The 109200-nt window shown below is 38.3% G+C and overlaps 2 protein-coding genes across 8 annotated transcripts; both read left to right on the top strand.

Annotated features, from left to right (window-relative positions):
• The first annotated feature begins 17828 nt into the window (after window positions 1-17828).
• SEH1L (SEH1 like nucleoporin) lies at window positions 17829-31662 on the top strand. Of its 2 annotated transcripts, none has more exons than XM_068932120.1 (9): window positions 17829-18031; window positions 20306-20356; window positions 21419-21565; window positions 23008-23219; window positions 24503-24601; window positions 25776-25916; window positions 26238-26395; window positions 27105-27255; window positions 29284-31662. In XM_068932120.1, the coding sequence occupies exons 1-9, from the start codon at window positions 17921-17923 to the stop codon at window positions 29294-29296; spliced, it is 1083 nt and encodes a 360-aa protein (XP_068788221.1). In that variant the 5' UTR covers window positions 17829-17920; the 3' UTR covers window positions 29297-31662. The 2 variants fall into 2 exon arrangements, with proteins under 2 accessions (XP_068788221.1, XP_068788220.1); XM_068932119.1 differs by having other exon boundaries at window positions 17850-18031; window positions 30918-31662.
• A 3074-nt stretch (window positions 31663-34736) lies between these two features.
• Window positions 34737-108984, top strand: CEP192 (centrosomal protein 192). Of its 6 annotated transcripts, none has more exons than XM_068932117.1 (45): window positions 34956-35114; window positions 35801-36040; window positions 36893-37018; window positions 39211-39365; window positions 40892-40938; window positions 42460-42592; window positions 47212-47366; window positions 49829-49969; window positions 50232-50574; window positions 50963-51103; window positions 53566-53630; window positions 53710-53901; window positions 54439-54562; window positions 56335-56465; window positions 59055-60081; window positions 60184-60310; window positions 61849-62017; window positions 64400-64555; window positions 64727-65300; window positions 67213-67361; window positions 68227-68457; window positions 69870-69995; window positions 70368-70511; window positions 70745-70808; window positions 71540-71679; window positions 71811-71903; window positions 73824-73939; window positions 76082-76258; window positions 78085-78175; window positions 79543-79719; window positions 80233-80493; window positions 80704-80825; window positions 82832-82941; window positions 85057-85198; window positions 87478-87650; window positions 88038-88161; window positions 91415-91520; window positions 93163-93367; window positions 94994-95073; window positions 95960-96055; window positions 97639-97758; window positions 102121-102242; window positions 102959-103082; window positions 103592-103650; window positions 108511-108984. In XM_068932117.1, exons 2-45 carry the CDS (start codon window positions 35871-35873, stop codon window positions 108647-108649), a joined length of 7467 nt encoding a protein of 2488 aa, XP_068788218.1. In that variant the 5' UTR covers window positions 34956-35114; window positions 35801-35870; the 3' UTR covers window positions 108650-108984. The 6 variants fall into 6 exon arrangements, with proteins under 6 accessions (XP_068788215.1, XP_068788216.1, XP_068788218.1 ...); XM_068932116.1 differs by lacking the exon at window positions 34956-35114 and adding an exon at window positions 35161-35367; XM_068932114.1 differs by lacking the exon at window positions 34956-35114 and adding an exon at window positions 34737-34793 and having other exon boundaries at window positions 64400-65300.
• The last annotated feature ends 216 nt before the right edge of the window (window positions 108985-109200 follow it).

Raw genomic sequence — 109200 nt, 5'->3', positions numbered from 1 at the left:
TTATGAAAGAGCTTCACAAGCGTTCAGCAAAATTAAAGGTCATACAAAGTTTAGCAAGGGCTCAGTTGCTCAAGCTTCAGGGAAATCTGCTTTACCAATTAACATAATAGAGAAGTTGCTTTTAGCTCTTGAGGCAGGCGGGCTGCCCTTCGTACCTCAGCCCACATCGCCAATTAACATAGGGGGATTGCAAAATGTTTGATGTTAATGAGAAAGGGGAAGAAACCTGAGTCCCAGTCCCCCCCACCACCACCTCGTGTCACAGTGAAGCTGCCGGTGGCCTTGCTGCCCCTCTGCCCGCTGTTCGCTTCGGCCTGCCCCTCTCTCCGCCGCCAGCTCCGGGCCGCCTCCATCCCCTCGCCGCTCTCACCACCTGCGAGCGCTTGATGCTGGCATCGCCCTGCGCGAGGCCGAAAGCCCCTGGCTGGAGCAGGCTGAGCTGAGCTCGCGCCCCCACCTCCGCAACGTCGTTTTTCGCTGGAAAGGGTCAGTCGGCGTTACGTGAGAGGTGCGTGTGTGCTTACGCAGCTACGTTTTTTTTGAAGCAGATTTCTGTTTTGCACGTCCAAATATCTGCCATCAGCTGTTGCATTTCCCTCCTGTCCGGGGGCTGCAATGCAGTAAAGTGCTCCAAATCCAGTGGCTGAAGTGCTCTCTCACGTTATATAATGAAAGTCATTATTTTTTACACTCTTTGGAGGGCTGCATCGGATATATCTCTGAAGCATAGCTGATGGGACATTATACATCAGTAAGTTCGTAGCGTGTTTTTGCAGGCACCTGACTGAAATCCTCAGCAATTTTTCCTTGAATTGTGAGTCCAAACTTTGGAAGATTTGTAGGGATTAGCTTTTCTGCATCTTTCTGCCTGCAAGACTGAGGAACAGGTTATCTGTAGTTTTGCAGGTGTGCTCTAATTAATGAACGTGCCACATGTGACTCCTTCTGAAATATAAACAAGACAACGTGTGTGGTTTAAGTTGGTGATTTAGGAAAGCAGAGAAGAATTTAAGTGCCCATCCTCAACGTGAAGATTCTTTTTGATTAAACCAAAATGTAGATTAATTTAAATCCACATTTCAATGAGCAAAAAGTGTTCTTATCTCTAGGAGGTGTGATCTTGCACAGGCTGCGTGTAGGAAAGTAAACAGAAGAACAGAAACTGTCTGCCAGTTAACAAACCTTAAACAAATGGAACACAGCTTCCTCACCGATTTTAACCTTGAGTAGACTTTTCTCTGGGTGTGAACTTGCTGACCAGTCCGTATTTGTAGGCAAATGGCCTAACTTACTGAAGCACCGTGTCCTTTTTTACCCTCAGCAGTAGCTCCTAGACCCCAAGATGCCCACAAAGCTGTCTGATGCAGGTCCCAGCCAGAGGAAGCTCCCACCACGGTCCCATCGGTTGAGAGAATGAAGAGTGATGTTGCCCAAGCACATGTTACTTTCCAAGGCCAGGAAGGCTTGGAGGTCGCTGCCCGTGGAGCGTGAGTAGACGTCACGCTTGGGTCCAAGGACAGCTCTGTCAGCTAAGGAGCCCTCTGTGTGCATCCCAGCTGGGCGGCTCATTGAGGCATCGGTGAGCTTTGAGAAGGATGCAGGAGGAGAGGAGGAGTGTGTATTAACACAAAAGCACATGATTTCTGCTCTTCTGATAACCGTCCATATATTAGAAGCTTGTGCTCGTCTTTGCTTATGATATTTGGGGATGTGGTTAATACTGTGAAAGCAACTTACTTACGTTATTAGGAGAGGGGGTTCTATGGTAGCAGTTATGTTTAGAATCTGTAATGCAAACCAGGGCCTGGAGACAGCTCATGGAAAAGTAACGTAACTGTTTATTAATTGTGATTTACATGTGGATTAGAAGAGCATTAACTGGTAAATCAGGGGTTTCTGCAAAAATTGCCATCTTTTGATCTTTGATGATTATTTTTAGTGCAAATATTCTGAAAAGATTGTAGCAGTTCTCTCTTTTCTGGGAACGAAGTCAGGGGTAAGCCCAGGACTACAGTTATAAAGGTCTGTGGAGGAGAATTGTATCTACAACATAAACCCAGTACACTCATTAGAAAATTTTATTTATTCTGCTGCCAATAGTATCTTCCCGTTCTGTACTAGTTGTGCAGTCAACCCCAGATGAACTACTATATAAACTCTTAAACTCTTGAGACAGAACGAGACATACACACAGCGGGATAATGGAGTTGCTGGAATGTGTGGTATATTGTTATTGTCTTCTGCCTTAGTTATAAATCCAAGCAAGTACTTATTGCAGTGTTTTTCTGTTAAAATGCCTGCCCTAATTTGAGAAGCCCCTTGCTGTTCTGGCAAACAGATAGTCATCCGGCAAACAGAGAGTCATCCTAAGGGAGTTGGTATCCACAGCAGTTCTGATCTCAGAATTGCTTTTGGTGCCCTGGAGAGAGTTATGTACACTGTACAGTATTGTCTGCACAGCAAATGTAAAGGCTCTCGGTGCTTGCTCATCTAAATGAAAAAGACCAAGTCAGGTAACTTTAAATGCTATTTGCCCAGTGAGCTTGTCCTCACAATTAACTTTAGTACCACTCTGGAGTGGACTAAGTGCTTGTTCCTCCACATTTTCATTTTTGGGTCATTCACTGGAAATTACCTAAGTATCACTTACTGGAAATGATCCGTGTTGTGCTGCTTTTCTGAGAATCATTTAAGATATTGGTAGATGAAGAACAAGTTCTTCCCTGAGGTGATTTTATCCACAGATACACTCCATATCGATATTAGCCTGTAAGGAATAAAGCTGCAGTGTGCTGAAGCTTGCCAGGGTGTGAGAGCATGGGAACATATCATTCCTGATTTAAGTCTTATGGCTCAAGGCCTAAAGGACAAGTGGATCCTCCCTTCCCCCCAAGAGCTGGATAGGAATGGAAACCCAGAAGGGCTGTGCACACTTTTGGCATCTGATAGGGAGCAGGGGAAGCTGAATAAAAGGATCTGATGGTCAGGATGAAACAGTGTTCATTCACCCTGTGCCTGTACAGTGGAGCCTTACTATTCTGGACAGCTGGGGACCGTATTCCTTGTTCAGAGGAACTTGAAAGCTGCCATCACTGAAAGTGTTTGCCAATGCAAATACCTTTCTTCAGTTATACTATTGATTCCTTCCTCCTCAGTAGTATTTTGGCATAAAACAAAATAAAAACTTTAAAATGTATGTAGCAAAATAAAAATACTTGTAGCAGCAACAGTGGCAGAAGCGCAAACAGCCCTAACAGCTTAGCATTCGGCTAAACAAGTCTATTAGCCACAGATCCACAACAGTGGCAGTGTCCAAAGTGTGTTTAAAAATGGCCGTGTTGTAAAAGCGAAGGAAAAGAGAGAATCTTGCGTGTCGGGGATGGTTTGTGTATGTTACTCATTTTTTTTTCCGTCTTTGCTTTCTACCCTAGCTATGGTGATGTTTATTCAAATGATAGTTTGCAAGTGAGAGAGTCTAATTCAGAGAGTGTCCAGAATGGGTTGATGCTCTCATTTCACATTCCTGGTTAAAAGGTCATTAATTCAAAAAATTTCACCTGATCTCTGGTGCCATTAATTAAAGCCTCTTTAAAGTTGGTGGATTTAGAGTTAAGTAGCATTTAAATTGCATTTAAATTTAAATTGCATTTAAATTTAAATTGGGATTTTTGACTAGAAACTGCGTAGCTGTATATAGAAACTGTCTGTAGATTACATAAAGGTTTCACACTGAAAACTTACAAGGAGTTCCAATTGTTGAAGCTCACGGGTTTTATCACATTTTAAAATGATTTCCTCCTCAGATTGAATAGGATTGCTCAATGTTTAGACCATTTTTAATCTCACAGTTATTATTCCAAAGCATTACTTTATATTACTGTATAATGGTTAAAGAGGTGTTATGTTGCCTGGTAAGTCTCTAATTCATGGTCTGTCATAAGTTTGAAATCATGTTATCATGATCTTCTAACGTACCTATATGGACAGACTCTGTATCGTAGTGGCTCCATGCTAGATTATACACGTTATTTTCATCTGCACTCAATTTATCTTACAAATTACAAAATTAAGGACATTCTTTGAATTAACAGTTGAAAAGATCGCAATGCACTACTCATATCACTGTTATGTGCTAGGACAAGTTCTTGTAAGAAAATGCTCTTTTGGCAGAAGATGATTTTGTATTGAGCAACATCAGTAAATGTCTCCGTTATAATTTTGTGTTCTCAATTTTTTGTTCTATTTCTTCATCCGGGTTTCCCAGCATCTGGACATAGAAGTTATATCTATTTTAATGGGTCTAACATCTCCAAATTGTGTTAGCCTTTTTTTTTTTTTTTTTATAGTTTGAAGCAAAGTTGTAAAAGTCTTTTTGGTAATGTGATTTAAGATTGTAATCCATTTTGTAATTTATGTTTCTGCATTAGACAACTTAAAGTGCCCGTAACAGGAAAGGGTTTTCTTTTACTACTACCTGTAATAATTATTTAAAAATCGTACTGTTACCAATTCCATAGCAACTTAAATCCCCCACGTGGTAGTGAGCCTTCCACATCACTTTTGTCTTCACAGTGCTATCGGAGGTAGCTCTGTGCAAGATCGGAGATATCTTTGTCTATTTTTAAGTTGACATTAATATATCTGATTTCATACAGCTTCCCGTATAAGCTTGTCCTATTGAGATAATCAGCAGCCCTGTAGGAGCCACATTCTCTGAGTCACTGTTTTGATGGCAGGGCTCCATGAATGTGTGGATAGAGTTTTGTCTGCTGAGATGTTCTGGGGCAGGTTGTATAGAGCAAGGTGTACACACTTACTAGTTTATGAAGACATTGAATCTTTTAAGGACCATGGAATACTAGATGAAGTTTTGCAGATCTACACTTACAAGTAAGGAGGAAATAGACTTTGCCTCTTGGTGGCAAACAGCTTTGAAGGAATTGCTAATTTGTCAGGCAGTATGATTCCCTAATGAAAACAAATTAGTAGTGCATGTAAAATTTATCTTTCCTTTTGTCTTTGATAAAGTGTGTTTTAACAATGCACTTGAAACTAATCTACCAAAATAAGGAGCCTTACAAAAATCTATGTTTTGGATAACAAATATACTACAGTTTTTGAATGCATGCTATTTGGTACAGGCATTTAAAATCTGTAATTCATCTTCTTATGGCATATGAATTGCTGTAACCGCCAAACCAAATTGTTTGTTTTCTCAAAGAAAAGAAAAGCTGAGCATAACGTAGTGAAAGAAGGATCCATAGCACCAGTTTTCCAGCTGGAATGCTGTCAAAGCCTTTAACATCTCGTTTTAGCCAGTGGAACAGTTCCAGCAGTTCAAGTCATGACACTGCTACTTACTGGAATTAATAACTTGGGCAGAAAAGCACACTTATACAGCATGTGTTCAGTATCCAAATGGGTGTATCAAATTCTTTGTGTCTTTTGAATTTTAGATCTTTTTCCCACTACTTCACTGCATGCAGAGATGTCACTAGGCATCAGAAGACGTTATTTTCTTTTTCAAAGCCTTGTGATACCATTTCTCAGACTACTGCAGCTTCTTTCGTGGCAGACACTAGTAATTTGTCACAAAGAAAAACTCTTGTTAAGGTGTCCCAGTTCACCATTTTTTAATTTGTCACACTTTCAGATGAGAAATGTCTTGACTGGGTGTCAGGCCACTCAGAATCAGATTCTTCTCCAGACATAATTTAAGGATAAAATAATATCTTTACTCAAAAAACAGAGACTTGCAGTAATGGAGCAATGTTACAAACAGATAAAGTAACAAAGCATATTATTGAGATTATATTTAACAATGAATATCTTCCAAAATTACTTCAGCATCTCAGCTAACGTCTAGCTCCCTTTCTCTTACACTAATATTGGAAGCTCTATTCACTCGAAATGGATTTTGCCTGTTTCCCGCTCTACCAGCCTTCTCTTAGGCACTGAAAAGGAAAGGAAGGATGCAGAGCAAAAGCTAAGAATGTTCTTGCATCCCACTGCAAACGAGACCTGCTTAGTTTTGCCCTTATTTTTTTCCTGATTAAGAAAGATTTCTTTGAGCCTTGTGAATTCTTTAAAGTGATTTGGTGACGAGGGGAGGAGGATATATAACTACCATAGGCCCATATCTGCCTATCTCCACAAGTTGTTACCTTAGCATTTCTACTGCTTATCATAATCACTACACTCCTGGTTTCACATTCCTTCTCTCTTGACACATTGGTAATGCCTTATACGTAATGTTACGAGGTGTAATAAATGTACAACCTAATTTCTAGATTCAGAAGTTTTTTCTCCTGTGAATATGCTATAAAGAATACATATGACACCAACAGTGGTGAAACTAGAAATGGGATACGTTATTTGTGAAACTCTGCCAGACATACACTCTTTGTTCTATGGATTTTCCCTGGGGAACAACACAAACCCTGTGATACCCATATTTCTTGGTCCCGTACAAAGTGGTAAGGATAGTTCTCATTTGATTTCCAACCACCTTGGAAAGTTGGATGAGGCAGATAGCTGGAGGAGATAACTGCATCAGCCATTGCGTCCAAATCCACTGTCAAAAATGCATTAACATTGTGCAATATTAATACAGAGTATACACGGTTCTGTCATAGCAAGTGGAATAAGTGTGAGTATCTTTGGAAAGGAGGTTCCAATGAAACAATGGAATGATTGTGTTGTGAAAACCCAGGTATATGCCTCTCAGGGTGACATTAAAATGTTCTCTTCTCGTCCTTTTACCTCCCACTCTTTGCTAAAGAGAAAAAGTATCTGGGAATTCTTTGTCCAGAGGAGTGAATCACTAATAAACTCAATAATAGATTACATTACCGAAATCTATGCTGCAAATTGTAATGACCACATGACTCTAATTTGGAACTTATATGCAGAGCATTCTATCTAATTGTTTTATAACATGAATTACATTTTTATATATATATTTTTAAATCTACCAACCATTACTGGAAGTGACGGAAATTAAATGAACTAGAACTACCAAGTGATGAATTATATTTTTTCCCAATAGCTTTTAAATATTTCTGTAAAGATTAGGGGCAGATATACCACTTTGCCTTTAACTGCATGAGGTACTCTGTAAAGTTTACATTTTTCAATACTAGAAAATAACATTGTTGGGGAAAATGGAAATAATATTTTAATGTTTGACTAATCTGTGCAATTGAAGAGACAATGGATGAGTAAACATCATGCGTAGAACATCTCTATTCAGCATTTTGCATGCTTGGATACTTTGTGCATAAAATTGGTATGTACAAATATCATCTTTGCCTGCCATCCTCCCACACAGCATGGCGATATGCTGTGAATTCTCTTTGTGCTTGAGATGTCTCCAGGTCATCTGTTCGGCTCAAAAGTTATGTTTGGTACTTGGGTACAGTACCTCAGCCACTCACCAGAGATGCACAAATGTGAAATAACTGTATTTGCGCTTGATCAAAAGCAGACAACTTTTGTGGAATGCTGACTAAATTGTGTCTGTAGAAATTATGTCTGTTAGGCATACGTTACTTTCTCTGCCATAGGGAATGTGAGTTACCTTGGGCATGAAGCAATTGCTAGTAATTAGTGTCACTTCTCTGGCCTGTCTTGAAAAGACTATTCACTGTTTGTTCAGCAGTTGCTAATAGGCATCCACAATAGAGCTGTGTGGGAATGTTCGAAGTGCCATTATTCCTGCGGCAAGATGTGCACGTTTCTTAAAACACTCAAGCACTCTTTTGAATGTGTTCATATGGTAGATGCTCTCTTAGCTTTGGACTGTGTTTATTTTGACATGTGTCTAGAGTTTTCAATTGAAATGTCTGTCACAGCGCAAACACCCATTGTTCCTTTGAGGCCAACTGGCCATGCTAATTAGTACAAGCAAAGTCTGTAGAAAATAGACCAACAATGTGTAGACCTGATTCTTGTCTCGTAATGGTGAAGTTTAGAAATAATTTAATTGAAAATACGTAAATATGAACTATGACCTTACAGGCTTTTTGTACTAACCCTTTAAAATGATGCAAATTCTTGTCTGAATCTAAAAATTGGTATCTTGAGTAATGTCTCCTGATGGTAATTCCTCCTGGACATTTCTCCTTGTTATGAATCAGATCTAACCGCCCCTCCAAGTCAAGACGTGATGAATAGAGAGGCCAGTGATAAACATAAAATATTTTAGGTCACAGCTTTCCCTTCAAATTGGGAGCACACCCTTGTAGCTGACTGTAAAGCAGCATTTTTAATTAATGAGAGTTTTGCTTAAGGGGGGAGGGGTCTTAACTGAATAAAACAAAACATTTTCCAAAATTCACTGCGTAGGAAATACATTAGCTCTTGCAGGCGTTTATCTCCTAGGAATTAAAGTATGGATTTCCCTGGAATCCTGTCTGGGATTTATTCTTCATCTGGATGTTTCAAATGCTTTGGAAACAATGAGCTATTTTTTTCAGAATAAATTTTAAACTTTTTCAATGAAAGCCACATGACACAAGACACATTTTAAACAATTAAATGGTACCTGTGCATAAATGTCTTACCTAAAGGCTTAGACAGTTCTATCTAACCTAATTGCGGAGTTTGGATTAAATAACTTCTTTTCAGTCTTATTTGTTTCATCCTTTTGTTTTCTTAGATGTTAGGGGGCATAGGAATGTTTAGGCGACGCTAGAGAGTCTTTTGGTGTTTTCTCTACTGGGGACTGAAACCTTCCTAGACAAGTATGTTTAGCTTCTCCTAAGCATGAACTAATTGGCAAATGGCTCCAGCATCTTCTGTCTAACATTTGCTGATATGTACTGTCTGGGCTATCTATGTCCTCAAAATGTCCCTTAGCTAAATTAACCCCACCTTGTTATCCTAGCAGTTGTCTCACAAGATCTAAAAGCTATATAAAACATGCACCTTTCATAAATAGGGGATTCCAAAACACAACATGTGGAAATCGGAAATCTCAGAGAGAGATAGCAACGATTCTACATAAGAGGAGATAAGAGTATTTTCTAGCAGTTTGAAAGCCTTGGCTGTGCAACGTCATATTACCCTTTCAATAATATTCCCCAAAGTCTAAAGTTACAATAAGAACACGCACTTGCCCTAGCTGAGATTCCTGTTAACCCCAAAACATATTACAGAATTTGATCTTCTGATCATGATGCCATAAGCACTCACTTTTAGACACATGAAAATGGGCAAAGTGATTACTCTCTTGCTGGAAGTTTCACGTTTGGGGTTGTTTGCAGGAGGCCCTGCATTTGTAAAACTGCTGCCCTTGTAGATGCAGAAATCTATTAATCTCCTTGTATATCTGCTTTAAATAAACAACCTTTTAAGATAGGTGATCCTGTTGTGTTTGGAGAATATATGGTTTTTGTAAAACATTAATTCTAGAAGCTATTTAGCCTATTACAGCTAAATAGCATTTTAATGAAGCAGAAGTTTGTTATGCTTACCGGCAGCAGGAGTACTGATCATATAACAACAGTAATGAGCAAGTTATTTCCTTAGCTAATACTGCAATGATGACATCAGTGTTGTTGCCAGGAGGCTTTCAAACTGCCTTGTACCACTTCCACTGCACCAGCACCAGGAGTTCAGATTCTTCATACCCAGATATAAGCAGACATAGTCATCTTTTTCCAAAGCAAAAAATATATATATTTCAAAAACATTTATTTCTGCTGATAGGCAATGTAGAAATTTTTATTTCAAGTTTACTTTTAACTTCTTATCTTTCTTTTATTTTAATAGAAAACAGCAGGGCCAGCTGCAGATATAGGCAAAGGAGGCAGGTTGCCTGCAGAGGAGGATGTTCAGGAAGCCAAACAATCCCAATAAAGAGCAGGCAAGCCCCACTTTTTACTCTGCCAAGGCCTTTTCTCCTGTGGAGAGGAAGACCACACATTTCAACTATTCATGCTACACAAACAACTGATTTCTAGTGCCTGCCAGCAAACTGACTCTCAGCGTGAGGGCTGCTAGTGTGCTCCTGTGGCAGTAGCATCTGACCCTCCTGACTCGCAGTCCCATCTCTGCCCCTTCCCTTTGCTGGAGCAGCTGAGCCCTGGCAGTGGTGGGGGAAATGTGAAGGATGAGGAGGTTGCTGCTTGCGTGGTAAGGAAGGCAGGCAAGGAGAAATGCGGCCTCCATAATCTGGAAATTGAAGAGTTGAGCCCAGTGAAGGAAGAAGAGGGACTCTTACTCCTGCTTGTAGGTCAGCCAGACACTCTCTTCCAGATACGGTACTGACAGAGAGAGATGTACATGGCAGAGAATCCCATATCTGGGAGAGGGCAGGGGGGCTAGCTGGATGCTGTGCTGCAACTTTTACCACGGCACGAAGCTCCGAAAGAGCAGGCTCCAGGCCTCAGGCAGAGCAGGCTGACCAGGGAGAAGGAGAATTAGTGGGATAAGGCCCTGCTCCTTCACAGTTTACCACATCCTGTCTGACCCCTCTGTCCAAATGACTGATATTACCATGATACTTTACTGGTATTGTGATAGGTTTTATAAAGGTGGTGAAAGATTCACGTGTTATCATCTACCACTAAAGGCACTGAAAGCTTTCATAATTTGTAAAAAAATGTAAATACTCATTCTGCAAAGCAACAGCTGTAATATTTGCTTTAGTATTAGATCGCAATTGTAGTCTGCAAAAATGGTTTTAACTGTCAACTTTGATTTATAAGTCTGTTTCCACTTTGGCCCTGTTTCTTTCTATACACACCAAAACCGATGGGGGAAAGCTATTGCTGCTTTTGTCTGACTTTTCTGTCTGTCTGCACTGCTAAAACTCTCAAGGCCAGGTATTTCACATTTTTACTCCTACAAGCTCTATTTCCCAATATGAGATCACTAATTTAAAGATAGCTCAGATATATTTATATTTATGTGACCTGAGATCAACCTTCATACCGATCTGTTATCAGTCCATAAGTATTCCTTTCCTAGCTGTCAATTTGGTTGTCCTTCAGTACATTATTCCAATTTTCCCTTACATTCCTTTGCACATTCATGACCGAGTATAGTTTTCCATCCATAGGCTACTCACTATAACACCACTTCTGTTTCCCCTTAACTCATCTCTTAGGTGCTGCCAAAGCATACATGATTGGATAACTGTTCTGCTCAAATGGCATTTTGTAGGCTGATCAATTATTGGTGTGGTTACTTTGCCTTCCTGTACTATTTTTTTTCATTATATGATAAAATGTAATTTCTTTGAGATGGAGCTTATCTTTTTCTTACATCTGTGAATTTTTTTTTTTAAGGCAGACAGTAAGTTTTACTTTCAGATTGGGACATCCAATTGATTTCAAAACAAAACAAATAATAACAGGTTGTAAGTTGAACTGTGATTGCAGCAGCAAGAAAGCAGGATGACATATAAAGAAAGGTTCACTTTTCTACTTTCCTTCAACACATGTGGGAGGTTTACTCTCACTTTACTCAAGTAAAGACTTGGGGACTTTATTTACCCTCATTACTGCCCGTGAAATCTAATTTTGCTACTAACTTCTTTCTGTGATCTGCCAGTCATACATAGTAAGCGATCCTCTCGATTTAGCTTATCCTTCATAGCCGTAAATTCTGGTATTCTTTTCTTGCTCAGGAATTTATTGCATACCTTTCACACACTGCTGTGATCACAATTGCTTTCCTCTGAAACATCCACCTTTCTCATCTACGTGACATAGTGAGGATGTTGCACATGGATTACTTGCCAGCAAGCAATACAGACCTAACATTTTCAAACCCTATTTAATCGTAAGCTTCAGGTTCCCAGTGCTCAACAACCTACTTAATGATTTTGTTTACTAGATTTTTTTCCTCAATATAATTGCTGAATATTACTGCTATTAATTTCCACAGTGCCTTAATCTGGGACTCTCTAAATTCTTAATAGACATTAATCTGTCCCCTATGGAATATTATGAATTGTTATGAATCCACTTTTCAAGTAAAGGAAAACAAGATACAGAAAAGTTAATGAATTTCACACGGTCAGGCATATCCTTCCTGTCAACACTGATATTTTTAAGTGGTTTCAGGAATGGAATGTTTAACTCTGCTATAAGGTGTTTACTGTTAGTATAATAATCAATGATTGTCCCTAACGGATCAGTTTTCTAATGCAGATAGGACTGAAGCATATGATGGAGGCAGCCATAAAAGACTGGCCTCTTCACCCTCTGTACTATGCCTGTATAAACACCCTTCATGCATGTAACACATGATTTACTTCCTGACAGGCCTTTGTATCTTTTAAAATCTCTCTATATGTACAAGAGCATTTTTTACTTGAAGTTCAAGGTAGTGAAAAGGGAAAAAAGGAAAGCTCTAACTGTGTTTTCTTTAAATTTAAGGCATAGAGTGGTTCGATTTAGTCTACAGATGATATTGAACCACAAATCTTCAGAAGTATATATCAAGATTGTCATAATTCATTATGGTCTTCTTCTGTACATGGTCAAGCAAATAATGAGGTTAAAATACTGCGGTCTATTCCACCTCACACATACCACAGAATGAATGGAATGTTCTTTACTGTTCAGCTCTAGCTGTAATAGGAAGTACACAGAGGTTAGCTAATAGCTGAATCCTAATTCATGGCTCAGTAACTGGAAGTTGCAAATTTCCTGGTGTTTCTATGAGTTCAAGCATGCTTCCCATTATCTTGGACATGGCACAAAGCGTCCGGGTTACCAGCAGGAATGAGAGGATGCTGATGACCCTCCTGGCCGTTGCAATGGAGGCCATCCATCGTGGCTGTGCAGCTTGTATTGTGCTATTGTACCCCAACTTTTCTACTGTTTGGATACTCTAGAAATGCAGTAGGGAGCTACGGCACTGACTAGTTTTCAGTGTCTTGGTTTCTAGATTTGTTACGTCATTTAGAGGGGAATGTCTTGTTAGGCAGTCATCTTGAAGTCGTCCTTCATTTCAGCTAGCTTAAGATAAAAAGAAATTATTTATTCGCAAGATTAAAAATAGGCAACAGAATTACAAAGGTTTATAGAAGACATAAGTGAAAAAGTAAAAGAAACATTTAAACTACATATACTAATTTCAATAATATCCTTGATGTCAAAAGTCCTGTCTTTCTATATATCTTACGCTCATGCTATACCATTAGAAAATCTCTCTTTTAATGTGGCATATTAGCTTGCATAGCCGATCTCTTGTATAGCATTTGAAGTCCTTCTGGGGAGGTCCAGACAGATTTAATCTTATTCCACAGAATTTATTTTATTTCCTCTTAATCCAAGAGATGGTCTGGCCATTTTTTAAAATTCAAATAAGCAGTTTCATTTGCCAGAAGATATGAATGCTTCTTTGTTAGAACAGATGTCATTTACTACAGTGATTGTCTATTTAATGACTGCTTGCCTTAACAAGGGGTATAACTTGCCCCTTCATCCCTTTGGTAATTTTGATGCTTCAGCATAAAGTGTTTCCTCTATTGAACATTAATTCTATGATGTCAATTGGTTTGCTCACAAAAACGCTCGATACAAATATCTGCATGGGATAAATATGTTTATCTTATGACTGGATATTGACTGCACTCAGACACAAAGGTAAATGAAGGCACTGGGATGACAATCTATCTCCCACATATTCCCTGGACTTTTCTGTCTTTAAGTAAATGAAGATTTTGGGCCCAGTTCCTTAATGGCTGCAAACTGACCTACTTGCATGGACTCTAGAGACTGAGGACAGGGCTAAGTTGTCTTTAAATAAATAAATAAATGTGTATATAAGTAAAAATAGCCTGGAAGAACGGTAGACTTTTTTAGCTTATTGACTAAACTAAAATGTAAGACAAAAAGTTTAGTCTTGATTTGAAATGTACAATTTTTGTTGTCTTGTCAAAAAAACCCCCCACAAACCTCTTAGGTCAAACAAAAATGTGCATTTGTGCCATATTTAAATATTTAGGTATTTTTAAACATAAATAGGCAAGTTTTGAAATGAAAATTTATTTAGCTATTTTAAAAAGGAGATGTTAATTTTTTCCTAGTTCTTTTTCAAATGTAACACATTGATGACAATTGTTTTGTGAATCAGACCAGTTTGCCCTGCTCCAAATATACTAATATTATTGGCTGAAGAGATAAATTAAAATCTGAGCATAAGAAAATTATGAATTCATTAGTTGTAACACATTTGGAGTCTTGACAAAATAATTTTATTACTAAAAATTGCAAAAGAATGGATTTTTTGATGATGACTCTGGAAACAATTCTTATGGAAAAAAAACCACAATTCTTTATAAATATAATCAACAGTTTACAGTAAAAGGAGGACATTTCTCAAAAATAGCAAACAAAATCAGTCAGAGACAGTTCTGTGCATTAAAGAACTTCTGAATGTTTTTTTTACTACGACTGAGTCTCCAGCTGTTTGAGTGAAGCAATAACTGACGCTTCAAAGTATAAAAGTCTCTAATAATGCTAAAAGAAGAGAAAAAAATATTTCTCCTTAGCAATCCAAGTAAGTGCATGAATATTTTTCGGATATGTTTGTTTATTTTGTTCTAATATAAAAGTGTTTCTCCTACAACATGCAAAACTTAATACCGTCTCTCATTATAGCACTGGGACTATCACGAATGATCAACTTTGCTTGCTTCTCCTATTGTATTGCTTTCATTTTACGTATTACTTAGAAATAACTTACTCTGTGGGATGTGTTGACCATGGCCCTACAATCCACAGTGAGGTTCTCTCTAGGGGATGAATTGTGCAATACCAGTTCATCTTTAGAAACAGGAAAATATTACTCCCTTCCTCTGATTAGCTCCTCATTTAAAAAAATGCTTTACAATTTTTCTGTAATTTGCAAATGTCAAACCAAATTCCCCACCAATATAAATAGGTACAACTTAGTTGCCTTAATTTCCTTGACAACAATTTGCAAATTTCTCTCTTCAATGTTATTTCCTGCTCTCCATTTAGATTTGGCTCTCTAGTATCTCAAAAATATTTATTTTTTAACTATCCTTACCCGGTATCATTGAAATAATTAAATCCTAACATCTTAATGCCATAGTATTCCTTCACGTTCAAATTTCTCGTCACGTACATCAGTCTGGTATCGGCCATTATCACTTCTGGGTGCCAACGTATCTAGTCTAGATATGAGGTCTACTACAATGTTAAATGCTTTTATGAAGTACATTTGCGTATGATTCAAAAAACGAGTGAAGTAGTCTCCATGGCATGTGATAGCGGCAGCTCCATTAGTTACCATGGAATATATTTTACAGTTTGCGAAAAATAAATGCACTAAATATCAAACCCTAAACTGCCAGGTTTATCTCACAATCAGATAATGGTTTCGTTATAATTTTGTTTGTTGTTTAGGCATTCCTTAACAAATTCTCTTCACTAAGTGGACTGAATTTGACTCCTTATTGCCAAGACCAAGCTACACGAAAATTTTAAATGAGGTGGAAGGAGTCAAAACTCCTTTCCAAAATGATAAAACTAATCTCTGGTTAAAGGTGCAGATACAAAAAAGGCTTTGGGAAAGGTCTGACTCGGATTTGAATCAAGAGAATTTGGTTTCAGGAAGCACCACATCATGATCCTCTTCTTTAATAGCAGTACCTATTGATCCTGTTGAAAACTGGATCCCAACTACAAGGCAATGAAGCTGTCCTAATGGCTTGAGCGCTGTTTGGGAACTGACATGAAGTAGAGTTAAGTAGAAGTGTGGTTTGCTTTCATCTATCTTCATCATCTCCTTGTTATCTATTTACTGTTGTCTCTAAACCTACTAAGTGCATTATTAGCGAATTTTAGTGAAAGAATTGTTTATTTTCTCTACATTAACATTTGTCAGCTATTACAGTCAGCTTCAGATTAACCAGGAAATAACATGGCATTCTACGCTTATGGATGAAACATTCCTTAAAAACAAGGCACTGGACCAATCTTGAGCTCAATGATGCAAAAACTGAAGGGAATTAAAGACATACTAGCGCTACTCTTCCGAAGAGCTGCGTGATTCAGTTTGGGAGCTGATACTGCAGGATGCAAACTGGAAGAAAGTGCTTCCGTTAGCAAGGGGCTGTCTGGGGAACACAGCAGGTCAGTGGTGAGAGTATTCAGCCCTGAAGAGCCTCCGGCTGGTTTGGTTAATTTGTTTCGTATGGCCCTCAGGCTTCACACTAGTCACTACTGGTTTATAGCTCATGCCCAGACCTGAGTTATTGGAAACTCTTTTCTTCCATGAAAACGTCTCTTTTCCTCCTCTTCCTTTTCTTCTGCTTCCTCCTCGTAGTCTTTCATGTGATCCAAAACCCACCTTATCTCATCTAGTGCTTCTAACCTGTCTTGAAATTCCTTCAGATGTTCCTTTTCTGCCTGTGTCAAATGCACATTGTTTGTCCTTCCTAGAAAACCTTTCAAACTTGGCCCATATTACCTCCTCTTCTCCTAGAAGTAGGTCTCATGTTCTTTTACGCCACAGTACTCTCAGGGCTGACCTGATAGTAATCATTAATAGAGTAAACCATAAAACAAAGAAGTAAATGTACTTTGATAAGTAAGTAAGTCAAAAACTGACGTGTTAAATGTTGCTTGTGCTTTTTGGATTTGCATCGCTGCAGAGAGCTCCAACGTTGGAAGTACGGAAATGTAAAAAGAGAGTAAATTATAGCCCAGCTTAACAATATCTACTAAAGAGAGGGAAATGGCAATAGCCCTGGCTAGAAGAGGGGAGAAAGCGGGAAGCAGCTGCAGCGCTGGTTAGGAGGCAGCAATATAGCTTGAGGACAGTAGTGCGAGAAAGCAGGCGGGGACTTGGGTGAGCAGCTGCGAAGGGTTCCTACGAGATGGTGAAAGCAGCAGGAGAAAGGAGGATGTGGGACAATGGTGGCAGTGACATACAAAAAGGTTCAGAATTACTGTGTCGGATTGCCGTAACCGACTTAACGTGTTTCTGAGATGGCTCCCAAAAAGGCGAAATCTATGACTTACTGCCATCTACTGGAATATAGTATTCACGTCTAATTCACGTTTTACTGATACAACTACATTTAATTGTTTTAAATATTCCTTTACCAAGATGTGAAGTAAGAAATCCTCCCCAAAGCCCATAAAAAAAGAAAAAAAGGTCTCAGATGCAACGTAGGCCTGGAGAAGGCTGTCCAAAGGCAGCAAGGTTGCTGCTTTCTGAGGTGCCAAAACGACGACCGTGATTTCCCGAGAAAGCTCAACCTTGCATCACCTAGAAAGGAACGTTAATATTATGTTTCTTACACGTCTCCTAGTCAGGACTGGTTTCATTCAGTTAGGCCTTATCTGATGCCTACTGCTTTGCTGTCCTCTGTGAGAGATTCACTACTGAGTGTCACTGCGGCTCACGTTGCGCGTGGCTCCACACTGCGACGACACGCAGTGCCCTATTTTCAAAGCACAGAGTTAGCTCCGGCCAGAGCAGCAGCCCTCAACAAAGCAACTCCAAGCTCGGGACAGCTCGTATTCCCCCGCGCCGGCACGGAGGCGCTCGCTGCCTGCTTTGTGGATGCCCACGGACGTGGGGGGCGGGGAGGGAGGGGGGGAAGACCTTCCCCCTGGAGGACGGGTCACCGCCGGGTGGCTGGGGAGGGCAGAGCGGCTCCGCGGTGCGCGGAAAAGGGGGGCGCCCCAGCGCGGCTGCCGCCCGCCCCAGCGCGGCCGCAGGGGGAGGGGAAGGGAGGGGAGGGGCGCGCGCGAAGGGCCGTTCACTCGGCGCCGGAACGCACGTTGGCCGTTGTAGGAGGGGGAGGAGCGAGCGGGCGGGCGCGGAGGGCTCTGGGGGCTGAGCGCGGGCCGGCGGCGGCCGTTGCCCCGCCCCCGGCGCGAGGAGGGCGCGCGCCTGGGCCGGGCCGGGCCGGGCCGCGGAGATGTTCGTGGCGCGCAGCATCGCGGCGGATCACCGCGACCTCATCCACGATGTCTCCTTCGACTTCCACGGGCGGCGCATGGCGACGTGCTCCAGCGACCAGAGCGTCAAAGTGAGCGGGAGCCGCCGGGCCTGGGCGGGGCGGGGAGGAAGAGGAGGCACCGTGGCGCCTGCCCGCGGAGCCCGGCACCGGCGCGGCCTGCAGGGCCCACCGCGCCGCCGGCGGGCACCGGCCGCGGCCGTGCGGAGCCGCCGGGCTCGGGGGCCGGCCGGCCGCCGCTCCGCCCTGCCCGGCGCGGCGCGGCGGGCCTCCAGGCCCGAGGGAGCCCGTCCCTCTCCCCGCTCCGCCTTGTGGCGCCGAGGCCTGGGAGCGAAGCGTCGCTCCAGCCGCCCGGGAGCCGCCGCCCCGGCGGGCGGGCGACCGGCCTTCGGCCTCCCCCGGGGACTGCGGAGGGCAAATGCTGCAGAAAGCCCCAGCTGCCGTTCTTGAGCTAAATGATTGCGCCCCCAGACTTCAACGGCAGGGACTGTAAAGCCACAATGTATTTATACATAATGCTTTTTTTAATATATATATATGCACACACACATATATACACATGCACATGTGTATATAGTATGTATATATGTAAGTATATATATACATATACATGTGCAAACGCACACACAGACACAGGAATACATAATTTTTTTCGACCCCTTGCTACAGCTGGGAAAACCACACAAGCACCTGATTCTCCTTTTTGGATTTGAAACAGGAGCAGTAGTTTTTGTAGTCTGTTGTTTTCGTGTCACGTGGGATGACGGGACTGTGTGCCCCAGTACCCAGAGAGGCTTTTCCTATCGGTATTAATTGGTCTAAATAGATATGTTCTTTTTCCTGACAGCTCTTACTTTTTTTTTTTTTTTAACATCCTTAAACCATTGTGGCTACAGCAGTGCAGTTTTATTTTGTGTCTTCTGAAAAGCTGTATTTATTTGAAGGCACTAAGGGAGGAAGCCGACGTCTCATACCGAAGCGCCGACAATCAACAACTAGCTGAAACGTTCTGTGCGTGCTCACACAGATAAAATGCTAGAAACCTTTATTTCACACTCCTTTAGAGGAACTAAAATCATGATAAATGGAAAGTTAATTGCTTTTTCCATTATATGAGTATAGGGAGAAGAGGTTACGTACTGTTAGATTTAAGGTATTCAGTTTGCAGAGGGCAATAATAGCATTTTTTTTTCTTTTTTAAGTTCTGGAAAATGGCCGATAAAACGTTAGCACTTTTCAGTAAATAGCTGTCTAATTTAGATGAGGCTTAAAAATAAGTAAACAGCCCCTCTTCCCTTCCCCGCACTTCAAAAAAAGCCCACTCAAGCATGTAAGTCAGCCTTTGATCTGGATTAAGTATATAAAACGTAAAGCTTAAAAGAGAATATACTTAAGAAAGGTGCCATAAGGTAGATGAAATTTAGGAACAATATTGTTCAGTGGTATAAAGTTACTTTCCAGTCATACCAGTATCTCTTATAAGAGAGTCTTGAGAAATTTTACTCTAACGAGAATTTTACAACACTGCTTAAATAGCAGTATATCTGTTATTTGGTGTCTGTTTTAGGTCCCCTCTGCCTTAGGTGGGCCCTGCAGAATAGGAATCGGGCAGCAATTTTTGTGGAGTTGGCCTGGTGAACTGATTATAACCAAGGTTGTATTAGAGATCCAGAATGACAAAAGTGAGACAATGTTATTTCAATACGGTTATACAGTGAATGAGTGAGAAACAAGGAGTGGCTGCCAGGTGTCTGGAGTTGTCTTTCCTTGATGAGATTCATGAGTTTCTTCATGATTTCTCTGAAAAAGTTGCAAAGACAAGATTTTTGGGAAGTTGAGAAAAATTATTGACAGGATGGTTATAATTCAGGTCAGACATAGTATGAACCAAATCTGTTAACCTACTGGGATCAGTTTCTCTTTGCTGTCCTACTCTGTCCTTTGTGATTGCCAGAAGCCACCTCGAGGTTTTGGAACTATCTGTGAGCACATGCCATGGTGAGGATCATAGGAGTGCTATGGTAAAATGGAGTAATTTTGGCATGCCCATGGAATGTAAGATCAAAGTGAAGAGATGAGAATTGTAATAATTTGTCTTCTGTAAAAAAAAATAGGAGACCTCATACTGTAGTGGGTTTTGCAGATGTGTGGCTCTTCCTCGGACCTGTATTAAGGATATTTTCAAGGTTGAGTGAAGTGTAGTAGTGTACTGGACCAGAAAGGATTTTCTGGAGGGAAATAATTTGTGGTCCTTTTTTTTTTTTTTTTTAAATGACCCTGTTTTTTTTATACAACTTGTATATAAAGTTTATTTAGTAGTATGATTGTATTTTGATTTCTCAATAGGTCTGGGACAAAAGTGAAAACGGGGATTGGCATTGCACTGCCAGCTGGAAGGTTTGTATTGATAATAATTACACAGTTAGACCGTAATTTCTCCCATGTTTTGTCAAAATGTACTTAGTTTTTGTGACTTGTAGAGTATAAATACTTCTGTTTCTTGTAGATACAGTGTTCCTTATAATAAAACAGCCTTCTCCACTTCTAAAAAACATCTGTAACACCTCTCACTTAAAGCAGAGGCTAGCGTGCAGTCTTGTACCATTAATTAATTACCTTGGCAGAATTTGTTACCAATAGACATACTGGTAGCAGGAATAAGGAAGTTGGAAAACAATATCCGCATTTTTAATTGAATGTCTCCTTTTTGCATATTCTAAAACTTTAAAAAAGGAAGAGGCTGGTCTATTAAATGTTACAACATTGGGCCTCCTCTTTATTTTTTTCATAACTTTTCTGAGAACTGTGACATACAAAGACCAGTCTCTATGCTTCATCAGGATAACTGGGGCATTGAGCTTGTCAACTGTCTGTAAACTTCTATTTAATAGGACTGCAATACAGTAAACCGTATAAAGGGAAATGCAAGTGAAGTCTTTGAGTTCTCTTTCTTTAGAGAAAGAAGCATTCAATTGACTAGGTATGAAAGAGGAGCTCCTTATGAAGAAGGAGAAGATAAGTAATGCTCCACTTATGCTTCAGAAAAGTAGGGGGAGCTTAAAAAAAAAAAGGGCTTGGTAACGGCTGAAAGTTGAAAACAAAGCTGTAATTTTTGCATCAAGGCAAAATCTTTTTTTTTCTCACTTGTTGGAACTTAGAATTTAAAGGAGTGATAAATAACATCTTGAAATAGATTTGTAGTAATTATCTTTTAATAATTAACCGATAGTAGCAAGATTTTGCAGTGTTTATAGAAATAAACAAAATCAACGGTTCCTATGTAACTTTGAGCTTTATAAAAGTGCATATGGTTCAAAGGAATAGTCTTCCAACTTCCTAGGATTTATTTCTTTGCAGTAGAAAGGTATGAAAATCTACTTAAAAATCAGGCATGATCACTTGGAATAATAGAGTAAGTATGTTTCCCTAGGTTACAGTGTTCTGGTTTTTATCTTTCAGACACACAGTGGATCTGTGTGGCGTGTGACATGGGCTCATCCTGAATTTGGGCAGGTCCTTGCTTCCTGCTCTTTTGATAGAACTGCAGCTGTATGGGAAGAAATAGTGGGAGAGTCAAACGATAAGCTCCGAGGGCAGAGTCACTGGGTGAGACTTTGATGTATTAATTACAGGTTTTATCTGTTTCCATATAAACGTATTTTCCATTCCTCATTGATTCCTTTACTTTTTATAAAGGACTGAAGCTTTCAAATGTTTAAACGCTAGAATTAAGCAGAAGGCTGAAGATAAATTGTTCCAAATACTGAGTGACTGGACATTTCTGTTCCTGCAACATATTTTCTATTCCTAGTGGTCAGAGGGTGCCATATTAACCCTGTTGTGTTAATATGAAATGTTCCTGACTGGCTATTTTTCATCACTCTTGTTAATGTATAGGGTAAGCACTGTAAAACCTCTGTGTTAACAGCTGAATAGCAGCATTAAGACCAATGAGTGTCATTTCTATTAGCATTTCCTGATAAGATATTCCCCATGAAAACCTGCAGACATGATTCCATCTATAGCAGAATTGAAGTTTGTGCTTTCTTTCTTTGAGGTAAGTGCTTATTGGAGCTCTCTCACACTGTTCTTTTTCCTCTTTCAAGCAATAGCTCATGTTTGGAGGAAAAACATTTCACTCACAAATAGATTTTTTTGGACAGCATTTTACAAAGGGAATTCTAGATCTAAGCAGATTATTTTGCAAGTATTTTTCGTGCATGTGTCAGTATGATCTTTCTGTCTCTAATATTTTGTTTATTTTACGTTGTTAAAATATCTGCAGTATCTGACGTTTTATAATATTAAAATACATTATTGTGAAAAGTTAGGTACCATTGGCACCCAGTGGGGTGTGAAATCTGACTTGCCCGCACAGGAGGCTGTTGAGACTTGTAATTTTCAGCTCAAACTCATACCTCTTAGCAGGAGAGGAGACAACTTGAAAAAACAAGGGTTTACAGTTGTTCCTTTTTCATCCTAGCTAATCTTTCTATCAGATGTCTTTTGAGTTCACCCACTCTATTATCAGAAATATTTATTGTTCTGATACTTCTTACTGAGAAAATACTTCAAGGTAAAATTAGAAAAAAGCAGCAGATGAAAGCACTGAAGTTTGAAAGCGGCAACAGTAGGCTTGACGGTTAGCGTTGTCGCCAATATGAATGAAGAGGACAGTTTCAAACTGCCTGTGGTCAAAGGCATGCAGTAATCTTATTTTGTATATTATATGTTTTTTTCCCAAGAATCTAATCTGAACAACTCTTGCTGGTCTCAGGACCTTTGTGTCACTGTGAGTATATCCCTGTTTGGAACTGCATCAGTGCAGTGATCTGTTACTTCTTCTGTGAAGCTGGTGTATAAAGATTTTCTTTTTTTTAATTTTTTTTTTTTTTTAGTTCTAGATGGAGGAGTTAGTATGTGAAATGCGTATGGTTAGATGATGCTTTGAAGTGGTGCTGTCAGACTTTCATTGGCTTTTTTTATGGTATAGGTTTTTGATGGGAATTGCTAGCGTTTCCTTCAACAATTTCTGCCTTTGTTTACAGGTAAAGAGGACAACTCTAGTGGACAGTAGGACATCTGTTACAGATGTTAAGTTTGCTCCCAAGCATATGGGTCTTATGTTAGCAACTTGTTCAGCAGATGGAGTTGTAAGGATTTATGAAGCTCCAGATGTGATGAATCTCAGTCAGTGGTCACTGCAGCATGAAATCTCATGTAAGCTAAGCTGCAGCTGCATTTCTTGGAACCCTTCAAGGTAGGTTATTAAGCCTGTAGGTGTTGTGTTGCTGTGTGAGGATTTAAGCAGAAGATCCAAAGAATTCTGAAATGTTATAGAGCAAAATCCCAAAATATGCACAGAGAAAGTTAAGTATACATTAGGGCTGGAAAGAACCTGCTGACAATCCCTGTAATAAAGTCGATTTGGCTGAGCCAAAGAAGTATTATAAAAATTCTCCCGTTCTGTGTGAAAAATGCTCTCAGCCTAATTACTTCTAGCAACTAATAAGCTAAAGAGCTACCGAGTGCCTTTTATTTATTCCACAAAGCTTAATTGAGATTTTCCTATGAGAAAGTGTTTATAAAGGGACATTTTTTTTTTTCTCACTTTCTTTCCTTAAGAAAGATGCTGCAATAGATAATAATTTTGACAATTCTAACAAAGACGTGCCCCTGGCAGGTGCAATAGAATGTATTGTGCTAGGAATCACAAGGACGTTGCTCACAGAAATACAAAGCCACTGTTCCTTTAGTTGTACCATCAGGGGCTCCGTGGTGCACTTACCTGCTTGGACAGGAAGGAATGAAAAGATATTGTGGTGGTTGGGTAGTCTCTGCCCAGAAGAATACATGTGAGCAGAGGTCTCCCTTTGATTCGTATCTCACAACCTCCCCAACAATAACAGGAAGGGAGAAAATAATGCAGGGCTGAACTGCCTTGGAGTCTGTTAGCTTCAGAAATACTGAATGTCTTTTCCTATGGAAGCAGTGATCTGTATCCTGCTGATACTTTTCTTTTTCTTTATTCACATAGTCATAATCTGTGCTGAACGATTAAAGTACAGACTTTCTCTTTGATTCACTGGATTGTGTTCAAACTGATAAAATTAGAACTCATCTATATTTAGCCTATAAATGTAATCCCTCTTCTGAAACCTGAACGAAATCTTGTTAAATCATGAAGTAAGAGTAGTGGATAGGATGCGGACTCTGCTTTGTAACGTATGGGAAATTCTTGATTGTGGATGACTACGTAAATTCAATTCTGTTCTCTGGATAAATGCATTATCATGATCTTGAATTGCCAAATAATGTTTCTCCAATAATTTATCTGTATTTGATGTGTAAGGTGGGCATTCAAGACAACAGAATTGAGGTTGCACAGATAATTGAATGACGCTTACTAATGTTTTATTGTGTTTTTTTATTTTTTTAATAGATGTATATCTGAAATCTTTTACATTTTTTGAATACTTTTTTTTTTTTACTTTCTATGAAATAATCGATAAATGTAAAAGTATTTACTATTTTACCTTCTAGTTCTCGAGCTCATTCTCCAATGATAGCTGTAGGAAGTGATGACAACAGTCCGAATATATTGGCTAAGGTTCAAATTTATGAATATAACGAAAACACCAGGTATGCTAAACGACTAACCAGTATAACATTTATGGGTCTTGGAACAGTTTTTAATATATGACCTTTTATTTCATACCTATCATTACACGTGAAGAGGAGCGGTAAATGATATATTCCTTCCTTGGTTTTGTCTGTGAAGAGTTTGTCTTGGAAAAACTGCCCAGAGTAATTGATACTTGTTCCTGTGCCACAGGATGGGAAAAAGGAAGAGGGACCTCAAAATGTTTTCTGATGTTAATGGACGTTATGGATTTTGATAATTTTGTTCTCAGTGTGGAAATGCCACTGTTCTTACCAGCGTTTGCAAATGGGAATTGCTGTTTCTCCTTGTGTTAATTTATGTATTTAATTTTGCACGGGGAGTTAATAGGACCAGAGTTAATGCTTGAATTGGCCTGCACTAGGCACTGTTTTTTAAAGGCTGTCTTAAAGATGCTGAAAAATGTAACACTGCAGTGTTGAAGAGAAAAGTATGCTTATAATGGCAGGAAGTTCTGTGAATTATTAACCCGCTACAGAAGTTACATGGTTCAGTTTGTAGCGTTAAGGATTCAGAACCAGAAAATGCCAGGAAGTGTATGCACAGCCAGTTCCAAGTTAATTAAGAGATGGCAAAGAACTTCTGTTTCATTCAGAAAGATTGCCATGTGGACCTAGCCAAGGTGTTTTGTGGGTTTATGCCTTGCTTCAGATAATGTTCTCTGTGCATTCACAATAAATGAAAGTTGGTGTAACTTATCTTGTGGTGAGAATATAGTGGAATGCACGTTTATTAGACAGCAAAGTAGGCAGATAGTGGTTGTCTTACAAGCACAGAAATTGAATAAGTTATTGGAACATAAATTCCTTTTAGATTTGTGAATGGAATAATCTTTTTATTTCTCTTTTCAGTTCTCGGAAATAAGTTGTTTGTACTGGAAGCCTTGCTTTGTTTTATGATTCAGCCCACTGCTACTAGTAGCAATTGTTATGTATCTGATGTATTCAATTTCTTAAGAAATCAGCTTGTAATTATTACTTTCAATTTAATTTGTGTTAAGAAAATGTTTTTCTTTTTGCAGGTCTCATCACTAGTCCCTCTTTCCCCTGTTTCCCCTATGTGTGATTCATCTAAATTACATCACTGGCAATTTTGATGGCACTTACGACTAATTTATTATCTGCTGTCCTGCAGGAAATATGCAAAAGCAGAAGCTCTAATGACAGTCACAGATCCTGTACATGATATTGCCTTTGCTCCAAACCTGGGAAGATCCTTCCACATCTTAGCTGTAGCAACCAAAGATGTACGAATTTTCACACTAAAACCGCTAAGGTGAGCTTAAAAGGAATATAATTTGGCATGATATGATGCATACAATATAGTCTTACTTTAATAGTATCTGGGAAGGAAAGAAATTACCTATAGCTGTTTAAATAATTTAATCTATGCCGAGTCGTTTCTAGGAGCCTGATTTTTAAGAAGACAAGACTATGAGCAAGACAATAGTTTTGTCTGAATCTCTCTTAACATTCCTAATCTAGTAACAGTTGTTACATAAACTCCTTGAAGGACCTAGTCCCTTCTCTTAATTTGCAAATTCAAGGCAGACCTTTGAACACTTGTGTATAGAACTGTCATTTTTCTCTTAAACAGGAAAGAGTTGACGACTTCTGGAGGATTAACAAAATTTGAAATTCATATTGCGGCTCAGTTTGATAATCACAATTCCCAGGTCTGGCGAGTGAGCTGGAATATTACAGGCACGGTGCTTGCCTCCTCTGGTGATGATGGCTGTGTTAGGCTATGGAAGGGTAAGAATTCTACAGGTTGTCCGCTTGAAGTACAGTTAGCTTTATGGTATGCTAAAAATATACTTAAGAAAACTTAATATATTATTATTGGAGTCTTACATTCCTTTTAGATTTTTGGATAGTAGATCTTAATATTCCTGTGTGCATTTGGAAAAGGAAATAACTTTTTGTGCTTGAACATTTGTTTTGCGGTATGTTTTAGGCTGCTGTGAATAGTTGTTACTGTAATAACTGGAAAACCCCAATTGTTTCTCACTGCATTAAAGTGATAGAAAATTGTTTAAATTAATATACGTGTAGCATTGCTTTCTTTGCCTGCTACCAAAACCAGAAAATCTCTATTCATGACAACAGCATTCATGTAAACTGTTCTTTCTGGAGTTTTTTTCTGTTCAAATTTCCAAAGCAGCAACAAAAATCAATGACAGTTTCCTCAGCCAGTTTTCATTTGGATCTCGGTTAGCGTTTTAATAATGACAAAGCTAACTCATTCTTGCTAGTGAACAGAACTGGCATTTAAATAATGGGTACGCAGAGACTGTCAGACAAACAAAAGGCCAGATTCTCAGCTGTTTTGAATGTATGTATCTGTATTGAAGTACAATTCTAATTCACACTAGCTGCGTAGCCATTGAAACATCATAGTTGTTTCAAAAGCTGAGCTTCTGGAAATAAACTAACTTTGTTTTGTTTATATATATTTTTGCAGCTAATTATATGGACAACTGGAAGTGCACTGGTATACTGAAAGGTAACGGGAGTCCAGTCAATGGTAGTTCTCAGCAGGGAATTTTTAATGCCTCTCTAGGTTCAGCCAATACAAGCCTACAGAATTCCCTGAATGGATCGTCTGCTGGCAGGTAGGCTAACTAGTACAGACAGTGAATTTCAGAAAATACTCTTCTCTGAATCTTCTGAACTCTTAATTTGGCTTCGTTTTCATGTCTGTTTCATGTTTAAGTGCAATGTCATTTATTGCTTTAATACTTATCCAGGCTCTTTTGTTTTTGCTCTGAGGTGGTGTATGTTATGCTAGTGTTAAGAGGAAAACCAACAAAACCATGACCAATACTGAATCATTTGGTTTAAATAAGTAATGCAAACAATTGTTTTCACTTTATCACTTTCTCATTGTTAAAAATATTTTTGAAATAGTTTCAAACAAGGAGAAACTTCATCGTACTGCTGAGTAACAGCTGCCCTCTGTTTGAGATGTGTTTTTATAAGTTCAGTGAGAATACCAGGCACTATTTCCATTTTTGATTGGGATAATGCAGCAAAAAGGAAGTGGAGAAGGATATTTCATAATGTATAGTTTAATAATCATATATTGACTTTAGTTTTTTTTAGTTGCATTTTTGCAGGTATAACATTAATGGAATAAAAGTTCTGGGGTTTTTAATCTTGCTGATTCGTAAGGAGTTCTTACTGCAAATTAATGTTCTTTCTCCTTTATGCTTTTATTTTGTCATGATTGCTGTTTAGTAGGTAACTTTAACTGCCTTAACTGAAATAAGTAGTTTTTAATCTGTCCACACCAAAATCTAGAAATACTCCCGATAAACTATTGAATCCTGCATTGCATGGTGGAACGTGTGCAGTCGCTTTACAGGATGTGTCCTATTTAGAGACCTCATGGGACCAAATTCCACAGCAGCAAGTTCTAAGTTTTGTGGCCACAGTTACTTTTTCTAATGCCATGGAATTACCTCCCTTTCCATCCATATACAACAACTAATGGGGCTTTCAGTTTAAAATACTCACCTGTGAAGTACTATCACAGTTTGCTTTTGGAGAGTTTTGGTACGTTTGGTTTCTTTTCCCTTTGGCAGTGAATTCTGAAAGGCAGTTCTGACGTCCAGACCCCTAGCTCTGTTGAATAGAGAAAAGCTTTCACGTTAACCTCCTATAAGATAGATGGGAGAGGAAGAGGTGGTTACAGTTCAAGTTCCCAGCAAGAATGAAGGCCAAAATGATACTGATCATCTAGCTCCAGGAGGTGCTACTTATTTCCTAGCCAAAGTGCTGAAACACAGTCCTGTCTTGGAAATGCGATGTCTAAAGCTGTATAATTGTATTTGCCTGGGCTCCTGTAGGGAGATAAAGGCCATTTTGTACCCCTTTGGCGTAGGGTGTGGTTTCACAGTCTGGTCTGAAACTGTGCTGCTGGCAGCAAGGCAGTCCTACTCTACTCCAGTGGATGTTTATATTTTTTCCCTTAAGCTGGTAGTAAGCCATTGTGAAACTGAAACTTCAGCATTTTTTTTACTCCTCACAGGCAAGAATTATTTTAGACTCCTGCCTTTGTTCTACATTTTGAAAGTTTTTGTTGTTGTTATTTAGAAATTACTCGGGGCTCCAGTGTGGGATTCACTTTTTGTTACAGAATTAAGTCTGTGGCTGTGGAATTTCAGAATATGTGTTTTTTTGTCTTAGGACAGAGCCTTACTGTAAAAAAGATGCACTTAACTACTTGTTTTCTCTTGTAATAACATTGACTTGAACTGCATAAACATCGTTGCTAACTTTTTTTATTAATGGATTAACATTTTAAATAAAGATTTATGTACTGACATTTGTCCAAATTGGTATGATGTACAGAATTTATTTTGTCTGTGACTGTAGATGCTGCGCTTCAGTGTTTATATATTTAAACACTTAAAATAGCTAAAGCATTGCCAGATTTCAGTCTTTGGAGAAGTTTAATGTGTTAAAACACATCTGATCATCAAAGTGGGTTAGCAGTCGAAGTTGCTTTAGAATGATTGACGATGTAGATTGTTGGGGGAAAAAAGTCGGTAGTGCTGTATTGTTATGCTGATAATCGTGTGTGTCCAGATCTGTGATACGATTTCCCTTCTCCATTTGTATTATGTCCTTTTTAACAGAAAGCAGAGCTGATATCAAGCTAACTGGAGTAACTTTGGTGTTTTGCTGCTTGTTGCATGCACACAGGAATGGAAAGCGAACTCCTTTTTCCCCTCCCCAACGCCGTTTGACCTCTCCCAAGACACCAGCAGCCAGCTAACTACTAAACGCAGTTCAAAAGGCCTTTCTAAAACACATTGTGTACTTTTTTTTTTTTTTTTGGACTAGCCAACACAGTTTGATACTGTTGGAACATCTGATAGAAAAATAATTGGAGAGGCTCCTTGTGGAAAAAATTTCCATCAAAACAATTTTTGGGAAGGTTAAATTAAAATGAAATTAAGGCTAGTTCATGAGTGAAAATGAGAATTTTTTTGTCCTTGATTGGGATGGGAGGAGGGAAGTGACCATTAAAATATTCACGGAAATTGTTTCGATAGCTGATTGTTTGACATTTCTTAGTGTTTAATATCTGATTAAGGTTCCTAAATATCACAACTTTGTAACTGCTTTGTAATATATGAAACTGTAGTCTTAAAGGAATAAGAAAACAGTGTGCTTTGACAATTGTACAGATGGTAGCTTTTAATAGTTTGGTATTGCTTCATTTATAACTTAGTACAACTTCAAATAAATGTTTTGTAAGTACTGTCATACTTCATCCTAACTAAGAGTACTTTTTCTGATATGTATTTGTACATTCCTATGATAATGATTCCATGGAGTAACTAAAACTCTTTCTGAGCACAGTATCCTAAAAATGCATGCCTTTGAGCCATATAAAAATTGAAAACTAAAATGCACCTTGATGTGGATTGTCCCATAACTTTATTAATCACATAGCATTCCTTTCTGTAAGTCCACAGAACTGTAAACAAGACAGAAAAATGTTTAGTTTAGGTATCTAAAAACTATAGTAAAATGCACAAGTATTACGGGTAAGATGTAATAAAAGTGGCAAAAAATGACATGAAATGGCATAACTCTGAGCCTTGCATTTACCAGAAAAATTTTCTCTGAGGATTTTGCAGAAATATGTAAATACATACAAAGACTGTATTTCATTGGAAGTAGTTATTCTCTGTAAATGTATATTATTAAATTTAAACGTCCTGTAAAAAGAAAATGATGGTTTTTACGTCTATTCTAGAAGTGCTGTGAAAATCTGAATTCGATGCGTATGCAGAAAATGTACTTGCATTAATATTTAATGCAACTTTTGTTGCATCTTTTGTTGCAAATGAAGCGTTACTAAAAGCCCTGTTAACACGTCACAGGAATTCTGGGAGAGTGAAAGCAGGTTAATAGTTCTGCTACACAATCTCTTTAATTTCCAAGCAATCTATTATTTTGTAAAATGTATGCTAGGATTACTTCTACAGTATTCTTTTCTATGAACTTTCATGGAAAAGATTGTACTCTTTATTTAGAGAACAGTTTCCGGATCTGTCTCGTTTAGAATTATAGCCTTGATTTCTGCTATTACGTTCTATTGGTTTTGGCATGGATATACTAAAGCATTTTTTTTTTTTTTTTGTTTCCAGCATGTCTTTTCTCCCCTTTGGTTCTCCTTGTATTTACTACCTTTCTCTTTTTCTTCTGTTTTTTGTTTTGTTTTTGTTTTGGTGTTTTGTTCCTGTCTTAACTGTTTCAGGTATTTCTTTCCCCCTCTGGATTCCCCACGGGCTGGATCGAGATGGTCCAGTCATGCCCAGCTCCTTCCTCCTCCTCCTCTGATAGAGCAATCTTGCGATGCTGACACTGCCAACCTTCAATATCCTCACCCTCGCAGACGATGTGTCTCTCGACCTCTTAATCTATTACCTGAGAATGAAGGGGTTTAACATACATAAATTTAAGTTCTAAAGGGCCTTATTCTGATGTTTGCAAATACTTCCATTTCTGGCTGCTTTTGTTTCTTCTTTCCTACAGAAGATTTTCAAAATTTGGGGGCTTTATTGCATGTTTTGCAAAACAAACCACAATATTTGGAACCTGTTATTTGTGCTTGTGCATCAAAGGAGCAATTTAATCTGTACCCTTTGACCTATAGCAACACAGACAAACAGTGTTAACCATCAGCTATCTACGAAGTAGCTGACTTCAAAGTGCCTGTCTATTATTATTATTTTGAAATCAGTTTATTGTGGTCTTGATTTTCTTTTTTGCATTGCACTGAAAAATGTGAAACTTACTGTCAAAACTCAACATGCTTTCAAGAAGCTATTTAGTAACTAAAGGATGATGTTGGATCAACTCATAAAAGAAACCATTCCTGTGTATACTGCAGCAAAAAAGAGTTTGGAGCCTTGGGTTGCTTTAAGAATTTTCCATCTTGCTGTATAGACATTTAAATTTTATAATTGTGATTGACTAATAAACTTATTCTTTTAAAAGGTCTTCATTAGTAGTAGTTTTATAACAGACTAATTTTTTTCTCATGGGTTCTTGCTCAAGGAGCTTTTTGGATTCAGTTGTCCATTCTCTGAGTTTTGCCTTTATGAAGTCGTATGTCATTCTGAACGTACAATTGCACATCATAGTTTTCTACAAAGTGATATGCTCTGACTTTTTTTTATTATAGTGTGTGGAAGGTCTGCAGAGAATTGTTAGATTTCAAATCAAATTATCTCTCTCTTCAGTGATTGAATAGTTATTTACAACATCTTGAAGAGAGAGTACTGACTTAAATGCCCTCTCTTCAGTGTGTCAGCACAGGAAAAGCGTTGCTGTGGATCAGCGTGTTGACGTTAACTGTCAGCTTTGGCTGGCTTGAGGCACAGGAAGGAGAAGGATAAAACTGGACAGTTACTACGTGGTATTTCTACATTAGTCTTCCATGGTGCGTCATTGCTGAGCTTATTTAGCAGATCTTAGCCAGGAAGGATGAAGGTGGGTTCTGTGCAGCATAAAAAGTGTAGAAGCATCTTTCTTGGGTGTGTTTTGACAGGGGACTAATGGTCTAGCTTTGGAAGGAGAAGCGTATGGAAGAGGGCAGCAAATTTCTGTGAGTTTCACTTCTATTCCGAAAACTTGTATTTGCTCTTTTTATTATTATAAAGCTTTCAACTATTTTTGCCCGGATACTTTATACATTTGTTTCTGTAGTTACCTGAGGAGTTTAGTTTAGTTTAGTTTACTAAAGAACATGTGAGGTAACTGCACTATGCAGTGCTTGCGTTCCTGCAGGCTGAAAATTACCAGCAGCCTACCTCTGTGCAGTCAGCAACTGTGAAATACGATGTTTGTAAATGCAGTTACTTGTACCTTTTTATCAAGAAGTTATGTTTATGGAACCATGCCAACCTTTGTATGGTAAACAGCAGCAGAGATGTTACGTGATTTTAAACTTTACTTTTTAATGTGGGTAGGAAGTGGGAATTTAGAGGTGTCTATAACAGTATTACTCTGGGGGGAGTGGGTCATGTACAAAAAATTGAGATCCACATTATTATGCTGGAATTGATTCCTACAATAGAAGAAATGTTTCTGTATGTACAAACAGCAAAATATACTTCTGAAGGGTTAGCTGTTTCCAGAATCTTACCCTTAAAAGGTTCCCCCCCCCCCCACCAATGCAGCAATTAATTTTTTCCTTACTGTGGTTCTAATTGTATCAGGGAAAAAATAGGGCTCCTTCCCAAGAAGTTATCAAAAAAGCATGGTGCTTTTGTCTATATGCATTGCTGTTTCCCTATGTTGAAAGTTTATACTATGTTAGATATGCCTCAGTTACTGCACTGTAACAAAAAATGGTGTAAAATATATTCAAAGAGAATTCTCATCCTTGATAAGCAAGGGAAAGTTTTCTAAGGTAAAATTTTGTCAGCTTTTAAAAAAAAAAATTGCTTCAGTTGTTATGGAGCCCAGAATAACCACTTACAGTAGCTGCCAAGTAATGGCAATTGCTTGCGGCTTCTAATGTATTTGGTTCTAACTAATTCAACATGCTCGCGTTATTTTCCTCTAGGCTGAACATGTATTATTAGATATACTGACTAATTCCAGTCACACTTCTTACTAATGGAAACATTCTATTTCGCATTCAGTGCAAATGAGTCACGTTTCCAAAGGACTGGCCAAGTGCTTCGACTTCAACAGCTGACCTCTAGTATTTTTATGTGCCTGATAGTAGCTTTTTTCCCGTCTGCTCTTCTGCATTGATATCTCTCCAAAGTAGGCCCTTTTACTTCGGGTCCTTGACTGTCCAACTCCACTTTCGCAAACTCATGCTTCCCTCCTTACAAATCTCTTACTCCCATGAGTCCAGTTTATGGAGGTCCTGGGCCCGTGAACATAAAGAGATGAACCTCTAGGAGGAATGAATGATAAAAGTTACAGAAGGACTTAAGAGAGGGAGCATTACAACATGTACATACAGTATTTTAAATTTATCCAGCAGTTGTTAAAGCTGTTGTCCCTTCTGTTTTTCTTCTGAAAGATATACTTTATCCCATATATTGTTGATCCCCTTGGAGCATATCTCACCTTGAACTTCCAAGACTGTTTCTCCCTTGTCAGTTCTAGGGCCTTGTTGCTTTACCATAGTAACCATTTAGGAGGTTTCTGTTGCTGTTTTTTTTTAAACACAATGCGACTTTCAAATCATATTAAACGTGATTTTCTTTTACTCTGTTCTTTTGCCTATAGAAGTGTCTTGTAGGAACGGCCGTCCTAGAGTAACGCTACGTTCATATACCTTGTTTTCAGGGTGCCCACTGGCTTCCAATACTCCGAAGAATGTTACATTTATGCTTCAAAATTGAAATAAAATTCTGCATGTACTATATTGTGCATTGCCCAACCTCATGTAAATAAAGTGACTCATATAGCAATAGTACGTCAGACAAAATGACCGTAATGAACCATATAAATAAATCTGACTAAAGTGCTTCCATTGTATATGGTTGTCTCCTGGCACAGGACTGCAGGGAACACAGCGGCTGATGAGCCAAGACTTGTAACACATCTGAACGGCAACGTGGTGACTTTGGGGCCGCAGCCTCTCCTCTGAAAGACCCCGAGCTACTCACCGATATGGGTTTCAAACATCACCAGTCTGCAATGAAATATCTAAAATAACCAATTTCATCATTTCCTTCTAAAACCTTAAGGCAGTGCTAACGCAAAACTCGCTCTCTCCGGGTCGACTCTTTTTTTTCCCCCAGCGCCCTCCGCCCGCAGTGGCAGAGGAGCCGCCCGAGCCCGCACAGCCTAGCCGCCACACAGCCCGCCGCCGCCGCTTTTAACGGGCCTAACGGACGGCCCCCACTCGGCAGAGCGGGCACAGAACGTGGTGGGGGGGGGAAACTCAGCTACGCCACGCGCCCCTCGCCCAATCAGCAGCCCTCCCTCCTCCCCCCCCCCAAACTTTTTCTTTCTGGGGCGCCCTAGCGGCCAATCGCCAGCTCTCGCTCCCTTCTTCTGGTGTGCCGCAGACGAGCGCGCCTCCTTATTGGCTGGCCGCGGGGCGGGGTGTAGGGCGGGCGGGAGAAGCTCGCCCGCGCGCGGGCTCGGTCAAGTTTGAGAGGTGAGCGCGCCGCCGCGCACGCGCTCGGTGCTGCGGGCTGGGCCTCGCGCTCGGGGCGGCGTGTGGGGCGGGCGGGCGGACGGGGGCGGCTGTGTCGGCCGCGGGCCAGGTGAGGTGGCGGGGCCCGGCCGGCGGGGGGCGCTGCGGGGCGGGGCGGGGCGCGCGCCCCGGGGGCGGGGGCAGTCGGTGCGGAGCCGAGCGGCGAGGAGCGGCGCGTGAGGAAGGAGCGGCGGTTTGAAGTTTTGGCGGTTGGGCCGCCGCCGCCGGGTGAGGGCGGCCGGTCTTGGCTGCTGCCGCCTTCCCCCCTCGGTTTCCCTTCAGGCGAGTAGTGGCTCGGTCCTTCCTGCCGCCGTGCGGTCGGGGCTTTCGGGGGCGGGGAGCGTCAGGCTGGTCCCTTCCCTTCTGGGGAGGAAGGGATCGCTCGCTTCGCGCTTCCTCCTCGGCCCGGCCCCTGGGGTGGAGGCTGTCGGCGGCGACAGGGTAGCAGCCGCTTGCCCCAGCGGAGCCGCCCCGCCGCCCCGGGGCGAGGCGGGCCCCGTGTCGTTCGCAGGGGTCTGTACGGGGTCATGAAGAGGTAGGGCCGGGGTCTGCCGCGCTGACATCAGCGGCGCAGGCTGTAGTCAGCCAAGTAGTGGCTCGAGATAAATCGCGTTATGTCGTTTGTAACACCCCCTCCCCCAGGTGTTTTGCTGCTGTAGAAATGGAGGAAGGCTGTCTTGATCCAAAGAGCTTTACAGGCTAAATATAGGTTGGCACCTCTTGCAGCGTTAGTGCTCTGACTTACAGTAGTGCTGCTCTTTTTAGAAAGTCCAAGGGGTTCATAAAACTTTGTGTGCTGCGCAGAAGGCTGGGTGAGGGGGAAGTCTGGGAATAGTTTCTAAACACGTTTGTAGATGAAGTGGGCTGATTGCCAAAGGATATTGGCTGCTGTGTAAGGATGCTTTAGTTTTGAGCGCAATACTTATGTGATTTATGCAACTGTATAGTTGTTTTGTTCTTATTTTCAGATGCTTCTGGACTACGTCTGATTCTGTTGCCAAGCAAGGTGTTACTTTAAACAGCTTAATATTGTGTAGGATGATGGAAGACTTCAGAAATATTGCTGATGAGACGTTTCCAAGTTTCTTGGGCAATTCACTGAGTAGCAGTACAAGTGTAATTTTTGAAAACGTCACGATTTCCTCAAACCCTGGCTTACCTGTTGCAGCTTCAACTGTTGCCAAGAGTAAAATGGGCTGTGACAACAGGTGAGATTATCAATTAAAACCACTTAATAAAATAAAAAAGTTGAATTGTAAGAAAACACCATCCAACCTTGGGGGGATTTTTTTTGACATTTTACTTGGTAGATGATAAAGCTGTTCAATAATCAATAGCATGGAATGATTGTGTTAGCAGTGAAAAATCTTGGTTAAACTCATGCCTGTCATAAAATACTTTAAATTTAGTCATTTACCCTATAAAAGGGTATTTCACTTTTTAGATTGAAAAGATAATGATGAAAAGTTTCTTTTAGCTCAAATTTTAAGAGTTTGTTTTACTCAAGATTGAGCTCTTTTAGGGAATGATGTATTTTTTTTACATGTTAGTTTTCTGTTCGGTTAACTAAATCTGACACATTTTAGAAAATATACTGTAAGAACTAGTATTTTATGGATACCAGTTAAAATTAAAAATTTAAAATTATAGTTTATAATGATTTACTCAACCGACAATAGAACAAAGAGTAACGCTTAGAAACCTGTGGTCACTTTTACTGCTTTCCCATATGATTTAGCAAGAAGTAAGATGAGGCTCTTATGCCGTGTCTTTCCAGAGCTGAGTATTCCAGATGGGACAGAATCTTGCCAAATCAAAGCAATAACCACTAACAATGAGGTATTTCCTTAAAGAATTTTGGACAATTGAAGAAGATCCTTTGGGTGCATATGTACACCTGTAAAAACAGATGTGTTAAAAAAGGCTAAAAATATTCAAATAATGGAATATAGAGGAGAGATGTGACTGTCGAGATGATTTTTTTGGTCAAGTCTTTGAAAAACAGGAGAGGTATATGTTAAAACAGTTGTGTGATGCATGTTCCCTCCCTGCCCTTACAGGCTTTCTGATGTCCAGGCATCTTATTTAGAAGAAGGCAGATGTTCACTTCCATCAGGATCTTCTCATAGTAGTCAGTCTAATCCAGAGCCAATGGGGAGATTTGCCCTCAATTTTCACAATGACATGTAAGTGACATTATCTCAGCCTTCTGAGAAGAAAATTGAGACGACAGCTAAAGCTAATTCTATCCTAAAATGCACATAATGGCAGATAGGATGCAGCCATATATGTACTATCGGCTAATGGTGTGATACTTCAGAATTTAGAAAATAACCTTGGCAGCCATAAGAGCCAGGTTTTGGGTCTTACGCAATAATATTTTTTCCCCCCATCCCAGTCGCATTCTCTTCAGATGCTATTTACTGCTGTGTAGGCAGTATATGTGTTCTAACAGCAGCAGCAGTCATGATCTTATCCCTTGTCGTGCCCTATGGAGATACTGCTGTGAGAGGAAACAGATGAGAAGAAAGTTGTTGACCAACACACAAAACTGGAGGGCCGCTGGGAGTGGCTGCCTATCTCAGTAGCAGCTTCCACTACTGTCCTTTTTGTGACAGTAATTAGAGAGCTCAGCTGTGCATTATTAGCTAAGCCTCTTGGCTTATGGTGTTTTGGCTGCTTAGGCATTTTTTACTACCAAAACAACTATTCCGTATTTTCCAAGGAGATGGTAGCAGGCTACCTGGAAACATCCTGTGGGATGTTGCCACTTAGGCTGTGCAGCCGTAAACGATCAGAGTTTCTGTTTAATTGACTGAATGGACTTCACATGCACGTGATAAAAATAAACCTTTAGAACTGATCTATAAAAAAAATCTATAAAGATGTACTGTTCCTTTGTCCCATTAATAAAAAATTCCTAAGTTTCCCCACAGCAAAAAAACAGCACTTGGGGGGGGGGGGAAACCCCCACAGCATTTTAAGTTTATTAATCACTTCCTCTTACGAATAAGCATATGAAAAAATTGTGATGTTTGCAAAACAAGCAAACAGCCTTCCCTCCCTGCAAAAAAGCGTAACTGCATTATTATGACACCAAGTAAAAAAACATTTTACTGTGAGCTGTTGTAGATATGTGAGCAGCGCTGTAACCAGAATTAAAAAAAAAAGAAAAAAGAAAAAAAAAAAGAAAATACATGCCTCCTTGTGATTGCTAAAGTTGAATTCTGGCTTATGTAAGCCTGGCTTATATTTATTTAGTTTACATTAATTTTAGATTAAGCTGATGTTTCTGGTTCGTGTCATATATATGAATAATGGTTTCCACAGATTTAAACTTGTTTCAGTTAAGTATCATGCTGTTTGCATACAGAATGGAACATGCATTTCTACTAACTTTAGCGTGCTTGTAATCTCAGTGTTTGCTATTTCTTAGAAAATAACTAGGGTGTGTTGTTATGTAGGGACCAAACCAATGAAGCAACTTACAGCATTGCTGGTGGTAGAAATGCTGGAAGCTGTTGTATAGGCTATTCTAAACAAAATCAACTCTGTTCTTATTGTGGTAAAAGCAGCAATATGAACCTTCTCACTGATAAAAATGGATTACAAGTAGGCTGTCCGTAACCAAAGAATATAAGATTTAAAAGAATGAGTCAGCTTCTTGAATGTACTTCAGTAAGAAAATATGAAAAATGGAATAATGACGTTTTAGATCTTTAGCTCTATAAAGAAAACTATTTGAACTCTTGAAATATTAAAGCAAAAGTATGGTTCCGTTTACTCATTGTGGAAATTTTAACATCTTATATGGTTAGCCTGGCTGTGTGGAAGTTCTACAAAACCAGAAATGAGATATAACTTCATTTCCTGCAGAATTACAATAATTGATATTTAACAAAACTATGCAGAATTTTAATAAGTCGTGTTCTTTATGATTTAGGCATGGGGGAGTTTTGGGCTTATGAAAATCTTGTCTAGTGTTTATGTGACTAACTCTCCATTGGATTATGGGACGCATCCAGCGTAAACGCCTTACACTTGTTCTCCCTATTTGCAAAAAAGTAAGGGAAAGGAACAAGCAGAGAAAAGTAGAGGGGCAACGACACAGTTAGCAAAGTTACCTTAAGCCAGTGTTTCTATGGAACACTTCAGGTTGTGAATCTGCAGCCCTGTCAATCTTGATAATTATTCCTTTATTATAAAGTGGCAGGTAACGGGTCTAGAGAATCTATGCTGATCAGAACGGTGGAACTTCTAGAGACAAAGGCGTTAAAATTGGAGAATTTATCGAATTTTTCTGTTGAGAGATGTTATATGCTAATGTCGATTATATATCTTACCAAGCAATTTTTCATTGAAATCATTCTCTTACCAGGGAAGTTGTTACACAAATTAAAGAGCCTCAGCCTACTTCGGTTACTCTGAAAGAGTCCCACTCAGTGTGTGGAGAGGAAGACCAGAATGTCATGGAGCATTCAAATCACAGTCAAGATACCTTGCTTGAGGTATTGCCACTGGAACGAATGGAAGGTATTAAATTTTGGAAAAAATCATATACTTATCCTCAGTGTAATCAGCTTCTTGTGCTTCAAATGTCCTCTCTTGTCCCTTTCAGTGTTTTGTGGCATAGTGTAAATGAGTTTTGAAAAATAACCTCTTAATTTGTAGGAACTGAAAACTAACATAGCTTGTAGTTGATATTAGGTTCTCTAGATTTGTCCCCAAAGTACAAAACTAGACAAGAAGCTGGTAAAAATCATATTTGCTGTGAAATATCTTAACTAGAATGCTAGTAGGACTCTGAACTAATTTCAGGAACTTTACTCGCGAGATAGCGTATGTAAGTTGTTTTCAACCCCTTCTCTTTCTGTAGGTGAAGTCTCCAAGATTATATTTTAACTGATGTCTCTTTTCCTGTCCTGTTCTGATGGGTAATACGTGGTCTTTATTTCTAGCTGTAGAAGCTAGAAAATCGTATTTTTGTAGTGTGACGATGCATAAGAAAGTAGTTTGGAATACTTGCTGTTAAAATTGCGTGTTTTTCAAACATGTGTAGAGTGGTGGAAGCAAAATACTATACTGTAACGTCTTTTAAAAGCATGGCTATTTAACATTAAACTTGTTTGTTATTTTCTAATCCTGCGATTAGATTCCACCGCGTCCTTAAAATTCAGTAAATACATTTAGTAAATATATACTTCTAGTCACTACCACACTCAAACCTGTGTAAAATATTTGTATAGGATTTCCTGAGGTAAATATTAATAATAATTTAATAAAGAACACTTTACGTTAGAAAGGAGTATATTTTGTAACATAAACGGGCCCTCATAAAACACATTTCTTCTATCAGTGAAGTGTTGACTTTAGTTGTTTATTTTTGTAATCTTGAGGAAGTAGCAGTATCTGTGGCAATAAAAATCTTGACATGTTGGAAAACTGGGGCTCTCTGGTGTTTGTACTTGATAATGTCCAATGGCATTTAGTTACCCAGTTTTAACTTGTAGTTCATTTGAGGCTTAAGGTTGCAGTTTGGAGTCTGCTTTTTATTCCTACCCGTGACTTAAGGATTAGGAATCTTTTTTGCTAAAATCTGTATGTGCCTGTCTGAAACGTTCTGCGCCTAATGGGACTTGCAATTTGATTATGGATGGATAGATTAAAAAGAAAAGTAGAAGCTGCTTGAAAGTGATCAAAAAAAGAATTGTCACGGTAGATGAAATGTAACAGTGGGGCATAGTGTTTGTTCCTAATCCTACTTCTGCTGCTGCAGCAGCCTGGGATTCTATTCTTTTCTTTTCACTGCCTTACAGAAGTAATTATGGCAGTGATTGTCAAGTGTGATTGATTTATTTTTAATACAGTGCCAGTCCTGAGGAAGCCCTGCCTTTTTAATAACTTTGAGATACTTTTGGTCGTTGTCGGGGTTATTTTTATGTGTATTACAAGATCTGCTCCAGGAGGCTCAGTCTGCTCTTCTTTTACGGGATAACTAGCACTTAGTAGTATAGCATAACATAATAAAATACTGATTACACTACATTCTTTTCTTCCAGATTTGTCAGCTGGAATACATTTTCCTCCAGGCGGTAAGAATAACAAGGTAAAAACTTCTCTAAACACAGGGAAAGTTTTCCTAACAGTAATCTTATGCTAGAATTGCCTCTGGGAGAGGAGGAGGGAAATTGAACTGTTTGTTGTTTTATGTCATGTATTCATTAAGTTTATTACAGTGCTAGCATGCTGAGTGTGTCATGCCTCACTCTCTGCCTCCTTTTCCCAGATCACTTAATGTAGTTATCACCATGGGAGCATGACTCCACCTGAGTCACCGTTTTCTGTGTTGTGAAAATTGTTGTTTACTCTTATCTTTTGTTTGCTGTCTTTTCATCCTTTATCTATGTAAGGACCTTACTTCCTATTTCAATAGTAGTTTAGCTTGATGATGAGCCTTTGCTGAGGAACCTTATTGAATGTTTTTGGAAACTGAGGTAGGCAATATCAACCTGATTTGACTTGCCCCTATACTTGTTAATTGCTTTGAGGAGTAGTAGATTAGGGAGGGGGGACTTCTTCAGTGCCATCAGTATAGAAACTGCGCCGTGTCTAGGATCTCAACTTTCCTGCTGCCTTTCGGTTTGTGATATGTGTGTGTCTCTAGCTCAGAATTAGTGAGTAGCTCCATCAGCTCTTTACAGGTAGGGCTGTGCTTCAGCTGGTTGCATCTAGCATGTTAGAGAAGGTGGCAATGATTGGCACGGAGACAAAAGGCATGCAAGCACCAGAGATGTTATGCCCTTTATAGAATGCAGCCAGAGGCTGTTCAGGTATGTGATCCTTGATGTGTCAGCTAATATTTACTAAATATACTTAGCTTTCTTTCATTTTCCTTTATCTAAGGAACGCAGTGGATAATAAGTAGCAGTTGAATGCTCACAGGCTGCCATTTGAACACCCTAATTTAAGTCTCCAGAAAATACTTACTGTCTACTCCTTTCTGAACGCCTGCTTTTGATAGCTGTCAAAGATAATGTATTTATTGCAAAATAATGTGAGACTAGAACCAAAACGGAGGCTGTATCATGCTGTTCTTTAAAAGTTCATATATATACACACACACCTACAAGATTCAGTATGTACAGTTAAGTAGATTAAGTTGAAATGCTATTTCAGAAGCAGTTTAACATGTTTATTTGAAGAAATTAGAACAAAGGGTTAATTTGGGTGTACAATTTCTGCAGAAGTACAGAAATCTATTGAGAATTGTCCTAGTTTGTACCTTAAGGTGGGATTGCAGCGAAATAAATGGAAGGACTGATTTATTCAAGTGTAAATTCTTAGTGTGATAATTCAGTATTTTAGTTCTGAAATCTGTGCAAGTTTCATATCATTCAGTTGCTTTTTCCCTCTAGCTGTTTTATAATCCCTATATTTCTTTAATGTATCCATTTTGGAAGCTAGATTGAAGACAGGCAAAATCCACTGTAACTAGAATCTTGCTGAGATAAGACAAAAAAAGAGGAGTTTCAGAATATTATCAGCCTCATCAATTGTTTATAAATAAGTGGATTTATGCAATAACTAGTAACTCCTAGAAGCCTTTAAATATGAATGTTTTCCACAGATCGGTCCATTTGAACCTTCTGAAAAGCTGATAGAAGGTGAAATCTTAAGTGAGCACCTTGGCACCAGCCTTTCAAGTTTTTTAGAGAATGAGAAACTCTCATCTCTTGCGAGCTTAGAAGGAGACTCCACTGGTAAGTGTATTTATAAGTTTATAGCTCTCTGTGAGTATTTGACTCTAGAATTCTTGAAGAATATTACTGCCTGCTTGAGAAGGGTATTATTTTACTGAAGTATTTTTTAATGGGATTACACTTAATCAAAAACTTGTATTAGGGAAGCGGACTTGGGCCTGTTCAGGGACCTGCTTGGAAGAATCTCACGGGATAGGGTCCTAGAAAGAAGAGGGTCCGAGAAAGCACGTCGATATTCGAGGACCACCTCCTCCAAGCTCAAGAACGGTCCATTGCGATAAGCAGGAAGTTGAGCAAAGGGGGCAGGAGACCTGCGTGGATGAACAAGATGCTCCTAGCAAAACTTAAACATAAGAAGGAAGTATACAGAAGGTAGAAGCAGGGACAGGTAACCTGGGAGGAATATAAGGATGTTTTCTGAGTATGCAGTGATGGGGCTAGGAAGGCCACGGCCCATCTGGAGTTTAATCTGGCAAGGGATGTCAAGGGCCACAAGAAGGGCTTCTTCAAATACATCATTAACAAAAGGAAGACTAGGGAAAATGTGGGCCTGCTCCTGAATGTAGCAGGTTCCCTGGTGACAAGGGATATAGAAAAAGGCAGAGATCCTGAATACCTCCTTTGCTTTAACTTTCACTAGTAAGACTGGCCCTCAGGACTCCCGGGCCCTGGTGATCCAGGAGAAAGTCTGGAGAAAGGAAGGCTTTCCCTTGGTGGAGGAGGATTGAGGTAACGATCCCTTAAGCAACCTGGACGTACACAAGTCCATGGGCCCTGATGGGGTACACCCATGAGTGCTGAGGGAGCTGGCAGATGTCATTGCAAGGTCAGCCTCAATCATCTTTGAAAGGTCATGGTGATCAGGAGAGGTACCTGAGGACTGGAAGAAAGCCAATGTCACTCCGGGCTTCAAAATGGACAAGAAGGAGGACCCAGGGGACTACAGGCCTGTCAGCCTCACCTTGATCCCTGGAAAGGTGATGGAGCAGCTTATCCTGGATACCCTTTCCAAGCACATGAAAGACGAGAAGGTGATCAGGAGCAGTCAGCATGGATTCACCAAGGGGAAATCAAGCTTAACCAATCGGATAGCCTTCTCTGATGGAATGACTGGCTGGGTAGATGAGGGCAGAGCAGTGGATGTTGTCTCCCTGGACTTTAGCAAGGCTTTTGATGCTGTTTCTCATAACATCCTCAGGGCAAGTTCAGGAAGTGTGGGCTAGATGAGTGGACGGTGAGGTGGATTGAGAACTGGCTGGAGGGAAGAGCTCAGAGGGTTGTGGTGAATGGCGCAGAGTCAAGTTGGAGGCCTGTGGCTAGTGGTGTCCCCCAGGGGTCAGTCCTGGGTCCACTCTTGTTCAATGTATTCATCAATGACCTGGAGGAAGGGACAGAGTGCACCCTCAGCAGGTTTGCTGCTGATACAGAACTGGGAGGAGAGGCTAACACACCAGAAGACTGCTGCCATTCCGAGGGACCTGGACAGGCTGGAGAGGTGGGCGGAGAGGAACCGCTTGAAGATCAACAAAGGCAAGTGCAGGGTCGTGCACCTAGGCAGGAATAATCCCATGCACGAGTACAGGCTGGGGGCTGACCTGCTGGAAAGCAGCTCTGCAGAGAAGGACCTGGGAGTGCTGGTGGACAAGTTGACCATGAGCCAGCAGTGTGCCCTTGTGGCCAAGAAGGCCAAAGGTCTCCTGGGGTGCGTGAGGAAGAGTGTTGCCAGCAGGTGGAGGGAGGTGATCCTGCCCCTCACTACTCAGCCCTGGGGAGGCCTCCCCTGGAGTCCTGTGTCCAGTTCTGGGCTCCCCAGTACAAGAGAGACATGGAGCTCCTGGAGAGAGTCCAGTGAAGGGCTACAAAGATGCTGAAGGGAGTGGAGCATCTCTCCTATGAAGAAAGTCTGCGAGAGCTGGGCCTGTTCAGCCTGGAGAAGAGAAGGCTGAGAGGCGATCTCATCAATGTCTACAAATATCTGAAGGGAGGATATCACGAGGATGAGGCCAGACTCTTTTCAGTTGTGCCCCGCGACAGGACAAGAGGCAGTGGGCAGAAACTGAACCACAGGCAGCTCCATCTGAACCTGAGAAAAAACTTCTTCACTGTGAGGGTGACTGAGCACTGGAAGAGGTTGCCCAGAGAGGTAGTGGAATCTCCTTCCTTGGAGATATTCAAAACCCGCTTGGAGGTGATCCCGGGCGATGTGCTCTAGAGGACCCTGCTTGAGCAAGGAGACTGGACTAGGTGATCTCCGGAGGTTTCTTCCAACCTCAGTCTTCTGTGATTCTGTGATTAGAATTATTAAAGATAGTTAATGTAGTTCATCAGGGGGACTGACTGTTTTAGAATAGTAATACAAGTAACAGGTTATGGAATTTGTTATAGATGATGAGAATGAGAAGTTTAATCTTTGAAAAATTAAACGATTCTCAGTTGTTATTGTGTTTCAAAAATATGGGGAGAAAAGTGAACATTCATGTAATGAAGCGGTAACTCTAGATACAGTTTCAGTTGGAATTAATTGAGCTGAACAGAACTTTTATGATGAAGAACATGTCCACGCAGCGCAGCTGGCAGCTCTTCTACTGGGGGTTTAGTCCAAAGGTCCTTAGGTGCCATGTATGCAGGGTGAGACTCAGGTTTACAAGCACGGATTTAAGTGAAGCTTGAGTTTTGTATAACTAAACAAGAGTTTTGAACTTCCTTGCTTTTACAGTGATTGCTGCTGAAAGATAGACGTGTTCTCATTTATTAATGCAGAAGGAGAGCAATGTATAGGTTTACTGTAGTCTGAGTTCAAGCGAGTTTGCAAGCAGGTAGAGTAACTGGACTTCTCTGTGTCTGTTGCATCTGCAGAAGTAAGGACTTGCTTTTGGAGTCTTTTCTTTCTTGTTGCATAACTTTTAATTTCAATTGTACATTAAGTATATAAAAATGAAGCTATTAGACTGCTGAGTAAAAAATACAGATTATCACACCCCCACCGCCCCCCGAAAAAAAAAGATGAGGTTATCTTAACTTCTTGACTGGGGAGTTAGTAGTCTTTAGCTGCAAATACTTTCCTATTCAGGGTTCCAGTGATGATGAAGCTGATATTTTTATTTTTCCTAGCCAGTGTGCAACTCCTGTTTTATCTTGTAGTTCTGCATTCAGTGTTAATTTGATAGCCAAAGAGTAATGAGCATTTTTAAAATTAAGCAGGAAGTCTCTGGTGTCTGAAGTGAAAGACATTAATCTACCTTATTGGGAGATAGCAGATGATTATTTCAGCTTTGCTAACAAGAAGTCAAGGCAGAGCTAAATGAGATTAAACCACTCAGAACCATGTTGCTGCTAATTTGAGTTTAAACTGTAGGTTTTCGTCTACCATTCAGGTAACTGAATAATCCTTCTATAATTTTTAAAGCACTCTGTGGATGTTTGTTTTAAGGATAAGTATTAGCCCTCTTATAGACTGAAGAAATTTAGCCTGCTGCAATCCCTCTGCCTCTTCCAGTATCGTACATGAAAACAGAGCTATGATTCATATTTTTCATCTATTGACTCAAGTATAACACGTCTAGATCACCTTGCTGTAATGTCAAAGTTGCTGAGCATCCATAGTTCACAGTTGGCTTACGTTTCTTTTCACTGAAAGATGGGAACTTGATGTTTCTGTAAATTGGGGTCTAGTCTTACAGGGCACCAAACAAAATCCAGAAATGCAAAAATAATGATGACTTCACGTATACTTTTCTGTACGTTCTTGGCATTGTGTAAACTTCCTTGGCAGAAGGAAATACTGAGAAAGGTTGAGAATGATATTTTATTGGCAGAAGAGTTGACACACGCAATCCAAAGGCAAAATCTTTGGAGAACTCTTGTCACCAGCAGCCTGTTTCTTAAATCGTGCAGAAGATGAAATCTACCTATGAGTTAATAAATACAGGACCTGTTTGAGTATACTGGTTTTTATAAAGAAAAATACAAGCAGGGCTATTTTCTAGCATTGAAAGAGTGAAAAATAAAGATGTTAGATTTCCTCTTGAAATGTATTTTACAACGGCTATAAGAGTGCTTTTAATCATACCTTAAAAAGCTGACCTATGCTTAGTTCTAAAACAAAACAAAACCTGAACTACTTCCCCTCCCAATCAAAAAACAACCTTAAAATGACAAAAATATGTATTGGTAAACTTTTCACTTAATAAATAACAATAGTACTAGTCTTAATAATAGCACGTAACGCTTTTTTATCATTGAAACAAGACTATGCTAAAATCACTGTCAGTATCGTTTCAAAAATGGTACTATAGTTTACTCTTTGGTGAATATGTATATGATTTGCTGGCTGGAATGTAGTGGAATATGTATTATGAGAAGAAGATGAGTCACTTGATAACCTGGCAGTTAAGATGCTGGCATCTTATTTTGCTGCATACCACGAGTCACAGAGTAAAAGTCAATTACGTATTTCTGTGCCCAATTATTTTGAGGGAAAATAGGATAATGCTGCTCTGACTATGTGTGTGTGTGTGTGGTATGAGGATCAATACATTAAAGACTGTGGAGTTGCTGTGACAGAAGCATTATAAAATATCTTTGAAGGATGCATGGAATTTTTTCTTCTATTTTGATAGATGATGATATTGATGATGAAGAGTTCTTTGACAACCAGCTAGAAGCCTATTTTGAGCAACTGGTACCACGAGAGATGACAAGAGGAGACACCGACATGCAGGAACTCTCAGAATGCTGTACAGCGCTGAAGCTTTCTGAAAATGGTTTACTTCAAGTAGGTTTCAAGTGAAGTTCAAAGCTCAGCATGCCTAATGTTTCTTCAGTATGGTGGGGTATACTGAGAGTTCTTTGCCAGAGTGAACACTTCCTTTTCTGACAAACCCAAATACCCAGTTGGAGAATAGCCTCTACAGCAAAGGATTTTTTCTTTAGGAGCAAATATAGCTTGAAAATAGAATCAAAGCAGTTTGATTAGGATTTTGATGTGTATTCCCCTCTCTCAGGTTTTCTCTGGGGGGAAAAAAAAAAGAAACAGATTAGTCTTTTTTTTTTTTATTTTCTCTTTTTTGTAGTGCAGATCTAGCAGCTGATACATCTGTTTGTCACATAAGTTCCTGCTGTTTATGGAACAGTTGGTTAAGTAGCTGCCTGTCCCAAGAGACTTTAGTCTTGGAGGTTTCCAGCAAAGCTGAGGAGTGTTGTGTTATTCAAGTCTCTGTCTGAGTTTGCTATTGCTCTCTACCCTCACTTGCCACACTCACCTTTCTCCTGTACATAGCCTTCTCCTTTCTACTGTTAAGCAGTTCTGGTAGAGGATTTTGTGCAGGTCAGTTCTGTTACTTTATCTTGCAATGGAAAAAAATCCCCAAACCATTAAGATTTGTCTTCTCTGGGATGATGGAGGCTTATCCTTAAGAGAAAAACCTGTAATAACTAATGTAGCATCAGTAGTCATTTCTGAAGATGGACTTTTTAGTGGATTACTTAAGTTTGTATTTCCTAATTCATATTACAAAAAGTATATTTTTAGGTAAAAATTTTCCACCTCTAAGCTGTGGGATAGTTTGCTATAAAGAAAAGGAATAAAGTCCTGAGCAGCACATTAGTCAAGTATGCATATTAATGTGTGATACTGAGTTGTATTAGCTTCACCTTTCAGAGTAACACTGAAGGACAATGTACATCAGCCCTTGCTGTAGTTAGAGCTAGACTCTCCACTTGACAAGTTTAATGTGTACTGAAGTTCCATGTACCCTTTCTGGATTGCTTTTTAGAGTTTCTTGTATGCTACTCTGATCGTATTGCACCTTTGCGGTATTCTCTGGAACATTTTAAAGTATGAATATTTATTCTAACATTACTTCCTTTCCTAACTTTCCAGTGGTTATTTCTAGTACTACTGGTGAGATGTAGATAAGTATTTGGAATCCTGTCAAGTACCCTAAAGGAAAAAGGTATATATCGTCTGTAGCTAAGCGGAAGCCTGTACTGATACCATAGTCTTGTGAAGACAGGATTTGATTTTCATTAACAGCCTCGAAATGCAGAGAATCCCTGATGAGGGTTAGCTCTCCATAAAAGGTTGTATAATATCCATGAAATGCTTGGTTTATCCCCTTTTCTTCCCCTCCCCCACCCCCCAACTCAACAAGCTGGTCAGCTGAAGGGAAGCTAATGCCTTTTTTTGATCTTACTTGTAAGTTGCTTATAATTTCCAGGAGGGAGTTGGACATATTGTCTCTGTAGTAACTGCTTAATTTGAAACTGATGCTTTCTGAGAGAGTACTAGCAATAGTTTTGACTTGTTGCTGTTCTTATTTAGAATTGCAGTTTCAACTACAACAATGTTCCAAGGACAGAACAGAGCTTTCTTTCAAGGCGGCAATTAAACTTGTTGAAAACAATCTACTCACTTTTGACAAAGGATTCTGTTTTATTTTTCATTTATGTAAAATATTAAGACAACACTAGCACTAATGTTTGCTTATTAATTTTTTTAACCGTACAGCTAGGCCAGAATGGGAAAATGTGATGGATTTAAACCTTTAGACCAACTGTAGCTTCTGAAACTAGTATCATAAAATTGATTATTGCTTAAAAATAACTGTGGCAAATAGTAAAGATTATAATTCTGTTAAGAAGGTGTTACCTGACAAATGCAGGAAATCTCCAGCTGACACTGGCATTCCCAAGCAGTGGGAGATGGTATGTTAATGCCTGTAACAGTCTGCACAGGCTACCAGTTGCTGGATCAGTCTTCTGTGCAGTAGCTGCTTGTGTTGGAGCAGTCATTTGGTCTGTAGGCCTGCACATTAGGAAAGGAGCAGGTGACTGTTGGAGACCATGCGACTATCGAGAAGAGTGAGAACAGCAGAGTGTAAAGGTTTGCTCACGTCTTCTCTACTTGTGTGGTGAGATGTTCATGCTTCGCTGCCGTTGTAGATGGGCAGTGGGGTAGGCACAACAGGTTCCGAACTGGAGTTGGAACCCTTGTCTGCTAGGGTGTTCCAGGCGACTGAAGGGGAGCAAGGGTAGTAGGGGATAGGAATCGCCAGAAATTGTTGCCCTCGTCGGTGGTGCTAGCGGCTATAGTTGCCATTGGCAATGGCAAATGAGCAAACTAAGTTTGATAAACTCTTTACTGGCGAATATTTTAACGTTGTAAAGAAATTCTTAAACTGCGATTGCTTTTATTAAATGCATCTGTTGTATGGAATTTAAATCTTAATTTTTTAGGAGAACTTTCAGGTTCCTGGCACATACCAGGCTGTGACAGGAGGAGACTCTGGCACTGCTAGTGATGAAGATTCACAAAAACAAGGGATAACTGGATGTCCTGTCCAAAGAGAAATGCTGCCGAGAGCAGTACGGCCACTGGTACAGAATTTTCATTTAAGTTTCTATTTATCATATCCAGAGTAAGATGATATTGAAAGATGGGAGTTAATTTGAAAGTTTGCTACTTGTTGAAGTAACAACCTAAATTTTCTTTGCAAAAAATAATAATACCACTTTGTTTTTAGATAAAATTTTCAAACATAGCTAACTTGGACTATTGTGTACTTGTAATTATTAAAATAAACAGTTAGAAATTGCAAAACTTCTGACACTTTTTTTTTTTTGGTCATTGTTTTCTAAGAATTCCATGACCAGTGGAGATGTGCTAGATTCCTGCAGTGCTGCTGAGCTGCAGTTAAATTCACTGTATCTTCAGTGCACGGACAGCCATAAAGTTGATGTTCTGAGTGATCTCCCAAAGCAAGAAATAAAATCCTCTGAGTGTGAGGTTTCTTCTGATGCAGAAATATTACATCCAGCAGAAGAATTTTTGGCGTATTACACCTCTCCTAAGATTCCTCTTAGTGCAAGTGCAGCCGCACTGGATGCGGTTTCAACTGAATGTGAAGTTGGTCTTGCTGATACTTACCTGTCTCCAACTGCAGGTAGCTGCGAGAACATACATTTAACTACAAAAGACAAAGGTAGGTTGCTTTAGAAATAGCCCATCTATACAACTGAGACCAGACTCCATTGCGTGAAAAAAGAAATAAAATTGGAAGCTATGCATTTTTCTCCTAATTCTGCAAGTTAGCAAAAAACCCTACCTTTCTTTGTAAATAAGAAAAACGTAGTTTGAATAAATTTTGACTTGTCTTTGTCTTTTAAAGATACTAACTGATGTTTAGTGTATTGCACTGAACTGTTACTTGTTTGAAAATCTAAGTTATTTTTAGCTTGCAGCTGCAGCAACTTGTGCTATGTTTCTTAAAACTGGTGGATGACCTTTGGCAAGTGAATTCCCTCTTACCTAAATTTAAGAGATTTCTCTGTATTTATTTTATCTTAATCAACAGCTGGTATGTCTTTCAGGTGATATACCACACAGCATTGTTTATCAAAATGAAGAAGGCAAGTGGGTGACAGACCTTGCATATTATACCTCATTTGATGAAGAGCAAGATTTAAATCTGTCTGAAGATGATAAGCTAAATGAGGAGTTCATAACTGGATGTATGTAACCCTTTGCCTTTTGAGCTAGTGTTTATCTATAATATAGTGTTAGGTAAACTTTCTTCCTCTTTGTTCGTTTTTCACAAATCAGTGTTTGGTGTTGCAAAGCCTCCAGTCTTTAGATATTGGAAATTATTTGAAAGCTGATATTGATAGTAGCTTATAATGGTATCATTGCCAAAGCTGATGACGATAGTTTCTTTCCGTGTTTTCCATTCTTTCAGTGAAGAGTTCTTGTTTTATTTGGAAAGCGGAGTAACATGTGTTACGCTGGTACCTATTGTATAAGTGTGTTCATATTCTTTATTTAGATTTGAATTATCCTCTGATTCAAGAAGAAACAATAGTCATTCTTGATTTCATGATGGTTATAACACAGGCAAACATTTTAAGTGACAAATTACCATGGCACTGACTAGAATGTGAAAGTGGCTGCTTAATTCACTAGCTGGTGATTACACAGATCACTTAAATGTCCTGATGTTTAGTCGTCTTACCCTAATGGTACTGCAATATGTTGGAGTCTATTGGGGCCTTACTGAACTCCGTCTTCTATCAAGTTCCAGGCTCTTTGAACATCTGTCTACTTAAAGATTTGTTCATTTGCCTTATGCTATCTCAGACTGATCTTCATGGCAGCCTGTATGTTTGTCATCTGTTGTGCAGACTTGAATAGTATGCCTGTGGTACTGCAGACAAATCAATTTCTTAGCACAAAAATGCAATCTGACCATCTGCTTTATTGGACATATTCAAACAATGTATGCAACAGTATTTCTCCTTCCAATGTCTAAAGTTGGCATATGGATGAGCTAATGTATTCTGAAGTTGTCCATGGTTGGATATAACCACTCAAGGTTGTTATTTCTTTCAGAGAGGATGCTGTGTATGTTGGGGTCTAGAGTTGTTGATTTTGAATGCCAGATCAAACGGTGGACCTGTTGAAATGATGTTAGTCGATGCTGTGATGCTTTCTGCCAGAACAAACAAATGAGATCCTGTGTGTTGGAAACTCCTGTCTGTTATGCCGGCAAAGCATCACTCCTCCATTATTTTCCAAATCCTAGCATATTTTAGACTCTTTTCTGCATCTCCAACGCAGCATGTCATATGAATTGGATACCTGATTGCTGTAATTCTTTTCCAAGGCTGCTTAGCTTTTTCCCTCACCTGATATTTTTAAAGGAATTCTGCTTTTCAGTTGATTAACTTACCTCTTCACATGGTAGAAGGCCTGTGCTCACAGGTTCAGTATGGATCGCAATTTTCTGGCTCCTACTTTGCCTGTCTGCAGTGTTCAAGTATTGTTTGACAGCTGAGAGATTTGTTTATAGGGATGGAAAGGAGATGTTACATCAGATGCTTCTCTGTGTCTCGTTAATGAACATATCTCTCTCCATGAGCAAACTATCCACACTATGTATCCTAGTATAGAATAGTGCAGGGTTGCTCACTTGACAGAGTTTAGGACTTCAGAAAGTCCCCAAAATGCCATGTGGCTTATACAGAGGACTAAAGATGAACCAATATTGATTTAGGGTTCAACTGGATATTACGTTGCCTCACTAGTAGTGCCAAGTTGCTTCTAGGAGATAGTTGGATCTCTCAACAAAAAAGTATTCCAATTTGTTATTTTCCTTAAAAGTACATATTGCAACTTTCTGTAAGTAATTTTATGGACACAGGTGTATTCATTTGACAACTTTGCATCCATTCTGAATATATTCCTCCGTGTATCTTGCCCTCCATGAGTAGGGATGCTGTGCATACAAGGTTACATACTTTAAATGTTGTAACATGCTTGATGATATATTAAATGGGAGTAAGGTGGAACAGCAATGCCTCTTGGTGAGCAGTTTTTCAAATTCCTTCACAGGAGAGACTTTAGGCGTTCACTGTTCTGTAAACGCCAATTGCAAAAATAATTCAAGCATGTGAATTTAAAAGAAGCATTAACTTACTGGGCCTGTGAATTTGCACAGGTATTTCATAAACTGATATAAGCCAGTCTTGTTTTGTTTGTTTCAATTTACAGGTATCACCTTTACCGAACTTTCAAAACCTAGTCTAGTCAAAGTTTGTTTGGAGATAACCAGGTGATAGTATAGAAGTATAGTTACTGTGGAAAGCATAACCAATAAGCATAGTTTGGTTTGGGGTAAACACCAAAAAAGAGACGCTTTCTTTATTCGTCTCCAGGTTGTCTGTCTAAATACTTTTTATTTTGGCTCCTGAAGTTCCAGGGTATACTCGTTTAAATTAAAAAACAAAAAAGTTCCCTATAAACATTTTCTGTTGTAATTTGGTGGAATAACTCCTGTTGTGTCCCAAATTAGTCTTGGATATAAAATTAAGTACTGCTGTATTTTTCCCCTCAAAGTTTAACTTAATGATGCAAAATAGTAACAGTAGCCCTTCATTACTTATGCTTTATATTAATAAATATACTCTATGATTTTAAGCTGAAGCAGCAGCAATGATTGCACAAGACCAGGAAGAATTTGAGAAAGCACACAGACTTGTACAGGTAAGTAATTATCCCAGTGTAAGCAGAGTAATTCTCTAATTTATGCACAAGTAACCACTTCTGAAATCTCTATCTGCAGGCAGAAAAAGTAGACTTTCTAAATGCATCTGAAGTAGCAGATTCTTCATGGAAATCTGCCAATAGCTGCATTCTGCTGAGAACATCTGATCTTAATAAAGATGCCAGTTATTTACGTTTGTCTTTGGGGGAGTTCTTTGGTCAGAGATCTGAAGCTCTTGGTTGTCTTGGTGGAGGCAGTGATGTGAAACGGGTATGTATCTTAATATTAAGAAGCAAGGAACTTGCAAGAAGAAGAGCACTAGCACTACTTTTGTTTTTACATTAAATATTTCTTCTGAGATCTGCTTTTCTGAATTCACCTGCTAGGAAAATTCTGTATGTAAATGACAGATCTGGATTGATTTTTGTTTCCAAGTTGGGATTTTTGATGTGAAATGACTGGCATGTATTATCACTGAATGCTGATCTTCATAGTTTGTTCCGGAATGTGTGTGCAAGGGGAGGAGGAAGTCCAATATGGTTGTGTAATTCAGTTGGGTCCTGAAGAATCGGTAGAGTCAGCATGTTCTGTTTTGGTGCGTTCAAAGACTGAGTGACAGAGCATTCTTCCAGATAGGGTTGATGAAATCGTGTGTACTTTTTTGTCTGACTAACTGGTATAAATATGTATTTTATGTGAAGCATTTGTATTTAGGTTAGGCATTTGCCAGGCTGGGAAGCACACAGGCCCACTATTAACGATAAACTTTACTAAACCTGTATTCTGGGGGTAACTCTTTCTTTATAGCCATCTTTTGGTTACCATATTACATCTCCGAAGAAAAGGCAACCTGTTGCTTTGTTAAGCCAGTCTGATGCATCAGGAGGTTATGCTGGCCAAGAGACTTCGCAATTTTCTGAAGTGTTTCAAGGTAATAACAGAACAGAAGAGTCAGCCTGGGTCAGTGGTTACATGCAAGTAATTCTTAACTAATGTTGTAACTAGTGAAGACCGTAATAAGAGTAATATGACACAGAAACTCTAGTTTTCATTCATGAAATTTTCTGATGTTAACCCCCTTCCCCCCCCCCCCAAAAAAAAAAAAAAACGAAACAAATGAACCAAGAAAACAAAAACACACTTCTGAAAGAGAGCGTTCTAATACTGACAATTAGCCTAAATTGTTTTGGTCATTTCAGCATTTTCATATACTGTATATTACCAGAATGACCTGTAATACTTAGTCTGTTCAGAGTTTTCCTGTTGGAAAAGCCATATAAATGTGTTGCAAAAGAAGTTACTTGTATCTAGAAAAATTGGATTATTTGCCCTTGTGGTTATAGAGGATGCAGGGAAGGAAGGCGTTATAACCCAGTTATTTTAAGTTGCCTGTGCGGGGGAAGACACCCTCTGGCTCTTTTTCCTACCTTTAAGAAAATTTACACTGTCATGGTATCTGCATACTTAAAAGTAATAGTTCAGGAAATAGATGCCTCAAATTTCTGTGTAAAGATTAGGTAGATACATATATACACATCAAAAATACATACTCTAACAAAGTAAGTGGAGGAAATACTTAATCCAGAGAGTGCTTGGTTAAAAGATGAAAAGAGCATTTTAAAGTGTCTTTGCTCTTGACATAATTGTGGTAACATCAATCTTTGTGAACCTGCTTGTAGAGTCAGTACAGTGACTTAAATGCTTTCTTGCATCTGTGAAAAATACCCGTCAGACTTTTATGGACCTTATTTCCTTAACAGTTTTACACCTGTGACTTTTCCTCGGGTCAAGGCCTTGCAAATATTTTTGGTGGGTCTCAAATAGTAATTAAAAATATTTAGTGTTATGTATTTTAATTCGCCATACAATAGTCTAGATTTCTGTCAGAAAACTTTTAGGAGTTTGAGTTTATGATCTCTGTTCAGTTAAGTGATAGCTACAGTTGTTACTTGGAGTAGTAGAAGGGTCCTCTAAAACATTCTGCAGTTATCTTCATATGAGAGTTGCTATAAATGCTAGAGAAAGTAAGCATTGAGGTCCCTTTTTGATTAAAAAAAATATGAAGTTACTGCCATCTGATTTTCAGTAGTACTGCTGATAATAGATCTTTATCAGCAATATCAGTGTGCTCTACCTCTTTAGGAGTAATAGATAGATAGAAATGAAGTTGAGAAGTCAGCAACCTGGAAAGGGTGTTACTTGAAGCTAAGTATGTCCATTCAAAGCAGAACAGAAGATTTAAAAAAAAAAAAAAAAAAAGGGGGGGGGGGAGAGGGTGCCAATCCCTCTTAAACATAATCCTTCAGAGTCACCAGTTTGTTGACATCTGTCTGTGTCAAAATCTGTCCCCAGTATAAGACAATTAGCTTTATTCAAATTGAGCTGTTTTGATTTTGTACTGGAGTCAGATCTGTGCATGTTATCATTCTTCAAACATCGCGTTATGAAAAGGTTTATTTGGCTTATGCTGAAGTGATAAAGCTACCTGAAGATAACATGTGAGGAGTGTGAGCATGAAGTACTATAGAGGAAGCAGTAGAAATTAGTAGACTAACGCCGCAGGGTTTGACATTTTGACTTTAGAAGTCTTCCCTCCCACCGCCCCCAACAGAAAACTTGAGGAGCGTGCATGTTCCAAGAGGGCAAGCATTTAGACAATTTACTTATTAGAAATTAATTCCTAGTCTTTTTCTTTTTTCTTAGATGACTTGGGAGCACATGTAAAAGAACATGCAAATTCTGCTGACAGTGAAAATGGATGGCATAGAACAGAGACTGCAGCTGGAATACATAAAAGCTTTAGTACAGAAACTGCTACCAAAAGTAAAGCAAAGGTATTTCTGTGTATTTTCTTCTAATTGTAAATATGAACTTGAACAAAATTGAAATGTCTGTTAGTATTACTAGGTGTTTCTTGGGATAATGCTAAATTTGGACTGTCACCTTAACTTACTGCCTTTTGTTATATTAATCATTTGAATCGTAGTAGGCACACTGTTTATTGACAGATAGTTTCATTAGAACACCATGACCCTGTGGAGAATCAGGAGTTACTGTCACTTAGGCTGTTAGTATTCTGTGATCTGGAGCCTGCATTTCACAACAACAGCTATGTTTTTACCCTTGAATTTTTTTTTTTTCTTTTTTGACTGAAACAACTTGTATTTAGCAATTGAATGCAGTCACTTATTCAATAGAAGACCAAAATAGGTATGTGGCTTAAGTTTGAAAACAGTATATTTTCAGTTTGTGAATCCTAGACTTGTACTACCTCTGCCTTAACATGTAGTTTTTTTTCTGATCAAGCAGAACACATACAGACTGATTTGGTTACGGAAAGAGCTCTTCTCTCATGTAGTCACTGAAAGGAATTAGTAGCTAGCAAGTTTGACTTGGATTTAACTGATCAAATAGTGCAGGCTGCAAATGTAAATGCAGGAGGATCGGTTGCATCCCTCATCGGATTGTGTACTGTCATCATTGCTTTTCTTTCTAACTTATCCTTATTGTTCTAGATAGAAAAGCAGTAATTTGGCTATTTGGTAATGTATATCCAAGATTCTGATCTGCCCTCAATTTGTGCAAGTTTAGATCATCGTCAGTTTGATATGAATACTGAAATATTCTCAAAGACAGACATATTGTAGAGTAATTGAGGCTGGCAGGGGCCTCTGGAGATCATCTGGTTCAACTCCCCCTGTTCAAAGCAGGGCCAGCTAGAGCAGGTTGCTCAGGGCCCTGTCTGTTCAGATTTTGAGCGTCTTCAAGGATGGAGACTCTACAACCTCTCTATACAATCTATTCCAGTGTTTGACCACCCTCTCAGTTAGAAAAAAGAAACATACAAACAAAAATACCCCAACAAAAAAAAACCACCTCTTCCGTTGTGTTTCAATTTGTGCGTATTGCCTCTCGTCCTTTCACTGGATGCCAATGAAAAGAGTCCGACTCAGTCGTCTTTACTGGCCCCCGTTAGGTATTTACGCACATAGATAATATTCCACCCGAGCCTTCTCTTCTCCAGGCTAAGTAATTCAAGCCCTCTCAGCCTATCCTCGTACATCAGATGTCCTAACCCTTACTTGTTTTGTGGCCTTTTGCTGGACTTGCTCCAGTAGCTGTATTTCTCTCTTGCACTGGGGAGCCTGGCACTGGACACACTCCAGATGTGGCCTCACCAGTGCAGAGCAGAGGGGAAGGATCACCTCCCTTGACCTGCTGTCAACACTCTTCCTAATGCACCCCAGGATGCCGTTGCCTGCCTTTGCTTCAATGGCACAGAGGCTCCCAGGTCTTTGTCCGCAGAGCTGCTTTCCAGCAGGTCAGCCCTCAGCCTGTCCTGGAGCCTGGGGTTATTCCTCCCTAGGTGCAGGACCCTGCACTTGCCTTTGTTGAACTTCAGGCAGTTCCTCTCCGCCCACCTCTCCAGCCTGTCCAGGTCCCTCGGAATGGCAGCACAGCCCTCTGGGGTATCAGCCATTCCTCCCAGTTTTGCGTCATCAGCAAACTTGCAGGAAGGGTGCACTCTGCTCTGTTATCTAGGTCATTTAAGATGTCAAACAGTATTGGCTCCAATATTGACCCCAGGGTACTCCACGAGTGAATGGCCTCTAGCTGAGCAATGGCCCCTCATCACAAGCTTTTGAACCTGACAGTTCTTCTAGTTTTTAGTCCACTCACTGTCCCCGTACTCAATCAATTTGCCTATGCAGATGTTATGAGGATATGCATGTATTGCTACAGGAGGGGACACATTTTCTTTCCTTCATGAACTTGTGTGTAGGCGATAACAGAGGATGGGAAGAGATTCTGATATGGAGAAGACTTTTCTAGTTATTTCCTTGCCCTTTGCTAATAAAGGCAATATGAAAACTAGAGGAGAAGACTTGAGTTCACTGGTTTAAAAAAAAAAAAAAAAAAAAAAAGAAAAAAAAAGAAAAAAAGAAAAATGTAGAAATAGCTCTGTCTTCCACTTGTAGAAAGGCAGATGATTTCAAAAAGTTAGTTGAGAAGATACTGTGTATTTTCTTATGGTAGTTTCTTCTCTGCTGTGTATATGCTCCTGATGGGAGTTTAATCCCATTTCTTCCAACTAAATTATAAGAGACATGAAGAGGACTTTAGCTGTAGCAGACTCCCAAGTTTTATAAGAGCTGGGGTATCCTAGCAGGCAATCTTTATTTAGTTCTGGAAATGCTTTTTTTGTGAAATAATTTCTCATTACAGTGACTTTATAAATCTATGCCCTTTGCAGTGTTCTTGACAGTGGGTTAAAAATGTGGTAACAATGTGGCTAACAGTGTGGTAACACTGCATTACTGTGGAAAGAATGTGCTGAAATGCAAAATAATAATTAAAAAACCTCCAAAACCCCAAACAAGAAACCTCTCACATTAATCTTAACTCATTTTGGTTTGTTGCAGGATGGAATTCATAAAGGCAAGCTTGAAGATAGTTCATCTGATCATTCGGACTCTGTCTTGAGTATTAGCACAATTGCCTCTGCTATTGCTAATGCTTCTGCCAGTACTGATCCTTCCCAGCTAGCTGCTATGATGATGGCGCTCTCAAATAAAAGTAAAAATAAGTGTTTCCTTCCTGGAATTGCTAAAGATATAGAACTCTCTGCTAATCGTGTTTCATCCAGCAATGTGGACAATAGTGCATTTGATATGGAAAAATACCTCAAAAAAACAGATGGGACTGGACATGAAAATGAATACGAGAGTATTATGAAACATGAAGCATCTGTCCAGCACCTTATTTATGATAGCTTTTTCCTGGATAAAAGTAAAAATCAAGAAACTTTTGCAGAAGATTTGTTAAATAATCATAACAAGCAACAAGAAATACAGAAGCAGTTTGCGGATGATTTTAATGAAAAAGATGGCATTCAGGATTTATCTTGTCCATCCAGTGTTCCCCAGGATGAAGACAGAACTGCAAATAGTGCTAAATGTTCAGAAAAATTATCTGATTTAATAAATGGTAAACGTTCACAGTCAGTGAAAACTAATTTTGTATCAGATATGCTTGATACCCCAAACCCATCTCCTGGAAATGAAGCAAAAGCATGTGGAACTCCATTAGTAACAAAAATGGAAGTGGCACACAGAGGTCAGTTTGCCTACCAAACCAACAATCTTAGTACTAGATGTTGTTCTACGGAAGATGCAGCAACAGTAGATCAAGCAACAGATGCCTTTCCTGAACCATGTAATGGTTTGGTGAAGAGAACTACAGGAAACACTGTGTCATTCAGCAACCCAAATCCTGCCAAGCAATTTAGTACGTATGTGTCAGTAAGTCCTATGCAGAAATTGAACAATGATGAGAACAAGCAAGGTGAAAAAACACTAAAGAGAAGCAAAGATGCTGGTACCGCTTGCAGCGGGAATGTGAAACGTGTAACTTTTGAGCAGCTCTCCATGACTTCCCAAAATAGTAATGGTAAGTAAACCTGTATTAAAGTAACCGATTGTAGAAAAGGCTCTTCTGAAAACAGACTTGTTCACTGTGCTTAAATAAAATTAAGTTGTGCTTATTTACCAGAACATAAACCCACTCTTCCTGAATGTGACTTGCAGTCTGTAGAGGAGGAGCAGTATAGCTTCAGACCTTCAACTTCACCACTCATTCACTCTTCTCCTAGCGAGACTTCTGGAACAACGTTTTCAGGGTAATTTTCTTGGTGCAGCTTATAAGAATTGTTAATGCATTGTGATGATTTTTGAGTGATTAAATTTCAGTTGAAATATTGTCCAAGACTTCATTTTATAGAAAGTTGTTATTGGACTATGACTTTATTCTTAGATTAAGCTTTCTATTTGTTTTATGTCTGTAGCAAGCAGGTCCTAAGCGGCTGTTGACTTTTTATCTTCCTCACTGGCAAGATGAGACTGAGACGCTGGATGGGGATATGATTGTTTCTGCCTGGGGTTGTCCAGTTCATAACCTAAAAGAAAGAATGCAAAATATCCAGCTTGTTAGTTATTCAGATACCTAACGTTCTCTGATGCTACAGCTGTAAAATAACCTATTTAGTTTAACTGTTGTTCCACTGTGATTCATCTAATACAAATACAAATAAAACCTATTTGGTTGGTGGTTATGGTGCACTTGTTATACGATACAAAGCTTGACATATCAGTACTGATGAAGATGTTTTGTTGCTTTGTTTTGCCAGTCAGGATGATCAGGGAACAAGATCCATTTTAAAACCTACAAGTATTTAGGTCAGTTTGGTTCTCTGATTTGTACCACATTTCTTACAGTCGGTGGTGGTGAAGAGGATAGGCAGAATATTTATATTGCTGGTAAATGCTTCATGTTTTGAAAATGCAACTTGCATTTAAGGTTTAAGGATTTCTTAGCAAATAAAAGGGCAACTTTTTAAAATGAACTTAGTGAGCCTTTATTATTACTCTTGTTATTGTTATTATTGCTATTTAAGTGTAAATGATAAGATTTGCCACTCTGGTAGTTTTCTTTTTAGCTTGAACTAGGTGATCATGTAGCCTTTAACATATTTGACCAGTAGCCAATGGCTATATATACTCTTGTAAAAGAAGAGATACTGATTTGTTTGCCTTGACCTTTAAGTTCGCTATTTGATGTCCAACTACATTTGGTAAGTTGGAGATGATATTGGAATTAAGGGGCATTTTGGTATTTCTCAGAAATTAAAATTTACAGATGTGTGTTTTTCCAAGTGTGGAATACAGACACTAAGATTTCTGGTTAAAGTTATCAGTGATTTAATTAAAATGTTTTCATGTTGTTCTTTTCTTTTGACAAAAAAGATTCCGTGTTTTCAGATATGTGAAATGAAGAGAATCTGATCAGTGAATAAGAAATACTGATGCACGATGCCTGGAAGGTTAAATGATTTCATTTTGGTATCTAATTAATGTATTGATTTGCTTTTCTGTTAATAAGCTGTTGTATTGTTTCTATGACCTTAGTATCTGAGTTCAGTTTTAGAACTCTCATGCTTTGTCTTATGAATTTATATCCAATGAAAATGAGTTGTATGTACAGCAAGGCCAGAGTTTGTAGAGGTTAATTGGTAGTTAAGAAACTCATTTCTGCTGATAGCACTAAAAGCAGCTCGGTAGGTTGATTTAAAATAGTATACCTAGTGTATAGCTGCTTTTTTCTTTTGGTCAGAGGTATAAATATGTTCCATTATTAAGATATTCGCAATCTGTTTTTCAGATCTGAGACTGACTTTATTTGTACATCGCATTGTGAGAAATCCTGCAATGAGAGTCTACTTCCTCAGTCAGTGTACTCAAGTCCTAGCATGAGCAGATTAACGTATGTCTCTGCATCTGACAGTACCCTTAAGAATACAGCTATAATGCATAATCCAGAGATGTGCTGGGTAAGAAAATCTTTAACAGTAACTGCATACTAATTGTATGCTCTCTGTGTGTATGTGTAAATATGTATATAAAAACTGTGTATACATAACTATACTTTCACTGGTCGCTAGTGAAAGCTTAGTGACACCTTCACTTCCTCTTAGGAATACCAGTAGCAACTTTCCCTCATGCTCAAGGGGGAAATCCATCAAGAAAAAGGAAGAACACATTCTGGGCTAAAGCCATTTTCTTCCAAGTCTAGAGGCTTTGATAACACAGGGGATATCTGTTCTTTTCTGTCTCCTTATTTCCAGGGGGATTTTAGCCCCATAGGAAGAAAACCAAGGGCAAATCTGAATGGATGTTTGTTTCTAGTCCATGCTAGTGCAGCATCAGCTCTTGGGTCTTTTCCATGTTTGAAACGTATGTGGTTCTAGAATCTTGTCCCCTCCTACAACTGAGTGTATCTCGATGCTTGTACATGACTGGCTGCGTACTGGTTTGCCCCTTCGTCTTGAAGAGAAGTTACTGTTTGAATCGTCTTTGTTCCCCAGGACGCTTCAACGAGGAGATCCTCAAGCAGCTTTTTCATGAAATTCTGTCTTTGTACTAATGAGAACATTTATAAAACCTAGCAGGTTGGGTTACTTTATTCCTTTGGATTAATAATTTTTTGCTAAGAGAGAGATGTTCATTTTGCCTATGCTTGTTAAGAGCCACTTCCATGCCCCTGGCCTGAGGCCTCTTACAGATGACAGGAACATTTGTGTTGGTGTTATCTTCAGGTCTGGATACTTATTATAACATGATCTGTTTAAGCAGTGGAGCTTCCTTCTCCCTTGAACACTAGGGTCAGGTTGATAACGTGTGCGTGTTTTTGTGTGTGTGTGTGTGTGGGGGGCGGGGGGGGGGTTCTGTTTTTGTTTTGTTTTCTGCCCTGGAACCATCTTACCTCAGATCTGGTGCTGAATGTGCTTTTAAAGTGTTATAACTTGCAGCTTACCTTCCTGCAGCAATCCAGTGGCCACTGTATTGTCCTTTCTCCTTCTTTCACCCTTCTTCCCTGGCCTGCCAAGTCCTACTTGCTTAGAGTTGAGCAGTTGCCTTTTACTGCAAATGCTCTGCACCTTTTTGTACCGCTTTTTTGTTCCTATGTCAGACATCTTTAGGTACAGCTATTCTAAGCCGGTGCCTGCTCCCTCTGCTATCCGACTGTCAAGTACTGTTTTTTGAAACTGCTAAAATGGAATCAATAAGTTATCTGGATATGCTTTGCAAGAAAAAATTAACCTCTGTAGCATATCTAATAAATATTTTCATCTCTGAATCTGCAGAGGAGCTACCTAGACTTGACAATGCAGTGGATGGAACTCTAAGTGTGATGTCAGTTATGAGAGGGTGGTTCCCCTCTGGTCCTTCTTGCTCCAGATAATCTGTACTGACTAGCACCATTAATATTATTGCTAGCCATGCACAGTGCATGAGAGATGTGATCACTTCTGTTCTTTACAGCTAACTCAACAGGAATTTCCTTGAAACATGTTGTGTGTATGCATATTCATGACTCATAATTTTTTTTCTCCTGATTTTATTTACCAGTAAGGATTGCCAACAAGATTGTCAGTTTGAGAGAAATTGAGAATGTGGATACAGTGGGTTCATTCCACCTACACAATGCATGCTTGCTGAAATGTAAGGTCTCTGGGCTTGAATGATTTCTTTGTGTGAGTGGACAAAAAAAGAAAATGTTTGGATCAGTGCATTTTCATGCATCTCGGACTAATCCTTTTTGATTAGTGATTTGGCTCAGGACCCTTGAGCTCATATTTCTATTCTTAAAGAAAAAATGGGCAGGGATGACTTTAGTGGAGCTATTCTTGTTTTCAACAAATCTCTCTGCTATCATTTTACTGTAATTTACTTCTTTAGTTCCTCAGCTCTTACTAAGAATCCTGTCTGAGGGTGGTTTTTTTTTTTTTTTTTTTTTTTAAACTAACAGAGTCTATGAATCTGTCAGTGAGTCTAGGAAACTACTCCCATTTATTTTTTTCATAGTATGATTACTTTCCCACAGAATGACTTCATAAAATCATAGAAAGTAAAATGTTGTTGCCTCTGCGAAAGCTGTTTTAGTTGCTGGTAATCTCGGAGAGCAGAGCATTCTTCTAGTGTTAATTATTGGTTAGAATGGGACTTTAAATAACAAGTAGCTTGAAGTTACGGTTTTTCTTTTTTGGACTGAAGAGCCACAGATGTTCCAAAAGCAGAACTCCAGACCAAACTTGACAAACTTTGGCATTTACATTGAATGGCAGTATCAGTATTAGAGTCTGTCTTGCTTTATGTACTGTGTTTGTTTTTTCTAGAATTTGTCATATGGTATATTATGTTTGTTTACTTAGAGTGAAAATGCCAGTGAACTGAGCACAACAATAGTTCAAGCCAGCCCAACTCCTTCGCTGGAACATACAAATGAAAATCTAAAAGACTACTCGTGTCAAAGAAATGGAAAAGGAACGCTATTTAATATCAATCAGAAATCGAAAGAAAAAGAACTTGTAAGTCTTAATACTTCACTTTCAAGTTTACTTTTGGGCCAAAAATTGTCCAAGGAAGGTTTCCCAACAAATGAAAATCAGCTTGCATGCAGTCCTTCAAATGTAATATCAAATTGTGAAGAGTTAGACCATGTTAAATCAGCTTTACCAAGTAAATTATGTGTCTTTCAGCCACCGTCCGTTACTGTTGATACACTGGAACTGTGGCAGGATCATACAAGCAAAGCACAGAGACCGGGATTATCGTCCTTAAACGCATTACCAATGTATCCTGGATTAAGCAATTATATTCCATTAAATCAGAACTCATCTGGTGAACGGTATGTTCCTATTTCAAGCTTTAAATCCCATGTCACTGCTTCTGAGAGTCAAACAAGTTCATCTTCCGTTCCCACATTGCTTACGGGATGTTCACTTGCAACAACTCCATTTGCACAACAGCATCTGGGAAACATGCCATCTGCTGGAAACACAGCTTTGTCTCAGTTTCATGGTGGCAACTCTGCAGGTTTTGGTCTTCCAGGAGGGCTTCCTGGCTCTGGTATCGCAGCAGGACATGTTCAAAATCCAGCTACGTTAGGAATTCCTGTAGGTCCAAATATTGGTCCTGGATCTTTGGGTGCAGCTTCACTTTGTAATCCACATTCTGCTTGGAACAAGAATATCTTAAATATAAAATCATGTACTGGACAACCTTTTGGAGTCGGTAAAAATGAGTGGGAGTCATCAGTGTCACCTGGTTTTGGTAAGACTTTTTTTATAAGTATATTTAAAATATAGCTGTGACGAAAAGTGGCTAAAATGAAAATGGTGAGATTATAGTAAATAAAAATTCACTACTGAAATATAACTGCAGCTATTCTTTATGAAAGCTTAACATATTAAAAAATGTTATTCCTAATTTTCCATATTTAGTAATGTTTTCTGAATTCAGTTATCTCCTAACAGTCTCAAAAGACGTGTTAGTGAAGAGGCTAGATTTCAGCATTCTTCTGTTTTTATTTAAAAGATCTAGCTTCGTCTTTAATAATCGTGAGGAAGAGAAACTCTAGCTGCTGGTCATCCTGGGGAGAGGATGAGACGGGTCACACTCCTGAAATTCAGTTGGATTTTAGCTGGAAAGTAGAAAGCATTTCTGGCTCTTGCTGAAGTTGGTGTTATCAGCGAGTTAAGCCAAAAAAAGCAGGAGGAGAGTGGAGGGCTTAAGCCCTTTCCTGCTTCTAAAGGGGAAAGAAGAGCTACCAAGTGCCTTTGGTACTTTCTTTAGTTTCTCTGTATCTTGACTTTCCTCTAAACCAAAGCAATACAATTTTTTCGTTTTAAAGAGTTTTTGTTTTGTTTTAACCTATGATACCTTCAGTTGTTTTTCTCTGTGCTTTCTGGCTAATTCTTTGAGGTGAAATGACGAGCTAGTGGGGAAAGAAGGCTTGCATTTGTTAGTGATTCACTTCGGGTGATAAGGATTCTGTGTTTTTTCTGATCGTCTAAAATTAATATGATCTTCTTACTGGCTTTCAGTTGAGCAGGTTCTTGTGGTTTTTTTTTCTTTTTTTCCCTCTATCAGTTTATAGGTTATTTTCTCTGTAGCAATTGTTCTAAGTCATTGATTGTATTTTGAAGTAGTAAAATTTAAACCATCTTGCCCTGCATATTTTTAATGCACATAATTGCCAGGTTCTTGTAGAGATTTTTGAACTTCTCTGAATATCTGTTCAGCCTACACTTGATTTCTGGTAAATCTGATTCTTTGACCATGAAATTAGTTTCCAGTGATGCTAGTCTTTAGTCCATATTTTTATCTTAATAGTTATGCTAAATTTTCAGTTTTGGAGGGAAATAAGAACGTATGACTTTAAAATTTACTGTTCAAGTAACTAAAGCTTTACTGCTTGTAGTTTTGTGTGTATGTCCTGTCCTTCTAACTAAGAAGTCAAACATTTATTTTGACATGAGTACCCTTGGAGTGGGTTTATGGATGAAATAATTAAGACTGATCTCTGCATGCCAGAGAAAACTTACCATCATTTGTGTTTTGAGTTATTGCTACAATGTTGCAGTTTCTCTGAAAGAACTATTCTGAATATTTTAGAGGTAAGGGCTTTCTGGAAGTAAAATATTTGAAGTCAGAATTTGATTTGATAGGCTTTTGGTGGTAGCATTTCTGCAGCAAAAATCAGATCTAAGAGAGTACTTGCTATTTTCTGTAGCAAAAGAATTCCTAAACACCTCTTAGGTAATGGTTAGATTCTAGTTTTTAAAAAAAAAAAAATCTTTTTAGGACATTTACACTGATCAAAATACTAATACTCACATTTTGTGATGTGGGCCAGCATTGATCAAGCCTTGATCACTCAGTAGTTGAAACTTTGTGGGTTAGTGATTGCATGGAATGTGCTATTTCCGTAAGTATTTTTGTGCATAGCAGTAGAAATGCAAGTAAGATGCAAGTTAAAAACAGTTTATTGAAATGCTAAGTATTAGGCAGGAGAAAACATTCTTATGAAAACTGTAGAAGTCAGAAGTTTGTCTTCCTTGGTTTAAGTAAGCATCTATCTGTCAGGTTTGTAACCTCATCTTAATGATAGCCTGGGTATTCTGTAATTAATGTCTTGCTGCTGAGTGCTCGCAACTAAAAGGAGCGTGGCTTTCTTCCCAAGGGCATGTAAAAGTACCAGAAGAGTTGAAGTTCCCTAATGCTTGTTGTGTGGGAATTGCGTCGCAGACAACTCTTAGCATTTTAAATCCAGCTGAACGGTGGTTGCAGGTCAGCATTGGGATAATCAGTATTTCAGTTAATGGGGAAAAGGTAAGACTTTCTTTTAATAAAGTTGCAAGCCTAATGCTATAACCTTATCAGAAGTCAAGCTGTAAAATTATGGACTCTGCTCTACACTGTATATTATCTGCAGTAGATGTACCATGTGTCCTTCCAGGGACATGGCTTCTGGTTTTGTTCTCAGTTCCTCTGAATAATTCCTTTTTAAAAAAAAAAAAAAAAAACACCACACCCCACTAATCCACAATAGTATGTGTGTGCACCTGTGTGTGCGTGTGTACACATAAGATTTCTTTCTGTTATGTTTATTTCCCTAGTCACTCGGTATCATGAGGCTTTTATGTAGCTCTTCAAACCTGAATATCTTAGTGTCACTTGCAAATAGTCACTTCTGCTTTGCAGATTGTTTATGAATACGTTCAACAAGAGGCTTAAAGGCATCTGCACTAGGATTTACTGATGACCTTTCCCTTACTCTTCCCCTGCCTTCCCCCCGGCCCCCCCCCCCATTTTTGATAGGGAAGCACCAGGTCAGATTGATTGCTGTTGATCTTTATCGAAATTGGGATCTTAGCTGCAAGCTCCTTTTCAAACATCACAAATACTATAATCCCAGTATTAGTCTCTACCACTAGATGCTAGATAGAAACTGCAACAACTTTCAGGCTGACTCATGGTTTTAAATCTTTTCATTTAAAACCAAATGCAACATTTGAATGATATGGAAATGGGACATAGATATGAAGAAACAGTAGTTAATACTGAGCAAAAGCATATACAAAATCTGTGCTGAGCAACTGTTACAAGATAAAAGTGCTCTATGGGTGTTTTGAATAAGCTGCGCTACAGCCCTTTTGCCTGAGAAATTGAAGAGAATTTTCTGTTTGCTTTTCAGATGGATCCTGTGAAATACCAGTGTCTCGTGTTCAAGAACAAAACCATCGTAGGACCCCATTCTACTGATAACTTGAAAATACTTTTCTTACCTTGTCATTCGGGGATCTTTCAGTGTATTCTCAGTATTTCTTCTTGGCCGGTTTCTGCAGATGCTGAGACAATAGTTCAGGCAGAAGCTTTGGCAAGTAGAGTAGTTCTGACAGCAGTTGCTGAAAATCCTAATATAGAAGTAAGTAGTTAATTATGTTCTTTTGTTGGAAATTTATGAATAATTTAGTGATGCTGAGAATAAATCAGAATGCAAGATTGTTTGTTAGAGGAACCAAGCATGAGGAATAATTTCCTCATGCTTGGAGTGGGGAAGGTATACAGGAGAGCACTTACGAAAAGCTCAAAAGTATTTAAAAAGTTTTATTTGTGGAAGGGTACCTTGCTGGGCATGAAGAATTATTATGCAAATGTCTGAAAATAATAAATTAAAAGGTACTACTTTTTAATTGTTAGAAGAATTAGATGAGATGATAGGATGAAAGCTTTAACATTTGATGCTATATCAAGATTCATTATTGACTATGTTAGCTATCACCAGGCATTAAAATGTAACAAATAACAGCATTCATTTCCAGTTGTAGGGATTTCTATATTGTTTTGGCATGAGGTAGCTTTTGTCTTGATTAGTTCTTATTTTCAGTTTATTTAAGGGTCAAAGGGAGTATTTTCTTATTTCAGACTAGTTCAAAATTAAAAATAACTGGAAGTATGAAATACTTGGTTTTCTGTCTTATGGAGAACAACCAAGTAGGAGAGGGTGTGATACTAACTCTGAGAATTAAATTTGGCTCAATACAATCCTAAACTTAGAGTTATTATGAGTCGGAAATGTGCACGATGTTACTTTCCAAATGTGCCTCAAGACAGCATGGGATAGTCTGAGAAGGTCTAAATTGATTTGTTAACCTTTTTTGGCTGAATACAAATTTTAAAGTAATTTGAAAGGTATTATAGTCAAATGTGTATGAATGGATATACTGATTTTTTTCATATTCATTCATAAATTCGAATTTAATATTTAATGCATTTTTCATAAGTAGTTGGGCAAAAATCCATCATTCTCCATGTTCTTCATGGTGTAGTTCATTCAAATTTGTTTCACGTTAAAATTAAATCCTATACTATATGTCTGCATGTTTTCTACTCTTGAGGCTGGGAAAAGTAACAAAGGCTGTATTTAGCTGCCAATCACAGTGCTTAAGTGTTTTAATACTAACAAAAATTAGCTCCTCTTTAGTTATTTTCCTAAAGTTTAAATAGAAAAAATATTGCAATTGATGTTTCTTACTTGCTGGTGGTAATTGTGGTTTAATTTTTTTTTTTTTTTTAACTTTAAATTAGCCAAAATAATTTGGCCCTATACTGGGTTTTGATGGATAAATATTGCACTGAATTTGATTTAATTGATTCAGGATCAAAGGAAACTTCTCTTCTTACTTTTCAACTGGAGTAGGAGTGTATTGTATGTGGGTATAGCATTACACTATGGAGTAAGCGAACAGTGTCTTTAGTTTCCTGCTACCTTCTTATTATAGTGTGTTCTGGAGGCTTTCCTTCCTTTTTCTAAGTGTTGCTTTACTTTAAAACCAGGTAGAAATGGGAAAAACAGATTGCCTGGATTTTGGTGACTTGACTTCTGGCAGTTGGAAGGCTCTTCCACTAAAACTTGTCAACAAAACCCATGCTTTTGTGCCAATTAGGCTTATTATCAATGCAGTAAGTACAGCAAACTTCCTATATGCAAAAGTTAACTTTTTGTAATACTTAATTGTAATACTAAGAAACGTTATAGTAACTCTCATTAAGAAATACATCCTTAAAATTAGATGTAACGTTCCCAAGAAATGTATGGTTAGTCAGGAAAAATAAATTTTGGCCAGTGGGGAGTCTGATTTAGCTATAATGGTACCTATAAGAATGTTTCTGGGACAGCTGAACCTTGCCTGGGACATGCCAGTTCAAACTATGGGCTAATCTTTGGTTTCTCAGATCATACGGAGCTTGCCTTGCATTTCTCAGCTTTATCAACATGTTATTGTTAATGACAGTAGGAGATTTAATATTTTTAAAACTGTATTTCATTGGCAGAATGCAGTAGCTTGGCGTTGCTTCACATTTTCCAAGGAGCCAGTTAATCCTTCTAATGAATGCTTATTCCAAACGGACGCAGTTTCTCAGATAGCAGCTCCATCAGTTGTAAATCATGTGATACATGCAAGCTATGATGGACAAGTGAGTAGTTCATAGATCCCCGATTCTTACAGTTACTTACTGTGTGAAATAACCGTTCTGGATATCTGAATTCACGGTAATTTCTGGGGAGCTACCTATGTGAGCAGTATTTTTTTTTTTTTTTTTAAATTGCGGTAAGTGTTGTGTTTTTTCTTTTCAGTAATTCCCTCACCCTCTTAAGATGAGTCAACTCTTCTTTGTTTTTGTTTTGTTTTTTTTTTTTCCCCTCTCAGGATCCTGAGGCTTTAACAGTTTGGGTTCTGTTCCATGCACCAAAGAAACAAATTTCTTGTTCAGGTATGGCAATTTGATTCTCCTTTTAACTAAAAACAATTTTAAAAAATGTATGCATGCTATGGAGTTGCAGGATCAAGCTGCAAATTTGAAACAAAATGTTTCAGCTTTGGCTTGTATGTCCTAATATTTCAGATGTCATATTCAGTTTTAATAACTGAAGGAGGAGGAATACTTTTATGTTATTAATTTCTTATCTCTTTTTCTGTGCTATGTGTCAGTCTTGATCTTTTAGATGTTAACAGGGACACTTACACTTAAATATCAAGCTCTACAAAGCAGTTATCTACTGTAAGATATGTGGAATTTTCTTTACTCCTTTTGCTGAGGAAATTACATAATCACTTCAAGAAAGACCCTGAACCAGCACTGAGTTGGTTGTAGTATAGATGAGGGATCTGAAGAAGTCTGTGAGAGTTTCTGATTTCCTAAGGGAAGTAGTATATAGTTTATCAGCCTTGTCCTTGGCCAGAATGTTAAGATATTTTTTGATTTGTGTGTTTTGGGGACAATTTCAGCCATGTTTGACAGAAGGGTAAAAATCCTGAGTAAGATCATGTGAGACAATTTTTTTTTTTTTTTTTTTTTAAAGTTGACTGGGTAAGGGAGAGCTTCTGTTAGTATACCTCCTGAGGAAAAGGTTGGGAAGTACTGAAGTGAGATGCAAATCCATAGGAATGGCTTTTGTTGTTGGCGGACTTGCTTAGTTGTGTCACTTACGGAATTGCTCCTAGATACCTTAGGTCCAGCAGATGAATACTTGGCAAGAGTTGATGTGGAAGTGGATAGTCCAGGACCTAGTAGTGTGATTAAAAGTATTCCTCTTCGAGCAAGAGCTGGAACGGCGAGGATACATGCTCCAAAGGACTTACAGGTTTGAATGGATTTATGAGGAAAGCCTATTTTAAGAATACGTCGACTCTTATAGCCTACTACTTTTTGTGTTGTTTCTTTGTGTTTGTGTGTGTGTTTATATACACCTATATTAAAACATTTTTTTTCCAGACAATATGCCTGTCTGCTAGTATGGGTTCGTCATCCAAACAGCAGTTGCCATTGAAAAATGCTGGAAACATTGGTGTATATTTAAAAGTTAAGGTAGGTTGGCTTCTTACAAAATCCATAATTTCAAGAGGAACGTAAACATGATATTGAAACTAGAGCTAACCCTTGTAACGCTAGCTTAACTGTGTGGTTTGGCAAAGGGGCTTAAAAATTTCCATAAAGAGGGTGAAAGGTAACCAGGAGGTCAGCTTGCAGAATTGAAAACAGTAGGTGAGTGTTTTGTTGCTAAGCTTCTGTTACATTTAGGAAAAATCCTGTGCTACACAAACGTTAGTTAGCTTGTGAAGTAATGCCCATTTAGAGCAGAGTTATATTCGTATGAGGAAACATTTCTGATTTCTAACAAAACTGCATTAGTTTTCACTGGACACCTCGCCAAGTCATGTATGATGCTTAGTGCTTTTCAGGTGTATATGTTTTCTTTACCTGACTCTTCAATCTTCCTGAGAATCCATGGAATATATGGTCCCAAACTGAAACATAACTAGACTTCAAGCTAGCAATTTGAAGTCAACAGAAAGAGCAATCAGGGCCCCTTTTACATTTGAAAAAATAAATAAAATTGAGGGCTGGGAGCCTGTCATTTGAGACATTAAATGGAGAATCAGAGCTAAAGCGTGTGGAATTGGTGATTTTTCCAAACCATAATTACATTGCAGAAATATTTTTGTGGATAACTTAAAATACTGTAGAATCATTGTAGAAATTTTTCAGAAAGTATCGGCTTCTGAACATATGTGAACAACATGTTTTTAACTGTACCTGAAGGTTTTGGTAATTGTTATAGGGACCGTTGTAACCTGCCACATTTTAAATGCAGTAGTAGCAACTGATAGGTAAATTTTTTTTAATCTTTCCAGTGAATCCTGCCTGCCAAAGGGCAGCTTGGGTGTGGGGGCCTGCTGAAGGGCTGCTTGTCTGCAAGCTCATCAAAGGTCATGAGCTAATGGTCTTTACTGTCTTCGAGCAGCACTTCCGTACAAGCTAGTAACATCTCTCTTTCATCGTCTTGTTCTCTCACTGTTGAGGTTCATAGCCTATCTATTCAGACTGATAATTTTGAACTTGGAAATTGATTTTACACAAAGACGTATTACTTTGGAGTAGTTGCATAAAGTCCTCTCCATCTTGTATCAGAGAAGTCTAGTTCTAGAATAGAAAAATTCTGAGTAGGATTTAAAGGAAGAAACTTCTCCGTTTGGCTTTGCTAGTAAGGAGCTATCCAATTTGATTATTTTATGATCTCATTAAACTTTTTTTTTTCCTGGTATTGTGGTACTATTAAATTGTGATTTGAGGGGCTGGAAATAGTCAGCGATGTTCCCAGAAGTTTACTTCCAACTTGGGGCCTGCTTCGTCCAGGTATTACTCTTCTCATTTTACCTCAGAGAGTTATGAGTAATTATCACAGATAACCATTGGTACTCATCGTTCCCGATGATCATCAGTGTTTGGGTAGGAATGACAGGGAAGTCGCCTTATCTCAGGGTTTTCTTTTTGCATTTTGGGGCAGAGGTCATGGGAATAGGATGCAAGACAAGTGTGATGCTGTGGGGTACTAGTAGTGTGATGCTAGGGGTACTAGTGTTAAGAGTAGTTGATATCGCATGTTGAGATATTGCTGCTGGTATGCCATTGTCGTGCTGTACTATTCGGTTCTCTCAATCTCTTTGAGGCTCTTTCAGCATCATATGTAGAGTTGATGTTTTAAGATGTTTCTGTTAGAGGTTTCTGTGCTATACCATCCAACCTTGGAAGAATTTATCTTGTGCAGGAATATGTGAAAGTTCTGATGATGCCGTGTATATTTAAATTGGCTGAAGTGGATGTACACTATAGGCATAGTCAAATAATATTTCTCTTTGCAGATGTGTTTACTTCCTTAAAAGAAATAACGTGCCCCCCCCCCCCCCCCCCCGTCTCTCTCTTATCCCCCCTCCCCCTTTTTTACAGACATCAAATCAGGACAGCTGCTTTTCTGTTGAACCTGGGGACCTTTTTCTTCTTCCTGGAGAAGAGCAAGAAGTGGCTGTCCTGTTTTTTCCAAAAAACTTAAAGACTGCAGAAAGGTAACATAACTGATTACATGGTATCTTTTTTGAACAGATTTATTTTCAACCTGAAGGTCATGAACAAATGTGAAGTTTTATCCACAGGGTAAGCTTTGACATCAGTTGTTTTGGGAAGTGTCCTCATTCACAAGAGAGCAGATATTTTGCCAGGGTGCACCTGTTCTATAGAGTCCTTGCCTCGTTTACTGTACTTTGCTTAATGAGTAGCTCATTTTCCATCATAGGTTAGCAGGTGCTTTGTGACTTGTTTAGTTTAAATAAATGGAGCAGTTCTCATGAAGCCCCCTATAAGATACTTACCTCTAAAGTACCAGAATGCTTTAAAATATTTATCCTCAGCAGCCCCTTCATTTAATTTCCTCCTCTTCTACCCGCTAAGGTGAAGGATATGCTTTTTCTATTTTACAGCTGATAAACTCAAGCACAGATCAGGATCAAAAGTATTCATAAATTCTGGCTGCCAAAATTGAGTGACTCTTCAAACCTAGATCCTGCATAAGACTAACATGCGTGTTCCATTTGCAACTACAAGCATTCAAACACTTGTATGTTATTACCTATGAATCTCTTTGTACTCTCCTAAATGGACTTATTTCGTTCAAGTGACCGTTTGATGTCATGTAAGAATTTTTTGGCAATGGTATGGTCAGATTCTGATTCTCCAGAGCAGTTTTTCATTACGTATCTTCCAAATTCTGCTGTAATGAATGGATATGGATAAATGCTGAATGAATGGATAAAGGAATCTGGCCAAAATACGTTCAGCTGCGCTATCCAGCTTACTTGGGCCTACCCAGTGATTTTGTAGATGATAGGATCATACTTTCATTAGCACAGAACTTAACGGATAAGCGCAAAGTGGTTATCATGTGGCCTTATGCATAACTTCTTTACTTTACAGCCTAAAGGTACTCAGTAGAGTTGGAACCTTTGCAATCCCCTTGCAAATGCTTGCGAAATGACTGAAAGTAAAGCAGTGTCAAGTATTCTGTCAGTAGGCAATATGAACGCAGGTCTCTGTCAGTAGGCTTCACAGAAATTCAATGACAGCTAAACGGGAAGTTCTTGAGTTTCGTTCTTGGCTCTAAGTGGGCCTGTAATATAGTGAGTACTTCTGCCTATTTCTTATAAGCTTGATTTTCTTCCTGACCTATGGCTTTTTTTTTGTGTGTGTGTGTCTATTTTGTTTTTCTGAGATTTTTTTTTTTTTCCTCTTGTTCCCTGCATCTCTGGATGATTCCAATTTCCTTTTTCTTCCCTGTATGCTCTAGCATTTTGTTTTATTTCTTTGCTGGCTCATGTCCCCCTTACTCAGCCAGCACTTTTTTTTTTTGGTTTCTTTTCTGATTATTTCTCTAGTTTCTTCTCCCAGTTTCTTTGGACAGTCAGATCCGACTTTTCTATTCAGTGTTAGTCCATTTCTTTCTAATTCCTTACTAGAATCTACACTCCTGATGCTCTCATTCATCTCTGTTTCTTTCTTCTTTTTGAAGAAGGCAATAGTCCATCTTCTCTGCTGTTCTTGGGTCCTGTAGGGTAGAGGCTGTATCTTCAAGAGCCTGGGGTAGCTGCTTCCCTGTCTGTGGACCCAGTATTCTTTACTGCAGTGATCCCATAAAACAACGTGAAAACAATCTTGGGTTTGTGTATTATAACATTTCCTTTGTGAACAGGACTCAGAGTTTAACTTTGAAGCTCTTGGATATCTCATACTTAGTAAAAACTTTTAAAGTTTCATAGGTATTGCAAAAGATATTTCTTTAATGTACGTAGAGACACTCAGATTTCATATCTCTCTCCAAAATTAGTCTGTCAAAGCAATCACAAGTTAACATGGGCAAAAAAATAACTTGCCTAGCTGTAGTCTCTGAAATACTTATCTGAATCGTTTCCAGATGAAATGCTTTAAAATACAGCTTGAGGTGCATGTGACATATATGCCTGCAGCCTAAAGGATTTAAATTTTGCCATGCATAAAGCTGGTCTTTATTATAAAATTAAGAAAAAAGTGTATGTATTTTTCCCCTTAAATGAGAAGATAGTATAAAAAGGCTTGTCTATAATATTTTTTCATTTTTTAAAATTCATCAGCTGATCTTATTCTGTGGTGGTGGGGTTTTTTTGTTTGTTTTTTTAAAGTATTTTGAAAATCCTTGTGCTGCCATCTGGGCCTCAGTATGAAGTGGTGCTGAAGGGTGAGGTGGAGAGCATGGAAAACAGACCTGTGTCCACTGCTGCTGGCTGCACAGACATCCCACCCATTCTCTCCAACAAGCAGTTCATTTCCTGGGGAGGAGTAATGCTTGGAAGATCAGTGTAAGTATAAGTAGGGCAGCCATTCATACAGAATATGATGTTAAGTATTTATAATGCACTTACAGTATAACTTCTGTATTGTCTCTGTTCATGTTAATAATCCACAGGTGATAAGCTAAGCAGTTTTGTGCACTCAGTGAGAGAAACAGTGTATTACAAATACTGTTTGTACGTGAAATTTTTGGAAAAGAACTGTGATTTTATTTAAGCTTTTTGTATTCTTCATGACTCTCACTTATGGTTAGAATAGTATCTGATTTTATAAGATTACTGTTATGTAAGTAGAACTGTAGTGAAAAATATTTTCCAAGTAAGTTGATGGCAGAATTCTATAGATGCTTTCGACATCTGTCTTTTCCTAGTGGTGAATATCTCCCCTTATGTTAAGTCTATAAGAGTCTGGTTTGGTAATGTAATTTGACCTTCTGAATAGCACAGGCTATTGAACTTCCCTGAATTAATTAATCTGAATTTCAATGTGTTCTGATATTAACACTTCTAGTGATGGAGAATCGGTCACACCCTTAGTTATGGTTACTTACCCTTCAGACGAGAAGAGTTTTGTCTGAATTTTTAGTTAATTTCAAGTCTCCATCTTCCGTGTTCCAAGCTTTAATAAAAGCGTTCACAATTGTCTAGATGAACTTTGCTGTTTTTGTATGTTGAGGCTACAAGTTTTGCAGATTTCTGAACTTTTAAGTATTACTTTCCGGAATAATCCACTGTCATTTTCGTACTGAACTCTTTGAGCAATCTAATGACGTTCCCAGTTATTCTTTTGTGATCCATATTTGTAGCCAACTCTTTCTGGTAGCTACGTGCCTGTTTTTTTTTGTTTAGTTGAAGTAGCGTATTTCTAAAATGGTATCTTTGCCTCTATTTGGGGATAACTTTCTCTTCCCTTTATGCTGCTACCTTTTTATTTTCTTTTCATCTTGAAAAGTCGTTTGGATTTACCACTGGCTTTAGGAAGCTGAAATTATTTTTGAAATTTCTGTTCCAACAGAATACAAAGTCTCTGCTACTGAAAATTGGGGGGAGGCTTTGCCCTCTCTTCTTCTTCCTATCCTTGCATCTAGTTGTATGACCCTTCCTCTTCCTTTATATCCATCTTAGGAGCTGTTAGACCCTGTTGCGATTGGCTTTTGACTCACTAAAATGACAGAAGTGCCGATGAAGCTGGGTCAAACTTACTTCCCATATGTAGGATCAGAGAGAAAGGTTTCACTTCAAAGTTATTCTAGTCTACTGATATTTAAAAATAGTAATTAAAAAAGACTGAGGGTTTCAGGGATAGAACTTCAGTGTTATGTTCTTGAAATGATTTGAGTAAATACTACGTTCACTGAAGTGTAAGCCATTTCTGTATGACCAATAATGCACTTAAATCAAAGCACTTCTCCATCTCTATTTACTCTCACCTTTCTGATGGTTGAAGGACTTTAATTTTGCATAAGTGAATGGTCCTGAATATTTAATCATAACTACATCTTTAAAAGATCTTTAAATATTTTTCTTTTTTTGAAGGAATTTTTTGTACTGACAAACTGCTGCTTGCTTCAAGAGCTTAAGCTACTAAGTACAATACTTGAACTTCAGAAAAACTTTTTTTCCTGTATGAGGACTGATGTAATGTTATATAATGCTGTGATGTGTAATTTTGAGAATACAGAAATAGCTTTTGAGCTAACATACTGTGCTGTAACAGGAAGTGTTGTTTTTATAAAAACGACTGTAAAATTGACTATCCCATTTCCATTGATTCCATGAATAAATACATACATTTAAGTTTTCTGCACAATATAATTGAACTTCATATTTTTCAGTCAGCAGAAGCTAACTTTAAGAAATAACTCTCTATCTGTGACTCAGCATTTGAGACTACTGATTAGGGGCCAGGATCAGGACTGCTTTCAGGTAACTAATGAAAATTTCTGTTTCACGTTTATGACAAAGCTATTAAGATAATATGTTTATAATAAAACTGTCAACATTTGTTTAATGCTTGTAGTAGGATTTGCTCAGCAATAGCTGCATTAGATTGGAAATCAAATTGCAGAGGAAGTCTGCAATTGAATTTCATCATGGAAAGCAAATTTCAGATTTGCTATTTTGGAATAGCAATTCATCGATCTATCTTCAGTCCAGAAGAGTACGGTGAGGTTAAGGCTTAAATGTCTAGTTTTGTTAATTCAGTGGAACAGACAAAACTGAGAGTAGTTTTCTACTTGGAATAGCGTTTCAAAGATACTTTCATGCAGTAAGGATACATTAAGAGGTGAGGTGGGGAAACCTTAATTTTTTGACTGTCTTTTCAACAATTGTTTTGGTTCACCCTGGGGTTCTGTATTGTTGCCTGTTTGACTCTGAAGCTGGTTGGGATCACAGTTGATTTACTCTTTTCTGCCTGTGGTCTGTTAGATCTTGGCACCAGGATGGGGATGCCTTCCTCATCTTTATCTTGGAAAGACATCTGTAATCAGAGAATCAGACACGCTCTGAAATACTATTGATGGACTTGTAACAGTGCTTGGAAAGATGTAGCACATGTTTTGAGTGCCATATAGATTTTCTATTTCAGACTTCTCACAGAAGAGAATTTTGCTAACTACGTGTAATGATACATGAGATAACGTGATCATTGTACAGCATTTTGGACATGAGGCCCGATTTTCATTCTGGAAATACTTCAGAGATGGTTTTCCTGGGTTAATCAGAAAATTTGACTTCTAATTGTTAACTGGTTCATCTGTACTCTTCCCTTTGAAGGGTGGCTGGATTTCTTTGGCTTATTCTGGAAGATCATCTGGAGTTTAACAATCTGAGAGATCCTTAACCAATATGACTCACATTTCATTGTTCATTAGTAAAGGCTGTTTCTGACCTGAACAGAATTGTTTAGATTCTTGCTTACTGTTCCTGTTGTGGCCAGAAAGTCAACTGGTAGTGCTAGGTGCCAGAAAATTTTTGTGTTCATCCCTCTGCAATCATCTATATTGGTCCTGACTGCTTTAGAGAAAATAAGGCTACAAAATGGAGCAGGAATCTGACGAGTGAAAACTCTAAAGACTTAATACTCCGATGGAAAAGCCATGTTTCTCCACTCTTCTGCTGTTTACTTTCATTGCAGACTCAGATATCTCCTGTTGCCAACTTAATTAATGCAGAGCCTGATGATAAAGTTAATTTTGGGTTACTAATGAAGGAAGTCTTATTACTGTATGTTTTCTTATTATACTTGCTCACTTTTGGTACCTGCTCTTTTTTTTTTTTTTTTTAAATAGCTGCAAAGTATATTTGGATCAGAGGAACGCTTAACTAGTAATTGGGAACTCAAAATCCGCCCCAAAGAAGATACTAATATATACTTGATGTTTGCACCCACTCGTATAACTTGCATGTGTGCAAAGCTGGAAATCAAACAGCTGGGGATTCGATCACAGCCAGGAATTAAGTTTACTGTAAGAGTCTCAACCTAATTTCTAATAATCTGAAACATACTGCATTTCTTGTAGTTTTTTTTTTGAGAAGCCTAGCACTGAGTAGCTGTCTCTACTTAAAAATTTAAACTTTTCAAGATATTCAGTGTGTATATCTGTATACTTGCTAAATATGATATGAGCAGTAAATTTTACTATCTAAACGTTCCATAGCTTGCTTTGCACTTTTCCACTCTTATGAAAGAAATAAGAAAGATATTAAGTACTATGTTAAAAGTTGCCCAAGATTTTAACTCTAGAACTGTCAAAAAAAACTGAACTTGCCTGGTTTTATAGAAAAACCTTAAACTAATTTTCAGCAAAACTTGAAACTGAATAAATTTAGGCTTATTTTCTTTCTTGCAAAGTCATTTCAGTTCATATTTCAAGTATTTTGTCACGCTGTAACTCAGTGTAGTTTAACCCTAATATTATCTTTTACAGAAATTTAGTAAAACGTATTTTTCATCTGAGGTATACTGCTTTTTTTTCCAGATACCTCTGTCTGGATATGGAGGAACCAGCAATATCATTTTAGAAAATGTTAAAAAACTGTCGGACAGTTACATGATAGCACTGGATGGATTATGGCCTGCAAAATTAAGGAAGGTTTCTTTCCGCATAAGAAACACAGGTTCTCGTGCTGCCTATGTTAAAGCATTGTGCTTTGCAGACCTTGAGACAAAAACGATTATGGGTCCTCACGTAGTGACAGTGTCTCCAGAGAAGTTTGTGCTAAAAGAAGGAACACATGAGGTAGCTATAATACCTAATTGTGGACAAGTTCTATTAATTTAAAATAGATATGTTTGTTCAGTGAATATGCATATGACAAGCTTCTGATTGAAGTCTCACTTAACTTGTTTAACATTCTGTATTTCACTGGTATTGCAGTAATTTTCCAAACATGAGTACCACCTGCAAGAATTTTTTTTCCCCGAGTATGTTGACTATGTCTTTTATCAGGTGATTACTGTAACATGGAATCCCATGGAAAAGGAAAAAAACTTACATAAAACAAGCGCATCCTTGTTATCAATAATATGTTTTTTTTGTGGAGATGAAATTTCCAGACAGCAATATCGTAGGTAAGATGGACTTGGCTATTATGAAGTAGACATGTTTAATAGAATGTTAAAACTAAAGGTGTAATGCTACCACCTCTACCACCAGTATAGGTTTTAACACGCTTATAAAAGCGGCAAGAACAAAACAAAAGACCTTGATGATATGGAGTGTTCCAGTAAGTCCTGTGTTTGGCAGTGTTTTACGTACTGCTGCTACGATCCTTGTTAGACGGGATTGTGTGTTGTATACGTTCTCAGAAGTTGTGCATGTGGTTGTGTGGGTGGGGAGGTAGGTGAGTGGATTTTTTTGCACTTCTGTTTTGGAAAAGAGTTTTTGAGGAAGATGGAGTGTGAGTGGCTGTGTATTTGCAAGAGAAATAACATCTATATGCAGTCATAACAGACACAAATGAAATCTCTAGGATATATCTTTCCATGCTTAAAGGAGCATGGTAATATTTATATTTCAATTTGTATAACACAAATGCTCAAAAATTGAGTGGGGTAGCCTGCTTCTAATGACATAAGTGGCACTCTTGACTTCTGCTACTTATGGTGTACAATGATGATGCAAAACGTTAAGGAGGAGCGTAGTACTAGCGTGCTGATGATCATGATTCAGCATGAAATTTTCTTCAGTGGATGACAATCTTTTGCTATTGCTCTCAGATGTGATTGCCAGAAACTTTATGAAAGCAATCATATTTGTTTTTACCCACACCAAATATTAAATGTAGCTGAATTTAAATGTATGACTTTGAATTAAAAAGCTAATGAAATAACTGTGTTTGTCTGATAGCAAACTGGCCTGAGACTTTTCAGATGTTTATTACCGATTTGTATATAAGCTCTTTTTCTGAGGTAGTGCTCACTATCCCTGAAGCCTTCTTAAAGGGCAGAATACTAAGGTAAAAGATTTTCTTTACTGAGCAACAGAAGACCAACTGAGAAGCTTGATACACCTGTGTAGGTAGTGCTTGGAACTTTGTATTTGGCTTGTGGGCATTGGTATATGGATGAAATAGTTGCTGGTTTTATTAGTCAGCAGGTATGGCGCTGAGGTTCGTGAACATGTGGTGGTCTAGTTGCTTGTTTCCTGGTGGGAGCTTTTCTGAAGTGTCCCTTGATGAATCCCAAAAAAAGGGATGCTTATTTCCTGAGATGAGGGACTATAGTAAGGCAGTCAAGCCCCGTTCTGTAAGCGTATGGTACAATGAGGCCGTGGTTTGGGATGCTAGGGCATGACTGTGAAATGAAAAATCTGCCCAGTCTGCCAACTTCTGGCTCCAGCTCTTTGCTCTAAAAATATACCCAGTCAGCAGCCTGGTGAGTGTATTGAGACTTGGGGCAAGGGTGTCACAGTAGCGCTGAGGCAGTTGGGTGCTGCCTAAGCACCTTTTCTTCACTGCCCCCAAGGCTCTGCTCCCTTCCAAAGTTTGAGTGCCAGGCTCTCCATTACTGACCTGCAGTTTCCTGTTCTCTCCCTCGACTATTTATATCCCCATGCCTCTCAGTATTTTCTGTTCCACTGGCAGTCATGTTCCTCAGCCCTATGTCCCAGCCGTTTGCTGGCGCATACTACCACTCTGCCATTGACTAGTCAATTTTTCTCCCCAAGAGGCTTTTCCTCAGGATCAAAATGGCGTTCTTCTCTTTTCTGTGATGATTTAAAAATGACTCGGACATGTGAAGCGCTTACGAAAAATTTAACAAGATGTGGCTGATGGTAGAGAATAAGTGTGTAACTGGGAAAGATAGGCTTCTAATAACCGTGATTTTGGTACGTTGTACTGTGCAGCAGTAGAGCAAGTTTGTTGCGTGTGGTTTTTATTTATTTTTAATTAAGCTTGTAAGAAGGCTTCAAACTTAAAAGCGTGTTCACAAATGTGAGCTTAGTGTATTCCAGAAATGATAAAAGTTAAAATGATGATGAATTCTTACCCTGGGAATCCTTTACAGATTGGTGTTTCCAATAATATGTGTAAGTTAGTCTGATTTTTTTTTTTTTTTTAAATCTCTCTTTATAGAGCCATGATGTATAACCCTCAGGTAGCAAAACACATACTCCCAGAAAATAGCCTGTTGAGAAACATCGTATTTGATGAAGAATTTCAAGGGGAGCAGCTAGTGACAGAAGGTGAGCCTCTGACTCATTAAAGGAAATACGTAGTACTGATTTTTAGGGGAAAAAAATGTGCTTTAGGCTTGAACCCTAGTTACTTTTCCACGATTTCTTTTTGTTACATGCAGAAGCAAAACTTCTAATTTGGACAAAACTTGCTTTCTTTAATTGCATACCTGTCCATTTAGACTTACTGTGCTTTTCTCTGATTAGAGCAGATGGCCTGGTCTATGAATGTTATGGCACTAGAAACGTTCAGTTTATTCTGAGAGTTTTTACCCTATCGTTAATACTTGAGAAACAGACTTGAGATACAATTTTACTGAAAGTTGCAGAGTTAATCTTGTACGTGGGTAATATATTCTGTGTTTGAAAACCAAGAAGAGGAGATATCATGGGATCTTGGGGTCCCCTAAGGGACCTATCTGTGTGTGTGTCTGGGTTTGTGTGCGTTTGTTTGCGCCAGCTACTGAACAGGCTGAGTGTCTAAGCACAGCTACTAGAAGGATCCACACTGTGTATGTGGGTATGTATGGCCCACTAACAGACCTTCATCCTGATGAGCCAGGCAGGGGAACAGGATGAGGCAGGCTAGTGCTGTTTTGTGTATGTGTAAGTGCTGAGTTTCTGTCTGTGTTGATACCTGTGGTTGGCTGTGCGTATATATAATCACATGTTGCATATGTATATTTGTGTGCGTACCTACTGGGAACGCGTGCTCAGCCTTGCTAGTGGTCGGACGCGTGGTATGGAGCTGCAGCAGCCTTGCATCTGTCAGGCTACTGATTCAGCTCCCTCACATTTAGTTGCTTTGCCGTAGTAATCAAATTGCTCTTACTCACATAGTATACTTCTAGTCGCTAAGGTATGCATAAATTGCTAATTGAATAGATACAGTGGTGGTTGTTATTTAACATGTAGCAATTCTTTCTTCTAAATATTTTATTTTAAAGCCATCTAGAATGTTTTGTGAATTGCATACTTCCTGTGTTGCCAAAATGAATCTAGTTTGCAATGAAAATTAGCAACTCATCTGCATATGCCTATTTTTAAAAAAGACTAGGGAAAGAATTTTGATCAAGTGCCCTTTGCGAGATTGTCTTAAGAATAACTCATTTCTAGGTATCAGATGGCATACTTAATTACTTTGGGTAGAATATAATTCATCTGAGTTATAGAATCTGAAATGTGTGCGCTATGGCCTTACCATTGAAGTAATTTTAAATGCCATCATAAACTGGACATTTTGATACTTTTAGTTAATAAAAATGAGATAGAACATTTCACTTTTACATCCTAATGAGGTGTTTTAAAATTGGGATTTCCTGAAAGGAATGGAATTCAAGGAAGGGGGTGGGGGAAAGGAGACCAGAAATTGACACAGTAGAAATAATGGCTGCCCTACAGGATGAATATGTGTCTATGCTGGACTCTATTAAATGTGGCAGATACGAACTCTATCTAGTTGCTTCCAAAACACACGTTCTGCTAGAAATCCTTTTGTAAGACTCCCAGTTTTGTTAACAAGTTCCAGGATGCGTGTAAATGCTCCTACAGTTAGGTGGTATTCTCTCTTACCCTCAGCTGAAGTGTAGCAGCTATACACAAATATTAATAATTGTCCCTGCTATCTACAGTGCAGCAAAGGCAATAACAGTTGAATCGAACGTATGCTGTGAGAGAAGTGCTTGTTTCTTCATTCTGCCAATTCAAGATGAAATGGCTTAAAGCAAAGTAGAGAACTTCTTTGACTTGGTTAATTGAAACATTTTTGAGCTAACGTTTTAGCTCAATATTTTTTTTTAAATTTACGTTCTGACACTTCTAGCCTTTTATGCAGTTACAGGATTATTGAACTAAATATTGAAGTTTTAATCTTTTGTCTTTAAAAGTAATTTCTGTCACAATGCTGTTAGAATATTCTAATTGCTGTATGTTTAGGTTCTTATGGTACATTTAATGTTAATGTTGATTTGTTATGCCTGATAATTGAACCTGTAGTAAGTAGCTTTTGGAACAAGCTACAGAATCTTAGCCAACTGATGATTAAGTAGGATTATAACTCAAATCTGTGTGTGATTTCAGGGTATTGTTGATTTGTTTTTACTAGAATTGCTCTATTATTTTCAGTATACAATATCCCCAGGAGGGCAAATGACATCCATCTTTTCTATGGAAATATGCGTAAGGTTATCCTTTCTGTGGTTGGATGTTCTGCTTTTGATCAGGATGATTTTCAGCAGTCTCTCCAATGTCATTCGGAATCAGACAGGTAACGTGACTGTAAAGATAACTTTCAGATAATGCCAAACTGAACTGCATCTGTTTTCATTTAAAGCCTTTGAGGTTTTTTTTTTTTTTTTTTTTTAAGGGCTTTACGGTTATGTTAATGATGAAAATTGACTTGCTGTGTGAGCGAAAGAGCTGACTATGCTGAAAATTGCCTCTCTGGCTATTTAGCTAGGTCTTCTCTGCATTTTTATATAGTCAATTAAAACTGTTAGGATAATGTTTGAACTATTCCATAAAGTGATGTCACTCCCTTACTTGCAACTTCATATTCTTCATCTCGAGAAGCTGTTTTTTCCATAAGTACTTCCAAAGTGCATTTTTTATAGTCCTAATAATGAAGTTTTATGTTTCTCATAGAAATAGAGATTTATACCAAGGATTAGTGGCCTTTCCTTGTCCAGCTTGTATGCCAATATACCTTTCAATGTCGTATGTACTATAGCTCATCAAGAGAATGAGCAGTGCTGAGGTTGATTTGCACCCCCTGCAACCCCTCAACAATCAAATTTGAGGGGTCCAGTGCTGGGACGACTTCTTCGGAGGACTGATAGAGTCCTACTTTGTAATTTGAACTTGTCACTTTTATATAGTCAGACTGCTCTTGTATTTGCAGCCCTGACATAGGGGAAGAGACGTCCAAATCTGGTACAGGTCCCGCTTAAGATAGCGTAGCATGAAGGCAAAGTAAAGTCTTAACTCTAAGAAAGATATTCTCACTGGTTGTTTCTTAGGTCTACATGCATTTTCCTTTTCAAGATCCTGTTACCTTAGTGAAGAAAGGGCCTACTAGTCCTGTTGAGTCTAATCTCTGCATGTGCAACTGCTATCTTGGAACTGTTTCTGCCTGTTGCACTGTAGATGTTGAACAGTTTTGGACAGTTGACAGACTTGCCTACTGGCGAGGTGTGTGTCAGACATACTGGGATTACACAACTAGGGGTTGGGGACCAGTATCTCCAGCAGCAAATGGAAGATGCTTTCTTCTTCTTCCCCTCCCTCTCCCCAACCTCCACTTGGTGATAGCCTGATCAGTTCTTCCTCTTTGGATTTTATTCCCTGGGTAAAAATCATGAGGATCTTCACTTCCTGAGTGTGCTGCACTTCTTAGAAATCTGAGTGTGTTTAGTAATCTGACCATTATGAAATTCCATATTTAGAAATTGTATGAATCTGTTGCCTTGCTGCTTCCATTGTTATCTTAAGGGATGAATGCAAAGGTTTCCTGTGTCCTGAACTGAGTTAAGATTCTCAGAAACATTAAAAAGTAAAAGTAGAAATAATAGGAACAAAAGCTATATGTTTACACAGTGTTGTATGGAGGAAGAGTTATCAGTTTTATCTTTAACTACTGGTTTCTGGTTTGTATTTTACTATTTGAAATGTAACTTGTCAGTTCAGCTTTTAACTCTCTGAATCCGAGAATAGAAAAGCTTGCTAGCTATCATATATGACCTTATCTGCCATATATCTTGCAAGCAAAGATGTGAAGTGCTGGGCCGTGAGGATGAGTAAGGAATTGGAGCTTGTCATACAAGGAGAGACTGAGAGTGTTGGAACTACTTAGCCTTTAGCAGAGAAGGCTCAAAGGGAGATTTTATCAGTGGGTATAAATACTTAATGTGGGTCAGTAGCAAAGATGGAGCCAAACTCTTCTCCGTGGTACACAGTAAACAGACAAGAGGCAATGGGCACAAATGAAAATATAAAAAATTCCATTTAAACGTAAGAAAACTTTCTTTATGGTGGTGGGGGGGGGGTCAAACACTGGAACAAATTCAAAACCTGACAGGACTAGGTCCGGAGCAGTCTGCTCTAGCTGAGCCTACTTTTAGCAGGTGCATTGGACTAGATGATCTCCAGAGATCCCTTCCAACCTCAACTGTTCTGTGGTTCTCTGAAGCAGAACTTGCACTACCTTGTTTCTCCCTGTAGTACCGCCTTAATCCAAATAAAGCACGTGTAGAGAAAGCCTTTTACGTTGTTATCACCGAAAGATAATTGCTTGTTTTAGTACTTTCCATTATGCTCCTTTTAAACATCCTGTAAATAAGCTTTATGATGATATAGTGGCTGCCTTTATTTTTTTTTAATAATGGAGAACTGAATTAAATCGAAGGCCCTTGTGAAGAGCTTTGTAGTTAAGTATGACGTTTTGAGGAATATTAAAGGTAGGTTGTTATAATTATTCGTAAGCTATTTTTATGAATACTCTTGCTTAATGCAATTGAATACTCTTGCTTAATGCAATTTTATTTTCAGATTTGGCAACTCCGTCAGACATATCAATGCAACTTTGGATGTCCTTCCTGTTAAGGGACCTCAGGGTCCTCCGTTACCTGTAAAAACTGATGATCTCATTCAGAATAAATTAGTTGATCAAGAGACTTGGGCAGTTAAACCTGAATACTTGATTTTGACATCTCCTTCTATTAGTGAGTATTTGTCAAAGTTAATAAAATGACCCTACTGGTAGTAAAATAACTGTACTACTTACCATGCCTGTAGTTCTTTTGGATTTGTGAATTTTGGCGTGACCAGTAATTTTGCTGAGGTAGCATTTCATCTAAATAATAAACTTGATTTAAACATACTTTTGGTTAAATTATCAGGAGAAGGATGAATTATGTAGTATATGTGAACTAAATTGGAATTTTTATATTAAGCAGTGCATTAGCAAGAGAAACCATGAAGGCTTTAAATCATGCAAAGGTAAAAATAGGATAGAAAATATTTTATTTTATTTGGTACATCTCTCACTTTTGGACATCTATCTTAATTTTTGTTCATATTAACTTTTTATAGCTTTTTTTATATTACAGGTGGAACAGCTGATACTGGACATGTACAAATTATCAACAATTCTAATAGGATGTTGACCTTTGAGCTTTCTTGGCCAGCTCACTGTCTTACTATAACCCCACAACATGGAAATATTGAACCAAAGTAAGTTTCTTTTTGTAGGTTTCCTTAACTTGTGAAAACGTGGTGAGGTTTTTAGGGGGGTTTATTTTAGTGAGTCCTAGGGTTAGTGTTTTTGTCAGTTAACGTGTAAATGTAGCTTTTATATTTCAGCTTTTATATTTATCCTTTTCTAGTTCCTTGCGTCACGCAGAGGTATATATTCCTCTGTCACATGCGAAATTATATAGAGGCCAACAGTTTTCTGTGATGGGAAATACTGTTGTTGTTGTACAATTCTCCAAGAGCTGGATGGTCAACAAAGCAGAAGTTTAAAAAAAAATTCTTTCACAATAGTATTTTTGTTAAAAATGGTCGTCGGGAGGGGAAAAAAATTAGCTGTTCTTATAAAATGCTTCTCTTCTGGATATTAGTATGATTTGTTCACATTTTCTTTTACTGATGTGGTGATGGTCATATGAATTTGTTTTTTTGTGTGTATGTGTTTTTAATTCTGGTAAGCCTATTTTTTGCCACTTAATCTCTGGCTTCTCAATACCTGTAATCTAAAGAGAAGCCGGTGTCAGGTCGCCTGTACCTTAACTCTTAGTATGTTGTCACAATAGTCATAACGTTACCGCATGTGTGTGAAATTTGCCTCAGATGTCAGCAGAAAGTCTCGCAGTCAAATGGTTGAAAGTTCTGGCCACCCCTGATTTCTGAAAATTTGTTTTTTAAGGTCAGTTTAGATAGGCTTTTAAGATCTCACTGTTAAACTAGTCCTGTGTCCCCCAAAAAGGCTCTTATTCCACAAAAAAGGTGTTTCGCTACTTGAGTGTTATTTAATTTAGCAGTTACTGTAATTTTGTAGATATTTGCCCAAAGCAGATGTTTGCCTTTCAGTCTGGCATCACTATGCAAGATGAAATGCATTTAAAAAACCACTTAATTCTATCTTCCTACTTGTGTAAGTACTTGGATATGTTGGATGGGAGGAACTTCTATCACTAATGAGAACCAGAGGCTTATCTGGACGGGCTTGGATATCTGCCACTCCTTGCAGATGCTGTCAGTGCTAAGAGTAACAGTTTCAAAAAGAGAGACAACAATGAACAACTTTGCAGTAGCTAAAAGTAAGGACATACTGAGTGTCCTGTACTCTGGATTCACGATTCTCTGTAGAATGATTTCTTAGGGGATTGAAGTGGTTCTTCAAGCAACTCCTTTGCATTGTATAATTTTTTTTTTTTCCCCCTTCATTGGAGAAGAATGAACTGAAACCTGGTATGTTGGGTCTGAATAAGTAGTCTGGATCAAAAGCAGAGCTGCAAGTGCGAAACAGATCTGTGGGAAGAGTTAACTTAGGCTCAGCAAGGTGTATTTACCTGTTTTCCTGCTTTTCATGACCATGTCTCTGCAGTGCCAAGAGCATGCACGCTGTCAGGACAGGAGCTAGCCAGAATCTGCGCAATGCAGTGATGCCTGGAACCGCACAGAGTTCTTGAACTGATTTATTCCAGGAATAGGAGGAGGTCTGAAATCTCAGTGAGAATGAAGGAAGGTCCTAAGACCAAGAATGTGCTCTGCTGTGCTAGAGCGTGTAAGATCATGCAGGCCACCTCCCCTAAAACCCTGAGATTCCAAGGGATGTGGTAAAGGCAACCACTAACCTGTCTGAATATGGAATAACAAAGTCTTGCGCCCCTACTGAATTTAGTAGCATTCTAACATTGTCTCGTGGAGACGAAGTGAAACTAGCCTCTGGGATGTTGCTGCACCTCAGTGTTGGGAGTATAGATAAGTGCTGAGAAAGAAACTACTTTTGAAGCCAGGGATGTTGGAATCTGGAAGGGCTGCAAGAGCCTCCTTTGGAAAGTGTTTCTGGAGCTTCCTTTCTGGCTAAGGTTTGAAAGATGCTTAGACTTTTTTCTGCTAGACTCTGCTCCATTTACAATGGAGCAATGAAAATATTGAGGGGTAATATCTTTAGGTTGAATATGACCCCTATGAGAGAGATGGTCTGTGACTTGATGCAAGTTGGATTGGCAGATGAAGTTTGCAGCAAATGTCAAAAAAGAAGCTGAAAGGAGCAAAGGCACTGGAATGGTTGTGACAACAGATAGTTGATAGTAACTGAGATGGTGTGTTCACGCTGCAAACCATATTCCTGCATACACAGCCTGTACATGAGAGAGAGGAGCACGAGTGCAGATTCTGAAAACTGCTGAGCCTTAAAAAAAAAAAAAAAAAAATTCTCATCTAGAGTGTTGAAGCTGTGATAGCTTGTTGTGTGAATGTACTTGCTGGCTATGCTCCTGAAAGACTTCCTGCTGCTGGAAACTAAAACCCCATCCCTCTTTAATAAAAAGAATATTTCAAGAAATACCAGAATCCTGATTTAATATTTTAAAACTATTAACAGCTGATAATTGGAATTTATACGAAATGGCCATATTATGACAATGACTGCAGAACTGAGTTTCCTGTGGACTGATTTTGATCCTACACTGAACTTATGTGCTGTGCTGATTACATCTCAAGCTAATTCTTCAGGTGTAACTTAAACAATTCTGCTCATTGGTTCTCTTCGCATGCTATCAGTGAGCTTTATTTCAGTGCTCTATTACTAATTATTGAAATTCTTCCTTGCTTACTTTGTCCTGCTTTATTTGTACAGTATAGAATATGGAACACTGTAAATCAGAATATATTTTATGTTCTCTTTGGTCAGATTCTGTGTGATGTCCTAACTGCTTCAAAGGAGTACTATTTTTACTCTCTGTAGAAACCACCGATAACATTGGAGGGCTTTTCTTTTTTCCTCCAAAACTGCTGGTTCTGCTTGGGAGAAAGGAAAGAAAGCTGTTTCTCTAAACCTGGAGCTGGTTTCAAAGATGCCTTAGCTGCAATTTGTGCAGGATAATTTGTTTGAATAATGCAATTTAATTTTTGACTAGCATTGCAGCTTATTTTTTCTGAAACATGTAACCATATGTCTACTCCCTGTAGCCTGACAGATGTGTATATTAATGATAGCTAAGTTTTGCTCTTTTCCTATAACCATGTGTACCCCTCCCCCGTACAACCATCGGTGACAAGTTTGTAAAGTGTTAGTGTTACATATTTCTAACTGTTAAGGCTTGATAATAAATTGGCTATCTAAGAATCTTAAATTTACTTATAGATCTTCTGCCCTTAGTTGCTATCCTAAATATATATCTTTTCTTGAGCTAGTGAGATCAGTTATAGATGTTCAGTCCAATGCAAGGATAATGCTAGCAATTTTCTCTTTTAATAGGAGCAGTATACTAATTCTGGTGAGTCCTAATCCATCACTTGCTACAAAACCTTCGGTAATCCCTTGGAGCGGCCTAATCTATATACATTGTGATAATGGACAAAAGGTACATGGCTTACTTGAGAGTTGTGTTGTGACAGTTTATTTTGGTTTGCTGGGTAAGTTGCTAAAACCTGGGTGTAGGACGCCAGTTCTGTCAACTTTATACGTTCTCATTAAAATCATTTTTTCCCCTTCCTGATTTTAAAGCTTTCCTAAAGAAAATGTTCTGAATAAAAGTAGCTAAACTGCTGTTTTGCAAACTGAGATTCTTGGTTCATTCCTATCTGAAGAAATTCTATGAAGGGAACACTGTAAATTGCCAGCAAAATTGCATCTGCGTATCCCTCACTGATTTATGCATTGTTTTCTAGAAATTCTAAGTTAGTATACTTCATATCTATCTATCTGTATGTATATGTGTATATATATTTTTTTTAAATATGAAAAGCTAAAATAGGTTGTTGGACAAGACACCACTGCTCCTTTTGGTCTCTTAAGATAAAATTAGCCTTCTGGCAGATGAGTCTGTGGGAGAGAAACTGTAGAACAGGTTCTTGATCTTCATGCATTTTAATCCAGGATTTTTCCCTGCTTGAATTAAGGAGTGTGAATAAAATAAACTTACTAACTCAAGAGTGGTTTTCTTTTTTTTTTAATCATCACTATAAGAGCAGAGAGACTCTTTGGTAGTCTCCCCCGAAGAAATAGACATCTATTAGTGTTTTTTGTTTATTTTAAAGCCAGTGTGTAATTTGGAGGTATTGATAAGGGTGCATGGAGAGAGAAATGAAAGAGACTGAAAGGATAAAACAGCATATCTACTTTTCCATGCCTTCTTTTGAAGGAGAAAGATGATGTATATGATACAGAACTGGAAACTGCCTTTAAAAAGACAGGGAAATTGATGAAAATAATGAGTTGGAAAGGAAATAGACACTGTACACATTAGCTATGTTATGTTCTGCAATATGAGAATAGGATTGAAGAGAAGAGAATTAATATAACAAAAAATTATGTAGCAAAACCAGTTGAATATAGAAAGATCTGGTAGTTGGTGATACTTTTACTATTTCTTTGCTACCTGTCCAGTTGAGCAAAAAGTATCGTAATATTTTACTAGTATTAACCTAGGTATTTAGGAAGTGTTTATACAGCAGAAAGTAGATGCAAGGCTCACTCTATCTGAGTTAGCCCTGGTCCCTTTCTCTGGCAGAGAATGTTGTAGGAATTGACAAATAGCTTTACCCAGTATAATTTACTATTTTGTTTTTCTTACTGAAGAACAATCCACTGCCACTGTATTAATTACAACATGCTGCAAAGTAGCTGTTACGAAATGTCATAGTTGTAAATACTGTTTATAAGTAATTATGAATATTAACAGAAAATAGCGCTAGTGAGAGAGGTATTCAGCCTTAATAGGATACTATAATAGTACTTGCACCTAGCCTGTTGAATTAAATCCTGATGGTAAGCGTTGAGTAAATTTTCCTGTTCTCATAAATTAATTTTTTGCCCCAAAGCTTTAAACTTTAAAGCTTAAACTGAAGTTAGAAAACACCTGGTTATCTAACTTGATGCTTTTTTCTGCTATTGGGATGAACGGCTGAACGACATGAGCTCTTACAGCTCAAGAAAGTGGAGTTAAGTAATATAACAACATTCACTATTTATATCTTTCTTACTCTCTTCAAATTGTGTTAAAGTTTGTCAAAGTACAGATTCGAGAGGCGATTGCACAGGATGTGTCTAAGACAGGCTCTCCATCTAGAAAACTCGATGTGTTCACCCTACAGCCTGAGAGTCCTATTGTTCATGTGGCAAAACCTCTTTCAGTGCCCTCTTTAACAAAAATGGAAATAAAGAACAGAACTGTCATTTTTCCTAAAACAGGATCTGGTGAAAGCTCAGGTAATATCACTTATTTGTAATTGCAACATCTGTAATATCTTATGTATAGAGTGGGGTGGGGAGGTGTGTGTGTATGTGTTGGGTGTGTGTGTGTGGTTTTTTTTTTTTTGTTTTTTTGTTTTTAAACTGTATTACATGTTTAGGAACTTGAATGCCTTGACTCTCTTTAGTTCTTTTTTTAGCCTAACAAGTGTGATTGGTCAGGTCCACTCACTTGATTTTGTTTCCTGAAACGTTAGTCCTTGGGATGTAACTTTTTTTCTGAAGTCTTTTTTTCGTATACAGTAGAGCAATCCTGTTTCCCGTAGATAGGTTTGCATACAGAGAGATAACTTGGCAATTTTTAGGCAATTGTGATAGATGGTAACATACTGTGCCATGGGGCTGAGATGGCACTCTGTGGTTACTGCATTTTACTGAAGCTATTCCAGATCACCGCACTTCTGCAGTAGACCACATTCTCCTTGTATTCATATGTGTCTCTGTGATGCTAGATAAATGTCTATGCATATAACAGAGAAATAAACCTACTTCCTTAAGACTGAAGGAATGGTAACTACAAGACTGGCTATCCCTGTCTTGTATGTAGGGATGTAAGATGATGATGTTGAAAATAGATCCTTGAATCCTCAGTCTATATTTTTAATTCCAATAATGCTTAAAATTCTCCAAATTACTATATGAAACTGCCATTCTGTTATCTAGATACCAGATTTTCCCTAGTGCTTAGTTCTCTTTTTTAGCTATTGAGAATTTCTGTAATGATTCACTGACATTATATTTTTTCATTTAGCAGTCCATAAAACTTTCGAGACTTATCAATTACATTTTTCTTTTTTATTATATTTATGAAAAAGGAGTATGACGTAAAACTCCTTTCCCTTCCTCCTTTTATAAACGTCCCATATAACATGGGTAGCTTAGCTGCCTAAAGTGCTAGTCTATCTTAGATAGAGATAATCTTGCAGGTTTATTGAGGTTTCATGTGTATATGCTACTAACAAATCCAAAATGAGAAGAGATTTTATTTGACGCAACTTCTAGTTTGCGACCAATGAAATAGAACACTGTCATTGTTCTTCCCTAAACAGCCAAATGATACCTTGGGGTATCTTGGGATTGAGTATCGTGTGTGTGTGGGGGGGGTGGTTGTGTCTTTTAGGTTTTTTTGGTAGTTTTTGCGCTCTACTATGGGAAGATACTGGCCAAAAATCTGAATACTGTAATAAATTCAGACTATTAGAGGTGACTTGAAGGATATCTTTGCTATTTGTCATGTTGTTCTAGATTTATAGAAGCTAACTTCCTGGCACAAGCCATGCATTTAATTAACGTTGTGTTTGATACATTTGTTTTTCTTTCTTGTACGCGTTTTTGGTTTGATTCTTAATTAGAAGACTTTACCTCCAGATTCATTTTAAGCTTATAAGAATTGTATATTTTGTTTGATTCTGCTCTAGAAGTTTCAAATCTGTTTGGCATCATGAAAACTGTTTCTGTTAAAACTTGTGTCTTTGCAGCACAGTCTGTCTGTTTAGCTTCTTTCAACTAAAGATATAAAAGTTTTAAAACCACTTCAGAATGAAGATATTGAATATATTTATCATTCTGATACTTCTTTTCTAGAGAGTTATCTGGAAATGGAAAATAAGGGGGATGAAAACCTGAAGTGGCATTTATCATCATTTGCACCACCCTATGTTAAGGTGAGTCAATGTTGCGTTGCTAATGTATGTTTCCGGCAAATCTCATTTTCTGTTTTCTCTCTCTTCCTTCCACTTTCTCCCCTTACCCTCTTCAGAGAGAGTACTTATTACATAATACGTGGTTAGGTTTCTCCTCAGACAATCTTTTTGCTTTTAACCATAGTAGGGAAATGTTTTACTTCCTTTTTCACCTAATACGCTCCCTGACTTTGAATCAGTGGACCAGAAATTGTCCTATAGGGCATTTACTAGCTTATGAAGTTTGCGAGTGCTCACCCAATATTGTCTTCCAGATTGCATTAAGTAGTCAAACCTGCGTGAAAGATGTGGCCATTTCAGATCCAGCATGTCAGACTAACTTACCTTGTTTTTAGACTTGTGCTACTGGAATTATACTGTATATGGTATCTCTGAAAGTAATATAAAGTTAGGTCAAGGGTATTTGATTCGTACTGCTGCCACTTGTGCAATTATTGTAGCTGTAGTATTGATATTTGTAAATGTTTTCCTGTGTGTGTCTTTTTGTTGGTTTTTTAAATTGTTTTATAATCGGAGGGCTCTGATAGTCTTGCTGATTTCATGCTAGAATCATTATGATCTGTTATCATGAAATGATGAAAAAGCGATTATGAAACACTCTTAGCTGTAGCCCAGATTGTGAAGCCTGAGTATGCAGTGTTCTAGCTAGTGTGCCACTTCTAAATTGCAAGTCAGTAGTCATGATGGTTACATAAATACTGTAGTAGTTTCAATCCTTATTCGTTTGCTTTTGGAAATTTGATATTATCTTTTCACTTGAAAGTAGCTTTTTTTTTTTCCAGTCCTTTGCAAGGCAGATATATATATTTTTTTCCCCTCTAAATCTAACTCATAACTTCATTTACAGGATGTGGATGAAAGTGGTCATGTTTATAGGGTTACTTACTCCGCTTTCAGATGTTCCCGTGTTTCTGGTACTCTTGAAGCTCATGGAAAAGAGAAGGTAAATTGGTATTTATATTTCAAGAAGATTTGTATGTCTTAATTGGAAAATAATACCTTACATGAGAAATTCTCTGAAATAGCAGTTGAAATTATGAAGCTGGTTGTACTTTATCTGATAACGATAAAATATTGGCCTTCCATAATTGGGTGCTGGAGTGTATCAGGTATTCGGCATCTGCTTACCCACAAGTGGTGCAGGGTCAGCTGAATTGACTGTAAAATGTCATGCAATCTGTAGTTTTACTTTGTGCAGACTTTTATTTTTAGTTCCAAAAGATAAATCATTCTAGAACAGAAGTATTTTAAAATGCTCTGTAAATTCTACAACAAAATCCTGAATAATACTCTGTTCTTATGAAACTGCTTGAGAGGACCATTTCCACTTTCTTACACAAAGTATTGTCATACTTGTAAGAACAGTTTTCTGTTCCTTAAGGTGATTTCATTTGACTTACAGTTTTATCTCCTTGCCAGTAGAGGGTTTCATAACCACAATGATAAAACATTTCCAAGCACATATTGAACAGGTTTCTGTGAGGCTTTTTGTCCCTCACCTTCTCCCCAAGTGCTACTTTAACACTAAATGTTCATTTTCATAAACTGTTATCTGTTAATAGTTATGTATTATTGTGATATTTCTTATATAGATTATAAATTGCATCATCTTAAGAGTAGTCTATTTACAAGAAATAGAAAACTTATTCCCTTACAGTTTGCTTATCTCCTAATACGGAAAAGCAGTACTGAATTTAGAAAATGTCTCTGCCTCAGTGGTCCTAGTTCAGGCTTATTTATTAGGCCTTATTTCATTCCTGGCATGTCAGGCCAGTTGTCAGGCCTATTCAACTCCAGGCCTGGAGTTGAATAGGTGTAGACTACTGTCGTGATTTCTGTGTTTTGTTGGGGTGTGTGCGTGTATTTGTTTTTGGCTATGACTGTGATAATATTTGGCAAATGGATTCGATTGTAGTGATCTGTTCTGATCTGCTATTCCCCTTCTCTCTTCTCCCCCCCCCCCCCCCCCCGGCTCCCCCCAACTCTGAAATCAGTGCAGGTTTACTTTTGAGCTAAGCTGCTACAGCACTATGTAGGCAGGAGCCTGTTATTTAGGTGACCTTTAAGGATGTTCACATGCATAGCCTGCAAGTAGGTTTTAATTTCTGTCCTTCTACTAACTGTAGCACTGTGGTTAACAAGTATGCTTATAGATTTGGAGCTGGAGGGGTACAGTTGTTCACAGCTTAGCTGTCAGATGAAAGTATTGCTGCCTTCCAGCTGCAGGCGTATTCCTCTCCTCGTCCCCTTCTGCCCTACTTTGATAGTAGAAACCATTGTGCAAGTACTTGCTTGCAGATTAGCTGAACTCAAATCCTGTTTGAGAGTGCTTGCGCTACCCGTTTTGTCAGCCCTCTCATTTGAGGGTAAAGGAGAATGGACAGTAATGTCTTCTGCAAGATCGTCTGTGTGTGGCATGTGTATGTCTCTTTCTTTAGTATGTAAAACTGTAAAGACTGTATGCGTAGGCGAAATTGTAAAGGTATATAAATTATTTAAACTTTTGCAAAATTTTTCTTTTGGTAGGTCGCTCTAGTCTTTCTGCCCAGAGATAGAGGAGATTACTCCCAGTTCTGGGACCTTGAGTGTTATCCAATTGAAAAACCATATAGGAAACACAAATTAAGATTTCAGCTTTCTGGAGCAGTGAGTATATAAATACTATAAACTCTTTGTCCTGGACAAAAATTCCTGATAAGCATCTTAATGTTACTATGCAGTACTGTCTCTGATATGCCCCAGAATATTTTGAAAAAATCTGATAATACCTTTATCTCAGACTTAAATGTACTATTTTTCTTATCTTACAAAAATACCTTTCTCACCTTGCTGATGTGATAATATGTTTTCTTTTGCCATGTAAGACACGCATTTTACCTTCTGTTCAAAGAAAATAGAGAAGAAACTTGTTTTCTCTGGGAATTGTTTCTGTAGAGGCCGATTTGTTTATATCGGACATTAAGTACGTCATGGTGCAAAGAATTGTACCTGACCTTTGTTATATGTAACAATATAATCTTGGAAGCTTCAAACATGTCTTTTGGAGGTATGGATGTGTTTCAGATTGAATCTCTCTTTGTGAGCACTTTTATACTTAACGTTGTTCAATTATATCCTTAATTGGTATTAACTACATTGATAATATTTTTTTAATGTGGAAAAGTGATACAGGTTTTTACTAAATGCGTTATGTAGTTGATTTGGAAGGAACTGGTAGTTTTCTGTTCGTTTTTGATCCTCGTTTTAATCCTGATGCACTTGTTAGAAATTAGTATCTTTCAATACAATAAACCATTATTCAGTCTGTGGATTTGGCTTTCGGCTCACTGTTCATTGAATTTATGTTCAGTCTGTGAAGGGAGGGACTGACTTGCTTTCTTCATAGAGGTGTTTTTGCAGAATTTAGGAGTATCAAAAACAATGATGAAAATATTTTAAATAGACTTTTCTTAGTGTCTGTTGGGTTGAACAGAAGAAAGCAGAAATTCAGGAGAAAAGTAGGGGCAGGAGGAAGGAGGGAGTTAAGCTTGGGCTGATAAGACTATGGATCCGTTTGTGTGAAGGTTGTTGCACTGAGTAATGCTGTTCCTGACCTACTTCTGAAGTCTGCCTTATCTCTCTTGTAAGAGGAAAAAGACATGTACAAGCACCAGGCCAAGAAAAAAAAGAAAACCATTGAAACTGCCAGGCTTCCAGAAAGATCATTCTGCTTCTAGAAAGATCATTCTGCTGCTATTCTAACCTACACTTACGTAGGTGGGGTATTTTTTGAGAATTGTTCATGGGAGCAGTTGGATTCATAGGAGCAATTGGCGCTCACCTTCAGCTCTCATACTGTTCCTCAGCCCCAATTTTATGATGAGGCCTGGAGAGAGGGATTGGGAGTTGGAACTGATTTTCTGTGCTCTGTCCTTACTTTGCTTGTAATCTCTACCTCGCTACCTGTCTGAATGTGAATAGTCTGTATGTTCAGTATTGCCTGAGTAATATATATGGTTTGCTGTCCACTCCAGAAAGCTTATATGTTTTTTCTAAGTAGTACAGATAAAGATTTGAGATCTTTCTTTAGAGAACCAAGCCTGTTTCAGTGGTAAGAATCTTGCTTGCCGTTGTTGCCAACGCATCTTACCTTCACTGGAAAGCAACCATTGCATAAGATGCTTGTTCTTCCCAGTAGTTAGTTATGCTGAAAAGGCAACTTGTTCATAAAGTGTATATTAAATGACTTCTAACTTAGGGATGAATTAGACCTGTGCGGTTTTTGGTTTGAGAGGGTTTTTATTAAGTTTTCATCTAATTCTTTGAGTTTTTTATCAGAAATCTAGTTATAAATAATTCACTTCTAAGAATGTGACTAGGTGCCAAAATTATGTAAATATATGAGCAGCACAACTTGATACTGATATTGATGAACTAGCACGTCAAACTTATTCCTCTTGATTTTTTTTTTTTAAAGCTGTTAACAATTAGTTCTTTCAAACATCTTGTACGTATGGGAAAAATTTTGTTTTCTGAAATTACTGAAAATGAATGACTTCCTTTTTCAAATAGGTAAGGAACTGTAAATCTATTTACAAGAGGAGTTAACACAGACTATTTACTTAGGTTGTTGCTTTTTTAAATCAGATCCACTTCTAGTTGAGTAGACAAGCTAATATCTGTTATGTCCCAGGGATCAAGAGTTTGGACTGCATTACCGTAACTTGGAAAAGGGTTTGGATCCTGCTGGGTTTGCTGAGGCAAAGAGGGCTACTGCTATGGTTAATGTGACTCTTGACAGGATAAAGTGGGAAGACTGACTGTCATTCATAATGACTGAGTAATACTTATTTGTAGCACCACTTCAAAAGAAATGAAAAACGTGAAAGAGCTTAGGAGAGAACTAAAAGAATGATATGAAGTTAGGAAAATCAGTGACACCATATTCATTTTTTCCTTAAAACAGAGAACTGTGGCTTTGATCATGCTTTCTGTTCATTTGCAGTCCCCTACCATTAGAAAGCATAGTCAGCAGCTCAGAAGGGCCTGTCTCTCCAAAATTCCTCCTAGAGACAGTGAAAGGAGGAATTCTGTATGCATTTTGCAGCTTTCCCCAGTCTCAGTACTGGTTATTCAAACTTTTTTTCTTCTTCTGCTAATAAACATTGATTAGGCTGCTATTAGGTATCTCACTGGTTTAAGAATAAACATTCTTAAGTGAACAACCTTACCACTGTGCATGACAATTTGGATTATTTTGGTCTAATTATTGATCTGTTTGAGTGAATCAGTAAGAATCTGCCAGAAGACTGAGGCAGGACCTAAGCTGTTCTGATTTCTCCTTTGTCATGTAGAACAGTCAAGAACTGCGTAAAAGTGAACTCCTGCCATAGTCAGAACAAACATTAACTGCGTAAGGTTTTTAGTTTACGTAGCTTATGTTCTGTACCTATATAACTATGTAACTTTTTAATGTATCATTTTGCAACAGGGAAGTGAACCAGCTGAGCTGTTACTTAGTGAATTTCTGAGTACCTAAGACAACACACTTTTAATTCAGATTCCTGATTTGATTACTGTTATCAGGAGTCCAGAAGCTTTGTTTTATTTTGTATGTTCCAGGAGCAAGAAGAGAAGAAGAGAAAAACCTTTCTAAGCTCAGTGAGCAAAAAAAATTTTAGTTTTAAGCCTAAATAGGCATTGGTTTTATTCATATGCTCTTGAGGTTTCTTTGGAACAAAGGCACTTAGGTTAGCATTGTCCAAATGGTTACATTTACTACTTTCATTTGAAATGGGAAAAATCAGTAAATACAGGTGTCGGTTAAATGATGTGATTAGAAGATGCCATTATAAAGACCGAGGAGAACCTCTAACAATTTTCCATAATGTGTCTAATTCTCATGGAGTGAACTGCCTTATTGATAAATTAGAGTTCAAGTGAAAACGCTGAGGCATGGCACCCATCATTTTTCCCTTAAAAGCTCTTGAAACACGAGATGTATAAGAAAGCTTTCTTGTCTTTGCATATCAGGTTCTGCTGTAGTTCACAGGTTATTTGCAACTGAAGAATGTTCTTCTTTTAAAATTAAGATAACTTGGCTGCTGCTACTTCTGACAGACTGATTAAAAGCACTCTCAAAATAAATGAGTGTCTAAAAGACAAGTTTGTCATACCAGCTCTATTGAAGATGAATCTAATTTTTTTTAAGTCTTCCCAGGATAAGGGAATCAACTGCTTGTCTAAAATTTCAGCAGCTTTTGGAAAATTTGAGGCAATGTAGCATGACTAAGTGGAGGAGAGTCTCTGATTCTTTGACTTTATTCAAGATGCTGTGACCCAAGGATATCAAACAGTATCTGGCTAGCCATGTCAAACAATGCAGGATTTGAAACTGTGTATCTGGCAAAGCATTCCCTTAGGATGATCTCGTTGCCTTGTGTTAGTGAGTACACTGAATGCAGGTCCCTACTGCCATAAGAGTGGTAAATATTACGGCCGAGTTTCAGAATGTAGAAGTTACCGTATAATCTATTATCAGATTCTGTTTCTCTGCAGAGTCCTTCTGTTGGTGGGAAGAATGTATTGTTCATAATACAAAAGCATTACAAAGCTTTTTGCTTTTCTGAAAATCCAAGCTAGAATGACTTGTCCCTTCCTTCTTTCTGAGCAGTAGTTTTGCTGACTCTGCTGCTCTTGAGGCATGTGGGCAGAATCTCTGCAGAGATATTGAGTGTGTGGGTTTTTTTTTTTTTTTTAAATCTTCATTGTTAGCAGCCCAAGACTCCATCTGCGTTGCTAGTTTGTTGCAAACTGGCTTGTAACAAACAAAGTATTCATAAGACACAGAAGTACATTACAGTATTCCTCCCAAATCGTGGTCTCTGTCACAGTGATCCAGACTCTATTATCCTGGGAAGATTATACTTTAAACATAAAACTGTAATTTGGACAAGAGAAATCATTTAAATACTTAAAGATTAAACTTTTAAGTGCAAGTGTTAAAGGCTACTTTATTTTTGCCAACAGGGTACTAAAACAGAAAATAAAACTTTAATTCTGAAAGCTTCCACAGATGCCCTCACAGAAACTGATCTTCCACCTATACCAGGAAGGAAGGCTTACTCTGAAACATCTACAGTTAAAGCCGGGTAGGTATGGGCATAAATTGAAACGAGAGAGGTTCCAGCTGCATAGAAGGGGGGGAAAAAAAACCTTTTTCATCATGAGGATAGTTAGGCAATGGAACAGGTGGCTTAGAGAGGTTGTGCTTTCTCTGTCCTTGGAGGACAAGGAGAAGCCCTGAACAACCTGGTGTGACCTCAGAGTTGTCACTGATCGGAGCAAGAATTTGGACTAGAGACCTCCTGAGGATCCCTTCCAATCTGAGTTATCCCATGTTAAACAATAAATAGCTGTAGAAGCCTATTTGGCAAAACACTTAATGGCTTTGTATTATTCACAGTTTTCCATATGTTTTCCTCCCAGCTGAGTTCCTAAGTTGCCTAACTATGATTCGCTGTTGTAGCAGTAAAAACTCTTGCATACTCTACCCTTCTGGAAACTACAAAATCTTAGAGTTGCCTCTGCAAAAGACTGCTGTCTTACATGTCTTAACCTTCCTGCTGTTCAGTGTAAGGTGGATCTCCAAGTCTCATATGGTGGGATGAGGTGGACGTCAGAGGAATAAAATCTTTTTGTTAAAGATTACTTCAAGAATTCGGGGTGATTTTTTTCCTTTTTATTTATTTATTTTTTTAATTTAGTATCATCAGCAAATATGGATATTGTCTTGAAGTATAGAACTAATATATTCAGACCATATAAACAGGAAATCTTACTATCTTAAATTCCTTTTCGAAATCAGACAAAATGGGATAATTCGAGGATTGTATGCACCAGAAGACCTGTATGTGTTTCCTCTAACCAGAGTTGGGGAGTCACGCACATTGAAGGTCAACTTGCGGAATAATTCTTTTACAACACAATTCGTAAGTTTGACAGACTTTCAAATGTATTTTCATAAGTCCTTCAAATGGTTCAGTTGCACTGTTTTATTTCTTTAACTGTTGACAGAAGATTGCAATAGTATGAAAATCTTAACTTGTTAGTTCCAAAAGTCTATATTAATAGCTATCTTTGAGGACTGTTTTTTTTGGCTCTCATTTGAATAATATTTTTTTTCCTCCTGTAATTTTTCTTTTCTTTTGTCTGGCTCTGAACTGCTGAGGGCTTTTAACATATTTGCAACTGAAAAAATAATAGGTTATGGTTCACATAGATTTGTTATTAGCCTTATGTTTTTTTATTAACTTTGTTAAAACATCCTGAGATGTAAATTTTTTTTTATTATGCACAGAGCTGGGCGTGCTTTATTTTTAAACCTGTGTCTGTCTAAAGCTGTATTTGTAAATTACATGACTAATCTTAAGCATGTGGTAAATTGAATATGATGGTCTTAGAAGTAGTGGTTTTTTAAGCATTTTGTATTAAATTACAGCTGAGGTTTGTAAGTCCCAGAGAACCTTTCCACATCAAGCACTTGAAATACTCTCTAAGGTGAGTAATGCCTGTGCTAACACTGTTCTTGAATAACAAAAAAAAAAAAATTAAACCCACGTAATTCAATAAGGTAACTATCTTCTGTATGTGTACAGTGCTGAAATGTAGCTATAAATATCCAACATTCTGGCTATCTAGTTAAATGCATATTTCTTGCTAATGCTGTGCTTCGTAATCTTGGTTAGAAGCAGAATGAGCCCACACAGTTATTTCTGCATCTGCCAATTTCTTCCCTGCAAATTGTTTCTAACAGTGCTGCTGCTTTTAATGCTAAGCCTAATGCTTCATTTAACCATTTGGCATGCTGTGCACAATCAAGTCACTCCTTCCATTTATACTTTCTGCACAACAGACCAAGCAAATTGCCTTCATCATGCTTCTAATTTGACAATCCTGCTGAACTGCATCTAAGATTCTTTGCAAATACCAGGTTTGAGCAGCCAGTGGAATTGCCTGGTCATACCAAATATTTCAGCGTATTACCTGCATAAAACAAATATTCAAGGTGGCGATAACAATCCCTTCAAAATAAAATCCAATCATCTTTGGAGTGGATTACAATAAGTATTTGACAGTACTGTTAGTCACATTTTCAGGAAAAAAGTATCTTGGTCATTCAACTGTAACAGTGGTATTGCCACAAAGACAGAATGCACCTTTTTGCATTAAAAGTCATCTAGCATGCATTCTCAGTGTTTCAACAGCTCCCAGTTTTAAATACAGGGAAACTCAGGGTTTATAGAATAGGAGTTATGTGAGCAAAATCATAAATGGAACTAGATCCTCTGACTCCTAGTCTAGTTTCCTGTCTGCCAGTCAGTGATACTTCAGCATTTATTACAAAGGCAGGGCTGTGGTGGTGTTGACCGCAGGTATTCAAAGTATCTTTAAAGCCACATCTCAGTGCACCTCAGTGTCTGCTTGGACTTTTTTTCCAGTGTGTCCCTATTTAACTGGCATCTTTTTATTATGTATGCCACACCAGATAGCATAAAAGAATTTTTTATGGAATGAGTGACCAAGATCAAATCTAGTCAAATAAAGATGTCCAGCTAGATTTGTCTGAGGCTGTGCAGCTGCATACAAATTATCCCTCCAGAAAAGATGAGTAACTTCATTGGAAAACAAATATTTCAAAAGGATTTTTGAGGGATGCTGTCAAAGCTGTGTGGTATGTGTTCTGTGAGAGATGGTAAACTTGGTAGCTTTTACCTGATGTAGAGTTAGTAATAAGTTAAAATTCCACCTATCACAAGTGGTATCAAGTAAATACATTGTACCATTTCATAACATTCTATAAGCTTTATTCTAGCCACTTTGACTATTTTTGCTCCAGCTGTAAGTATTGACCTCTTTTAGTGTGGAGGTGTGTGTGTGTGGTTTTTTTTTTTAATTCATTTATCTGAAAGTCAGCATAACTCTCTGAAAAAGCTTTGTGGCTTGAGAGCATAAAGCGTAAGAGTTACTTGGCTTGGAGAGATGCTTTTAAAAAAAAGTACTAAAAACTTCTTTAAATGGCTTTTATTTAAGGTTTATGAACAGTATCAAGGAGAATTTAAAGAAAGCCGATGCTAACTGCTTCCATCTAAATTGGATTAACTGGACATGCTATAAAGTAATGTTCAAAAGTAACTGGAGAAGAAAATTGTGTTTGTAGGAACTTGAATAGTTAGTCTGTAAATAAGAGTGTAAAAATATTAAGTATCACCTAGCCACGCTTGCTTATGTAGTAAAGCCATGGTCTGTTGCAGTTCTTCGTTTTCAGGGTCAGATTTGAAAGTAATCCTGAGTAATCCGGCGTTAAATCTGGATAATAGAATTGCAGGGTTTTAGTATATTTAAATCAAGATCCTGACCTTCAGAAGTTGGTACAGTGGTTTGCCAGTTTTTATTCAACTGGTTGTGTGTTCAGAAGTACCAAAAATTAACAGTGCTCCTTCTTTTTCCATAGTTGGTTCAATTAAAAATAGTAACTGACTTAATCCAAGCACAGTATCTTGCAGCCAAAACTGCAGTGAAAAGAATAAAGAATTTTAATAGTCTTCACCAAATACTTCTACATGTAAATCCTATTAACCGCAGAGGAATCATTTAGCTGTTATTATAAGTCTTTCAAAGAGTAGGAAGGAATTGTCTGGAATTTGCATTCAAAAGAGGAGTTCTGTTTGTTGACAAGAAGCTGAGTCTCTTTAGCAAGATGACTTTCAAATGATGTGAAGATATGGATGAAACATTGAAATACTTGATAAATGTTCAAGGGTTTTTAGAAAGTTAAGTTCTATTTCTGGAAGGATTATGGGGTTATGCCTATCTAAAAAGAAGTTTGAAAACTAAGATATTTATGTTGCTTTCAGAAGCCATCTGAAATAAGCTGATTGTAGAGTAGCAGATATTTCAAATAGTACTAAACAGTGAAACTTTTATTTGTGAATAATTGTTTCTAGTAGCTACCGTTCTGAGTGTCAGAAGTCACCATTCATTGCCAGTAGACCTGGTTACTGTGGCTTAGATAAAGCTTATCCGTTCTGTTCCTTTCGAACTTACCTGTTGCTGCTATTGTGTTTGGAGAACAACAGTATCAGTTTGACTGTCCTTGAAATAGGCCTCAGACATACCTGACAGTTCAGAAATACCACTTGAAACTGATGCAGCATCCTATGGAGTCCTTGCAGTATTTATAGACTAATTGAGTTTCAGGCATAGTGAAAAGTTTGAAGTGAAGTAAAACATCTCATTAAGAGAAAAATCAGTTAATTGTCAAGACAAATGGAATTCATTTACATTGCTGTACTTGACTGTTTCTGGTTACTGTACTTCAGAAATCCTCCACGTTGCTTCATTCCTAGCAATATGTGTGCTATGTAGTAGTGAAAAGCATGATTATCATTGGAGGAGTTTGAATTTTCCAGTTTTGTTAGTGGAAGACAATGAAAATAGATCTTTTCCTTTGGATTTGGAAATATGAGGATTCGACTATGTTGAGCTCTATCCTGGGCATAAAAAAAAAAAAATCAACTGGCTGCTACAAAATAAACCCCAAATAAGGTCTGACTAATTCTGTTTTTAGAGAAGAAGAATAATCTGTACAGCACTAAATGGATACTTAAACTTCCGTGGTCAAATTAATTGAATACCGCTGTACGCTAAGAAACTTTGCTCTGCCTCAGTTTCGTGAAGGTCATATAATATGTATTTTGGAAATTAATATTTGACATCCAGATGCAGCCATCTCTTTGAAAGTGATACATGACTTACTAATAGTAAGTTTTTTATGTTATAATTTTGAGTTTGGGTATGTGATTCTTCAACTGTTTGGATGTGTAAGCAAACATCCTTTTGAAATGCTCCATTTGATAGAGACTTGTACATCCTTCCTGTCTTTCCTCTTGATTTTTTGTTATAGTCTTGGATGGACTAGTTGTATGGATGGACTTCAGTCTTAGTTCTTAGTAAAATTTGTGTTTTCTAATCTAACGCATCTGTAGCATAGAAATAATCATACTATTGCACTTCAGTTATGGATCAGGGTGTGTGGATTTTTTTGAATGGGTGGATAGAGAGACAACTTGGTAGAGGTGTACAATACTCAGCAGTCAAGTATGAGACATGAAACCCTGATCTGACCTTACTGTTTTGCTGTATTGTTTGTTGTAGTTCATTAATACAGAATGTGCTCTTTATATTAGCCCAGTTTAAAAAAAAAAAAAAAATACAGTGGCGCTTCAATCTGTGTATTCTGAAAGTGTGTTCTCTTAACAGGTTACCTGACTGATGAAGTTCTGTAGAAAAATTTCAAACTATATTTTGCTAATATAACTATTTTAGCACTAGGGATAACGAGGGGGAAATGATGTGATTCCCAAATAGAGGTGGAGGGTCAGAGCGTAGACTTGATAGGTTGGATTAGTGTAGAGGAAAGGAAGGAACAAAGGAGAGTAAAGGTAGGAGCAAAATAAGAAAAAGTAGGGGAAACATATTGGAGAAAGTTGAATAATAGTAAATATACTGCTAAGGGGAGAAAATTAGAGTCATAATAAAAGAAGATAAAGTAGTTCCTTCTTCCTCTATCTTACTAAGTGTTGCTGCTCCTTTTTCACTTATTCCAGTATGTGCCTATTACTGTTACCTATCTGTTAGTTCTGGATATTCCTATTAGATCCCATGTAATCTAATAGACTGTCACTCAGCATTTCCAGCTTTATAGCTTATATACTTTCAAAACATTCAGTTTGGCCTTTTGACAGTTAAAGCAGTCACCCATTACATGGTGCTTGTGGTAGAATAATTTCTTTACCATTCAGAATGTTTTTGTCATTTGAGTAGAGAAGGAATTGCATAACCTAAAAGGAAAGACGTGTGATGTAATATCTTTCAAATACTGATTGAGCATGAGTATATTGATTTGCAGTGATTCAGCAGAATATTTACTCATGTGGAAGCAGTTAGAAGTAATTGAAATTAAATTTACTAACTTCCAGTTGATCAAGAATTGGAAAACTTAGTATACTTGTCAAGTGACTTCTGAAATAAAAACTTTGTAGTAACTATATTCTGAATACAGTTTATACACTGTCAATGTATCGCAAAGAGGCAGACCAAACTTATGCAGATAAACTGGCAGCAGCAGCTAATAAGGTATTACAATAATTTGCCTAGCTAATAGGAAAGCATTGTCTTTAGAATCTAAGTGCTCAGAAGAATAATACTGCAATACAAATAGTATATAAAAATACACTTGATTAGATTCCGGTACATATGCTATGTACTATTTTGAAAGTAAAAAGTAGAACAAAGTCACTATCTGATAGGTTTACTTGGTTTTAAACATTGAACATGCACCTAATTGTCTTTTTACAGATCCCACCATTACATCAACGTGCCAGTCCAATTCAAGCCAAAGACAGAAGGCAGATTTGAAGCTCTCTTGGTTGTGCAAGCAAACAAACATGGCTATCTTAATATTCGACTATGTGGTAAAGCTATTGCAAAAGAGTAGATAGAGAACAGTTGTATAACATGCCATTGAAAATATTCAAAAATTTGCTACTACAGTTCCAAAGTAACTTCCCCTGTTTTTTTTACCCTGTGATGCTGCTTTGATGGAAGGTGTTCTGGAAGGTGAATCATGGTGCTTGTTTTACAAATCTGTTTTCTTAGTAAAAAATGGGAGAAATAACATTGTATATTTTAAAGTTATGTTTTACGTTACATTACTGCCCTTTTGTTAAAAGGGGAAGTTTTCTATTTTTGCATTTATTAGGAGGCTAGATACTGATGTATTTATTTTAAACACTGTAAGTACAAAAATAAAAACTACGTGCTAACAGTTGATTCTACCTGACTTCTGTCTTTGATGGTTTAACAGTTCATTGCTGAAGGTAAGGGGTAACCAGGATTCCTGCTCCTAGGGAATGCTAGGGGTTTTTTAGGTGAGTGAGTAGGGAGAATAAATTTGTGTTACAGAAGCTGGACTGGTCAAGGTTGTGCCTCCATCTGGTAAAGCTGCGACTAGGTATCTGACAGTCAGCCTTTTTGCGCAGTGCAGTG

This window comes from Struthio camelus, chromosome 2, assembly GCF_040807025.1.
Source record: "Struthio camelus isolate bStrCam1 chromosome 2, bStrCam1.hap1, whole genome shotgun sequence".
In the NCBI taxonomy this organism is placed as follows: domain Eukaryota; kingdom Metazoa; phylum Chordata; class Aves; order Struthioniformes; family Struthionidae; genus Struthio; species Struthio camelus.
This window is presented reverse-complemented; position numbering and strand designations above follow the sequence as displayed.

Bases quoted from the DNA above. Each gene is read 5' to 3' on its own strand.
- SEH1L (XM_068932119.1), top strand. From the start codon at position 17,921: ATGTTCGTGGCGCGCAGCATCGCGGCGGATCACCGCGACCTCATCCAC. The intron at 18,032-20,305 runs GTGAGCGGGAGC...ATTTCTCAATAG, and splicing joins CCAGCGACCAGAGCGTCAAA to GTCTGGGACAAAAGTGAAAA. The intron at 24,602-25,775 runs GTATGCTAAACG...GCTGTCCTGCAG, and splicing joins GAATATAACGAAAACACCAG to GAAATATGCAAAAGCAGAAG.
- CEP192 (XM_068932112.1), top strand. The intron at 51,104-53,565 runs GTATGTAACCCT...TATGATTTTAAG, and splicing joins TGAGGAGTTCATAACTGGAT to CTGAAGCAGCAGCAATGATT. The intron at 67,362-68,226 runs GTAAGACTTTCT...TTTGCTTTTCAG, and splicing joins TTTCAGTTAATGGGGAAAAG to ATGGATCCTGTGAAATACCA.